General features: G+C 42.8%; 1 protein-coding gene across 1 annotated transcript; it reads right to left on the reverse strand.

The window, feature by feature from the left end:
* Positions 1-18537: 18537 nt before the first annotated feature.
* On the reverse strand, positions 18538-111706 carry HS3ST3A1 (heparan sulfate-glucosamine 3-sulfotransferase 3A1). The gene is made up of 2 exons (XM_041773138.1): positions 110967-111706; positions 18538-19413 (listed from the first exon to the last, which is right to left on the reverse strand). Exons 1-2 carry the CDS (start codon positions 111584-111586, stop codon positions 18792-18794), a joined length of 1242 nt encoding a protein of 413 aa, XP_041629072.1. The 5' UTR covers positions 111587-111706; the 3' UTR covers positions 18538-18791.
* Positions 111707-144179: the final 32473 nt, after the last annotated feature.

Genomic DNA, 144179 nt, shown 5'->3' on the forward strand with positions numbered 1-144179 from the left:
GAGTGTCCATCAATAGATGAATGGATAAAGCAAATGTGGAATATATACACAATGGAATGCTATTCAGCCATAAAACAGAACGAAAGCAAGACGCCTGGGTGGCTCAGAGGTTGAGTGTCTGCCTTTGGCTCAGGGCATGATCCCAGGGTCCTGGGATCGAGTTCTGTTAGGACTCCCTGTGGGGAACTTGCTTCTCTGCCTGTGTTTCTGCCTCTGTTTCTGTGTCTCTCCCTCTGCCTGTGTCTCTGCCTCTGTTTCTGTGTCTCTCAGGAATAAATACATTTTTTTAAAAAAAAGAATGAAATCTTGCCATTTCTGACCATAAGGATGGACCTAGAAGGTATTATCAAATAAGTTAGATAGGGAAAGACAGACACCATACGATTTCACCTATATTTGGAATACAAACAAACAAAAAATAAGCTCATAAATACAAAGACTAGTTTGGTGGTTGCCAAGGGCGGGGGCGGGGTGTGGGGAATAAGTGATGTGGGTGAAGGTGGTCAAAAGCTACAAACTTCTGGTTATAAAATCAATTAGTTATGGGGATGTAATATACAGTATGGTGGCTGTAACTGTATTATATATTTAAAAGTTTGCTGGGAGGGGATCCCTGGGTGGCACAGCAGTTTAGCGCCTGCCTTCAGCCCAGGGCGATCGTGGAGTCCCGGGATCGAGTCCGGCATCGGTTTCCCGGCATGGAGCCTGCTTCTCCCTCTGCCTGTGTCTCTGCCTCTCTCTCTCTCTCTATCACGAATAAATAAATAAATCTTAAAAAATAAAAAATAAAATAAAAGTTTGCTGGGAGAGTATATCTTGAAAATTCTTATCATAAGAAACATTGTAACTATGTATGATGAAGGTTGTTAACTAGATTAACTATTAATAGATGAATGTTAACTGATTGTGGTGATCACTTCACAATGTATACAATTATTGAATAATTGTATTGTATACCTGAAACTAATATAATGCTACATGTCAATTATACTTCAAAGAAAAGAAGAAAAGCTGAGGGCATACTAGATTAGGGAGGGCCCTGAATCTAATGACTGCTGTTTTTATAAGGACAAGGCAATTTGGACAGAGGGCAGAGGGGATACAGACACACAGAGAGGGAAGATGGCTATATGAAGACAGAAGCAGAAATTTCAGTTATACACCAAGGAATGACAAAGATTCTGGAAACCACCAGAAGCTAAGAGAGGCATGGAACAGATTCTCCTTCAGAGTCTACAGGAGGAAACAATTCTGCCAACATGTTGATTTCAGACTTCTGGCCTCCTTAACTGTAAGAGAATAAATTTTTGTTGTTTTAAGCTACTCAGTTTCTGGTATTTTGTTAGACCCAAATTCTCAAGCTTCCTAAATCTGAGTTCTTTAAAGTAATGAGATCCCAGGACAGAGTTGGAGATATATAAGACCAAATGAGAGTAGTGGAGAAATAAAGTGTATGTGTGTATGTACACATGTTCTTTAAATCACATGTGATCAATAATGAGCAGATGGAAGGTAGGATTTAACACTAGATGCTACATGGAAGAAACATAATTCTTTCGTTTTTGTTATGAAACTATAAAGACTAGACAATGTGACAATTCCACTTTTCTTGGACACCTCACATAAGAATAAAACTCATCATGTTTAATAACCCACTCCAAAAGCCAACAGAGACCAGATGGCATCCTAAAAAAATAGTAAGTTAATCCAAAGGAAGCTATAAATACATAACGAAAGGAACAAAGAACAGATGAGTCAGATAGTAAACAAATATGAAGATGATAGATTTAAACCTAACTATATCAATAATCACATTAAATGTAAATGGTCTAAGTACCTCAATTAAGTTGCAGAGACTGTCATATGGCTATAAAAGGAAAAACCCAACTATGTGATGCCTACAAGACAAATCTTTCAAATATTTTGACACAAATGGATTAAAAAGAAAAAGATGGGGAAAAAAGACTTGTCATGCTAACGCTAATCAAAATAAAGCCTGAATGACCATTAATTCTAGACAAAGTATATTTCCAAGAAAAGAATATTACCAGGGATAAAGAAGCCTATTTCATAATGTAAAGAGGTCAATTCATTAAAGGTACATAATAATCCTAAATGTGTGTATACTCAATAACAGAACTTCAAAATGTGTAAAGAAAAATCTGATAGAATTATGAGAAGAAAGAGAAAACTTTCTGGAATGTTGGGTATATTTGTTATTTTGAATATAGTGATAGTTTCATGGGTTTTTACATATCAAAATATATCAGGCCATGTACTTTAAGTATGTATAGCTTATTATGTTCAATTGTATTTCAGTAGAGCTGTTAACAAGTATTTTTGAAATCTGAAAGAATAAGTTGAGCAAAAAATAGATAAACTAACATTAAGTTTTGCTTTATAAAAACCCCCAAGCCTTCTCATGTCCTACCTTCAGATCAAAAGATAGCTAGACATAGTTGATTTTAAGCAAGGAGAAGAATATATACAAGTCTAAAGTTTTAATAATTTTCATTTTGAAGAACCTAAGACTAACTTTACTGTTGAAATAATTTCACCCCATAAGTAATATTGGGATCCTGAAGCATTATGTTCTATAAATAGGCATTAATAGATGAGAGTGACTAACCTGTGTTGTGTGAAATGGGTGCCTCTTTTTAAGTAAAATAAAAGCACAAGCAAAATGTATTTTTTTAAACAGAAATAATAACCGAAGGGAGAATGTCCAACAGAAGGTTATGTGAAGACAGATGTTTTAAACTCTTTAAACTTTTATCACAGAAAACAAACATATTTGTGGTTACATAAGAGGAGACAGAAAACCTGGTGTCATGATGCAATTTAATAAATACATTTAAAATAGTATTTTCCAATTTTAAGTTTAAATTTGTAATTTGTTATTGTCTATATTTTCCCTGGTAGTTTTGTCACAGTGAATTTACATTTAATATATGAAACAGTTTCCAGTTTAAATTACTAGAGAAGCAAAGTCACAGAATTAAGAAAATTCTCAGAGAAGTGTTTTGAATAAAAGAACTTTGCAACTTTTGTAAGAAATAATCAAGAATGATGTACATAAAACAGGAGAAGAAATGATATTTCTTCAGAGAAAGAAACTGGTGAGTTCTCTCAGATGGGGTAAAATTTGCTATACTAAAAAAAAAAGAAAAAAATCAAAGACTTGAAGCACATAAAAGCTACCTTTTTGATGACTTAGTCATAGAAAAATATTTTAAAGGAGCTTTGAAAGGAGCTTTTTTTTTAAATGTTAATGATCATCAAATATGGTCAAACAACTTGCAACTTCAAATAGAGTGCCTCCTTAATATAGCATATGCATAAATATAATTACTACTTCAACAAATATGAGAAAACAAATTGCATCAAATCACCATCCACCACCACAAAGGATCTTTCAGTTCCCTTACCACTACAGGGGGAAGAAAATAAACAAAAATGTACAATTGGCTTAACTGAACCAAACCATTAAGGGAAACTATTAATTTGCTTGTTTTTTATGAACCTTAATATATTTGCAAAAATCCCTGGGAAGCCCGCATTTGCCTTTGGAAAGCAACAACTTTTAATTTAAGAAAAGGCAGGGAAGCTAAAACTGTTTAACCAACTTGATAGATACATAAAATGCTAATCGCCCTAGTCTATAAAGCTGGAGACTTGTAAAGTTTTATTTCACAGCATAGAAGTACTACTTCATGGTAAATATCTTCATCTTAGGAAACCACTGCCAAAGACCATTTTCATCATGTCAAAGTTGTGCAACTATAAGCATAAATTAGTTCCGTGACCTCAAAACATCCTAATAAACAGTGTCCTTGTTTGATTAACTTAGTTTTGAAAGATTTTATTTATTTATTGGAGAGAGAGAGCAAGCTCGAGCAGGAGGATGGGCAATGGGAGAAACAGACTCCCCATTGTGGGTGGAGCCCAAAGCAGGGCTGTATCCCAGGACCCTGAGATCATAACCTGAGCTGAAATCAAGAGTCCGACACTTAACAGACTAACACAGATGCCCCGATTAACCTAGTTTTTATAGCTAGCATTGAACAGAACCCTTTTCAGGGTACAAATCACCTCCCATCAAGGTTTTGTCCCTAAAGCTTATCACTTGAAAAATCAACACATGTTTAACTTCAGTATCACCATCTTTCTTCCTCTGCTAACAAAAATATAAAATCTGCATTTAAGTTTTTTCTAGACTAGATGATTGTGGAAGTGGGATGTGGCATAGATGATTTAATCTACCTTGATCCAGTGCCCATGAAATGATTTTTTAAACAAAGAAAATCCTCAGCCCTGCTATTGCCAAGGCATTACTGAGGAAGTGTCGCTGAATTTAGGTGGTTTAGGAGTGTACAGTGATTAAGATGGAAATACGTCACCTTTTAGGGACACTGACTGCAAAAGAAAAAAAATGAGGGCACTTGGGTGGCTCAGGGGGTTAGGTGTCTGCCTTCAGCTCGGGTCATGATCCTTGGATCCTGCTCATTGGGGACTCTACTTCTCCCTCTCCCTGTGCCCCTAATCCTCTGTTTGTGTCCTCTCTCTCTCTCTCTCAAATAAATAAATAAAATCTTTAAAGTGTAGTCTGTGCTATTAAAAGACTAACCCTCAAGTGTTCTACACGTGAAATGTGTCATCACTACAATTCCCCAAGCAAACAGTTTGATGAAACTGGCATTTATGTTTGCTCACAGCTGGTAGGGACCTTCAAAACCATTTAATTTACTCCCTGATGAGCAAAAGGAAACTCTAAGGGCCCCTAAGGATTTATGTAAAGTCACAGGAGAGTGCCAGACAGAGCAAAACTCCTAGCCTGTCAGGAGTTGTTCCTTACAGAACCTCACAACTTTGCAGTGGGGAAACCCATGGGTCATTCCACCAAGTAACCCCAAATGTTTATCTTCTTTTTTACAAAAATATTTTAAGTAAGTTCTACCCCTACGGTAGGGCTCAAACTCACAACTCTGAGATCAAGAGTGGCATGCTCTCCTGACTGAGCCAGTCAGATGACCCAGGTGCTCACTTTCTGGTGGATAACTTGATGGGGAAGCCTCCCTGGTGTCCTTCCTGCTCATGACTTATTTCTGCAAAATATGGGGTGTAACTATGGAATGACAAACATGAACTCTGTCATGGAGTTTAAATGATTCCTTGCTCCTTTGTTTTCTCTTTTTTTTCCCCCTCCTTCTTCCTTTTGATTTCTACTTAGTTATTAGACAGATTTAAGATTTGGAACCTCTAGGTGTGTATCTGAGCAGTCTCTAATTCAAGGAAAAATAATATTAAAGTGTAACACCGTGATCCCAAGTTGCATAATCTCTGTGCAGAGGCCTGGAAGTGCAGAGGGAGATAGAACGCATGTGTATATAAACACATTTATGTAAACTATAGCCTTTTTCTAGAACCCACAGAGTGACTCCATACATCTTCTAAATAAAAGCTGAAACCCATATCCTATTTACTATGCCCCAGGCACTGATACAAGAACTTCTCATAATATTTCAATCCTCCAAAAAAAAAAAATATTTCAATCCTCCTAACAACCTTATGCTGTGTTACTATCATCATCCCTTCTTTACAGGTTGGAAAACTGAGGGTCAGAGAGATTAAGTATGCTTCCCAGAGTCACACAGCTAAAAACTCACACATTTAGAATTCAAATCAAACCTTGCACTCTTTTTTTTTTTAAGATTTATTTATTTATTTGAGAGTGAGAGAGATCACAGAGGGAGAGGGAGAAGCAGACTCCCTGCTGAACAGAGAGCCCTACATGGGGCTGGATCCCAGAGCCCTGAGATCATGACCTGAGCCGAAGGCAATGCTTAACTGACTGAGCCACCCAGATGCCTTCAAACACCCACACTCTTAACTAAAAATCTACACTAACTCTCAGCAATAAAGATTCATGTTAGAAAAAAATGGGTTCAGAAGGGCCTAAGAAGGCTTCAAGGTGATTTTTTTTTCCCCATTATATTGACATGTCTAATGTCCCTGGTCCCCGTGGGTTCAGGCTGGTGCTGATCAATTTTATCTAGTACTACCACTTACAATTAAAATGCGTCATTACCGTTCCTTTCAAGTGTTGGTGAGAGAATGCTCTTTCATTGCACTGGCTTGTCATTGTTTCTGACATTGGATCCATAGGCATCTCTGTAAGTTAGAGCTACAGGCAGGTGCCAATGGTGAGAATGAAGAAGAGGATCAGGACAATATAACTGAGAAGTTGAGAGAGGGTGGAATTTGGGATGGGCTATCCAGAAGGGGATGAAAGGGGAAAAAGTCACATCCAGCTGATGTGGCAAGTTTATCTTCCCCAAGAATCACACAGGTAGAGGTGGAGACCAGTGTCATGGGGCCTGAAACTCAGATCATTTTTGGTGTTCCTTCAAGCAAGGAATACAAAGCTGGAGATCTAAAATTTGCTAAAGACTCTTTAAAGATCTTACCACGAGTGGAGAATCCAGAGTTTGAGCTTATTTCCTTCACAGGAAGGAAGTTTACCTGCTCGAGAATAAAGGCAGGAGAGGACAGAAAACACTACTGTCTGTGTGTGCAGGTAGATGGAGCTTTCTTCAAGAACACCATTCAAGAGAATCAACAGCCACCCAGGGAATATCTGTTAAATTTGGAGGAGCTACAGCCACATTAGCTACCCTTCAAACTCCTATGAGAAACACATTCCATTTGAGAGAGAAAACCTCATTTGTCTCGGAAAATGTATGAAAAAGAAAATCTGCCATAGTCATGGAAACATGTTCTTTCGAATTAGGCTTCCCTTGGCTTTAGCATAGGGCAACAATAACATCACTAAGATAATAAAATAAATAGAGAGTACTAAAGGCACAGGTCAGGTGTTCAGGCAAACTTAAGTGGAAATTGGCTGTCCTATCTTCTGACCTGTCCAGGTAGATAAAGCAAGGGAGGTTTGGCAGCAGACATCAGGAAGGTGGTCAAGGAGACAGGCTTGGACTCACCTCCTGGGCCTGGAGTAACTGGAGGAAGAAGGTAGAAATGCAGACAGACAGACACCCAGGTATAAAAGTAGGAGATAACACTTAGGTACGGGGTGGAATTTTGAGATTAGAAACTTGATTACAGAAAAGCAAAATGAGCCTAATGTTAGAATTTGAGCAAAATGTCAAGGCAGGTGGAATCTCTGTGGGTGTCGCTGCCTACTTAAGATTTAGGCATCTATTCCCATCTGAAGACAGGATTGGGCTGTGAACTGGAGTGTCTCTGAATTTGTTCCTAGTAGCGTTTTTTCTGATATGCATTTTTTTAAGAGACAGCAGCAAGAATTCATGCAGATTCTTTATTCATGGTAACACTTGTTTTTCTTTTTAAGTGAAAACAGTGAATCACTTTGATCCATAGTGATCCTACTAAGTAGGCTTAAAGTTAAATTTTGTTTATCCCTTCAGAATAAGGAGAAAACGTGACCAAGTAGAGAAGCACTGGACATGTTTACAACTCTGGTAAGGTCGACAAGCAGCCCTGAGATTGTAATGATAAATATATTATGTGGGAAAGGAATGTGGCAGTAAGAAAATCATGTCTGCTCTCTGGAACTTGCTTGGTCATGCCTGGGAGCCAAAGACCTGGACCACTCATTCAAGTCTAGAGGAGGTTGAAGGGATCTCTTGAGTGTTTTATAGCAACAAGACAGCGTCTCCAATGCTCAAAACAAGAATCTGACCGTTCTTGGAGTAAAGTTGAGATTGAATGCGATCCTTAGGGGAAGGCTGTCTGTGAGTGTGAGCATACGGGTTCATGAGTGTGGGTGCCCTTACTACATGCTTACTGTGACGAGTAGGATAAAGATACAGGTTGGTCAGCATCAAGAGTCCAGAATGAAAAGAACAGACATGTGGGGCAAATCAGGGTCCATCCAGATGAAGCTGCCATATACTTTTTTTTTTTTTCCCAGAAAGCTTATTCCTGCATTTTATTATGGATGATGGTGGGTATCACATGGTATTTGAATTTCATTAGATAAATTTAAAAATGAGTGTAACAATTATTTTTTAAACAAACTTAAAAATACTACTCACTTATTTACAAGTGTGTAAACATAAAATACATAAATATGACTTTACAATTATTTTAATGGGAACAAAGCAACACGGGGTTGAAAACCAATGCTCTAGAATGTATTTCTAGACACATAATTTCTGGGTCAGTTATGATTAATTTTTACTTTACTATATGTTGCCTAATTTTTCTCCAAAGTGGGTATACTCAGATACCTTCCTTTTTTTTTTTTCCATATGCTTTAATGGTAGACAATAGGGGGAGGTTTCCAAGGCGTGGGAAGTCTGAAAGAAAGCAGAGGAAGCACTTGAAGAAAGTAGAGGAGCTGCAATTCCCTGCTGTGGAAAGAAAAGTGAGGAAGCTGATTTCATCTGAGGGCCAGGGAAGGGGAAGGAGGACACAAACGGGGAAAGAAAATGAGAAGCAAGTTCGGATGTTATTATTTTTTAAACGTCCCCTAGAGGGATTATCAGAAGAAGAAGGAAAGCGGCAGCCAAAGATTTCAAGTCAGGGAATAAGAACAGAAAAAATATATATATACCACCTTTTTCCTTCACATCTACTAGGATAACTATTATTTAAAAAGAAAAAAAAAAGGAAGGGAGGTAGTGAAAAAGGGAGAAAAAAAAGAAAGAAAGAAGAAAGAAAGAAAGAAAGAAAGAAAGAAAGAAAGAAAGAAAGAAAGAAAGAAAGGAAGGAAGGAAGGAAGGAAGGAAGGAAGAAAGAAAGAAGGAAGGAAGGAAGGAAGGAAGGAAAGAAGGAAGGAAGGAAGGAAAGAAAATCAAAGAAAGAAAGAAGGAAAGAGAGGTATCAGAGAGGATGTAGAGAAATCAGAAACTTCATGCCTTGCCACTGTGGAAAACAACTTGGTTGGTTGCTCAAAAAGTCAAGCATGGATTACTATATAGAAATTCCAGAAACTTACATCCAGAAATTCCATTTCATGCTAGGTACCCAAGAAGACAGAGACCAGCACGTGTTCATACACCCATGGTCATAGCAGCATTATTCCCCATAGCTAAAAGGTGGAAACAACCCAAGTGTCCACTGACAGATGAAGAGACAAACAAAATGTGGACTATACATACGAAATATTACTGAGCCTTAGAAGTGGGCATTCAGACCCATACCACGATGTGGATGATCCTGAGCAACACTGTAAGTGAAATAACTCAAGCACAAAATGACAAATGTTGCATGATTCCTCTTATATGAGGTATCTAGAAGGGTCAAAATCATAGACAGAAAAAAAATAGATTACCTGGGGCTGAGAGAATTGAGATGGGGAATCATTGTCCAATAGGTACAAAATTTCTGTTAAGTATGATAAATAAGTTCTGGAGATGGATGGTGATGACAGTTACAGAATGACATTGCAAATGTACTTGACGTCACTGAATTATTCACTTAATGGTTAAGATGATAAATTTTATGTGATGTGGATTTTGCCAAATTCTTTTCTTAAGTAACCCTCCCTTTCCATAAAAGGGAGATCAAAAGACACCTTGGGACCTAATTCCCACAAAGTAAAAAAGCTGACTAGATTTAATTGTAAGGGCCATAGAGGCAAGGACCCAAAGTAACAGATATTGCCTTTTCTGGTCACTCGATGACACTCTGTGCACACCCTAGACTCAGGAGACATTTCTTTAAAAAGATTTTATTTATTTATTCGTAAGAGACACACAGAGAGAGGCAGAGACACAGGCAGAAGGAGAAGGAGGCTCCCTTCAGGGAGCCCAACATGGGACTCGATCCCAGGACCCCGGGATCATGACCTGAGCCATAAGTAGATGCTCAACCACTGAGCTAGATGCCCCTCAGGAGGCATTTTTATAGTTGACCAGGAGGCAAGAAGCATTGTCTCTTATTTTAAATGGTTATAAAGGGTTCATTCTCTCAATAGTCTAGGATTCAAAGAGGAATATTTCTACCTCCTTTTGCAAAAGCAAGGAATGAGACAGGAGGTGGGAAAAACCACAGTATGGAACTTTGCAGAAAATTGCATATGTCCAGGGAAAGACAGACTCTATCTGGACCAGATCAAAGTGATTGATGGAAGCAATGGTTAACACAAGAATGACTGAGTTTCTTTATATTTTACTGTTCAAGGTGGAGGGTGGTCTGTAAATTAAAGGGGCTAAAGTAGATGGATGAATATAGGCCCAATTCAGAAACTGTGATTAAGGATTTTTTTTTTCCCCAACAGAACTTCTTAGGAATCTGAAAAAGATACAGCCTCAGAGTTGAGGAGGAATGATAATGCCTGGGCTTCAAGGAAAATAGGAAGAAATTCACAATTCAAATGTCACCACTCCTCCAGTATTGACAAATGGGACCAAACGATAGAGGGAAGAAAGTTTCAGTGGCCAGCTAGCACTAATTCTTACTAACAAAACACATTTTGGTTATAGTTTTCAGGGGCCTATGGGAAATAAGTAAAGGGATTGATCTACCGATAACCATTTTAAGAGACAGAAGAAAAATGATAGCCCCTGCCATAAAATGTTTCCAGACATTTCAATTGCAATGAACACAATTTATTCTCTGCATTTTTTTTAGTAAAACAAAACAAAACAAAACAAAAAACCACTGAGGTTCAGCAGTACTGAATGATTCATGCAAGACTTCCTTATTTGTGGTCAAATCAAGACTATTCTCCAAATTATCCACCGGATATAGGATTACATCATTAAGGCACAGGAAGAGCTGATAGATTAAAAGAACATCATTTAAAAAAAAAAGTAAGTAGGATCAAGAAAATGGGTGGCTTCCCTATATCGAGGTGTGATGTGCCAGGGAGGTGTAATAAATACATAATTACATGATTTATCATGTGACTCTATCCTAGGACTCAAACCGCCCACTGATGGACATTTGAAATCAAGTAGCTGATGACGGAGATCTTCCTGAAGATGCAAAATCATGAGAGTTGTGCACAGACTCCACAGTTTTAGACACCTAGAAAGCATCATAGTGGTGATAAGAGAAATAAAGAGATGATAGTGAAATTGATGACCCTCAGGCTGGAGAAATTAGAGCTAGACTAAATTTAGTGAAAACGTGGCAGGAATTAATGGGCATGGAAAAGCAGAGAACAGGCTGGTTGAGAAATCTCAGGACACACACTGAAGGAATGTGAAAAACAGACACCGAGCATCGTTACCATGTGGAAGATTTGCAATTCCAGTTAGAAGATGGGATGTGGCTGGTAGAAACAGATCTGCTTCCAATTTTTCTGGGTATTCATTATATATGGCTTGGGCTAGTAGAGTTTATCATTCTCTTGATACAGAACTTTTTATTGATGGCCTCATCAAATATCCAGGGCCAAAGAGTCTGAAAAAAAGAGCTCTTTATTTATGGCTTGATAGAAGAGCGAGAGGGTGTTCAATACGGAAATCATTTTACAGTTGGAAGCCAGTGCTGTTTGCTTCTTCTGTACTTTACAGGATAAGGAGGGGATAATGCAGCTCCAGTCCCAGAAAGTTTTAAATGCTATATGCTGGAAGGCTGGTGGAAAGGGGATGTTTCTCTAAAGAGAACTTTTCTTAAAATGGAGAGGTGCCATCTAAGAAAAGGTAAATGGGATCAATGAAGGTAGAATAAAGGCCAACTTTCAAAATGAAAAATAAGGTAAAATTCTGGGGCCAGAGGGTTACCAAAAATGTGGGGGAGGGTAGGCCCAATTACGAGTGTCACCGAAAGGCAAGAAGGATGGGCACCTGGGTGACTCAGTGGTTGAGCGTCTGCCTTTGGCTCAGGTCATGATCCCAGGGTCCTGGGATTGATCCTGCATCGGGCTCCCCACAGGGAGCCTGCTTCTCCCTCTGCTGTGTCTCTGCCTCCCTCTCTGTGTCTCTCATGAATCAGTAAATAAAATCTTCAATAAAAATGTTTGAACTCTAAAGACATCAGTTGATGGGGGCGATCGAGAACTCTCATCCCTGCTGAAAAACGGCACTGAATGTCTTCTCGTTTCCTTTTGTTCTCTGGTTCACCAGCTGTTCCAGGCCCGAAATAAAGAAATATGAGCTTAGAGAAGACTTTCTGGGAAAACAGGTGGGAGGAAAATGTGACTGCCCAGATCAGAGGCAGATAGCCTTCAGAAGTGGAATGCCAAGTTGCTGACCCTGAAATTCAGGTGCGTGGTGAGGGTTGTCCTTCCAAGTGTCACCTCCATCTCCTTGTCAAAAAAATGTGCCCTGGTACTTACATGTTTGGCTTCATCTGTCTTCCTTTGGGGCCCCTTTTTCTCCTAACATAAACACTCTTGAGGTAAGTTCAACCCATCTGGCCTCCACTCATCCTGGAGTCTACATTATGTACATTTAGAGCTGCTGAAGCTGAGAGAAACTGAGAGATTTCCCCCCAGAAATCTGAAAGGTAGGAGGTAGACACCATTGAGCTTGGTGCATTTGTTTTTTGTGTTGTTTTGTTTTGCTTTTAAGATTTTATTTATTTATTCATGAGAGACACACAGAGAGAGGCAGGGACACAGGCAGAGGGTGAAGCAGGCTCCCTGCGGGGAAGCCCGATGTGGGACTTGATCCCAGGACCCCGAGATCACAACCTGCACCGAAGGTAGATGCTCAACCACTGAGCTACCCAGGCACCCCTGAGCTTGGTGCATTTGAAGAGAGGGAAGAGCTTACGTCAGGAGAGGCTGGGATAGGAGGAATCACAGGACAAAGGCAGGACCTGGAAAATGCGAGAAGCATGGAGAAGAGGTAAGAAGGGAGAAGGTGTATTAGTCCTGTTTGCCATGACAACAACCCCCCACGGGTGGTAAACACTCTGGGCTTACTAGAAAGTGACTCTGGGAGGGATGTGAAGCAAAGAGACTGTACTTTGTCCCCTTGTGGACCAGACAGGGACCTACAAGCTGTCTTCTGAGTCACCAACTAGCACCACGCTAAAAATCCCACCTTAGCACACACCAGCCAGGCAGAGCTAATAAAGGGTAGTATTTCTCATCAGCTCCGATCCTTCAGATGCACCCGAAACCTCAGACCTAGGAATTGAGGGATGGAAAAGGATCCACAGCAGAAAGTATGTTCCCTATTTATTGTTAACTTTTATTTTGATGGCAAAACTGGAGACTAGGTTGTTGGCCATATAGTTAGTAATGGGACCGCAATGGATAGTTAAAATGAACGGAAAACCGAGGTTGTACCTGGGTGGCTCAGTGGTTAAGTGTCTTTCTTTGGCTCATGTCATGATCCTGGGGTTCTGGGATCGAGCCCTGTGTTGAACTCCCTGCTTGATGGGGAGCCTGCTTCTCCCTCTCCCTCTGCTGCTCCCCCTTCCCCGCTCATGCTGTCTTTCTTGCCTTGTCAAATAAATAAATACAATCTTTAAAAAAAAGAACTGAGTCTGAGACATACTAACATTTCCTAACAACGCACAATGGGTCCATATATTAGACGCAATTTCTATTTTCAGTTTTCTTTCCTCCTGGCATAACTAAAATCGGCTCTTTTATGACTGTGTATAAAGTTGCACTGCCTCAGAGTATCTCCAAATTCACCCTTTCTTCAAGCTTTATTTTTTTAAGACTTTTTTGGCAAAGATTTTTTTCTTTATTTATTCCTGAAAGACACACACACACACACACACACACACACACACACAGAGAGAGAGAGAGAGAGAGAGAGAGAGAAAGAGAGAGAGAGAGAGAGAGGAGAGACATAGCAGAGGGAGAAGTAGGCTCCCTGTGAGGACCCCCATGCAGGACTCAATCCCAGGACTCTGGGCTCACAACCTGAGCCGAAGGCAGATGCTCAACCAATTAGTCACCCAGGTACCCCTAAATATTTTATTTATTTATTTGAGGGAGAATGAGAGCATGTGTGCATGAGCAGGGAGAGGGGCGGAGGGAGAAGAAGAAGCAGGCTCCTCATTGAGCACGAAGCCGATGCAGCACTTGATCCCAGGACCCCGAGATCATGACCTGAGCCAAAGATAGATGCTTCACCAACTGAGCCACCCAGGCACCCCTTCCTTCACACTTTAAAGGAAAGACAGACCTGCCATTATTCCAACATTCTGTGATGGGACACACAGATTTATACATTTTCCCATCTATGTTTTTCATCCATATAATTGAGACTGAACGCAAATCCGTTTGCACACTGAAGATGTTTCAAGGACCAGACTTAGGCTACATTAATGGGGATGTTTCCCCAACAGGGCTTGAGATTTGGGTTTGAAAAGTCATTCTTCTTCAGTAATTACAGGATATAACAGGACAATAGGCAGGGTGTTCTATTTCTACAAGAAGAATTGTATTGGACTGAATCCCAGCCACACTTCCCCACGTTTGGCCATCACAAGCTCCTCTCTTCCATGATTCTATGGAGAGGAGACACAATGCCCTGGGGTTTCTAGAAAATTCGGCAGAAATCATCTGCCTTCCTTTGCTAGTACTCAGCAGCTCGGGGCCCTCTGTACGCCCCAGCATATCCATCTGAATTCTGCTGTTTAACACAAGTGGGGCCATTTACTTCTATCTCTCGACACGTCAGTTGTGTCAGGTAACAAGAAATACTGCCATGGCCCCGTCACGGAGGCAAATTGAATCTGCAAGACTTGAACTTGAAAAAACCTTTAGAAATGTCTTATTGGGGTGTTATTCTTCCACTCGAAGTTGACGGATTCCACTTCACAGAAATGCAATTATCCATTTGTTGTAAGCGGCTCCTGGATCTCAGCTATAAAAAAAAAAAAAAAAAAAAAAAAACAGTTCAGTGATGTTTCTCGTTAGCACTCCTCTTGGCAGAGCATGACGTTAAACATTGATCTGCTTACTATAATGGAATCATTTGCTGAGAGAGAGAGAGAGAGAGAGAGAGAGAGAGAGAAAGGAAAGGTTTGCAAGAGAAAAACTCCGAGTGATGAGGGAAAGAATTTCCAGCCAAGCATTCATTAGAACCTGCTTTTTAGACCTGCGTCCGATGTGCATCAGCTGTGTAAGTTTTACTTCTTAAACCAGGAATCTCGGCACTGCTGACATTTTTGGGTAGGAGGATTCATTGTTATGGGGGCTTTGCTGTGCATCACACGGTGTCTAGCAGCGTCCCTGGCATCTGCCCACCAGAAGCCCCCTCGGGACAACCCAAGTGTCTCCAGAGATGCCTCTGAGAGGCAAAATTGTCTTTTGGGGAGAGCCACTGTTCTCATAAGTGTTCACCTGCTTGTCTGTAAAGTAAAACTCGTGAGAATGGAGAGTGCTGTTGGTTCAGGGGATAGTTAGTGAAAGGGTAATCTGCTAGTGAACATACTGTACTATTATGACATACGCACCTTTATGTATTGCCACATCAAATTTTAAGTATCTTCACATGTAACGGATTTGGCAGATATTAGCTGACAGAACTGGATGAAGGCATTTAGGAGATGCTGATCCTTAAGGTGCCTGGGTGGCTCAGTGGTCGAGCATCTGCTTCAGCTCAGGGCATGATCCCGGGGTCCTGGGATCGAGTCCCGCATGGGAGTCCCCGCAGGGAGTCTGCTTCTCCCTCTGCCTATGTCTCTGCCTCTCTCTGTATGTTTCTCACAAATAAATAAATAAAATCTTTAAAAAAATAGCTGATCCTCTTTCCAACCATAGCAAACTCAAGAGTAGAGAATTTCCAGACACATTATGTTTTAAACCCCCACATAACTAGTTAGAGAGGATTAAGTGCCAAATGGCTGGCGATTTGATCCATTACATTTTACTCTGACTTTGAAGATCTTTGAAATTAAGAAAAGTACAGTGGGATTAATACTCCATGAGTAATACACATCCATTGTCTGGAAGCTTATTAACCTCCAGTCATCAGAATAAATGAATTTCCCCTAAAAATCACTAAGTGACCTACAGAATTGTAACACTGTAGACGGGGCCTCAAAAGTAAACTGTTCAGGGTGAAACTCTTGACCTCTGGTTGCTCTTCTGGAGAGAGGATTCTCCACCTCTAAGAAGAGTTCAGGAGGTCAGTAGACATAGCCATGGAGCAGATAGCTTAGAGGAAGCATCGCTAAGATGTTCAAATCAAGAAGAAACCCACTAACTGTTATAGCTAAACGGATAAAAGATATTTGAAACCACACACAGCAGAAGTAAATACAATTTCTCTTCTGGAAGAAACTTTGAGTATACGGATTCTAGATCTGTATATGTTTTGTCGGGATCTATTAACTTCTGACACTCTTCTGAAACTTTAGAAGCTAGAAAGTTTTCCTGGAAGGCTTCGTAGTCATTCATTATTTAAATAATATGAATTTAAAAAAAAAAAAGAAAGAAAAAACTCTACATGCAAGAAGAGGTGCTTTAAAGTCAATTCTGTTCTTTTATTATTTCTTAACACAAAAAGAGGAGGATTGCCCAATACAACTGTTAGATGCACGTGTTTCCTTGTGCAAGCTACGTTTGCATATTGCCAAGCAAATGCTTATAAAAGGATCAGAGACACAAACAAAACAAGTTAAAAGATGCAAAGAGTTTGAGGTGAGTATCTTGTTTCTAAAAGTGATGATTTAAGTACAACAAAACCAGGGTGTTGCATTGGAAAATTAAGGACACCAGAAGGGAAGGAAGCCAACTGGGCAAAGGAGACCCGGAATTGGTTTGTTTGGTTTATTTTTTTATAATTCTCATAAATGGGATATCCATAACAGAAATTCAAAGGTCTGGAGCAATGCTGGAATACCTAGAAACTTAATAATTTTTTCTCTGCATTTTAATCCTGTGTTAGGCTCCTCAGGAATGCCTTTCTTCCCCTGATGCAGGCCATTTATGGTTGATGCACATTTGCACTGTGTATTTTCCAGCAACTTTAGTGTCTTTGGACTCACAACACTGAAGAAAAAGAGTATTTTGGAATACCGTAGTGTCTGGTCCTTTAAATTTTTGGCATACATGGAAAACTTAACACGAGATAGGAGACATTCTCCTCTTGGGTTTAAACCTGTAATAAAATGTTGCTGACAGACTAATTATAAACGTTTTATATATTTCGTGCATATGTGCTTCTCTCTAAACCAATTTAATTCCCATTAATGCTAATCTTGTTAATGCCCACTTGGAGAGGAAAGGAATACTCTTCATAAAACTATTGATTTATTTGAGCTATTTAAACGAGGGATGAGAGAAATAGGAAAAGAAAAAAAAAACCTCCGTTTTACCCACATCTGTATTTCTTAGAATATTTTCCAAACATTAACGAACATTCGGTTAAACATGGTACAAACAGGGAAGTGGGGAAAAATAAAGTGACGAAGTGGCGGTCCTCCAGCCATGCAAAAAAAAAAAAAAAATAGTGACATTTATTCATCCTTTTAGTGTTAACTCCAAGATTAGAAAGGAGATATTACAAAGAGAAGCAGATTTTCTTTGTTAAAATAGAGGTAAAGCAAAAAGAGCTTCATACTCCTAAGCTCTTACTGAAGTGCGTTTTTCCTTAAAAAAAAAAGATGATCAAAACCACAACTAGGTAAGTTATGCTCCTACCCTTTTTATCCTTCTCCTAGTGTGACTGTCCATCTTGTTCTCCAGCTAAGACTCTGATAATTTCTCTCAACCTCAGCTAAGCCGAGAATTCCGCATCTCGGGGCACTTCAAGGAGCCCAGACCGGCTCTTAAAAGATACTGTGTCCTGGTCCGAGTGGTGTCCTTGACCACTGGTGACTCCTTGTGATGGAGTGTCATAAGGCTACCGAGGCCTCAGAGAACAGTAGGAAACCCTCTCTGTCCTATATCAGACCATCCCCACCCCAGCTAACCGCTTCTAAGAGTATACACCGCTGACTTCTCATCCTCTCTGGAAGAAGTGGCATGAAAAAGGGAACAAGTGAGAGATGGGGTTTGGCCTGAGGCCAACCATCTGACCTTATTAGGATAAGTCATGTAAAACCTCCCTGAGACTCAGTTTCCTTATCTGTAAAACGGGGATCCTAATCCCTATGTGCTACGTTCTTACACCACATAGCAGAAAGACGGAAGAAGGTTAAGTTTTATTTGAAAGCACTGTGGTTAGTGTGCCGTGTTATTAATCAGGAAACGGTTAATAATAATTAATAATTAATCAGGAAGAGGTGGCACGGGGAAAAATATTAAAAGGGAGGAAATGTAAGGAGAGAGAGAGTTTTATCTGGGACCCGTGAGAAGAGAGAGAGAGAGAGAGAGAGAGAGAGAGATGGAGACAGAAACAGAGAGAGGACTGATTTACCCTTAGGATTTTCTTAAAAGTTTCGTGGTGACCGATGCTCCTAGTTTAGGACTATGTATATAAAACATTAAAACAGGGGATCCCTGGGTGGCGCAGCGGTTTGGCGCCTGCCTTTGGCCCAGGGCGCGATCCTGGAGACCCGGGATCGAATCCCACATCAGGCTCCCGGTGCATGGAGCCTGCTTCTCCCTCTGCCTGTGTCTCTGCCTCTCTCTCTCTCTCTGTGACTATCATAAATAAAAAAAAAAAAAAAAAAAAAAAAACATTAAAACAACAACAAAAAAAACATCAAAAAATGCAAAAAGTATTTTTTGCTTGTTGTGTATCCAAATATTGGGTGCTGGTGATGCCATGAAGATGGGGGCGGAAGCCAGAATGCTCTTAACATTCTCTGGGGGGGGGGGGGGGTAAAAAAAAATACCGAAACAAACATTTTCAGCACAAATAGTAAACTGCCATTTCTCTACCGATCGGTAAAAAAATATATTATATTTTGATATTTTTTTTTCTTTTTAAATTACACTGTCACCCATCCCAGCCGAAGTCCTGGCCGGTCATCTGGTAAAACTTCAAGTTGAAGGGCCTGTAGAAGTCGCGCAGCCTGCGCACCACGTCGCGGTCGATGTCGGGGTGGGTCCTGCCCTTGGTCTTGCCCAGGCAGTGGGGCTTGCTGCTGCCCTCGGCCTTCTTGAGGCACGGGAAGCCCTTGGTCTTGTTGAAGTAGAAGTGCTTGTCGGTGATGATCCTCTTGAGGCCCAGGAAGTCCTGCACGCGGCCCAGCTCGCCGGCCGGGTCGCTGATGAGCCGCTCCCCGCTCACGAAGAGCATCTGGCCGAGGGGAAAGTGGCGCAGCCAGTGCTCCAGGTGCTTGGCGTAGATGCCGATCTGGATGGCGCTCCACGACGTGTCGATGAGGCCCGTCGAGCGGTTCTTGAACGTCAGGCTCTCGAAGGTGGGGATGTCGGGCCGCTTGGACAGCGTCTGCGTGTAGTCCGAGATGGCCCTGGTCACCGGGTCCCGCACCACCACGATGAGCTTGGTGTCCTTGGACATGGCCGAGATGCGCGCGGGCGCCTCGCGGGTGACAAAGTAACTGGGCGTCTTCTCCATGGTGATCTGCCCGTCCAGGGTCCTCGGCATCAGGTCCCTGGGGGGAGGATGGGGGGGGCGAAAAGGGGAATGAGTGTGACAGCCTCCAAAGGGGTGACTTGCCCTGCGGTGCGGAGGCAGGGAGGGCTCATTCCAAGCAGGGGAGCATCCTCTAGACTCCGGAGCTGGGCGTGCATCCACCCTCCCACGTTCTGGTCCAGCTTGCACCAGCTTCTCCAGGGCCTTTTGTATTTAAATGGGGGAATAATACTACCCATTACCTACATTGTTGTGATGATTAAGCGAGTGAATATAATATACTTCAATACTTTAGGAGACTGCCTGACACAGAATTAAGTGCTCCGTAATTTTTTCTTTAATTTTATTATTATTAGGAACACACGATGCTGTGTAAGAAAGCAAGAAAGAACCTCCATCAAAGAAAGAAAGCAACCTCCATCAAATTCTTTAGGTAAATTAAACTATCATCATAAACACAATCATACCATTATGCTATTAAAATAGCCTGGGCCCTTTCTGCAGTTTTCTTACAAACGATTCTATTTAACACAATGCCACTGCCTGGTACACAGCACACTTCTCTTTAAAATTTCCGAATTTGGGACGGCCCGGGTGGCTCTGTGCTTGAGCACCTGCCTTCAGCTCAGGGTGTGATCCCGGGGTCCTGGGATCGAATCCCACATCAGGGTCCCCGCAGGGAGCCTGCTTCTCCCTCCCCCTATATCTCTGTGTGTCTCATGAATAAATAAAATCTTTTTTAAAAAATTCTTTAGGTAAATTAGACTATCACCATAAACATGATCATACCACTATGAGATGGTACCCCGAGCCCTTTCTGCAGTTTTCTTATAAACAATTCTATTTACTATAATGCCACTGCCTGGTACACAACACACTTCTCTTGAAAATTTCTGAATTTTCCTGTAACAAACAAGACTGAAATCCATCTTTTATTGAATAATTCTAAATGCCATCACTGCAACACTCTACAGATCTTGGTTCCTCTCAACACGTTCAGTCATGGTGATCTGCCTGTCCAGGGTTCTCGGCATCAGGTCCCTGGGGGAGGATGGCGGGGAGGGGGGGGGGGAGCAAAAAGGGGAATGAGTGTGACAGCTCTCACACACTGTTACTATGTTATCTTTTCACAACGCCAAAGTGAATTCGGGCTCTTTGTTGTTCAAAACGTTCTCAATTCTCATCTGCTTACTCTTCCTCATGGCGTTAGGATCACTTTGCCACTTCGAAAGAAAAATATGCCACTGGGGTCTTCATGGAGCAGATGTTGCTGCCTTGATCAATCTCAGGGCCTGTCAAAAGTATGAGCAGGAGAGATGAAACCTATTTGCTCTCCCAATTTATTTTTTATATTTTTTAAAGATTTTATTTATTTATTTGAGAGACACAGAGAGTGAAGCAGAGACACAGGCAGAGGGAGAAGAAGGCTCCTTGCAGGGACCCCGATGCGGGACTCGATCCCAAGACCCTGGGGTCACAACCTGAGCCGAAGGCAGACGCTCAACTGCTGAGCCACTCAGGCATCCCTTACTCTTCCAATTTGAATGTACTACCATTACCTCCACTGTTTGATATTAAGGCACTGTCTTTCTAATTCCAAGTTTTACAAGAAATAGCTCTAGCTCAAATCAATATTAGAATAAATGTATTTTGGAGATTTCATTTCAATGACTAAACGAAATTTGTCCTTTGATCCATTGTGGGAAGAATCAAACATCTAAATGTTCTTATACTGGATTCACTATTATTCCTGGAATACAATCCGTTTGATTCGGATACATCATTCTTCTAACAGAGTCCTACATTTGGTTCATCATTATTTTGCTCTGGATTTTCATTCATATTCATTAATGGGATGTTTCTGTATTTTTCTTTTGATCAATAGCTTAATCAATTGCTAGAATATGAATTATTCCACCAATAAAATGAGTTGGGAAATGTTTCACATTTTTCTTTAGCTTAGAGAAGTTTAAGTAGCAAAATAGTTTTTTTAAAGATTTTTAAATATTATTTACTTGAGAGAGAGAGAGAGAACATGCGAGTGGGGGAAGAGGCAGAGGGAAGTGAAGAGAGGGAGAGAAATGGACTCTGTGCTGAGCATAGAGCCCGACGTGTGACTCGATCCCACAACTCTGAGAGATCATGACTTGAGGCGAAATCAAGTGTCAGACACTTAACTATTAACTGAGCCACTCAGGCACCCAGCAAAATAATTTTCTGTTCCTTAAATCTGGTGAGTATTACCTACAAAGCTATCTTATACTGATGCTTTGTGGGTAAGGATAGGAAAGAAACAAGAGTTTTCAAGTATCTTTTTGGTTTCTTCCATAGTTATTGGTTTCTTATAAATTTTCTGATTTGTGTCAATTTTGGCAATTAACATGTTTCTAAAAGTCACCCAATTGAGCAGTTACATCCACAGTCTGGACTGTAATTTTATAATCCCCAGGAATTTGGTCTTTTCTGCCTTTCTTTCTGTTTTCTAGATTCTGTCATCTTTTATTTATTTATTTTTATTTTTATTTATTTAAAAGATTTTATTTATTCATTCATGACAGACAGAGAGAAAGAGGCAGCTACACAGGCAGAGGAAGAAGCAGGCTTCATACGGGGAGCCCGACGTGGGACTCGATCCCGGGTCCCCAGGATCACACCCCGGGCTAAAGGTGGCGCTAAACCGCTGAGCCACCGGGGCTGCCTGATTCTGTTATCTTTTTAAGTTATTTTATTTGCATTTTAGCTTTTTAATGATCCCTTTGTTCTTTTTCTATTTCTGCTCTGCTGTTCTTCTAATTTATTTAACAGGATACTTCATTTATTTCCAATCCCTCTTCACAAGTCATGATAGCATTTGAGGCTATTATTTCCCCTCTACACACAAACTTGGTCAAATTTCACATGTACTGTTGTCATTTTCATAAATACTTAATTAATTGCATTTTGTACTTTTAATTTCCTTTTTAGTGTAGGTGTTATCTAAGATTGTTTTTATCTTTTACTTTTAATTCTAATAGTTGGTTTACCGCATTTTTACCATTGGTTTCTATTTTGCCTTTGTGGTAAAAAAAATATACTTTGTGTTATGTGAATTTGCCTCTGTTAACGTCCTGTAATTTCATCCCACCTATACTATTTGCCAACTTTATATTAAGAAAAATTTCAAACACACCCCAAAGTAGAGAGAATGCTAATGTAAATCTTGTGTACCTTACATCCAACTTCAAAAAATAGCAACTGCTGGCCAATTTCATTTCATTGTCAACGCCCTCTGTTTCTGCTCCCTCCTCCACAAATGAATTACTTTCAAGTCTGTCTCAGACATCACTCAACTGGTTCATAAACATTCTAATTCCCCAACAGGTATTGGTGAGGATGTGGAGAAAGGGGAACCCTCTTGCACTGCTGGTGGGAATGCAAACTGGTAAAGCCACTGTGGAAAAGAGTATGGAGGGCCATCAAGAATCTAAAAATAGAACTACCCTAAGACCCAGTAAATTGCACTACTAGGTATTTACCCAAAGAATACCAAAACACTAATTCAAAGGATACAGGTGCACCAATGCTTACAGCAACATTATGTACAATAGCCGATTATGGAAGCAACCCAAGTGTCCACTGTCTGCTGAATGGATAAAGATGAGAGATCCATTATATACAATGGAATATTACTGAGCCATCAAAAAGAATGAAATCTTGTCATTTGCAACTATGTGGACAGAGCTAGAGAGCATTATGTTAAGCAAAATAAGAGAAAGACAAATATCATGATTTCACTCATATGTGGAATTTAAGAAACAAATGAGCAAAGGGAAAGAAGAGGAGAGAGACCAACCAAGAAACCGACTCTTAACTGTAAAGAACTGATGGTCACCAGAGGGGAAGGCGTCGGAGGATGGGGGAAATAGGTGATGGGGATTAAGGGCACTTGTCATGATGTATGGAAGTGTCCAATCACTTGTTTTGATTGTACACCTGAAACTAATATCACGCTGTATATTTTACTAACTGGAATTTAAATAAAAATTTAAGAAAAAAACCTATTCTGCTTCCCATTGTCATTATTTTTGGCACAAATTCCTGAACATCTGTGGCAATAAGCCACTGACCCTGGGTTAGTTCAGTGATGTAGTTATTCTCAGATTTTTGCTGTCTTTGATATTTTAGTCTGGTTTTGTTTACCTTTTTCCTTGGAGAAGGACATGATAATTAGCTATCTGATTTCTGTTGCCTTTTGCTGTTGTTTTAAGAAATCTGCGATTCCTTTTGCAAAAGAACCTTTAAAGTCATCCATCCCCCATCCTGCCCCCCGCCAGGGGTGTTCATTGCAAATGGGTCCTGCAAACTCTAAGACCCTAAGGTTTGGGGAGGACTAAGGAGCAACCAGAGTTCATTGCCATCACCATGAAGACACAAGTTGCTGTTACTGAACATGTGACATTAGCGTCACTGCATGACATGAATTCATGGGCTTGTCACTGCCCATCTCCCCATAGAAAACTAAGAAAGTGGCAAGGCCAACCCATTCTGGAAGCTTATGTTATGCTTTTACAAGATGAGCCAGGAGATCCATCCAGACATTGTTGGAATAATTCAGGGAATGGAATTTGATCAACTGCATGAAAAAAGTCTGGAATAGCAGAAGCAAACATGAAGTATCAGGGAAGTGATGATAAAGAGTATTTGGTGATTAAAAAAAAATTCTGAATCCTTGCCTCCTTTCCTCTGATAATATTACTGACTTTTAACTACTAGGCTTTCTTTTTTGACCAGTAATATAGAGAGAACATACTTCATTCAGAAGCTACTGGTTGGTGGTGCACCTTAGCATTAAGAAGCTAAGAAGGCTTGGTTAAGTGTCTGCCTTCAGCTCAGGTCATGATCCTGGGGTCCCGGGATCAAGTCCCACATCTAGCTTCCTGCTCAGCGGGAAGTCTGCTTTTCCCTTTCTTCCTCTGTCTTTCCCCCTGCTTGTGCTTGCATTCTCTCTTTCAAATAAATAAAGTCTTAAAAAAGAAGAAGCTACTGGTTGAGGATCTCAATCTCCCTCTCCCCCGTCTCAGGGGAACACACAGATCTCCAGCAGCCCTTTAGCACAGATTCTGGCTATAGATTATGCAGCACAAGAGAAAATCCTACTGAGGTCTCTAAGAAAAAAAAAAGAAACCATATTTTAAATTTTCTTAATAGAGTAGGTCAATAGGCGTTTGAAGAGGAAACTGCTAAAATAGGATTTCAGAAGAAAAACACATTACTTGCTGTCATCTACAGGGTGAGGAAAACAGGCTGGTTGGGCATGGGGGTTACAGTGTGGGTAGGGAGTCTAGTTAACTGGAAACCACCTGCAAGCCACTTTTTTTCAAAAAGGAAGAAGTGATAGTCTAAATAAATCCTTAACGAACCTAACATTGCAAAAGGACTCACAAAGGGATTCTTTAAATAGTATTCTCCCTTTTAATTTCTTTATTCATTTTCTTACTGCAATTTGAATTTTAATGTTCAAAACAGAGCTCATCCATCACACAGAATGCAATACATGTGTAATTTGGAATACCGTATTTCAAAGTGTTCAGGAGAACCTGCAAATCATCCTTCCTTACCTGAGTGAGACTTCCACTGTGACTCTACTCTGTGCCAGGACTTGGGCCTGAAGGGGGAGGGAAAAAGCCATCCCAGTACACAAAAGCATTGGAGAGATCCCATACAGGCTAAGGGAGAAGAAAGGTGTACTCAGTAAACCTGTCAAGTTTCCCTACCTACGGAACAAGCTGGGGATGAATTGGATGATGGGAGGTGTAGGTGCTAGGAGGCCTTAACTTCCCGACTAAGTGTGTAAGGCTTTCCCAACGTCACCTCCAAATAACAATGAGGATTTGGAGACATTAATAGTAGGTATGGGGATGGGGAAGTGGGTAGAAACCAGAATTGTGAGGAAAAACTAGAAAAGGTTTGTTTGTTTTGTTTTTCCCTGAGGAAGGCAAGAGTAAGAGGGGATCTCACAAGCAAATTAAGAATCATTACAAAAGGGGCTGCTAGTCAACGTGGAAGTGTCACCAAAATGTTTCCCTCTAAGAATAATTGTGCCAGTTGGCATGGGAATAAATTGATTCCCCTTAAAAACAGCTCATCTCTCTCTCCCACCATAACAGGCAAATAACCGGCTTTTCCAGTTCATGGCTTTCCAACCAGGCACTATCATTGCCTGAATGTCACACATATAAGGCCTTCAGTGGACAGGTGTGTGGATGTCCCAGGAACATGTCAGAGGGGCTGTGACTTTCTCTGGATCCTTGTGATCTCGACTAGATGGGGTTCTCCTGGCAGCCGGAAATTCTAAACACTGGGTGTCATCTTCTTAAGAACAGTTCTTGGTATGTTCCTTGCCATAATGGTCATGTCAATGCTGCTTATGATCCAGATTCCCCAGCCCTTTGGCTTGATTCTTCAGGTGAGGTGAGTAAGCTGAGACTGGAGAGCTTGAATGACTAGCTCATGGTTGAAAGAATAGCTCCATGTTGGAACACGTGTCAAAATTCCTTTCCTTTTATAGTTGCCTAATATTCCATTGTATGTAGGGAGCATATCGTGTGTACCCCCATTCATCCTCTGATGGACCTTTGGGTACTTCTACTTTTTGGATATTGTAATTCTTGTTGTGTTCTTTGGGGAGAAAGAGCAAATGTGTGCAACCCACTTTGTAATAATCCTTAATTTGCTTGATGCCTCGCCATATAGAAAAACCAATTCCAGATGGCTGGTACATATAAATATGAATGATAAAATAATAAATCATTTGGAAAAAACCTTAGGAGAGAATATTAACGATTGAGAGGGGCATATATTCCTTAAGTTTCTTTTTTTTTTTAAGATTTTATTTATTCATGAGAGAGACACAGAGAGAGAAGCAGAGACACAGGTAGAGGGAGAAGCAGGCTCTGGGTGGGGAGCCTGATGAGGGACTTGATCCTAGGACCCTGGGATCACAACCTGAGCTGAAGGCAGCCCTCAACCACTGAGCCACCCAGATGCCCCAATTTAGCCCTTCTGCCAGATGAATAGCATGTTTTTCATTTCCAGCTGCTTTTCCTCCTCCCACCCCCACCCCCAACCTCTCTAGGCTTCTCTTCCCCCACTGCTTTGTCCCCAGGCACTAGGCTGCTTCTACCCTAGGGGCCCTCAGGTGCACAGAGGGGGCCCCTTGCTGGCCCTGATACTCTGGCTCATTTCTCTGTCTCCCCCTCTGTTGGATACCACTTCCCACAGGCCTCAGGTAGCAGGGGAGGGTGGGACAGGGCATCTGTATGGGGCTAACCAGTCTAGTGCCAGGACTCTTGCTTTGGGGAGGAGGGTCCTCTGGCCTATGAAGGGGACCCAGCACAGGGGAAGCCTTGCAAGGACCTGGCCCCAGGCTGGATCATTCCCCACTCCCTGCTCTCCCCACCAGTAAATTGAGCATTAAATATAATACCTGGTGCTTCAGGGCATGTGGAGACTTGAAAGGGACAGTCCTGCTCAGTCACAAGCCATTGTCAGGTGCTGAGCCTCAGGGCTGAGAGCTCCTCACTCCCTCTTCACTATCCCCTCTGAGCTCCCCACTGTCACTCATCTCCATCTCCACTGAGCTCCTCTTCTTCTTCCCTATTTCCTGCAAACTCTCCCTCCTCCTCCCCATCCCCTCTGAGCTCCCTCCCCCTCATCCCTCTATTTCTTAAGTTTCTTAAAGGAAGAATCACAAAGAAAAAAATGAATTGGACTCTATTAAAAATAAGAATTTCTGTTCATCAAATTATACCAATGAGAGTAAAAAGGCAACCATTAGAATGATAGAAAATATTTAAAATACATATACCTGACAAAAGATTTCTAGCCATGATACATAAAGAGTTCCTACAAATCAAGGAGTTAAAAGGAACTAAACATCAAAGAAGAAAAATGGGCAAATGTCTTAAATAGGCACTGCATACAAAAAACAGTATCAAAATAGTCAATAAATGTATGAAAAGGTACTGCAATTCATTAGTCATCAAGGGAATGCAAATTAAAACACAACAGCATACACCCACCTGAATGGCTAGAACAAAAAGCACAAAGAATTCCTGGTGTGGACGAAGACGTGGACAACCGGCTCTCTACTGCTCTGAGTATAAAGAGCTATAATGACTTTAGAAAACTATTTGGATCTATCGAGCAGAGCTGAACCTATGCATACAGTCTGGCCCAGCAATTCCGGTCGGAGGACAATGCAATAGAAATCATACATACGTTCATCAAAAGACATGTTCATGAACATTCATAATTAATCATAACAGCCCCAAAGGTAAGTTCCCTAAACATCCATCAAAAGTAAAAGACTGGGGATCCCTGGGTGGCGCAGCGGTTTGGCGCCTGCCTTTGGCCCAGGGCGCGATCCTGGAGACCCGGGATCGAATCCCACGTCGGGCTCCCGGTGCATGGAGCCTGCTTCTCCCTCTGCCTGTGTCTCTGCCTCTCTCTCTGTGACTATCATAAATAAATAAAAATTTAAAAAAAAAAAAAAGTAAAAGACTGAATATATATATGACTGAATATATATACATGTGTGTCTATAGAGAAATAAAATATATATAAAATAATATATAGAATTGGCATGAATGACTCAGCATTTGTGAGTGAATCCCATAAACACAATGTTGACAAACACAGCAAGTCACAAAAATGTATGTACCATGTTATTTCTCTTGTAAAAAGTCCAAAAACAGGCAAGACCCACCTAGTGTTAGATGTTGGGGACAGTTGTTACCCTTGGGGGGATGAGTGATTGGAAGGCGGTTCTAGAGAGATGGGAATATCCCACTCCATAATGCAGAATTTCTGTCCTTTTCTGAATTTGGTTATACTTCAATAAAAAATTTGTAAGACATAAAAAATAAACGGACCAATCTCCATAATTCTCCAAGAAAAACAGGCACTTCAAAATAGTGCATTTAGTAAGTCAATTACATTTCCAACCAACTCATTGAAAGATTATAAAGGAAAAGGAGCTGACCTCCCATCCGTAGGAATCAGGGGCTCTCTCAATGACCTTTTCCCCTTTGCACAAGTCAAGTTTCAGAGCAGGCAGCCACATAATCTCTGTCGCACACCTGGGCCACTGATTTCTCACAGTGCTATGTGCACAGTGGTATTCACAGCATCATAGTGGATGTGTCTCTGGGAGTGTGGACAGGGGTACAGAAATATCTGAAGAATGCATTATGTTTGCAAAACATTTTAGCAATTGTTTCCTCATTTAATTTTTACATCGCTCCAGGTGAGATAAGATAGGCATTGTGTCCCCCAATTTTTCTGATAAGCTAGCTGAGATTCAGAGAAACTAAGCTGCATGCACAGGTTCCCACTGTCTGGATATGGAAGGTGACAGATGGACACCCCAATGCCTAGTGCAAGGTCACTTCGTTGCAACAGATGAGAGAAAGTCAGCAGACAAAAGGGATAGGACAGGAATACACCCAAGATGGACAACTTGAGAATGTGAGAAAGCTGTCCAGAGGGCGGCTGTGAAGATTCTGGCAGAACCCAAATTCTTACCCGAATACAGATAGAGAGAATCTGTCTGTCTGCATTAGGGCAGCTGACAGTGAAGATGATGAGATGAGGATGGTAAGATTAATGTCAGTGATATGATGATATTATGTGATAAGATGATATTAATGTCAGCGATAAAGGAAACTGGACACAGAGCACAAGCTGGAATGGATGAAGGAAAGCATGCAGGTTGTTGGGTGCGGCGGAGGGCTCTTCCAACAGGATCCAAGCTTGAGGAGCTAGAGATCTGGCTGTTGCAGGATAGACAGCACCGTCCTGAGGAGGCTGGGCAGCTGAATTATGATGGGAACCAAGCAGTTTTTAAAGAAAATCCTTAATTTTTACACATCCTAAAATGATAGGAATTTTACTAAAAGAAACAGCCCTGCCGCAAAACTATTGTTTTGGAGAAAGAAGTAAGCTCCCGTTCCTCTAAAAAAGGGGGAAAAATGTTTCTCTTTAAGTAGAGTTGGGACTAATTTTTCTTTTTATTTATTTTTTAAATATTTATTTCAGAAGGGGGAGAAAGAGAGAGCCCGAGCAGGGGCTGTGGCAGAGGGGGAAGCAGACTCCCTACTGAGCAAGGATCCTGAGAACCCGAGAACCTGGGATCATGATCTGAGCTGAAGGCAGATGCTTCACCAACTGAGCCACTCAGGCTCAGTTTTTAAAAGTTAGGATTTCTGCCTAAGAATGCTGATGAGGACTAAACATTATTGACTTTATCACAAAATATGGCACCGATGGATCACATGTCTCCATGAAGACAACGTAGTTTTATGGGAAACTCAAAACTGGGCATAGGAATGTGGATCCATTTTGGTTCTGCAGCTCCTAAAATGTGTGATCTTAGCAAATCGTTTGGTTCTCTGGGCCTTGGCTTCTTCGTAAGCAAAACAGTACGACTAGTATTGTCCTCCAAGTCTCTAGGACCATTCCACCTCCAAGACTCCTGGATGGTGCAGGATTTAAATTCATTATTAACTTGTCAGGCTTAGAACTTTGCACGGCCTCACTATCGCTCTGTTCTGAAGTGTGACTCCACCAATCACTTACACCAAAAAAAAAAAAAAAGATTTGTATAAATCATGAGGCAGGGCAAACTTGCATCAAGAGAATTCATTTCTAAATCAATGAGGTCTGAAAGAACACAGTTCAAATCAATGATGCTGAGGTTAGTCCAAATAAAGGCTCCCTTGGTGTTCCCCTAGCCCAGGAGATGAGTGGTGAGATCAGTTCAGAGAGGTCTTGCTACTTGTCTGAAGACACACAGTAATGAGTGAGAGTGACAGAATGAAAATCTAGGGTTGTTCAGCTCCAAAGTGCGTATTCTTTGAACCTCCCCAGACATGTAGGCAGCATCAGGAGGACTCTTGTGGTCGATGTTATTGGTCATCTCCAATATTTTGTCCAAACCTACGAGCATTCAATGCACAAACTTCCCTATTCATGGCAGGGTACAAATCATTCTGCTTGGAATCTTGCAAACAGGCAGAAGATACATGTTTTTCTAGGGCTTTCTTCCGTAAGGCAAGGACAGGCTGCCAGGAAAAGTCTGGAGAGTTGGAACACAAAGGTAATTTACCTTGAGGAGTCAATAAATCTGGCCCTTGCACAGCACATATTTTCTTCTTCGGCTACACAACCAAACAGAAACAATGCGTCTGTTTTTGGAAGCTTCTGGCAGCAGAAAATTCTAGGAAAAACACGCTCTCTGCATGGCCCTGGCCTGAAGGTAGTTCCCAGGGGTCCCCGATGGCGTGAGCCTGGAGCAGAGAAAGCTGCCAGAGACTCCCAGCGCTGTCAGCCCACCATCCCTCGGGCCCAGGTCCAACCACATCAGTATTTCTTTTCCTGCTGTTGTTCTGTTGGACTCCACTCCAAACGTGACTTGTAAGGCTGGAAAGAAAACTCTCTTTAGTTACTGTTTGAGTTGGCTTCTGTGGGAGGGGAAGACTTATGTTTTGGAACCGGCTCCCATGCTGACCCAATCTAGATGCACGATTCTAATCACCCAACCCTCGTCAAGGTATGTCATCGTCAAGCATGAAGGCTGTGGTTAGGAAACTCTTTCTGAAACTGGGAGCGATCAACCAAAGAAAGAGAGAGCTTTCTAACTCTCCCCAGGCCTTATGTCAAAGGGAGAAAGAGTATTTAAAAAATCAACCAACCGACCGAACAAACAAAAGCCGCATTATGTTCCTTGGTGCTCTCAGGGGAGGTTCTAGAGAAAAGTCAAGGATTCTTGGTTGATAATTTGGGGGAACTTCATAAAAGGGCAGAAAATACATCTGCATCCCAGTCAGAGAAGAGAATAACACTGAAAGGGAAGGAGCAAGATCTTAGATGATAAATTCAAGGGCGAATCCTTTATGTTTGCACAGGACCTTAGTTTTCCCAAGCAATGCCATTCATTGAGTCAGCACATACAGAAATAGGCCAATATTTTACAAGGCTCCGAGCCTCCCCCTCTGCTTTTCTCCTTCCAAGTTTATTCCATTGGGGACTGTGTCAGATTTAAAATATAATTTTTAACTCTGTATCCATGGATCCCAAAGTCTTTTCTTAAAAAGGGATCTGACTCTGGGCACCTGGGTGGCTCAGTTGGTTCAGTGTCTGCCTTCAGCTCAGGTCATGACTCCTGCTCAGCAGAGAGTCTGCTTCTCCCTCTCCCTCTGTGCTCTTGCTTTCTCTCTCTCTCAAATACGTAAATAAAATCTTTAAAAAAATGAAGGTGTCTGGCTCTTGGGAACTGATGTGCTTCTACAACATCCTACCAAGATGTCAAAAAATATCCAGAGGGGAAAAAACCCTAACATTAAAAACTGAAATTCACATACAACCTAATAATGATGTTTAAATATTTAAGATGATCAGAATCTAAGAAATCACCTGGAGAAAGACGGTAACATGTCATGCCTCTCCACAATGGGTTTCTCTCTGAACTTTAGACATTTAAAAATATATATTTTTAAAGATTTATTTATTTATTCATTTATTTGAGGGGAAAGGGCAGAGGTTAGAGGTGAGAAATAATCCCAAGTAGAGCCCCACCGAGCATGGAGCCTGACACCGAGCTCAATCCCACCACTCATGAAATCATGACCTGAGTCAAAATCACTAGTTGGATGCTCAACCGACTGAGCCACCCAGGAGCCCCTGAACTTTGGACATTCTTGATGCACCAACCAAAAAAGTAACAATAATTCTTCCACCCTGTCCTGTGTAGAACTGAACACTTGCATCACCCGAAAGCAAGCACCTCCTCAAATCTGTACTACTCGTTCCTGCCCTTGTAGAGAACCACGCTCTGAAAAATATTTGCAAAATTTGGGGTGCTTGAGCATAAAGCAAGCATTTCATAGTCAGTCATACAGAAAGGCTAACACAATAACACTGCAACTAGCTACTTGACAAACAAGGTTGAGAGGTGGGAGGGTTGACATTACACTTTCTTAGTAAGTGCCCACAGGTTGTTCAAGTTTGAAAAGAGAAAAGACGCTTATCCTGAGCTAAGCTGTATTTCATTTGAAGTCTTATCAAAGTGACGTTTTCAGGGGACATCTGGGTGGCTCAGTGGTTGAGCGTCTGCCTTCGGCTCAGGGAGTGATCCTAGGGTCCTGGGATCAAGTCCCGCATTGGGGTCCCTGCATGGAGCCTGCTTCTCTCTCTGCCTAGGTCTTGGCCTCTCTCGCTGTGTCTCTCGTGAATAAATAAATAGAATCCTAAAAAAAATAGTAACGTTCTCAGATATGCAATGATTCTGGAAACTTTTGCATGGAGGTATTTGGAAAAATCTCCTAAACTGCATTTCAGTTGAACAACAGATACAGTGAAATGAAAAGCTCAAGAATGAAGAAGTCAGTGTATAAGAAACTGAGGGGATGTCTCAGAATGAAGAGTTAGAATGAGTTAGAATGGAAATAAATCTTCATGAATGAGTCTACAACTAGTTGTTTTAAAAATGACTATAAATAGCAGAGATGAAGTATAATTTAGTCGGGGTTTAAAGTCTGATAAATATTTACGAACCCTCAGAAGTGTGTGTGTGTGAGAGAGAGAGAGTGGGGGGGAGAAGGAAGTTGGGGATGGGTAGGGGAAGAGAAGAAAGTGGGATTAAAAAGAGAAGAATGTTCTAGACAAAGACAAGTGGGAGGACCGCTCTGCTAGGCAGCAGCAGCCCTGAATGCCAAAATGGGAGGAGTTGCAGAAATCCCCTAATCCAGCCCCTTCATTTCAGATGCAGGAAGGTCTAAGAAGTCAGGCTGCAGAAGGGACACAAAGGTTAGCTTAGATTCTGGTCCACTGACACCCCCCCACCCTCCGGCCTCTGGTTCCCTCTCTTTCTGTGATAGAGCATTCTTCCTTAATTCTAGAAATACAATACACACAGGGAGGGCCCAACCACCTTGAAACGTTTCAAATCCCTGGAAAATAAAGTTCCCTTGTGGAGGGTAAATCCCCTTCCAGTGCTTTCTGAGGCTGGAAAGTTAATGTTGACCATGAGCCCTGATGAGAAGCAGAATGGGTTTTCCTCCGTCTTACCTGGTACTCTAACCAGCATTAGAGGCTGAACAATCCAGAAGGGGAAGAAAGGGTTCCTAGCCCAAGTGGGCAGGTGGGGGCCAAAGGTGGGCACCTCTCCTGGCTCTGTGCTGGCCGCCACCACAAAGCCCCATCAAGGCTCACCGAGGCTATGACAGGAGTTTTATAAATGATTCATCGGAGAGGCCTGCTATCAGCTGTGTGCTACTGTGGACAGCTGCTTCAGAGCAGGGCTCCCTCAGACGGGCCTGGAATTATCAGCTCTTTGCATATGTGTTGCTGGAGATAAGGGAAGAAACCTGCTCTCCTTGCCTGGGGATGGACAAACTGAGGACAGCGGGGAGGCCAAGAGGGATGCGCAGAGGGCACGACGGCAGAGAAACCCCAAGGAAGGTCCTTTGTTACGTTTTGGCAACAGCGGGGCATTCGCTTCTTTAGGTTTCCTTGATTTCTTCCTTTCTCTTCTGTTTGTTAGGTTCTGGCCACAGAGTAGGTGCTAAGTCAACATATCTTTTAAATTTCAAACAGGAAAAGTGACATAAACATGTGGTTTTTATAGGGTCCAGGGCATTGCATTGCCTGGATGTTCTTTCAAAAATTGCCAGCAGGAGACGGGGCCCCCAGCTTCCCTGGTTTTGAACAGGAGAAAAGGATACACGTTCTATCACAGGAACAGAACCTCCAAGATAATCTCACTTCAATGCTACAAAGAAAACCTCCAAGATAGGACATCACTGTGAAATGAGGCGTGCAGAAAAAAAAAAAAAAAGAAAGAAAGAAAGAAAAGAAAAAGGAAAAAAAGAAAGAAAAGAAAGAAAAGAAAAGAAAGAAAGAAAAGAAAAAAAGAAAAGAAAAGAAAAGAAAAGAAAAGAAAAGAAAAGAAAAGAAAAGAAAAGAAAAGAAAAGAAAAGAAAAGAAAAGTGAGGTGTGCAGACCAAACTTCAGGAAAGCCATTCAGGAGTGTCCATTAGGCGCAGTCCCTGGGCGTGGCTGTGCCACCTGCCGCTCAGAAGGAGAAAGCCATTGCTCTGCCAAGGACCCCCGTGGAGAGTATCACCACAGCCCTTGGACAAGATGCGTCCTTGCTCAGAGCCTCCACCATTTAGAAAGTCTTCATCTTACACACACAGATTTACCATTCCCATTTATGCAACCCATGACCCCAAACATCCACTCTCATGACTAAGGCTGAGAAGCATCCCCAGGGAAGCTTCTCCAAAATCATGGCCCTGTGTCTTCGCAAACGTCTGAATGCTGACAATGGCCATGCGTTTGGGTTGCTGCTGACACAGAAGGTGGACACGGATCTGGTTTGGGGAAGATCTGAGTGAGGAAGCGGTTAGCGGAGAGAAAGGATAAGTCACTTATCCCATAGCGCAGATGACAGAGCATGAAATATCTTCCTGATAGGAAAATATCATTGGTTAGTATCATTGAGCGCTCCTTTCTTTGCGTCACCTCCTGTGGAAATTCACGGTCCTGGAGGTACTTACTGGTCAGCCCGGTGTTCACAACAGTTGTACCCGGATGTCGAGGGACACTTTGTACAATTAAGCAAGTAGTGCTACACAAAGCCTTTTAAATATGTAGGTCAAAGGGCGCCTGGGTGGCTCAGTGGTTAAGCCTCTGCTTTTGGCTCAGGGGGTGATCCCAGGGTCCTGGGATTGAGTCTCACATCGAGTTCCCTGCAGGGAACCTACTTCTCCCTCTGCCTATGTCTCTGCCTTTCTCTGTGTGTCTCTCATGAATAAATACATAAAATATTTTTAAAAAATATGTGGGTCAAGGTGAAACAGACTAAGTAGGACACTTGGGTCTTTTCAAGGGCAGACAGTTGCACATTGAAAGCTAGACTTCAAAATAGCTCTAATTTTTGGAAAACATTTAGTAAGATTTAATCACCATTTTAAAAATTAATTAAAAGAATCAACTTTAGTTTTTTGGTTTCAAATTTTCATATTTACTCATTATAGCCAATATTTTACCTTTGGATTTCGATTGATAACTTGGAATACTCACAGAGAAAAAACACTTATGAAAACTAAAAGAGATCATTTTAATTTTTACACTTCCTCTAATTTACAATTTGGATCAAAAGATGTCCAAATTTTTCCTTTACACTTTAAAAATCCTTAGGCAAAGGGTTGCCAAACTCTGGCCCTCAAATTCAATTATTTTTATAATAAAGTGTTTTTTAAAAATAATAATGTATTTATTCATCAGAGACACACAGAGAGAGGCAGAGACAGAGGCAGAGGGAGAAGCAGGCTTTGGGGAGCCCAATCCAGGACCCCATCCCAGGACCCCGAGGTCACGCCCTGAGCTGAAGGCAGACCCTCAACCACTGAGCCACCCAGGCGCCCCTATGGTAAAGTCTTAGGAACACAGAGCCGTGTCCATTGTCCATGGCTGCTTCTGAACACTGACAGCAGAGCTGAGCAAGCTGTGACAGAGACCATATGCCCACAAGGTCTAAAACATTCTCTTGACCTTTCCAAAAAATGTTTGCCGATCCCTGCGTTGGACCATTACTGTCAATAGAACAACATTAATATAAAGTCTTTTGTAGCGTAATTAGCATTTTTCTAAAATTAAGTGTAAAAATCAGTGGTCCTGCCTAAATATATAATAGCTCATGATTTGTGTTATGTCCTGATTTTATGACTCATCTAAAAATTGCTGGTCCATCAACAGAATACTCAGCTGAGCAGTAATAACTAAATCTAGTCATCTTTGGTATTTTGCCAAAACTCTCAGACATGTAAAAACAATAAAGTATATTTTTCCTTTTTTAAAGATTATTTATTTACCTATTCATGAAAGACACAGAGAGAGGCAGAGACGCAGGCAGAGGGAGAAGCAGGCTCCGTGCCGGGAGCCCGACGCGGGACTCGATCCCGGGACTCCAGGATCGCACTCTGGGCCAAAGGCAGGCGCGAAACCGCTGAGCCACCCAGGGATCCCCCTGAAAGACATTTTTTTTTTTTTCCTGAAAGAGATTCTTAAGCAGGCTCCACGCCCAGTGAAGAACCTGACACGGGGCTTGATCTCAGGACCCTGAGATGATGACCTGAGCCGCAATCAAGAGTCAGACACTTAACCCACTGAGCCACCCAGACGCCCCTAACTATATTTTTCTGTTCTGTCATTAGGAAGGAATATTCGTCAACACAGGAGAAGAGAATATATTTCATTTAACAGTTTATGACGTTGAAATATCACTCTTTAACTGTTTATGAACACATGGATGTGGGGCTTCCATTTGTACTCTTGTTTGGAGTCCTGACAGAGAGGAGGTTGGGGTTGAAGGAAGTCACAGGGCTCAGAAAAATCCTCATAAAAGAGCAGAAGGCAGACAAAGGAGGCTCTGGTTCCAATCAGGCCCAAGAGCCCTCAGGAGTTGGACTTTCCAAATGAAGCAGTTCCAAATGACTCAGTGGTTCTACCATCACAGACACGTCCTAGACCTGCTCTCACTGTATCTGAGGGACTGCACAGAAAGGAGCCTATCTTCTTTCAGCACAGAGGGTTTAAAAAAAAAAATCACAGGATGGAGGATGAGATCATGAAGAAAAAAAGCTGTATTCCAAATTTCAAATTAAATTTATACCATACTAATACAAATTTTAATATAAACATATAAAGTGAAATTTGCACACATGAAAAAGGCTCGCTGCAGAGAGCCACCCAGGCACCCCAAGAAACATCATTCTTGATATTAAATACACATCAACTTCATTTTAAATGGATGCACAGTATTCCACTCTATGAATCACCATAAAGTATGTAAGTGAATCCCTTATTGTTGGAGATCTAGGTTGTTTCCAATGTTAGAAATTCTAATATTTCATCATTTTCTTGATGTGGAGAGGAAGGCATGTGTATTTTAAAGGTTTTTAAAACTGCACTGCAAACTTGCCTTCTATGAAGGCATTTTCACTTTGTCTTTGATTTTTAATATATTATTTTGAACATCTTAGTTCTACTTCAGTAAAGGTTTATGTTTTCTCATGCGCTAACGCTGTGTGTTACAATATTGCACAATAACTGCCAAAAATATGGGAAATTTTTAATACTTATATTTTAAACTAGCATTTCCCAGATATTTATTAGGTGTATGACTTCTTTTAAAAGACATTTCCTGGTTATGTTTTTTTATTTTTTTTTTGCCAATTGTTTTCTACTGGGATGCTTTCTTTCTTAGACGTTAAGCATTTTCTTTACATTAACAATATTTATACACTTTTATGTAACAAATGTTCTAGTTTATCATTTTACAGTATTTAAAAATTTTTAACATTTTAAAATCTCTCATATTTTTTCTTTATGACGTTTCCTTTTCCTTTAAGATGTTTTCTAAGTAAGACTGCCCCTCCATCAATATTGAATAAAGATTCATCTCTGATTTTAATATTATTTTGAAATTCATTTTAAATGCTTGCTAATACTGAATTCTAAATTTTTTCCTTTTTAAAAAATGACTTTTTATCCAGTACTGATATGCCATCTACTCCATATACCAAATCCCTATGAAGCTTTCAAGCTGTGCATGGAATTTTATATACTTTTTTTTAAGATTTTATTTATTCATAAGAGACAGAGAGAGAGAGACAGACAGACAGACAGACATCATCAGAGGGAGAAGCAGGTTCCCTGTGGGAAGCCCGATGTGGGACTCAATCCCAGGACTCTGGGATCACACCCTGAGCCAAAGGCAGATGCTCAACCACTGAGCCACCCAGGTGCCTCTAAGTTTTATATTCTGTTCTGTGTTTATTTTGGCACCAGGAGAACACTTTTTAAATTATTGTAATTTTAGAATATGTCTCAAATCTAACATGAAATTGCCTGTGTATTCTATTAAGTGGGTTTTCTTCCAAAAGAAGAAATCATAAAATATTTTCATCAACTCCCCTTCCCTTTTTCACTTCCTTTGGCACTGAAATGTCATTAGAGGTAAAGATTAATTCAGTTAGAAATGACAGCTTGCTATATTGAGTCTGTCAATCTAGAAGGATGACATATGTTTCATTGATACCGATTTTCTTTCACATTCCTAATAAAACTTTTATTTTATATTTAAATAGACATATAGTAAAACTGACTTTTCTGGAGCATGGTTATATGAAATTCAAGATGTATCTAGGTTTGTTTAGCCATCACCTCAATCAGAGTGCAAAATAGATCCATTTCTCTGATACTGTGTTCTCACTTTGTGGTCTTACCCTCTTTCCATTCCCTAACTCCTGGCAAATGTTGATCTGTTCTCCGTCACTATAGTTTTGACTTTTTGAGAATATAATATAAATGGAATTATGACACAGAATCTTTTTTTTTTTTAAGTAGGCTCCATGCCCAGTGTGGAGCCCAACACAGTGCCTGAACTCATGACCCTGAAATCAAGACCTGAGCTGAGATGAAGAATTGGATGCTTAACAAACTGAGCCACCCAAGGACCCCAGAATTATGACCTATGACCTTTGAAGCCTGGCTTCTTTCACTCAGTATAATGCCTTTGAGATCCATTCAAGCTGCTACATACATCAAGAATTGGTTCCTTTTCACTGTGGAGGAGAATTCCATTGTATGGGCATACCACAGCTTTTTTATTCACTCACATGGAGGTCAGTTGGGTTGGTTCCTGCTTTCAACAATCATGAATAGGACTGCTCTAATAAGCACTGGACATAGGTTTTTGTATGAACGGCACTTTTTCTCTTACGTAGCTAGCCACGAGTTGGATTTCTGGATCATTTAATAAGTGATATATTTAACTGCCAAAGTGTTTTAAAGAGTGGCCCTTCCCTTCACATTCCCAAAGCAATTTGCTCCAATCCTTATCAGCACTTGATATTGTTGGGTTTTTTTTTTTCCTTTCCTTTCCTCTAGATATGCAATGGTATCTCATAGTGGTTTTCACTACATTTTTTCTTTTTATTTTTAAAGATTTTATTTATTTATTCACGAGAGACACAGAAAGAGGCAGAGACATAAGCAGAGGAGAAGCAGGTTCCTTCCGACAAGCCCCATGCAGGACTCAATCCCAGGACCCCGGGATCATAACTTGAACCAAAGGCAGTTGCTCAACCACTGAGCCATCCAGGAACCCCTGTCTTTCTTTTAGCAGTGTCTTTGGCTGGACAAAAGTTTTAATTTTTATGAGGTTCAATTTACCCATGTATTTCAGGGATTATGCTTTTGGCACCATGTCTATGAACTCTTTGGTCACAAATCCTTAGTAAAGCTTTTATGGGCAAGTTGTATATGCTTCTTATTGTTATTATTCCTAAATAGCTTCTAGTTTTGCTATTTTGAGTGGATTATTGATTTTTCATTTTATCTAAATATACCTTAAAATTTTCCTTAAGATGCAAAAATCATTATTTCTTATGTGGCAATGTTTTTGGAAACCCTTTCTCCCCCAAAATTGAATAGATTGTGTGTTTACACAGAATGATGGTTTTGTAATGTCAAAGAAGCCATGAGGCATATTTGGGTTTCTTTTTTTAAGATTTTATTTATTTACTCATGAGAGACAGAGAGATGCAGAGATACAGGCAGAGGGAGAAGCAGGACCCCTGCAGGGAGCCTGATGTGGGACTCGATCCCAGGAACCCCAGGATCACAACCTGAGCCGAAGGCCGATGCTCAACCACTGAACCACCCAGGCAGCCCCGTGAGGAATATTTGTGATAGATGTTTCCATTCACATGTATCTCATTATCAATAGCCAAAAACAGGGGTGCCTGGGTTGCTCAGTCAGTTGAGTGTCTGCTTTCAGCCTGGGTTGTGATCCTGGGATCCCGGGACTGAGTCCTGTATCATGCTCTCCAATGAGAGCCTGTTTCTCCCTCTCCCTCTGCCTGCCACTCTGCCTTCTTGTGTTCTCTCTGTCAAATAAATAAATAAATAAAATCTTTTTTAAAAAGAGCCAAATATAACCTGTGAATATCAAGAAATACTTTAGGCAAAGGCAAGGTATCTAAAATTTATATAGAACTATATATATGACAGGATCCATATATTCAGGCCACCTGCACACCTGTAATGAGGCAAGGACAAAGGACCCTGACAGGTGGGACTGTCATGATGATAGTCTGACCTCAAGTCTCCAGACCTGCCCTTTGTGTGGCAAAGTCTGACACAGGACCTACCAATGGAAGGCAGAGGTTTTAACCTAAGCTCCAAGAATGAGTATCAGGAGATAATGAGCCCACTAAGTGTATATAAAAAGTGAACGTGAGCATTATTAAGAGATCGTGGCACTCTCAGAGGACTCCAAGTAGCTCAGTCTTGCAGGAGGATAAATTGTGATGGATCTCACCATCCTATATCTACAAATTCAATTTCCAGAAATATCAGTATAACTACACAAGCATTTACATAAATGGGTGTCCACCATAGCACCATCAAAAATGTTAAAATATGTTTTGTGATTGTTAGTTTAATTGTATTGACAGCCCCAATTATCCGCCCCTTGCTCCAATCCTTGCCTTTTGCCATGGATTTTGCAACTTTTTCATCACGAGTGGCATCTCTTTTCCTATTTCTGATACTGAGTTCAGCCATATGACTTGCTCCAGCCAATGGACATTAGCAAGTGTATAGTTATTTCAAGAAGTTTGAAAAGCCTCTTGTATTTTCCACTCGTGTTCTTGCGCCTGGCCATTACTGTGAGGGCATGTCTGGACTAGGCTCTGGAGGATGAAACACAAACAGAACAAAGTTGAGTCACCCAAGTCAGCCAAGCAAAGACCACCCTATATCAGCCTTCAGCCAGCTGATTCCCAGACATGTGAGCAGACCCAGACAAGATCAGAAGAGCCATCTGGCCGGCTCACAGCTGACCACAGACACATGAACAAGGCCGGCTCAGATCTCAAACCAAGCGTGGAACCCAGCAGCCTTCTAAAATAAAGAACTATATGTTTCTGAGGTTTTGTGGTAATGCCATGGAATATTATTTTAGCCATAGATAATGAATACACTGTATTTGTATATACAATACAGGCTTACTAAATATCTGGACAGATGCACACCCAACTATTAATAGTGGTTGCCTTTGGGGAGAAGAATTGTTGGTCAACTTATACATCCAAACCCTGAAAGCACTGCTGTACTCTCTCAGAAGCAGAATTGCTATTCCTCTTTGATTCATCTTCCTTCTTTAACTTGTTCTTTAAATGCCAAAAGTAGAGCAGATATGAAATTATGTCCTGATTCTAGAAGGTGGCTGCCACAAGAGTAAGAAAGAGTAAGTCTAAAGGGCTAGAGCATTTGCAAAGCTTAGAACAGTTGGCTTTTGCTCCTGTCTGCAACACTAACAGAACAATGGTGAATGTGCCACCAACCTCTACTTTTTTAGCCTATTTTTCCTTTGTAAAGATGCAAGTGGCTCCCTGCTGCAAGTGGGGTCATTGAGATAATCATCGTACTATGAATGGGAGAAGCCATGATGAGAAACTGTTAAAGCTACCCAAAATGCTGTACCAAGGAGCAAATAATCTGAACTCCTTGAGGTTGATCTAGCTTGGACTTTTGGATGATTAAAACAAATGAGATGTTTTACAGGTGGCTGGATACTGATGCAAAACATCTAAGATGATTTCATTCATCTTAGACCAACTCTCTGGGAGAAGATGTGGTTAACCTTTCTTAACCTTTACCAAGTCTAGAAAAAAAGAAAGTAATTACAAATTACTATTGATTTGGTTGGATTGTTCTACCCACATTAAGCTCCAACAAGCACCATTAACTGCCTGCAAGGCATTAAAAGTGACTGTAGAAATCGAAAATCTCAGGGGAGCATCCCTTGGTGAGAAGCATAGAACTCAGAGGTAGTAGGATGTGGTAATACCTCGGAAATGGGTCTGATTTAGGGACTAAAAGTATTTGGTCACATTTCCTACTAGGTAGGGGACCCATAAATATCTTAATTTTTTCTGTGTCTCAGTTTCCCCATCCATGTAATGGAAATAACCAAAGTACATGCATTATGAAAATCACATTCAGTCATTTGCCACTCTCTTCCTACTTCTGCCTTCAAAATAAGTATGGCAAAGGATCAATAAAGAACTGATGAGGGGGCAGCCCCAGTGGCTCCGGGGTTTAGCGCCGCCTTCAACCCAGGGCAGGATCCTGGAGACCCGGGATCAAGTCCCACGTCAGGCTCCCTGCATGGAGCCTGCTTCTCCCTCTGCCTATGTCTCTGCTTCTCTCTCTTTCTCTCTCTCTCTGTCCCTCATGAATAAATAATTTTTTTAAAAAAACAAAAAGGACTGATGCACTGCTGCTACTGACACTCTCCAATTCTCTCTCTCTCTCTCTCTTTTAAAGATTTATTCTACAAAGAGAGCACATTTTGAATGGGGAGAAAGGGAGAGAGGATCTCCAGAAGATTCCCTGCTGAGCACGGAGCCCACTGGGAGACTCGATCCCAGGACCCTGAGATCATGACCTGAGCTAAAATCAAGAGTCAGGAGCCCAACTGATTGAGCCACCCAAAGGCCCCCTTGCCCTATCTCTTATAACCAAAAAGTATTGATTCGTTATTAACCACCCTTTCCTGGCATGCTCTTATTTTTCCAATGTCAACTTGAATGGAGATATGTAAAAGATCTGTTGTAGTCACGAGAGTTCCATTAGGACTCTATCCTCTTAAATCCACAGTATAGTCAAGGGGAAATGCACCTTTATGGATGATACCAGCCCAACCGTATTCACTTCTGCATTTAGACGTAAATGTAAATTTATTTATTTATTTTTTAAAGATTTTATTTATTCATGAGAGACACAGAGAGAGGCAGAGCTACAGGTAGAGGGAGAAGCAGGCTCCCTGCAGGGTGCTAGATGTGGGACTTGATCCCAGGTCCCCGGGATCACACCCTGAGTCAAAGGCAGACATTCAACCACTGAGCCACCCAGGTGCCCTGTAAATGTAAATTCATATTTACAAGTGCCTGACTAGAAGACATCAAATAATTTGCCCCACATTACAGGAATCAAATAAGGGCAAAAAAGTATAGCACTCCACTCTCTAGGCCAGAGCAGCCTCTCCAACATTCCCCAACCACTGTATGTCTGTAGAAGCAATCTATACCGATGAGAGCTAAGGACACTAAGAAACATGCAAAACATTTCCACTTATTTTTTTTTTAAAGATGTCATTTATTTGAGAGGAGAGAGAGAGAGCGCGCACACAAGCAGGGGAGGGGGGAGAGGGAGAAGCAGACTCCCCACTGAGCAGGGAGCTGGATGTGGGGCTCAATCCAGGACCCTAAGATCATGACCTGAGCCTAAGGCAGATGCTTAATAGACTCAGCCACCCAGGCGCCCCAACATTTCCATTTAGATAGATAAAACAGATCGCTTATTCACAGGAAAACTACAATAATGTCCCTCTACACTGAGCTTGTTGAGACAGCCTCCAACCTCTTAATAAAACCAACTTTGTATGCCTCCTTCCAGATTCTCCACTGTTCACACACGTTCTGTTGTCCCTCTTTGTCCATAGTGCAGCTGTCTACGGTGGCAGGGCCCCAAGCCCCGTGCTCCTGACTTGTAGCCACGACGGGCCCCTCGGCCGAGCTGTTCTCCAGACCACATTAGAAGTCCCTCCACCTTGTGTTCCACTTTTAGATTCTTTGCGGATCGCCTATTTCTTTTGAGGGGTGCACACACGCCTTGCTTCCCCTCCCCAATGGGCAGGACGTTCTCTGCTTTCAGATGTCTTCCGCACTGCCGGAATAGAGTCTTGACCTTGGGAAAAGAAGTAATTAGCCTGATAGGGAATAAACTGCCCTGTCAGCAATTTTCTCCCTCTTGGGTTTTGAAGAAAACAGAGGCCCAAGCGGGTCAGAAAGAAGTTGACTGCTCTTGGGTCTTAATGCCCCACTAAGCTCCAATACCAACTTCTGGCACCCCGAGCTCATTAGCTCTGACCCAACACTGCTAATCACCCCGAGCGCTGAATCAGCTTTCACGGACACTTAGAGACGCGTTTGTTAACGTTTTAACCTCCAAGTGCCCTGTATGGCCGTGAGGACCTAAGTCTAGCAAGGTGGCATAAACTCTAAGAAAGAGCACACTGAGCACTGTAGTAGGATAAATGGGTCTACTTTGTGGGGTCCCCATAAAGACAAAAATTGTTCTTACTATTCCTCTGGAAAGAATCTTGGTGTATTATTATGGGCAACATTACCCCTTTCTTGGTTAACGCTGGTGGAGGAGTGTGTTTAGACTTGTGGGTACAACTCTTTAGATCAGGGTTTCTCAACCTCAACACTATTGACATCTCAGGATGGATAATTCTTTGTTGTGGGGCTGTCTCGTGTAATATAGGGTCTGAGCCGCATCCCCTGCCTCTACCCACTAGATGCCAGTAGCATTCTCCTCCCCCATTCAGAGCATGACAACAACCCACAGCGGCCCCAGACATTGCCAGATGCCCTCTGGGAAGCAAAATCGCCCTCTATTCAGAATCGTTGCTTTATAAGATTGTCACCCGCATTAAAAAGAATAGAATAAAATAGGATAGGATAGAAATTATCAGATAGAATGAAGTAAAAATATTCTCTCATGAATGTGTATTCCACACTTGTTTGTTTCAATGTCTATGCATATAAATAATATGCATCACAATTTTCAAAGCTTGAAAATTACAGATAGAGTGTCTTGACTCTCAAAAAATAATTATCAGTGCTACTGCTCAGAGATGGTTATTAGTCCCCCACTTAGAAATCTCTAATTTTTTTCAATAGCTTATTGCATGCTTTTTTGAGCTGTTTTTAATTTAATATTGTTTTCTATCAAAACTGGTAAAATTTTGTCTTCTATCGTATTAAGGCAATTGTATAATATATCTGTACCGTAGAGACACAACATTACCAAAACGGAACATCACGGATCATCTAGCAAATCAGTTGAGTCTCTGCTACGTGCTGAAGAAAAATGTGTGAAGCCAGACCCCTCTGTGTCAGGATTTATCATCTCTTTCAGTATAAAATCTAATAAATAGGGACACTTAGGGGCTCAGTGGTTGAGCATCTGCCTTTGGTTCAGGGCATCATCCTGGGGTCCTGGGATCGAGTCCCGTACCAGGCCCCCCCGTGGGGAACCTGCCTCTCCCTCTGCCTGTGTCTCTGTGTCTCTGCCTCTCTCTGTGTGTATCTCTCATGGATAAATAAATAAAATCTTTAAAAATAAAAAACATAGAAGTAAAATAAAAATCTAGTAAATAACATCTATGCATGTCTCACTTTGCCAACAGATTGCACAGAATTAGTTGGTGAATATTAGACTCATGTAAGAAATGGTATTTGTTAGGGACATATAACAAAAACCTGTAAAAAACTGAAACAGGTATATAATGATCAAATAATGTTTAACAACACCAAAGTTGTTTCAAGCCAAGCTTCACAGACCACACACACACACACACACACACACACACACACAGTGAGTACAGAAGACGATGCTCTTGGTTTGGGCCATATGACCGTAGAACCCGGACATGGAGTTTTGTAGGCAGTAGTAGGGCATGTTGTTATGCTGAAATAGACATCTGGAATGAGCTGGAAATGCTGTTTGGAAGTGAAAGAGAAATGGGTGGAGATAGGAACCAGAGGCAGAAGGTATAGCCAAAAGTGAGAAGTTATACAACCCACCAGGTCTGTAAAGGAGAAAGGAAGAACTAGATCTCAAGAGTCCAGCGTCTAAAACCTAGGATGGAGCAAAAGATCAAGTGAAGTCTTGTCTGTTCTCTTCTTACGGAGGCTCCCTTCTAGAAAAAAAGTCATTTCAAGATCTGGCTATGTAGTTATTTTTAAAAATGGGTGAAATTAAAAGTAGTAGGTAAAAAAAAAAAAACAAGCTAGTCCCATTATTTGAGAAAGAAATAGGATGGGTTCCTTGAGACAAAGGAGATAACAATTGGTAGGACAGAGACTGGACCTTGGGGGCTCACAGGGTAAACTCAAGAAGAAAAGACAGCATAGGAGGAGGGTGGTGTCTTGGGAAACAAAACAAGAGGGTACATTTTAAAAAGTGGTCCTGATCAAGTGTCAAATACCAAATGCTGCAAAGACATGATAAAGAGGTGAGGAAAGAACAGACTCCCTAGGCTCTGTGGCCCCTACGGTGAGGCAGGCTCTTTAGTGCTGCCTAAAGTTAGTTAGTTTTACATGGACTTTAGTATTGTCTGCTCTTATTTGGTTGTTTTTATTTATTATTTTTTTAAGAAAAGATTTTACTTTATTTATTCATGAGAGGCACAGAGAAAGGGGTAGAGACACAGGCAGAGGGAGAAGCAGGCTCCATGCAGGGAGCCCGACGTGGGGCTCGGTCCCCGGACTCCAGGATCATGCCCTGGACCGAAAGCAAGCGCTAAACTGCTGACCCACCCAGGCGTCCCTTATTTGGTTGTTTTTAATTAAATTTGGATTGTCTTTCAATACCTGCTGTCCTCTGTCTCCGGAAGACAGTTCTGGTGACTGGTGTCATTTTGATACATAATTTATTCCTAGTCTATTTCAAATTCATTATTATAAAATTATACAGTGTATGTTTTGTAATGTCTTCAGCATTTCTGGCCATATGTATTCTCATTGTTTCATTGTATTTTGCTCCTTTTCTAGTTTTGTGTGGTTTCAATGTTGCTTGGCTCATTTTCATTCCTTCCGAGTGTGATATTAAATTATATAGACATGAATTCATTCTACTTACATCACTGACTACACAAGTATGATAGGTATTTAGTTTATCATCTGGCTTTTATGTAAATGACTTTTATTCTTAAGATTTTATTTATTTATTCCTGAGAGACACACAGAGAGAGGCAGAGACACAGGCAGAGGGAGAAGCAGGCTCCCTGCAGGGAGCCTGATGCGGGACTTGATCCCACAACCCCAGTATAACACCCTGAGCTGAAGGCAGACGCTCAACTTCTGGGCCACCCAGGCACCCCTCTAAATGACTTTTAGCCAAAGATTTTATTTCCTCTCTAAATCAAGAATTTTAAAGAAAATAGTTTTTTATCTTGCCATTTTATTAATTTTATTTTCCGTTATTATTTTTCAGGTGGTCAAAGTATGAGTTTACCATTATTTAAACTTTCAAGATACTGACTACACTTTTTATGGCAAGTATATAAACATTTCTATAAATGTTTCACAGGCTTTTGAAAAGACCACCTGTTTTCTGTTTGTAGATACACAGCCTTCTGATACCTATTTTTTTTAATGAAAATTAAGTGTATTTTGGAGAGTTCCATGTGTTTATTCATATTTTCCCAACTTATCTGGCAAAGATTCAAATGAATGGTTGGAGTATTTTACTGGTATTGTGATATTTTAAGCCATCTCTGTTCTGTGAATTGTATCAGTGTCAGTTTCCTGGTTATGATATTAATCTACAATGTACAAGATGTTTCTATTGAGGGAAGCTGGGTGAAGGGTACACGGGAACTTTCTGTCCACTTATTTGCAATCCTGCAAATCTATAATTATTTTAAAGTAATTTAACAAAAACCCCAAAACACAAAATCTATTTTCATTACTAACAGCTTTCCCTTCATGTATCTTGATGCTACAAGGGTACACCATCTCATACATAAAGTTTCATGAAAATTAAGCTATGGGTTGTACTCTTGATTATTAAAAAGTTTTTTTTGTTTCATTTTAAGTGTTTTATCTTGGATTTTGCATTGTCTGATGCCAATTTTGTCATGCCAGCTTGCTTGCTTTTATTTCCTTTGAGATACTGTAAGTGTGTGTGTGTGCGTAACTGTGTATGTGTACACGTGTGTTTATGTGTGCACATGTATATGTGTGTGTATGCATGCACATGTGTGTATTGCATGTGTGGGTGCATGTGTGTGTGCATACATGCACACATGCGCTTGAGTCAGCTTTGACCATTCTTATATTTGTAAACACTATTTCATATTGTCCTCCTACATCTCTTGCAAACTACAAATAGCCATCACAGATGATTCATTTCTTTTTCTAGTATATAATTCCACTTGTTTTTATTGTAAACTTAACTTTTTCACATTAGCCATTTGAGGTCATCTTAATGGTTAAAAATTCTTAAGTCACAAACTTTTGGTCCCTCAACACTCTGTAATAGGAGAGTAGCACTTTCTAAAAGACAGTATTTTGAGGAAAACACCTCATGGAAGCTTCATTTATCTTCTTTTAAAGGAATCTGTTTTTGTTATCTAGATGACCGTAAGATTTTTTTTTCTACCCCTTCATCCTCTGGGAAACTTTTCTCTTTGGAATCAGGATACATGTAGGGCCACATTTACTACTTTAATGTGGCGTTTGGTTGGCCTTTTCAACTGAAGACTAAAATCTTGTTGAGAAAATCAATGATTTTTTTCAAGTTTTCTCCTATTTCACATGGAAGCTCTGTACATCATGAACAGGAAGGGAGATGCTCGTTCCAATTCCTCCAATTGGTTATATTCTCTTAAAAGATTGAGACTTGTATTTGATCATGTGTCTGCCTGCTGGCCCTGTGGGGTACCAGAGATTAACTTGAATTTGTCCACAGTTAGGGCGGAGGTGGCTTTTGCTTTTCTGAGTTCCTTCTGAAATCTGTCACAGCCAGAGGAAGGGAGAAGAGAAATGTCACGTATTATCTGGGCTTTACTTTGTCTAATTAGAAGTCAAATTATTCAGCCATCAGACAGGATGAATACCTACCATTTACATAGACATGGCTGGAACTGGAGGGTATTATGCTGAGTGAAATAAGTCAATTGGAGAAAGACAATTATCATATGGCTTCACTAATATGTGGAATATAAGAAATAGTGAAAGGGACCATAAGGGAAGGAGGGAAGACTGAGTGGGGAAAAATTAGAGAGGAAGACAAACCGTGAGAGACCCTTAACTCTGGGAAACAAACAAAGAGTTGCAGATGGGGAGGTGGAACGGGGGGTAACTGGGTGATAGCATTAAGGAGGCACTTAATGGGATGGGCACTAGGTGTTATACTCTATGCTGGCAAATTGAATTTAAATTTAAAAAGAATATAAAAAAAGGAAGTCTAATCAGTGCAAACCAACACCAGAATTAGCTGTGCTGAGCCCCCTACCTGCCTCTGGGGGCCCAGGTCTGGTCTGCAGGTATGAGTGCTGTTCCAACAATCCTGGCACTTGGTGTCTCCCTAGAGTAGACCTGGGTCTGCCCCTGGTCCCTGCATAGCAGCACACGCTCCCTGAGATCCTGACACCTGAGCATATGGGTTTCCAGATGGTCCCTTCTAGCCCCTGCACTGGCTACCCTTCCCACAATCCAAAGTTCCCCGCACTCCCCTTGAAGAAGGTTATGAATTTTTTGGTATGTTGATGGTGACCTGCTCTTGCCCCATTGCTGGTACTGCTTGCTCCTTATGGCTACCATTTCTGGCTTTTTCACTGGAGATGTGGGAGAAGGGGAAACTTACATTCATATCATCATATTGAACTAGGACACATCTTCAATTTTCATATTTTCTTATTATCTGCTTGGACCGTGTTTGATTTTCACGTCCTCAAGGTAGGGGGAGAAAATGGATTCTGTGTACCTGAGGACACCAGAGCAATCACAGTGAAATCAAGTGGAAGATCATGAACAGAGGTAATGTTCTATGGATGCCCCACTGGGGCTGCCACACACCGTGCTCTGGCTGTATATGTCACTATTCTGAGGGCATGGGGTCTCCTTTCCAGAGACTTCCTGCACAACTGGGTGTGCCAGCCTGCACTACCTTGCCCTCTTTCCACTCCTCCAGCCCTGAGAGCTGGGGTTGGCTGGAAGAGGAGAGTGACAAGTCACAAGAACTAGAACCTAGTAGTCTGGGTCTGCATTTTACCTGCCCTTCCAATGGATTTTTTCCCCCTTTTCTGCCTGGGTTTAAAAACACAGACAGAACAGAGGCCTCCTATGTCCACAAAATGACACTTTAGGGGAAGGGGAGGGAGAGAATGGAGCATGAAAAAGAAAGACACAGAATGCTCAAGGGACTCAGAGTTGATTCTGTCTAATTATACTTTTTAAATTCCCCTAATTGCTCTGTTTAATTATTGATGTGGAAAGTGTTCCCTTTTAGGGAGTTGAGTCATCAAGAGCCCTCAGGACCAAAGCAGACATCACCTGCTTTGGGTTTGGTAATTAAGGCATTATGGGTCGCCAGTGGAGGGGGGCAGACCCCTGTGGGAGAGCAGACCCCCCTCCCCACCCCCACCCCCCACCCTGACAAAGAGCATGAAGAGCCAGTGAGAGTAGAGTCTTGAAAAGCTCACTTAAGACAGCCTCGGAGCCTCAGTGGCTTCTAGCAAAAGCGACTGATAAACAGACAGGAAAATAGACCCTCTGTTGCAATTTGCTCCCACTCTGCTCATTCATTTTCTTCCTTCTAGAACCAAGAGTTTGTTCAGATTCCCAACTACGGCTGCAGTGGATCTGCTCTTGTGAGTTTCAGGTCCCTTCATTATCTGCAATTGTTTGGGGACTTCGAGTCCTGAAAGACCAATATTTAAAGTGTTGATGCTGGTGTGTGTGTGCGTTTTAACGTGTCATGGAACCACTAGGGCCTACTACAGATATTGCTAAGAATTTCCTCGTTTCCTACCTGACATTCATCAGCATCCATTCCTTTTGGCCCCCAGAAAAGGAGTGCTTCCTGGGTTGCCAGAAAAATGGGTACTTGGATGTTACTGGAATGGGAACAGCTGGACTGACCCACTAGATTCCTATGTGGGATTTGATTCAGGATAGATCATACAGTGAAGGAAATCACAGTCCAGTGGGGACAACAAAGGGTTCTGTTTCCTTATCTGTAAAATCTAAAGTCTCACCTGCATGACCTCTAAAGCCCCTTGGAGAGCTCACATTCTGGGTATGTGGGTCATGGAATAAAAAGTCTGATAAGGCTGCAAAAAAGGTGGACAACACAGATGAGCTACTCTGATCCCCCCTTCACCGAAGGACTTGTAGCCCAGCTGTGGGAAGTATAATGAACTGACAGCTTCCTGCTGTTAGGAGTCCTTCCCTGGGGTCAGTCTCAGCCATTGAGCACATACTTTGCTCCGGGCGGCTCTTGGTGACTGAACAAGATGGTGGCACAGTCTGCCCACGCTGGGACCTCCACTGACCATGCTTGGCTTGACATGGTCACTATCCTGGGGAAACCCGCCTATGACAAATCCCATTTGGTTTGTCACAGTGACCCTTAGAAACACAACTATTCAAAGTCCACGGTCAAAAAAAATCCACTCAACAAGAAATTCATTTCCCATTCATACTTGACCACAAAACCCTCCTTCTTTCATGACACCTACAAACACTACAGAAGTAACATTACAGGGAATGCATTTTTCAGGCTGACTTTGAAGATTTCAAAAGCATTTCATATCAATATGGGAGAGCAGTAAACAAAAGAACTGAATTTGTGCTGAACTTCATTCTTTAGCTTGCTGCCTTTGGATTCAAAGATGAAGCAATTTTTACTCTAGGTCTCCAGGTGGGGCTGGTAGAGGCCATCATGTCTACATTGAGTCAGTCTGCCCAATTCAGCCTCCTTTCCTTTTCCTGTAGAGGTGGTCATCTCCAAGACACTATTTATACTCTACACTCCCTCCAAGGATCTGCTTTGTGGAAAACCCAAATGGCGACAAAGTGTTAAGCTATAAACAAAGTGGCATACAACTCCAAAACGGAAGTCCAACCACTAGAACCACACTGGGGCAAGCAAAGTCATGAAGAAAGTGGCATTTGAATTTATCTTTGAAGAATGAGTTGGAGGGGGCGGTAGGATGGGTAAATAAGAAAAAAGGCCTTTCAGTAAGAGGGATGGACACATGCATAAAGGCACAATGATTTAAAGATGGCGGACCACAGGCAGTGCATGGGAATGGAGTATGGGTATGTATGGTGGTGGGGGCAGGAGGGTGGGCTTGGGACACAAAGCTGAAAAATATGTGGCTCAAGATACACAGCTGCCACAAATGCTTGTGTATAATCTTATGGGTCCAGAGACTCTGATATAGCAAATGGTAACTGTAGGAGAATAATGAGGTACCCAAAGCAATAAAATATGGAAAAAATCCATAGCAGAGTACTTTTGACAGCCCTAAAAAAAAAAAAAAAAAGATATTTTACTTCTATGTAGGTGGTTTCCTTGAACGAATAGCACCTGCCATTTGTTAGGGAGAAAATAAATTGCTTGTCCCATGGTACAAAAAAAATCAATCATAGCATAACACCAACCTATCATGTAAAATTCAGTCCCGAGGCCCATGTTTTCAGGAATGAAATAGGCAGTTAATATTCCTATCTCTGTCTACTTATTCAGGAGAAGAAAAGGACCTGCATAGCTCCTAAATTAACCTCCTGAAGACTGTGATCAAATTCCAACAACGAACTTCATCCATCCTGTGATTTTATAAATCACAATTTGCTTTAATTTAAAAGGGGGGCATTCCCCAAACTGTGTCCCAAGGAACAAACAGTACTATGGATTTTCATGACAAATGCGTGGTTTGGCATGGTCACTGTCCTGGGGAAACACTGCCTATGACAAATCCCATGTGGTTTGTCACAGTGACCCTTACAAACACAACTATTCAAAGTCCATGGTCAAAAAGAAAATCCATTCAACAAGGAATTCATTTCATTCATACTTGACCACAAAACCCTCCTTCTTTCATGACACCTGCAAACACTACAGAAGTAACATTACAGGGAAGGCATTTTTCAGGATGACTTTGAGGATTTCAAAAGCATTTCATATCAAAATGGGAGAGCAGTAAACAAAAGAACTGAATTTATTTTTGAACTTCGTTTTTTAACTTGCTGCCTTTAGACTCAAGGATGAAGTTAAAGGCTTTCTCTCTCTAGCTGGGTATGTAGATGGTCCTTCCAACTGGTTGTGCTGTGGTACGTCCTGTGAATGGCAAGATGGGAATATTCAATTTACTGTTTCTGTGGTCAAAAGAGGAAAGCTCACACCTGAAGCACACTTTCAAGGTATAAATGATAAGTTCTAGGCCTATGGTTTGCTGAGCTGCTGAACCACCATCTGCGGAAAGGATTTCCTATTCTGCAAAATTAAGGAACATTTTATGACTGCAGTGCATGCAACAGTCTTGTGTTCATTTTAGATTTCAGTGATGTGATAAAAATTGCACATTACTAAAACAATGATACAAATCTGTCCAATACAAGTTAGGGAGAATGCAAGTCAGTGAGCTAGGCATTCAAGCCAGGCTGAATGCAGCCCAAGAGGCTCCCTGGAAAAGTTTTAGGAAACCTGACTAAGCAAGAGGGTGGGTAAGCAGGTGGGTTCTAGACATCCCTCATTCAATTAGTACAGATTCTATTATATGGAAAAGTTGGCAACAGGGTTTGTTTTTAATTTTTGGAACGAGTCCTAGTGGTAAAGACTTTTTTTTTAAAGACTTTATTTATTTACTCATGAGATATGGAGAGAGGCAGAGTCATAGGCAGAGGGAGAAGCAGTCTCCCTGCAGGGAGCCCAATGTGGGACTCGATCCCAGGACCCCAGGATCACATCCTGAGATGAAGGCAGATGCTCAACTGCTGAGCCACCCAGGTGCCCCTAATCTCTAAGTTTTTAAATTCGACTTTTCACATGGTTAGTCTATCAAGTGAGTATGAGGGAGGCATTTCCTCTTTTCCACCGGGTGTTTTGACAGCATTGACTCAAATCCTCCTCTTTTTGAAGACCTCAGTGAGGGTCCCGCTCATTCCATTCTGCCCAGGAACCAACCCACCAGCTTTCACATCCCAATAAATAGAATCAAACACTAGTGACTCTTTATTTCCATTTGATCCAGTTAAGCAACTTCTCCAGAGGTCACTTTGGTGTCAACCGGGTTCAAGATAATCCATCTACTGCCACAAGCCTCAATTAATTTCTTGATTAATTCAATCAAACACTTAGGGAACAAAGCATACAAAGATGCTCCATGTAATTTTATCATGACTTCCCAACTAAGGGAATTCAGAGCAAAGTGTGGATTGAGACCGTTCAAAGAATGGCCAACTTCTCAGACATGCTCATCAGCAAATAGCTCGGGATTCAGAAGCCAGAACCCAGAGTTCTTGGGTTTTATCCATTTTTCCATCAATTTGCTATAGGTATAATTCCTGAGCGACCAACCACCCTTACGTATGGTTTTTCCTCTGGTTGGAGCAGGAGTTTGCAAATGGCAGCTGTATTTGTATGTGAGGGGGTGGATCGGGGTGCCGATCCTGACCACATCTCAATATCTGCGATAGAAAAACTAAATGGGTTTTGTCCCTTTTAAAAGGGTTTCAGACAGGAAAGACCTCCTTGAACGTTATAAACTTGAATAGAAAAAATGTTCATTCTCCTTCCCCACCCCCCACCCTGTTCCCAGAATCTTTGTTTGCATGAGGCTCAAAAAAAACATGTAAATCTTCGCCCAGACTAAGCAAATCACCTTAAAAAGGAAGGTTAGAGAACTGTTTATTATTTGAAATGTCTCTCCCTAGACCTTATTTTTGATAAATTGGCTTCAGCTTCATTACTTCATGATATATCTCCCTTGACATTTAATTATACTTACTCCATACACATTAAGCGAATCAGTCTGAACAGCTTCTTATTAATATGCAAATTTCTCCTTTGAAAACCCATGAATCTGTGAAAAATCTCTTTAGACTTCCATTAAACCCACTCAGGAAGTTGTATACCTCACACAGACACTTGCTTTATTCACTGACTCAATGATTCAGCATTTACTAATTGTCTGAGTTAACTATTCTGGCCACATCAAGAGGAGGTGGTAGGAAAGAGACGGGGGGACAGGGAACCAAATGGGATTCAGAAGCTTAAAAGATGAATGATCAGAGGCCCAGGCCTGAATTAGCGGCTGTAATTCGAGTTCAGAATCAAGCCCCTTTGCAAAAAGCACATTCAGCCAGAGGAGTGGAAACAGCCCACGCTGGACTGGAGAAGCCACGAACAGACACGGTTCACCAGTGAGTGACTTCTCTGGCACCAGCTGTGAAGTCTGGAGTAGAGGCGGAGTTGAACTCGGATTCGAGGTGGTCCCCTACAGAAGAGAACTGTCCCATGCACTCACTAGCAAAGGGTCCCTGCACATGCGTGCATTTACAATTGCATTTGCAAGAGACCTGGTTGTCATGGAAGATGGAAGAAAGACCATGCATAGGCTAAGTCAGCAGTGGGATAAGGGGAGGCCAAGAATGACCCCTCCCCGCCGACCGCCCTGGGAAGCTCAGATTTCAAACTGGCAAATAAATGGTCCTCAGGCTGTCATCAGGGGCCAGAAGCAAATTCCAGAAGCACACTGCAGACCTGGCACCGGGGAGATGGAGACGATAAGATGCGCAAGGGGGAAATGAGCTTTCCAGGAGAATCCAAAGGCTGAAGGGTCAGAATGAAAGTGGAAAGGTAGAAATCCACACAGGAAAGAGATCTGGATATTCAGAGTTTAGCAGAGGATTAAGAAATTCTCCGGTATCTGCAGACAGGATACCCAGGATGGGGAAAGGCCACCATGCTCTGGCGTCCTCAAATAAAAGTGTGAAATCTGGGACATCTGGGCAGCACAAGATAAGAAGATCAAACAGTAGCATGCCAGAGTCCGGTTCTGGCGGTTTTTATAATCTTGGTCAAGACTTTGAATATTTCCAAGAAACATTTGCAGCAAGTAAGCAATGTGGTGACATATATAATTTTAGCTCATAATGAAAATGGAAGAATTATACCGAGTCATTTTCAGTGATGTCTGTGATCTTATCCCGAATAACCTCATCCTCTGTAGATCCCAGCCTCATCATCTTACCTAAAAGAAGACAATGGCACCTGCTGTGTCCTTTTCTTAGGGATGCTCTAAGGATTACATTGAATGAAATACATCTGAGAGTGAGAAGGGGGTTCTGTAAGCTGTAGAGAATTCTATATGTGTAAAGTTATTATATATGGCAATAGCTCTACAGGTTAGGCTTTCTCATTTATACACTAGCCTTATAAATGACCCCAACTGAGAAAGAGAAATAAACTGCCTAATAAGAGGAATAGAAAAGGAACAAATAAGCAAGGAGCCCTGCTAGAATATAGGTACCACTTCAGGTGATTTTTATACATTTTTTCACTCTGTCCTCCCAGTGACCTTTGAGGAACATGGAAAAATTGTCATTGTCCTAAGTTCTGTTTGGAAGGAAAAGGTCTCAGACCCAGACCCTTCTTTAAAAATTAGAGTCTGCAGACTTTACAAGGAAAGGCAACAACTGTAATCACAACAAAACCCCCAAATAACTCATAATCTGAAAAATTATTAAACTTTTTTTAATAACAAATTTATTTTTTATTGGTGTTCAATTTGCTTAAACTTTTTTTAAGTCAAGAAGAAACCCCTATGTATCTGTGGTTTGAGGTTGCTCACATCCATTCCAAGTAGTTTAATTCAAAATAATAAATAACAGGAGGAATTTGTACGTGATAAAAAAAGGTTACTTTCACAGAAACAACTCCCCAAAGCTTTCAGTATATTCTACACATTGCTCAAACAGAGCAACAATAACCAGAAAACCTCCATTAAATGCTACTTATTATGATAGAGAATCATGGACTCAAGTATAAATTTCTTATTTAAAATTCTTGTTTTATATTTATTGCAACAGATCAAAAGAAAAAGGACTTGCATTAAGGACTGTAAATTCTAGAAAAGTTTCTCTGAGAACCTTGTCACAGCTCTCTCAAAGCAAGCCAGAGATAGAAATTAGGATGGACTTGGTGTTTTTGAGAAAAACCAATCAGAAATATCTATTTTGGTACCTTCCTTTTCTGGTCCAAGAGTGACCGCACGTGAGTTGTCCTCTCCTTGACTAGATAAACAGAAGAGCATGTGAGAATGATTTGGGAAGTCAATGAATCGAGTCGGATCCAAATCCTGGCTGTTCCACTTAGGAGATGTGCCAATTTGAGTCTTTGTTCCTATTGATGGTTTAATGCCCAACTTATGGCATAAGTTGGCATTACTTATAGGCAGATACTATATTCAGGTTCTTGGAATAAGTAATCGTCAAGAATGGTCACTACTTCCACTAAACACCGTCCTTGATGAGATACGTTCTATTGTACTTTAGGCTCTTGAACAAGGTGGGCTCTCAACACATATGGTCTGTTCTTATTATTTGAGGTTACTATGTTCTCTTAAGTCCCTGGGAATGCTGAATTAGTGAAAATGGAACCACTGTTCCCAGGGGAAATGTAGGGTTAGGTTCCCATGAGTCTTTGGTCAAACTTTGGCCAATCAATTCATATAAAACCTAATTTTATGTGTTTCTGTTGAAAGCCTTCTTATTTATTATGTATTATCGACGCATTAACACTGAGCTCACAGCCAGCCACACTGTAACTCATGACTTAACAAAGCTTATCTAATGCAGGTATTTTCTCCATAGAGCACGAGAGCTGTCCTTTACTTAGAAATAGTAGGTATCTCAGTACTACCTCGAGGAGCCACTCTAAACAGTGAAATCACCACCAACAAAAAAACCCACAAGAAATGTGAGAAGCATGGCACTCCATAGATGGCAAAAAAGGACTCTTATTTACAGTATGAGAGCTGAAATAGGAAAGCAAAACGTCACATGGTATGACCTCAGCTGAGAACACACATGCAGAGTGACTCAAATTTCTTGTGGCTCTGTTGCATGCCCAAAAAACAACCAGGAAAGCACTGGAAGAATTAATTTGGGAGTTGCAGATAAGTGTTGGCAAGCAACTTATGCACAAACAGGAACCTGTGAGTTAACAAGGGTCAACTGTATTATTAGATGGTTGAATAGAAAAAAAGAAATAAAAAGCGTATAAAAGCAGAGCAAATGCATATGCTCAGGTTTAGTGATCCTTTTATGGTTAGAGCAACAAAAAGGTTAAACTTATCCGAATCCCATCTGTCATCTCCCCGCAGTTCAGCCTGAGAACCCAGGCTTTACAGAAGGCACTAGAGTTTCAAGGTCTCTTTTCAAATAGATAAACCTGCCAACATTGCCTGCAAAGTCGGTTCTAAGACAGATGAGCTTATGCTTTTTTTTTTTTTCTGTCTGGAGGATGAAAAGAGGTTTGAGTTGTCATAGAAGAAAGGCAAACGGTAATTTCTAAGGCAACCAATGGACTTGCTTTTGTTGTATGAATATGGGAAAATATGCTCTTTTTTTAAACCTAAGTTTTCTTTGCTCTATGAGACAGCAGCCACAAGCTGTTTCCTGCGTCCTCGGTACCCAAAAGGGTCCACAGGTAATCTCTGCACAGGGCCACATTTTTAAGAACAGAATGAGGGGAGGCTCTTTGGAATGAAGATGTGAATTCCATAAAAGAGAGAAGATCAAACTTAGTAATATTGCTTACTGACATCCCCAAGGTTTCATCACACACACCCCAACCCACTCCATCCCCACCATGATCAGTTTAACACATGGAAACTGACAACTCCAGATGAGAAGCTTCTTATCACAAAGTCATGGAGCCAGTATGGGCTTTCAAGCCAAGAACCCAATGCCATCTCCCAGGCTCCATACTTAGAAGAGCTCGGCCCTCAGTTTTGTGCTCTGCTGTCACAGACAAAAAAAATTTCAGGTGTTTTGGTTTTTGTTTTTGTTTTTGTTTTTTAACCGGGAGTCCTACACTCTCATTGTGCCCTGGGCCTCACAGATTATAAAACTGGTCTTGCAAGGAGCTGATCGCTAACTGAGGGAGGACCCCACGGATTCCTGGTTTAGGGCTTCTCCCACCCACACTCAGTGATTCGACATTAGGTCTGCGAGATGGGTCACATACACAGACTTCTGTGTGTGGTGTCAACTTTATGCCTCAAGAGCCCATCCATCTGCCCAGGACAGGCTGTGACTCAATCTCTCTTGCACCACCAGCCTCAAACACCCCGGAATCACAGCCTCCACTCGGCTCTGCCAAGACCCACTTTATCTCTATTAAAGGAATGAGCCAGTGGACTGGCAGGTTAGGAACACAGTTGTTTCCTGGATAAATAGTGTGGCCTTCTGCACTCCTTCTGCATCATGCGGTATATTTTATGCATCTGTATTTTTATAAAGCAGTGAGAGAAATAAAGTAATCTCCTATCATCTAAGAACAACAACTGGACTTTGTGTTTGGCAGGCTGCCCTGTCGCCCTTCATGCTGCTTTCCCGTCTGCAATTCTCCCTCTCTCTCCTGCAGGAGAAAAGGCCTCTGGAATGGTCTCCCTGCAGGTCCCCATAACTTCGCAGAAAGATGAATAAATCAACGTGAAACTCTGATTATCTTATTTTCTCTCTCTGCTCCCTCCTGTTCTGTCCTCCCAATCTTGAATGGCTCGAGAAAAATTAATGCCCGTGTCTCTGGCAAAAGTATTACACCTATAATTCAGTTTTAAAACAAGCATACCAGCAGTGGCCAAAGCCGGGGTAGAATGTTCATTTTTCATCCGAGTAACTGAATCCTTCTCTTCAATTTTCTTTCAAGTATTAAAAGACAACTGGTGCCCCACTAAAAAGTCTTATAAAATTTCCACCAGACACTTGTCAGCTGACAGTAGAGCCACCTCCTGCACCAGATAGGGATTGGGCGGGGGGGGAGTCGGATGGGGAAGCATTTTTCCTGTACCGCCCAGGCAGGTTAACCCAAAGACACTGAAAAGTAGTAAGAATTATGTATCCCATCAGCCTCCACTTTATGCCATCAATATTTCAGTAAGGTTAAAATCTGGGCTTTGGTGTTTCCTCGGGTGACAACGTGGCTGAATTTGACAGAGTTTTCCACTAACACAATAAACATTCATGAGCAGATTGCTTTGCCCTGCCAAGGTTTTAAGAGGCGTTTTCTATCAAGAAATATCTATTTGGCCTGTAAGTGCTACATTTGTGTATTTTAAGTGACACATCAATTTTATAGTGTTTTCCTAGCCAACCGAAGTGACACGTCTCCTTAGTTAATCTTTAGACATCTAGCAACTGTGTTTCGTGGAATTGAATTCCCTGTGGCATCGCATGAGTAAGCCATCCTGTGTGTTTACAGATGATGACAACACTTTTTCTTCCCCAAGAAAAATGTATTTTATCGTTGGCTGCAATGACCCTACGACATCCAGATTGACCACATAGTAGCCTGGAGAGGTGGATTCACCATTTTGCAAAAGCCATGACTTCGTTTCTTGATATTTTCATGGTAGCACTGTCTTTTCCTAGAAATTCATTTATCCTTCTTTTCCCTGGAAGTGTCTGATTTCCCACTTCTGATCCTTATCATTGCCTCCTCTTCCCTGAGGATTTTAATCCTTTAGAAAGTAATTGTATGCCACCTGTCACTGTCTCCCTCTGCTAGGAATTGAAAACCAAGCACCAGTAAAATAATATGGAATGTGAAATTTATGAAACCGTGCCCAGCATTGGTGACCACTCCAACTAAGCTGAGAGCCTCATTGAGACACTGCAGCCCTGTCCTCTGGCTCCATCATGTTTGAGTGGAATGGAAGCTTGTACAGGATATGCCAACGGGAGAAATCCCTCGTTTTATTTTGTTTTATGTTTCTTCACTAAAACTCTGGGCAGCATCAGAGGATATAAGAGCAGAAGAGTCTATCTGGAAGAAGTTGAAAACAAAGCAGGCAAGAGTCTATGAAACACCATCTATTAGAAATCTCATGGCCAACTGTCTCAATGACCTACTGCTGTTTGACAAAGCAGTCAAAACTGACTGCTTAAAACAATGCAAAGCATTCATTTGCTCTTGTTCCCGTACTGTAGGAAGGGCTCCACTAAGTGGTTCTTCTGCTCCATGTGAGGTCAGTAGTATTCATTTAGCTTTATTCATCCTGGAGCTCAACTGGAGCTCAAATGGCATCTGGGTCCTGAGTTGGGACGCTGAAGAGCTGGGGGCTGGCCAACCTCCCTCTCCAATATGGTGATTGGCCTCCACTTATGGTGGCTCAAGGCTCCAAGGGAGCAAAAGTGAAAGCCATGAGGCCTCCACATGGCTAAGTGTAGAACCAGTACAGCATTGCTTCTACCTCATTCTACCACTGGACACTGCAAGGCACAGGCCATCTCAGATTCAAGGAGAAGATAATTCAATTTTACCTCTCAATGGGAGAAGTAGAATGCATGAAATGTGGATGAGAGGAATTGTTGGTGGCCATCGTTGGAGATATGCTTATAGCCATTTCCAGTGTTCTTCTAAATCCAGTTCTAGCTCAGAGGAGAGTACTAAGGTCCAGTTTGGGGAAGACAGGAGTGGGGAGTCTTGGTGATTCTACCTAATTTTACTTCACAGGTTAGAAACACCACCAAAGAACACTTCTTTCCTTAAACATCACTGTGTATTTGTTATTATGTCCTCATTTCAATAACTATCACCATCAACCAACCTATGGCTAAAGCAGAAAATCTGTACAGTAGAATCAGATCATGTGCAATCCCCTCCACATTTCAACCAGTGAAGGTCACAAAGAACAAAACATAAAACATATTTATGCTACCTTGTATGGTTCAGGAGACCTTGGCTTTCAACGTCACAGGAAAAAAAATCTCAGCCAAATTTCCAGAGATAAAAGTAACAGATGATAAGTCTTTGAGATTCTGACAGTCCAAAGGATTCTCAGAGATAATTTTGATTTTGTATGATCTTTACTGTTTATACTGATTTTATTATTTTTTTCAGGATTTTTTTTAAGTAGGGTCCACACCCAACGTGGGGCTTGAACTCACAACCCCGAGATCAAGAGCCACATGCTCCACCCAGAGAACCAGCACCTGTATTGATGTTATTTTTACTTTTTGGTACTGATTTTAGAAACCTAACACCAACTATGTAAGACAATAGTCCACTTGATATTTTCCAAATGTATCACTGAAGAGCTATAAATAGAAAGTATCCTCTGCTCCCAAGTTTGGGCTTAGGTAAATAAGCCTTCAATCCTTCCATGAACATGTTTTAAACTTATAGGTCCAGACTGATACTTGTCTTTTGTGTTTCAACAAGTAGATCCTTTGGATCCATCTTAGGTATAGATGACATGCATTTTTTTTTTAAGATTTTACTTATTTATTTGAGAGATAGAGAGAGAGAGAGAGAGAGAAAGAGAGAGAAGAAATAGAGAGAGAAGCAGAGGGAGAGGGAGAAGCAGACTCCACTGAGCAGGGAGCCCAATGTAGGATTCAATGCCAGGACCACCAGATCATGACACAAGCCAAAGGCAGATACTTAACCAACTAAGCCACCAACATGTATTTTTATATAAGAGAAAGTGTGGTGCTTTCTGATGGGCCTCTGATTACTATGCTTTTATGACTTGATCTAAGTGCCCTCAAGCAACAATCTATGTCATAGCATTATCTCTGTCACTGACTAGCTGCTTGACATCAAGCAAGATATTTTGCCTTTTCTGAGCTCTGAGGGGTTTAGGGGCTACACATCAAAGAAATATTAAAACTCCAGTGAAAAGAAAGGAGGTACACATCATCACCATCGACACTTCAACTCTTGCGAAATATTTTATAGGTTACAATGCACCTTTATGGAATTATCTCATTTGACTTCCATATGCAGGGTCTCTTCCATCTTTAGTGGTCTACAACTTGATGATCTAAGAAAACACATGCTCAATTGGTAAAATTCACTTTTTTTTTTTTTTTAGCAGTTTGTTTTAAACTGTCCGTGTTTTAAATGTTCCTGCTGTGGGAAAAATTCACCTCCTTTAATCTCTACATTTATATTGGAAGACCACATCGCTTTCAAAATATTTTTCAAAACTCAAAGAGAGGTGTGACTTACTATTTAATGATCGGCTGTCGTTCCCACATGTTCTGTGGTTCACTGGGAGAAATTCAGCGTAGAGTAAGAATCTCCAAGAGAAAAAGCATTCAATCTATCTTCTTGGAAGATCTTGGCACTTGTTCTCATTAAGGGCTACCCCAAAAGATTGAAACAGAAACACTAGGGTCTCTGAGACCCCCCCATATCCTCATGTGAGCAAACTAACTTCCCTTATGACGGTTTTGTTCCATTTTACTTCAGTGTAAAATTTCATCTGAACCAAGAGTTCTAAGGTCATCAAATATTTGAAAACTACTGCTTAAGGGAACACATGTGGATTTGTAAATCCTGCTAAATCTACTTATATATTGTGATATAATTCTCCCTACTGATGCTGTAAAAGAATTTTTTTCTTTTTTTAACTGAAAGCTATGATATAAACTATTCAGACTGACCCTACATATCCCCAAAGGCCTCCTTTATAGTTCTACCCTGTGGTTTGAATGAGCTTTGAATGGATGCCAAACATTTTCTATCTCCCTGGCTAAAAAGGCTAAGACTACAAAAGAAGTCAAGCCAGAAAAAAAAAAAAATCTCAGGAATAAAGTTTTAAAGAATTTTCAGATGCTAATTCTGACCCGGGTGCCAGAGTGATTCACTGGTGGGTGATGCTGACTAATCTTACTTTGGACTTCTTAATCCATGTTCTATTAATGGATTTTAGCCACAGCTCAAAAGGTTAGGAATTAAAGACCCCATTTCCACCTCTTTTTATTAAATTATTCTAACCTCATCTTGGGTAATTCATCACTGTCTCACTCACTCTTGGTATACACGTTGGGAATGGAAGGGCCAGTTTCTAGAATTGCCCTCACCACCTTCCCAAATAGATTAGATGAAAACAAGGCCTGAGTCCAGTTTCTTTGAGATCTGAGAGGGTGAGACTTTCCATGTTACACCCTGTGCTGCAGAATCACCCCCTCTAAGAGACTCCTGCTCCTTGAGAGAGCTCTCTTCCCTTCATGGAGTCATACCCCTTGCCTTAGGCATGATCATTTTCAACGCTGATTTAGGTGGCATCTTTGGGCACCATGGCCAGCTAGCCATCCGTTGGCTGTATACACCGAACTCATGTAGGGGACGTAGATCCTCAAGGCTACTCAAACAACAGACAAGCAGTTCAGCCCCTTCTCCATCTGTGAATGGTGCTGGCTTTCTGCTTCCTGAACAGGTAACAAAACAGAAATGGAAGCCTTGACTTAATCGTACCTATAACGGACTGAGTTGTGGTGCCCCAAATTCACATGTTGAACCCTTAAACTCCAATGTGACTATATTTAGAGATAGAGCCTTTAAAAAAGTGATTAAAGTTAAGTTACCTAATAAGACTTAGAGACTCTTCTAATAAGAAGGGAGAGAGACCCCAGTGTGGCATGCACAGAGGCAAGGCCATGGGAGGACACAGCAAGAAAGCAAGGAGAGAGGGCTCAGGAGAAACCAGCCCTGCTTACGTCTTGAACTTCCAGCCTCCGGAACTGGGAGACAATATATGTCTGTTTTTTGGTGTGTTTTTATTTTTTTTTTTTTTTTAAATTTTTTATTTATTTATGATAGTCACAGAGAGAGAGAGAGAGGCAGAGACACAGGCGGAGGGAGAAGCAGGCTCCATGCACCGGGAGCCCGATGTGGGATTCGATCCCGGGTCTCCAGGATCGCGCCCTGGGCCAAAGGCAGGCGCCAAACCGCTGCGCCACCCAGGGATCCCTTTGGTGTGTTTTTAAAATATTTTTTTTATTTATTCATTTGAAAGAGAGAAAGAAAGCAAGAGCACAAGTCCAGGAGAGGCAGAGGAAGAGGGAGAAGCAGAATCCCTGCTGAGTAGGAAGCCCGACGCGGGACTCTATTCCAGGACCCTGGGATCATGACCTGAGCTAAAGGCAGACGCTTAAACACCTGACCACCCAGGTGCCCCTGAGTCTCTGTGGTTTAAGTCACCTAGTCTGTGGTACTTTGTTAGGCAGCCCTCAAAGACCAAGACAGTATTGCGTCCCTCCATACCTGGAATTAGCCTGAGGGAGAGAACATTCTAGACTCATATGTCTGTCTTTAATGTCTGAGGGGCTATTGCATAGAGAATCAGATTTTTTTCTATGTGTACTACAGAGGAAATCTAGAATGAATGGGAAATGATAAAGATTTTGGCTTTATTATAAAAGAAGAAAAAAAAAGAGTACTTAACTCTTAAAATGAGCTATAGACCAAAAAAGAGGGAAACCCAGATACAAGTCACCATTTGCTGGGATTTTGGAACACTGCACTCCCTATGGCTCTATCTATAATGGTGTCAAGGTGGCAAAACAAGACTAAGGAGGCCTCTTGTGAATGGTTATGCCTATGATCTTGGGGCAAGTTGTATAAGGTCTCTTAAGCCCGGGTTCCAACATCTGGTTTTTCTTAAAGCAAGTCCAATTTTTGAGAAAATCCAAAAAGACCATATTGGTGGAGCATCATATAAATGGAAACAGCATCCTCACCACCATCACCATGTTGTTTGTGCCACCAAATAAAACCATTCCAAGGACAGGTATCTACTTATCTGTCTAAGCAGACGGGTAGATGTTTTTTGCTTGCTTTGTGCTTTCCAGCCTCTTTATTTGCTCTGTTTGGCTCACGCTGACACAGAGAAGTGATGTCAGGAGGCTCTGACTCAGGTGAGCAGTAAGGAACAGATGGTGTCTCCAGAACCCCCAAGCCTCTCCTCGTGCCCCTCTCCTTGGGGCAAGAGTGATTATTGTGACGGGCAGTGATAGGATGAGCAAAGGTGCAGGTTTTCCACAGGGATCTGCAAAGCAGCATCCTCTAGCAGGCAGAGCAGCCGCTGCCACAGGCAAGACAAAGGCACCCCGATTGGGTATTGTTTACGAACATGGTGCCCACGCCATGGGTTATTGTCCTAATCTGATTAATGAAATAGTGCTGCTAACAGGGTGTCCAGCTTGCTGCCTCCCATGGCTGACCCACATCGGGCAATCCCCCCCAGAACATCAATTCTCAGCGCCCTTGTCAGATAACCATTTATGAAAAGATGAATGCATGTGGCAATCTCGGGTGAAGGAGGCTGATGTATGTGTTGTTAATGATCGAAATAATCAGTTTGGTAATAACTGGCATGTGGGTTTGTCAAATGGCAAGCTGAGGAGCATTAGCATTCTCCAGGCACCTGGTCTTTATCTCTAGGCTGGTGTCTGACAACTCCCCAAGATCCCCATGAATAAATACCAAGCCTTACCCAGACATAATTAAACTGCCAATGCAGATATACCTAAATAACATTGATATCTTAATGACACCAGATAGTGTTCAAATAATGAAAGCAGCATGAGAGGGAATCATGCACAATGAATGGAGACATCAATGCTCTGCTCACTTCCGTGAATAACTCGAACCGGTGCTTGCTTGTCATCATGGTGGAGATTGCATTTCTTGAATTTTCTCTTCCACTGGTTTGCCTTCACCATCTGAGAAACCTTTTCTCCCTTCTTCCTACCTATACATGGAAGCTAAGCATCTCTGCAGGGAGGAGGTTTTATATCTTCATCACAGTCCACTGGCCTTGGAGGTGGTAGTCCTGTGATCTCTGAAGTAATGCAACTGTGCTTGGGACACGGAAGAGGAGTGACCGTAGATCTAAGGCTGCATTACAACTTCCACGAGGTCATGGAAAAGAGCTCTCTTCCATGGAAAGGACAGGCTCTTCCTCATGTCTGGGTCACTCAGAGCATCTAGCAACAATAACTCAAAAAGTATCAGGTGAATATTTATCTCCAACCTCTTGCCATTTGGGGATCGCCTGAGAATGGGACTATATATATGTATTTCTTTACTTAATTTCCACTAGTCCTTTTACACAAATGTCATGACACTGTCTACTAGGTAGACCCTCTCCTCATCACTACAATATGTACACTTTTACCCTGTCTTATCCCTTGATCTTCAATGCCACCCCCAGGAAAAAAAATGGAGCTGCTCCCCAAATTTTGTTTCAACCAGTTCCCATTATCCTCCAGATGATTTTCCACACTGACTATACCTCTCTCTTTACTGACTATTCATAGACTTAATTTCCTCATCTGAAAGATGTAGAGGTTGGACAAGGTCATCATCTCTCAAACTGCATTCTCTAGAACATCAGCCTTTCATAGCATAGTACCAACTAGGAGATTGTTCACTAAATATGTGTTCAATGAATGAAAATACATGTACCATGAAAAAAAATGGATTTCATATACAAGTAAGTTTGGGAGAGTTGAGATAAATGTGTTTAATCTTTACTCTTCGGCTTTGAGACCCTTAACAGGCTAATAAGCAGTATGAGACTCCAAGATCATATGACATGCAACATTTAGCAAACATATTGATCTGGAGCATTCATGTTTCTGCAGGTTTCCTAGAAAGCCCTCACAGAATCCGTATTAGACCCAATGATGACCAAATTTCTTATTCTATTACATATTCTATGACCTATTTGATTGCATGACTATGTCCCTTTTACATAGAGGCCCACCCTCCATTCCCATCCATCTCAGGGGAAGGGAAGGAGTCTTCAGCCAGATCTCTCCCCTCAGCATTTAACACTATGTCTTGATTTTTAAAGTCCACATTATTTAATTATACTAACAAATCCAAGTCTCATTTTCCTACTCCAATTGTTTCCAATAACCATTTCCACTGTCTTTAATGACTCTCTAACTGTACTGCTTTTATATATTGTCTTCATTGGTTCGGGCTGCTGTAACAAAATACCATCAACTGGGTGACTGAAGCAACTAACTCTTATATCTCACAGTTCTAGAGGCTGGAAGGTCCAAAATCTAGGTGGTGGAAGAGCTGGTATTTAGAAAGTTCTCCTCCTGGTTTGCGGATACCCACCTTCCTACTGTATCCTCATGTGGCAGAGGAACAGAGGGCTCAGTTTCTTCCTCTTCTCATAAGGACACTAATACCAACCTTCGTGTTCCCGTAATCACATCCCAAAGGTTCCATCTCCAAATATCATTGCATAAGAATTAGGGGGTAGGGAACACAGACATTCAGTCCATAGCATATCAGCACCATGTTTCTTAACAACCTAGATTGTACTCAGTTAACTGAACCATCAACAACCTTGACCTTTGGTCTACATCATCTAAGACTTCACTGAGCCTCCACTCCACACCTGCTACCCATCAACAAAGGTGCAAACTCAATGTACAACACCACTGACTCTCCGCCTCTTATGGGGATATTTTCTCCTGCTGTACTCCTTATGCTCACCCACCGTTAACAGTCCTCTTACCTTATGTAAATTTCCCTGACACTGATCCCTCCCCACGAACCAACTCCATTGCTCCTCACTCGGTTGGGCTCTATAAGTGGACTGATGCACACTACCATACACTAATCCCTTCAACCCCCATGACGACTTAACTATTTGCTCTATCCATTGTCCTTGCTAGCCAGGTCTTTTTCCATTCTAGCTTCTAGGAAACTTACTGCAAAAAATCACAAAACTTGCCTATCTTAAGTCACCATGATTTTTAAAAAAAAATTTATTTTCATTGTTTTTATGTACTCTTCACCCCCAATGTGGGGTTCAAATTCACAACCTCGAGATGAAGAATCACATGCTCTAGTAACTGAACCAGCTAGGCTCCTCTCCATAAATTCTTGGCAACAAATATAACTGGACTGTTAATGGTTAATTGTACTCAGAGGACTTTCTATTCATTTCTTATTGATTATCTGAAAACCTCCCTTTCCCCTAGATACACCATTTCCCAAAATGCCCTCAGGATGTTGATAGATATTCTATGAAAAGAAGGTTCCATGGTCATAAATATGTTTGGGAATATTCGGTTATTAAAACAAGCTTCTTTCATTTATTCTCAGCGCATTAAAATACTAACATGCATTACAAATCCGCTAAAGGGTGAAGCAGCATGAAACATTTAGAAGTTTATTTGATAATTGATCCTATTTATTAGTAATTTTCCAGGTCTACTACCACTACCTAGTGGTAGTAATTTTTTTCTTTTTAATTTAGAACACAAGAACTTTGAATACCATTAGCTGAAATTTTCTTTTCTCTTTTGCTCTTGAATTTTAGTGGGGTTTTTTTCCCAGTTAAATTTTCTTTTCAGAACTTGTGACAGAGAAGCCTCCTAGCTGTTCATCTGGCCAATCCTCTTTCCTTGTGAGAATATGTCTACTCTTCATTTGCCAACCACCCACCCAGTATGGTGTGGCATGTCACTGAGCTCCCACCAAGCAGGAGAGCAAAGATGGTGTGCATCTCCTGGTCTGTGAAAATCTCTCCTCCACTATCCTTCACATTCTCTTCCATTTCTAGCTACTGGAATGAAGATGAGCTCTAGGGCAAGCTGGGAGGCATGTGTCAGTTAGAAAACTGGGTCCCTCTGAATCACCACATGGAGCAGAGTCACCTGACCCAAAACACCTGCAATGTCTGTTATCTGAGTGAAAAATAAACCTCTGTTTACGCAGACACTCAAATTTGGGGATTTATTCAAGGCCGGGACCCGGGTAAGATGAATGCAAAATTTTCCACAGGTGCGCAATGTAAGGGGACAACTTAAAATTCAATAATCAAGGTAAGATTTTAATGCAGTATTTTTTAAAAAATCAAAATTGGTGCAAAAAAAATCCATCGTGAACAACCTATCAACATTTTCAAAAAAGGCTCACCATTTATTTGCTTCCACAGTGTGTTTCCCAAACTAATAGAGGTTTCTTTCATCATGCACATAGCAGCAGATTACCTGTCCTATGGAAAGGCCACCCAGGTTAACTCTAAACTGCTTAGCCAGAGTCCTTTGCTCTCAGGCTCTAAATTATTTTTTCCTGCCTAAATATACCTCTCATTATCTGCAAAAAATTAAAAAATAAAAAATAAATTTAAGACATTCTATGAATAAATTGCATTTGCTTCCATCTTTACATCATATGTGAACTGCTTCCCATCCTTAGCTTTTCTTTCTTAACCTTCTTCATCGTACAGAACCCTCCTCACTGAAGATCCAACCTCCATGAGACTTTATCTGAATGATCTACCCTGCCTTGTAGCACATCCTATGTTTTCCATATCTCATTTAAGTCAAGAATTACTATTTAGCATCCAACTCAGCTGGATGCTTTGTGAAAGTGGAGAGTCCTGTTTCAATCCTCCTTCTATCCCCACACACAGAGATGCCAATTGACGGGCACTTACTGATTTGATTTAGACTTCAGTTTATGGCTGTCTGACTGGCAATTGCTGTATTTGCTTCTTGAACACTTTAATTTTCCCTTGGCTGACCACAGTACTTATAATCTAAGTGCCAGGTATGTCAGGGCAAAATACGATTGCAGCATTGATCAATACAGCTTCCCCATGAAAGCCTTCTCAAGGGCAATGTCAAACATTGCACTGGGGGAGGGGCTCTTTCTGTCTCCTCTGAGGTGGCTGGCTTTGGCTCTGTCATTTCATTTGTAAATGTATTTGTATGTATTTTAAAAAGAAAAAAAAAAAAAGAGTTCCCATCTCTCCTGAAATACGTTTTTCTCCAGAACTCTGCCTACTGGCTGGAGGGACAGTGTTAAAATCTACCTTCCTGATTTTTCAGCACTGCATTTGTTCGGAACGTTTCAGGCCGGTCTGGGGGACTTTTTCAAATGCAAATGAAGACAAAGAAAAGTATAGCTAAAACTTTTCATCCTCCAGCCTCATCAGCAGCCATTGTACTTGAGAAGAGCAAATCAAAACAGCAGATTAGGGTGAAGGGCTTCCCACGGCTTACCTTTTCACAGCAAGCAAATAATTTGAACCTTGGGTAAACCCAGTCAAGTAGTTCCTCCTTCTGTGGTTCCTGACTCAGGCATAATAATCCTTCCCCTTTATCTGGGAGAACTGCCATCTATGGCCTAGAGAAGTAGCCTTTTAGGATCATTTTGACTTCCAGTTCCCTGGGTCTAAGGCTTCCAGGTCTTTCTATAATCAAGTTAAGGTAGATTTTTTTTTTTTTTATTCCCACCGGGCAGAGTCTGCATAATAAGCAAGAATTTTTTTACTGAACCAAAGGAGCCTAGAAATTCCAGAGCCCTGTTAACAAGTGATGAGACTGGGATGTCTGGGTGGCACATTGCCCCCCCACTCCCCCACAGGGAGACTGCTTCTCCCTCTGCCTCTCTCTCAGTGTCTCTCATGAATAAATACATAAAAGATTTAAAACACACACACACACAACAATGTGATGAGGCTGTCTTTAAGGCTGAGTTGTGGAGCTGGAGCCCCTAGCCTCCAGCCTCTTGCTGGCCCTGAGAGTGCATGTGGGACAGGAGAGTGAGTGGGGGGGCACCACAAGCCCCAGGACAAGAACACGCCGCTCCCCCCACAACAGGTGCAGCCCGGGATGGCCAAAGAGAGCAACTGCACAGAGCCTGTCCATGCAGAGCCCCGCTTTGCAGGAAGGAGCACAGACCACCGCTGCACCTGCTCGTGTGCAAGCCCCCACAAGCCACCACTGTGTTGGTGCTTTTACAACAGCATCCGTAGAGATGTCTCGGAGGAGGATACCGTGCCTTCTCTCTTAGTTGACCAAACGGTATCCCCTCTCCTGTACCTGCTGCGGGGTCCTGTCCCTATCAGATTACTTTCTCCAGAAACCATCCCTGGGGCAAAATTCTAAGCAGTGGTTCAACTGACCCTGAAAACCTCTGAGATGGCATCTCACCAAACAAGTGCCCCATCCACGGCGCCCTTTCGCTTTAAAGACTTTTCTTCTGAGGTGCCCTAGCCAGCTAAATTACTACATTCTCAATGCTCCTACAGAGTTCTTTCTAAGCACATGAAATAGGATTGATTTCTAAAAAAAAAAAAAAGAAAAGAAAAGAAAGGAAAAGAAAAAAGAAAAGAAAAGAAAAGAAAATTAAACTCTTTATCTCTAACCCCTGCTCTTATTCTTTCAAGTACTTCCCTTTATTTTTTATTTTTATTTTTTAGAGAGAGAGAGAACAAGTGAAGGGGGGGGCTAGGGGATAGAGAGAGAAAGAGAATCTCGATCAGGCTCCACGCTGAGCACAGAGCCCGATTTGGGGGGCTTGATCTCACAACCCTAAGATCATGACCTGAGCCGAAACTAAGACTTAGATGCTTAACCAAGCAAACCAGCCAGAAGCTCTAAAGTACTTTCTTTTGAAACTCCTAGTAGACTTTTGGCCTACCTGTGCACATCTTTATCAAACTTCCCTTAGGAGGATAGTCCAGAGGGAATTTTATTCCTTTGGTGCCCTTTATAGATAGGTACCTATCTGTAGTGGATGGTCTAATCATTTTCCTATAACTTTAGGTGAGAATGTCAAGGAAAGTGACCCCAAGATACACGAACGATGCCCACAAGGCTGGGGGCTGGCTGGACACTGCAAGGAAAATCAGAGGTTCAAAAGGAAAAACATTCTTGGGGAATTAGCCAGAGCTGGGGATTTCCTGTGTCATAAATAAGACATCTTATCCATCGGATTGTAGGTTTATTTGGTGACGGGGAGAGGGGGTTGCTTGCTTGTTTTGCTTTGTTTCTGAGCATTTTTATTGAGTTGCTAGCCTGTGATCTAGGGAGCAGGACGGGGGTCCCCGTTTCCACCTGCCCAGCTGCAAAGTTCAGCAGTTTGTGCAGCTCTGAGCCCTCCGCTGATGGCAGGGAAAGTCACCGCACTCAAAGAGGTAATTGCCAGTTATTGCTCTACTGGTTCCAATTTTAGTAGCAAATGAACAATGTATAATGTATCAAGCCTATTAAAAATAAAAATGAGAAATAAAAGTGCTCACAAGGGGAATGGCAAATCCACGAAGTTTACCCAGCCCGCACCACTAGCAGACCTGCCATCCCATGGTGCCAGGTCCTGCTTGGCTCTGAGGTCACCGGGATGCAGCCCCTGACAGAGGCTTAGCGGCCACTGAGCAGCCCTTCCCCGTGATCACTGCCTTCCTTGCTGAGCGCTGGTGACTTACAAGTGTCAAGTCCCCAACCCAGGATGCTACTCTAGTTAGAAGCACATTCAGCCTTCCTTCAAAAGACAGCCAGGGTTCTGTTTGCCAAGCAACAAGGGAGAAAGTTCATTCAAGCTTCTCAAAACCTGCCAGGTGGGATAAGATGCCATCCTGGAGGTCCTAACAGATGCCGTCTCCCTCACCATCCATCCAACCCCAGGACCACCTTATTATCTTGAAACTAAACGATGGCAATATCTTCCTAAGTTGCTTCCCTACAGGCAGACTGTCCCCCTTTCTGTTCCCTCATGCATCTGGGTGCTGTCAAATCAGTCTTCCTCAATTCCCCCGAGGATGGGGTTACTTAAAATCACTCAGTGGCACCTGACTGATGAGTGGATCACGATGGAACACTTCAGTCTGGAATTCACAGTTACCCCCAGAGGAGCCCCAGAGTCCTTACCTCACTTGCCTTATCTCACACCTCTTCCCAGCTCGTGACCCACATTTCCGCTGATCTGGAACATCTATGGCTCCCTGAGCACAGATCAAACTCTCACACCTCTTTCCTAAGCCCTGTGTCTGCCTGGAGCTCACCCTGCCCCCATTCCACCCTGGGAAGCCTGCCCCAGACCCTTGCTCTTCTGAGCCAAAGACAGGCTTCCTGCAGTGTGGCAATGAGAAGGGGCAGGTGGAGAAGCATCACCCTCCCTTGTTTTAAATGGGCGTCATATTAAACATCCATTTCACCTAGACAGATTCAACTTGGCAGCAAGAGAGCACAAGCGAGGGGTGCCTGGGTGGCTCAGAGGTTGAGCGTCTGCCTTTGGCTCAGGGCGTGATCCCGGAGATCAGGGATCGAGTCCCACGTCGGGCTCCCTGCATGGAGCCTGCTTCTCCCTCTGCCTGTGTCTCTGCCTCTCTCTCTCTCTTTCTCTCTTTCTCTCTCTCATGAATAAATAAATGAAATCTAAAAAAAAAAACAAAACAGAAAACAGAGATGAATATGCAGGCATTCTTGGCTAAGTTTTTCTAAGTATAAAAGCACAGAAACAAACCATGAAGGTTAAAGGTACCGCTGGCTTCATTAAAACCCCTCCTTCTCTCACATCCTTCACCCATCTTAGGCAAAATGACCAAAGGAAAGTCAGAATGTAGGAAACCTCCCTCCACAATGAAAGCCACACCCAGCGTCCAGATCCTTCTTCAGGGAGGACCCAGATGGCTTCAAGCTAACGGTTGCTCATGGTACCTTTCTCAAAACAGCAGTGTACTGCGACCAGCAGTAAGCAGGGGCTGCCCCAAAAGAAGTGGAATCCCTCCCCAATTTAGGGAGGCTTAGACAGCCAGGGGTGAGTCCTAGAATAAATAAGAACAACAAAACACTCAGAAACTCAATGGCACCAGTGCTTGCACCCAGCAGAAAATCCTTAGGACAGCAGCAATTTTCCCTGAATTTAAGGCAGCAGCCAGCATAAGAAGTTCAGACATTGTCACATCGTATACCCAGGGTCGGGGCTCAGCCAAGTGGATCAAACAAAACCCACAAACTCCCAATGAACCGAAGCCCATGCAGAAATCGGCCCTCTTGCCCAGCAGATTCACAAAATGGCCAGGGGTCAGGGGGACAGCCCAGAAATGCTCTCCGGGGAGGCGGGGGTGCTCCATGCTGAGGCCCCTCTTCCCCTCCTCGTTGTTGCTGAATTACTTAATTAGAATGTTTTTTTTTGTCAGAAACTGGACCTCCTGTTTATCTGAGGTGAGTGGTGCACCCTGTCTTTTGAGCAAATTACAGGCTCAATATTCAAGCATGAGTCACCCGATAACCACCAACATCAGCTCTAGAAGGAGAAGCCACAGAATTAAGGGAAGGGAACAAAGCCCTAAATAGAAAGGGACAACAAGTGATGGTGATCTCCATGTGGGAGAGGAGGGGGAAAAAATACAGCAAACCAACAAAATTCAAATTCAATTTGAAGTAATATGTGCCCAACATGCTCACATGAAATACAGATTCTGTAAAAGCAAAGAGAAGACGTGAAAGGCTATGACAGGCTCAAGACAGACATGTAAAGGGGTAAGTGAAACAAATTGCTAAAAAGAGACCAAACAAGATTGAAAAGTGAATTGTTGGGCCGCCTGGGTGGCTCAGTGGTTGAGTGTCTGCCTTTGGCTCAGGACATGATTCCAGGGTCCTGGGATCGAGTCCCGTGGGGAGCCTGCTTCTCCCTCTGCCTGTGTCTCTCACAAGTAAATAGATAAAATCTTTAAAAAATAAAATAAAATAAACAAAGACGCCAAGGTTTGGGGAATTAAAGTGGCATTCCTCAAGTTCCCTGACTGGGGAGATGTTGGAGATATTGCGACTTAAATTCTAGAAGATCTTCCAGCAGAGCCCAAAACGTGAAAATGCACAGCGTGGAGGTGGAGGGCGGTATGAGGGTGTAACAGAGTCGCTCCCAGGCCAGGAGCAAACAGCTGCCGTGTCCCTATTCCTGTTCGTAACTCATCTACGCGCAGGTGCCCATCCCTCTGCACATGAGACCTGTCCCGGCACCTTGTAAATGACGCCAGGGGCCTTGGGGCCCAGGTCCGGCCGATTCAGCGGGAGTCTCGGGGACAGAGCCGGGGCATCAGGATTCAGGGTCTCCTCGGGGGACCCGACTAAGCAGCCAGGGCGGGGACCCAGGGCCCTGGGAGGATGGGAGCTCGGGCTCGGACTGCAGCTGTGCATTTCTGTCCGCCCCCTGCCCGCGGGGGCTGTGGTGCCAGGACGTAACACTAGACTGCAGGTGTCCGGCCTCGCTGCTCCTGTGCTCGCCGGCAAGGGCTCACCCCGAGCGGCTGCGACGCGCTGGCCGCAGGCCTCCCAGCAGGCTGGAGGCGCCCGGTGATTCTAGCGGGAGGGACAGGCAGCAGATGGCAGCCTGCTGCGGGGAGGGGGTGCCGAGGGGCCCCGTGCCTTCTGTCAGCGCCAGGGCCCCGATCGCAGGGGTGCGGACGGGAGGACCGGAGGGGCAGGCAGAGGGCACGGCGCGCTGGGCTGTGTGGGGCCTGAGGCCCTTCCCCAGCTAAGCCCCGGCCTCACGCTCACTGGGCCGCGGGGCTCTGCCACCGGAGGAGTCGGGAGCCCACAAAGGCACCCAGGTGTCCCTCACAGATCCTCAAGCAGAGACCAGCGTTGGTGCTGCTCTCTCAAAGGGAAAAACGGGGCGCCGGGGTGGCTCAGCGGTTGAGCATCAGGTGGTGACCCCGGGGTCCTGGGATCGAGTCCCACATTGGGCTCCCCACAGGGAACCTGCTTCTCCCTCTGCCTGTGTCTCTGCCTCTCTCTCTCTCTCTGTGTCTTATGAATAAATAAATAAAATCTTTAAAAAATATCTAAAAATGAGAACACAAGACAGATCTGGCTCTGTCCCCTTCATTCCCTTCTATGCGTGGCCACCACCACCTCATCATTTTGGGAAGGGCCAAGCCGTAACTTTGGCTCTGCCTCCAGGAAAGGGGAGCCCGGCAACGGGCAAGAGTCTACAGGGCTCCTACAACAGGCCAGGAGGTGGGTCAGGCCCAGTCCAGGGCAACCGGCTCTGCGAGAGCGGTGGGGACAACCCCAGGCCACTCCACTCCGTGAGCATCTCACATCCTGTCCCCAGCCAGGCTGCACACGGAGGAACAGCGGGCCAGGACGGTAACCCTATCTGATTCCTGACACGGCAGCCCCTTCCCGCCCCCTCTGATCTCCCTTACATCCTGGGATCGAATGGCCCTATAAAAATGTCCAGCGTGAAAGATAGATTCAAAAACTGAAGAAACATTATCCCGATGGCAGTCCTTCGGACATCCTCTGTCTTCAGCCTTCCCCCGACCCCGGGCCCCGCCACACCTACCCCCTGCTCCCACCCCCCCGCCCCACCCCTGGCCAGGCAGAGAATTTATGGGCTGTAACTCCTGTTTTTCTACATTGATGGAAATTGCTAGCCAACATTTCTACTGGGCCAAACTCCATCCAAAGAGTCAAATATCAAGGCACCCAGCTGAGGTCCGGGAGTCAGGGTTTATGAAGCCAATCCATGTGCCCTGCAACCATAAACCATCTTATATTTACTATGACAAGACACTATTTGAGTTCATAAAAAGATGATTTTTGTCTAACTTTAGTTGTCTGGAAGACCTTTGCTTCTTTTACAAGGAGATTGTTTATCAGGAGCGGATACAAAGCCTGAGGAGTGACGTCAAGGAGCTGTTTGCTCACTTTGGAAAGACTTTTTTTTTTAAGATTTTATTTATTTATTTATTTATCCTTGAGAGACACAGAGAGAGGCAGAGAATAGGCAGGGGGAGAAGCAGGCTCCCTGTGGCGAGCATGATGTGGGACTCGATCCCAGGACCCCAGGATCACACCCTGAGCTGAAGGCAGACATTCAACCACTGAGCCACCTGTTTGCTCACTTTGTGGGGGTAAAGGAGTTGGAGTCTAATCAGATCTAAAAAAGCCCTAAACAAAATCCCACGGATTCTCAGGGGTTGAGCTGAAAAGTGGAAAAACATGTACCTGCCTCATGTGTGCTGCAGATGGAAGGCCGGGGGAAGGGAACCCATTCCCCAAGCTCCCAGACCTTGCTTCCTCCAGAGATCTGTGCACTCCATTTGGAAAGGAAGAAAGTCAGTTGTGAACCTCTGAAACATGTCACTGGAACCCTGGGGCAGGCAAGAGTCACGGTCACTTCTCCAGGGTGGCACGGAAAAAGATCAAAACACAAGATGAGGGGCGCCTGGGTGGCTCAGTGGTTGATGTCTCTGCCTCTCTCTGTCTCTCAGGAATAAATCAATTAAATCTTTAAAAAAAATAATTAAAAAAAACAGGTGAATCTGAAGATTACAGAGGCGCCACCTGCCACAGAAGGGGGGCAGCAAATTCTCTGCTCTTTCAGGAACCTGAAAGGTCTGTCTGTGGGTTGGTCAGTAGCTCATGATTCGCTCAATCACGATGCATCATTAAAGGACCTTAAGTCACCTAGACCCTGGGAAACTTGAGTAAGATTTTTTTGTAGGTCATCTGCTAGTGGGAATCTGGGCAAACTCAGAAAACATCAGAGATGTCCATCTATTCTGCTGATCCCATTCAGGGGAGAGGTCCGGGGCGGGGGGGTGGGGGGCACATACAGTTTTCTTCATCTTCACAGCAGCTGGATGGGTTGGAAATTCAGAAGGTTCTTCCCAGCTCTGACATGCTCTGCCTGCCGCTAGGAATCAGTAGGGGGAGTCCAGAGAGCTGTAGCTCAGCAGAACATGAGGAAATGTCTTCTCTCAAGACATATGTCCGTGACGGTGAACTGAAGACCACTGTTCTCCCTTTTTCTGGGTGTGGACATTTGTCCCTGGAGAACATGGCCGGAGCTCCTTCCTTTCTTGAGCGTATGTTTCTGGACTTTCTAAATGCTTTTAATTAACTGCGAGAGGGCAATGCAAAAATAACAAAATTGTAACTATTAGCACCGGTGCCAGAGTCATAATTTTTCTTAATTATCATTGAACGAATGGCCCGATCTTCTCTGACACAAAGAAACATTTGGACCCAGTCAGTTGACCAAAAAGCTGCGTCACCATTGCTTGGTAGGAAGCTAAAGGTTCAGAATTCGTTTTAGAAAGTTTTTAATGTTAATGCAAGAAAAGCAGTTCTTCCATCAGCAACACTTGAGGACATGTGTTAATGACATTTTCTTCTATGCTGACCCTATATTCTGCTTCTGCACAGCAAGGTGTATTTTTTATTGGTGTAGAAAACACTAGAAGTGGAATGCACTGCCAAAGTTTGGAGGGAGCAAGGATCTTCTCCCAAGACACAGGTTCTTTTGGACAGAGATCTGTTTTTCTGAGGAAATCACCCAATCCAAGACTCTTTCAGTGTTTGAATTTAACCTATTTACATTTATTTTGATGTCATAAATCTGAACGTGTTTCCTACCATTTTATTTGATGCATTCTATTTCCCATGTCTGTTTTCTTTGTACCTTCCTTAACTTCAGTTGGATTGATCAAGTTTATTTGTATTTTGTTCAATTGTCTCCAGCTTGCAATTATTTTTATTCTTTTAGTGGTTATGTGGAATGTGTATGATGATGGACTTAAGAAAATCAAAAGCTAATATTGCTAGCATTTTCGCAATCAACACAAAGACTTTAAAATGCCCTGACACTACTCCTCACTTCATCTTTCTTTTATTTTCACTAATAATCCAAACAATTCATTCCCTCTTGTTAATTTTATACTCAATTATTCATTTAGACATACTACCACACTTAACAATTTCTTGCCTCAACAGTGCTTTTACGACACCATGCTTTCCTTCCGGATTCAGTCTTTCTTCCTGAAGTGTGTCATTGAATAGTGGTCTCAATCAATGGCCGTGTGTAGTTGACTCTCTGACCAGGTTCTCCGTATTCTGTCCTTTGGAAATCTTATTAAATGGATCTTAGGCCTACGAAGCCTATTTTTCATGCCTCTAAACTGTTCATTTTCAGTTTCTATCTCCTAATCTCTTTGATAATTTCATCAAATCTTTCAATGATTCTTATTTTTCAGCTATTTGGCTCTGCTGTTGGGAAAATGTATCAGGTTGAGCTTTTGTTTATTATTGTGTTTTTCTGCTTTTTTAATTTGCAGTTTATCCCATCCATTGGGTTGTTCATTTCAAGTCTACTTTTTAAAAGATTTTTATTTATCTATTCCTGAGAGACATAGAGAGAGAGGCAGAGACACAGGCAGAGGGAGAAGCAGGCTCCATGCGGGGAGCCCGATATGGGACTCAGTCCCAGGACCCCGGGATCATGACCTGAGCCAAAGGAAGACACTCAACTGCTGAGCCCCCCAGGCTTCCCTCAAGTCTACTTTTTATTTCATATTCTCTCTGGTTCTTTTAGAAATCTTCTTTGCACTATCATGCTTTTTCATTATGGTTCTTATGTTTTATTTTACCTCTTTAATAATCTGAAATAAACATATTGGTATCTTTCAGAGCATGCGATTTTAAAGTCCACCTTGGTTTGTTAGGGCTACAGCCTCTCCCTCATGGTTGCTTTCTTTCTTCAAGTGACTGAAATTGCTAATGGTGCACTCATCCTCAATAGTGGCTGCTCATTCTGGGGAAGTTACAAAACTTAGGGAACCAAGTTATGAAAATCATCCAGGGTAGTCTCAGTTTTTCATCTGCCAAAGATATGGTGGATTCCATAGTCCTGAGTCCCATCTTTACGTTGATTTCTCAGTTAGTGGTTCTCATACTTTACAGGAAGTATAAACTCAGACCACATGCAAATATACAACTCATATTAGTTGTGGTTTTATTTCCTTGTGGGTGAATTTTTTTCTTTTGTCCAAAATCCTATAGAGAGGGAAAGCTTCCTCAGCAATTTTGTTTGAGCTGGGAGACCAGCCATGAGGTCAAAGAGCATGGAGTTTGCCAAAGTATTCGGTTTTATGTGTGGAGCAAAATTTGTATCTCCTGGCAAACCCAAGTCAAATCCCAGAATCCCAGCCTTCCGCCTGCAGGTCCTTTTTCCCGCTTATCCTTTGTGGCTTCCTACAGCTTCAGGCTCTACTTACTGTTCTGGCAGGATTCCCCTTCTTTAAACCGTGACTGCGTGAACTTGTTTTTATTGTGGTGGTTGTTATATTTTATACAACATTCCTATGTGTTTATTGTTAATAGTTGGAGGGAGGCAGGAAATAGACCACATCTTTCCTCAGCTTCATCCTTCTCGTTGCTGGAAATGTTGCTGAGATAATTAAAGGTTTTAATTATGAGGTTATATTTGTACCTCATCTCTTGAGCGGAGAGGCTAAGCATGCAGCAGCTATGTGCATTGCTGTAACACAGCAGGTGTGTGCAACAACATGAGCCCTCCAGTGAAGACTGCTACGGAGGGACACCTGGGTGGCTCAGTGGCTGAGCATCTGCTTTCAGCTCAGGTCGCGATCCTAGGGTCCTGGGATCAAGTCCCTGCATCGGGCTCCCTACAGGGAGCCTGCTTCTCCCTCTGCCTGTGTCTCTGCCTCTCTCTCTGTGTCTCTCATGAATAAATAAAATCTTTAAAAATAAATTAATTAATTAAAAAAAGAAGACTGCTATGGAATGTTGCTGTCAAGTACACAAAGCCTGATGTTCTGAGCTGATACAAGGAATGAATCAGATGATTCACTGCTCATGTTCCCAAGCTGTGCCTTGCCAGCTCCTCAATGTCTAGCTCCCTCTTTAACCAGTAATGATTTTTAAGATGTTCATTTTTCACAACTCTCAGCTTCTGAAACTTGAATGCAGAAGACTTGACTGGGAGTAAAATCCTGATGTATATTCAATCCCTTGGAAATGGCAGTGGGGGAAAAGGTCAAAATGGAACTTCTGAATCGTACACTTAAAGAATCTCAATGACACCTCCCTTCTGTTCCCTCCCTGGTTTTTGCATTGTGTTCTAAAGATCTAAAATGGATCTTTAGCCATTCCACACTCCTCCCACCTTCCTGCTCACATGAACTGTGTCCTAGATGGGTAGACTGGAAATTCTATTCTGGGAGTCACCACTAATCCTGCTTGGAAAGTAGCACAGAGCAGAAGATAGCAATTAGCAGATTACCCAATAGTTAACCTCACACCACAAAGTCTTCTTATAGCTCAAAAGTGATAAAAATTTGCTAGAAGTTTTGACATTCAAACACTCTCAACACACCTGAGAGATTCCAACTCTTTCCCCTTTGCAGGGAATGTTCTTAGGATACGGAAGGCATAAATCAACAGACACTGCTCCTATCAGGCAAAGAAGGTTCCTGTCTATAATATTTCCATTTTTTTTCCCAAATGGCTGGTCATTTTCTTCTTCAACTATCTACTACAGAGATCATTTCTTGCTTTTTGTCCCAAAATGATAAGAACAGATGCTTAGTCCTACTGCACCATTTTTAAATGATAAAGGTAGGGCAGCCAGGGTGGCTCGGCAGTTTAGCGCTACATTCAGCCCAGGGCGTGATCCTAGAGACCTGGGATGGAGTCCCACGATGGGCTCTCTGCATGGAGCCTGCTTCTCCCTTTGCCTGTGTCTCTGCCTCTCTCTCTCTTTCTGTGTCTCTCATGAATAAATAAATAAAAATCTTAAAAAATAAAATAAATGATAAAGTTAGCATCACATTATAAATAATTTTGGAAACAAGGAGAGGAAATAATCACTCCTCCATAATTCTAGCACGCTAGCTTCTTAATGTATTCCGCTCACTTTTTGCCTTATGATTTGTATTTCAATATATGTATTTTTCATGTATTTACAAGAGTTTTAGGTTCCTAAATTCCCCTCCCTCTCTTCTTCCCTTTTCTTCCTTCCTTCCCTCATTCTTTTCTTCATTCACAACAACCCTCAAACTATAACAAGGTAAAAATTCTTGGCCATAGATTACAGAGAAGGAAACGAAGAGGCAGGCATGTGATGGGTCAGTTGCTCAGCATGAGAGAGAGACAGGAGGTGTCCCTTTGTTGTTTAAGCTCTTCTTGGCCAACTGCAAGCCCAGGAAGCTCACATTTGCTACTTCAGCCCACACAAACTCATGGATAGTGAGAGCCACCCCGACTAAGGAGAAAGGAGGGGCAGGGGGTGACTTGGGAAGTGTTGATTATGAGTTTAGTCAGCAATGATTAGAGATCAGCAAAGATTATGAGTCTAATCTGCCTATCCAGAAGCAATTAAGTCTGTTTTCTTGTGAGTAATTAAGCCAGTTTTCTTGTGAGCTGGACAACTGCGAGAAGAAAAACATTCACCCTAATACTCTGCACAACAGCAATACTGGAATAGGTATATATCTCTGCTACAGGCTGGCTTTGGTGAACTTCGTTCATTTAAAGTAACAAATTTTTTAAATAACAAATTTTTTAAAATTCAGGTCCTTATTTTCACATTACATATTACGCAGCTGATACATTCCTCTGAAGATTGCAGGAAGACAATCGTCCTCAGAGGACATCCAAGATGGTGCTGGCGACCCATTTGGCAACTCCAATTTGCCTAAGATGTTAACTGGCAACTTTCCCTAACTTTCCATGGCTCTGTGGTGCCCCAGGGAAAATACCTAATGCCTGGAAGAATCATGAAAATGGAAGAGAATTCACACTGGAGAGAGGATAAATAGATGGAAAGACAGACAATATAACAAGTATAGTAAAATGTTAAGGAGAATCTAGGCGATGAGTAGGTGCGTTCACACTACAATTCTTTCAGCTTTGCTACATGTTGAAATTTTTTATAATAAAATGCTGTTCAGGGAAACCTGGGTGACTCAGCAGCTGAGCGTCTGCCTTTGGCTCAGGGCGTGATCCCAGGTCCGGGTATCAAGTCCCACATCGTGCTCCCTTTGAGAAGCCTGCTTCTCCCTCTCCCTATGTCTCTGCCCCTCTCTGTGTGTCTCTCATGAATAAGTAAAATCTTTTAAAAAATAAAATAAAATGCTGTTCAAAATAAAGAAAACAAAAGAGAGAGCTTCCCAGGAAAATGCTTTCCCACATAACAAAATGCTACTGGCTAGACTTTTGTTTTCATGTGTCTTCAGCTTGTTCACCTCACCCTCTCACTGTGTCCTTTTGACCTCTATGAATTTCTTAGAAACATGTCCCTAAAGATGACCAAATATGATCCAGAAGCATTGAGCCAAACCCATTTTGGGGAGGACAAAAGTGCTTCCTGAAGAGGGGAACTGACTTGTCCCAAGTCAAGTCATCACACAGCAAGTTCAGGAGCAGAACACAGGTGTCCTCTGTTCCAGAACACACAGTGTCCCTGTGCACTTCTTAGGGGATGAACAATTGGACCTCTTTCTTGTAGGACTTTAATCTGAAGGGAACTGGAAAACGAGCGTGTTTGGAAACTAAGTTTCCTTAACAAGTCAGGATGCAGAGGGCAGCCCACAAGCCAGCCAAGGGGATGGGAGAGCAGCCTGGTGATTTGATTCTATGACTAATACGGGGGCGCACAAGGGAAGTAGCTGTTACTGAACCTGTGGCTTCTGTTCATAAAGGCTGGGTTCCCTAGAGGAGATATCCGGGCTGTCCAGAAGCAATTCAGGTCATCTTCATCTGCTAAGGTCCTTTCACCTGCCTGAACTTCAGACCCATCCTTTTACTTTACAGGAATCAGGAGACGGGAAATTCAATGGCTGGTTGTTGACTTTCCACCAGGTGTGAGGCACTGGGCCAGAAACAACCGGGGAATTTCTTAAAAACTGAACAAAGCACAGATTTGAGGAACTAACCGTCCTGCTAAGGATATAAGAGACACAAAAGGAGTAACTTTTAAGTTGTATTGAATTGCAGAAACGCCATGACCCTTTTCATAAGACCACGCCTTTGAACAGCCCGATGACAGTGGACAGGAAGGGAATTTTATGTGTGGTCCTGGAGCCCAGGAGGGTCCTGGAGAAACAGGACCACTCACTCCATTACAGGTTTTCCTCTCACATCTGAATTTCAGTCAAAATACTGAATGCCCATCAGATTGCTTACCTTGATCTTCTAACTGCTGAACCCATTTGACCTTTACTGTCCTTCGTTCTTCTAGCTCTTGTCTGTCTGCATTTAAGATGAATGCTGTCCTGGCCTCCCTGGCATTATAGTGAGCCTCCATCTCATCTGACCTCTCTAGATGCATTTAACTTTTTTAAACATTTTATTTATTCATTCGAGACTGAGAGATAGAGAGAAAGAACATGAGCAGGGGAAGTAGTAGGCAGAGGGAAAGGGAGAAGCAGACTCCCCACTGTGCAGGGAGCCCAATGCAGGGCCTGATCTGAGGACCCCAGGATCATGACCTGGGCTGAAAGCAGACATTTAACCCACTCAGCCACCCAAGCGCCCCTCCAGATGAATTTTAAAATACCCTTCTGTAATCCAATGGCTCCACTCAGGCTTCTTAAAAGGCCTCCTGTCTCCCTCTCTTAAAAATGCAGTCCTGCATTTTTAACAAAAATGGGATTTAACAAATCCCTGATTTGTCCTCTGACTTCTAACAGATTACTCCAAGTCTGCATTGCAGTATGACACTTGTCTGATGAAGACTCCATCTGGAACTCTCCCTGCCCCCACCACTTGACCTCTGTGTGCATCTATAGCCACAACTCTTTACCCATGGTCACTCGCCTTCACCCATTGCCATACTACTATGATGAAAATTTGGGCAGAGTCACTTTTAATTCCTTTGTTATTCTCCCAAACCAATCAGACAATGAAATGCAATGGTTCACCCTCTTGTAGGTGTCATCTGCTGTGGGTTGCTTCACTATCTCTAGCCCAAATAACAGAAGTGGTCTTTGGGAGGCGTTCTCATCTGTAGGGAGGCTCTATCCCACATCCAGCAACCCCCTCAATTAATTCAGTCTATGCTCACTGTCCTATCAGTCTTCCTAAGACATTTAAGGCAGGCCATGTATCATTACCCTGCTCAGAAACTCCCCATTTCTGTAGGAAAGAATTTCAGAACTTTCCAAGTGACTTTCAAGATCCCCCACCATGAGGTTCTAATCTTGCTTTCTCATCTTACCTCATAATCCTCTTCACATACAAAACATCAACCCATTTAAATCAATCTTCTTGCGACCACACTGCAACAGCACCTACGTGTACCCCCTCCCTACTTTGCTGTTCCCTCTACCTGGAATTCTTCCCCATGTCTCCCTGCTTATCTAATTTCTACCCAGTTTTAATGATCTCCTCTCCTCCAGGAGGCTTTACCTTAATGCCCCACCACACGGAGATCTCTCCTGCTCTCTCACCTCTGAAATTCTCTACTATGTGCCATCTGCTCCCCTTACCTGGCACTGCACACACTACCCTATACTGCGACTCTTTCTGAGCCTCCCACCGATTTACAAAAACTCCTGCACTAAGAGGGGAGAAAATATCTTTTGGAGGCTCAAGAACATTAGTAGCGATGCTTGAGGTCAGAAAGGAATGAAATTCCCACACTCCATTCTGGTTTCAGCCTTTGCCAAATTCACAAGACACTGTAAATGGAAACGCATGGCTCTCTCTCTGTGTCTCCTAATTATGGTGACTTGTGTCAGAGGAAAAAAGTGGGAAAACCTTTCTTTTCTTTCGTTTTTTGAGAGAGAGAGCACATGAGCCAGGGGAGAGGGGCAGAGGGAGAGGGAGACTCAAGCAAACTCCTTGCTGAGTATGGAGCCTGACGGAGGAGGAGCAAGATCTCATGACCCTGAGGTCATCACCTGAGCCCAAATCAAGAGTCGGAGGCTCAACCCACTGAGCCACCCAGGCACCCGGGAAAACAATTCTTAACCTTCACCTCCCCCTCCAGTGTAGCTTACAGCCTATTCTATGGGGCATTTAAAGATTTTAGCTCCTTCTACATTTGTCTAAGTAACAGCACAAGACCAAGCCAAAGGGATCCCTGGGTGGCGCAGCGGTTTGGCGCCTGCCTTTGGCCCAGGGCACGATCCTGGAGACCCGGGATCGAATCCCACGTCGGGCTCCCGGTGCATGGAGCCTGCTTCTCCCTCTGCCTGTGTCTCTGCCTCTATCTCTCTCTCTGTATGACTATCAAAAATAAATAATTTTAAAAAAATAAATAATTAATTAATTAATTAAAAAAAAAAAAAAGACCAAGCCAAAGGTTAGCAAGGAGTCTGCCAATACAAGGTAAGAAAGGAGAGAAAAATTGGGATCGTACTGACCATCAAAAAATACTCACTAAACCTATCCAATGGATTTTCAAGAGCAGGAGTCTAGGAATCCACAGGCAGAGGGTAGGAATTGAGATACATTTGACCTACAATTCTGTGTTAGTCTCAGGTGTATAATGATTTGATATTGTATATATGGCAAAACGATCACCATTATAAATCTAGTTAACATCCTTCATCACACATAGTTACAGACCGTTTATCTCGTAATGAGGACTTTGAAGATTTACTCTCCTACCAACTTTCACATATGTAATACAGTATTATTAACTATAGTTGTCATACTGTAAATTACAGCCCCATGGCATTGATTTCATTACTGGAAGTTTGTAAATTTTGTCTCCTTTCACCCATTCTACCTCTCCCAACCCCAAGTCTGGCAACCAGTCTGTTCTCTGCATCTATTCTGTTTTCTGTTTTTAGATCCCAAATCTAAATGGTTATTTCTGTGTCTTTTTCTGACTTCTATCACTTGGCATTATACTCTCAAGATCCATCCATGCTTTCACAAAACAAGGTATTACATTTTATGGCTGGTACATGTATCTCTAAAATTGGTGTTTCTGGTTTCTGTGGATAAATAGCCAGAAGTGGAATTGCTGGGCTATGTGATAGTTCTACTTTTAATTTTTTAAAGAACCTCCATATTGTTTTCCATAGTGGCTGCACCAACCTATGACCCTACCAACAATGCACAAGGGTTTTCTTTCCTACACAGCCTCGCCACCATTTGTTATTTCTTATCTTTTTGGTAATAGCCATTCTAACAGGTGTGAGGTGATAGCTCATCGTAGTTTCAATTTACATTTCCCTGATGATTAGTGATGTCGAGCATCTTTCATGTACCCGATGGCCATCTGTATGTCTTCTTTAGAAAAAAAAAGTTTATTGATTGTCTGCCTATTTTTTAATCTTGCTACTGAGTTGTATGAGTTCTTTATACACTTAGACACCTTATATACTTGGATATTAACCACTTATCAGACATATGATTTGGATCTTCTTATTCAGTAGGTTCTTTTCATTTTGTTGACGGTTTTCCTTGGCTGTGAAAAAGCTATTTGATGTAGTCCCAACTGTTTATTTTTGTTTTGATTGCCTTTGCTTTGGGGGTCAAAGTATTATCTCTAAGACTGATGTCACGGAGCTTACTGCCTATGTTTTCTTCTAAGAGTGTGAGATGTTACGTCTTACATTCACGTCTTTAATCCATTTTGAGTCAATTTTCGTATGATGTATAAGAACGTGGTCCAGTTTCATTCTTTTGCATGTGGCTGTCCAGTTTTTCCAACACCATTTATTGGAGACACTGTGTTTTATTGGCTTCTCTGTCATAAATTAATTGATAATATAGGCATGAGTTTACTTCTGGGCTCTCTATGCTATTCCATTGATCACGTGTCTGTTTTTATGCTAGTACCACATGGCTTTGGTTATTATAGCTTTGTAACATCGTTTGAAATCAGAGAGCCTGAAGCCTCCAGCTTTGTTCTTCTTTCTCAAGATTGCTTTTACAGTTCAGGGTCTTTTATGGCTACATACAAATTTTAAAATTGTTTCTTCTATTTCTATGAAAAATGTTACTGATAATTGATAAGGGCTGCACTGAATCTGTAGAGTGCTTTGGGTAATATGGACATTTTAAAGATACCAATTCTTCTGACCCGTGAACACAAATGATCTTTCTACTCATTTGTGTCTTCTTCAATTTCTTTCATCAAAGGAATCTGTGTTGTAAGGCACTCTCTAGGTAATTCTGATGCCGGCTTGGATTTGAGAAGCACTGGCCTCACAAATAGTGCTGGTGGTTGTATTAGGAACTGCCACATAATGAGTAACTCCAGAACTTAGTGACTTAAAAAAACAGATGTTGATTATCTCATGCAATTTCTGAAGGTCAGGAGTCCTGGGGCAGGTTATCTAGGTAGTTCTAGCTCAGGGTATCTCTTGAGCATGCAGGCGAGTTATGAGCTGGGGCTATGGTTGGTCATATGAGACTGGACTATGCTGAAAGACCCATTTTAAAGTCATTAATGTGGCCGCTGGCAGGAGGCTTCAGTTCTTTGCCACATGAGCCTCTTTAGAGGGCTACTCCCAAAGCATGGCAGCTAACTTCACCAAGTCAAGTCATCCAAGACAAAGAACATGACCAAGTTGGAAAACACAGTCTCTTGATACACGAACCTGAAGAGTAGCATACTATCAGTTTTGCCATATTCAATTTAATATAAGTGAGTCAATGGGCCTACCCCTACTCAAGAGGAGGAGGATTAAGCTCCATCTCTTGAAGGAGAATCAAAGAATTTGTGCACCTATCTTCAAAACCACAGCAGTGGTTGGAGGTATCCAAAACCTTTAATAACACATAGCACCCATTTTAATTAAGATCTCTCTAGCATGTGACATCAAGGGACATTGTAAGAATCAGTTCATTATTCTAAGAACAAGCAACTACTCTAATTTTATTTTCTTGCCATTAAATTTACCAGTGCTACTAACACAATTTCCATATCTAGTACTGGATGCTAGAACAAGCATGTGCTTGGTAGGATGGCCTAACCAGCATGCTGTTAATTACTGGAACTAAGGTATCTTCATCTTGATTCCACCTAGCCTGGACTAGACAAGATCCTCTAAGCTATTACCAGCTCTGTTTCCAACAGGTCCATGGGGTTGCTGCCCAGCTGCCTTGCTACAGGGAGTCTGTCTTCCCCAGGGCCTTTCACCCTGAAAAAACCTTTAGATCAGGCTGTGGAGGGAACCAGCAAAGCCAACTGTGCCCTCCTAAGAGAGAGGAAGAATGGGAGCTTGAGAATACTGGTCATGACAGAAAAGCCCAGAAGCTTTCCCTGTATTCATACAGCACAGTACAGAATAGAATGATACAGTTTTAGGCCAAGGGAGTGAACAGAAATCAATGAGTTTGACGTTATTTTGCAGGTGAAAAAACTCAGTCCCAGAGAGTCAAGTGCCTTATGTAAGTTCACTAATCAATGACAAAGCCAGGAGTAGATGCAGGCTTCTCTACTACAAAGTGCTTCTCTACCACAATCAGCAAGAACTGCTATTTGCATCAAGTTCAGGCACAATCTAATTCATTACTTTTATGTCTGATGACTTTTTTAAAGATCCCAAGAGGGACGCCTGGGTGGCTCAGGGGTTGAGCCTCTGTCTTCAGCTCAGAGTGATCCCGAATCCCAGGATCGAGTTCCGCATCAGGCTCCCCATTGGGAGCCTGCTTCTTCCTCTCCCTATGTCTCTGCCTCTCTCTGTATGTCTCTAATGAATAAATAAACAAAATCTTAAAAAAAAAAAAAAAAAGAACCATGATCCCAAGAAATACTAATAATAGTTTTTGTATATATCTTTTTTGTATACACATCCACACACATGCACACACACACACATATATTTCTCAGAATGGTTATTAATCTAGAACCCAATCAAAGTACTCTCTCACACCACCAGTAGGAGCATTTGGTATAACATTTCCCAAAGGTAATTTTGCAATTATCTCTCAAAACCCTTAAAAAATGGGTAAGTCAGTTTATTACCCAACATTCTTCTTCTGAGAAATTATGCTAAGGAAATAATCATGAGTAAGCACTCAAGATTTAGTTATGTGGAATCCACCGTAGGTTTGTTATAGTAAAATACCAGAGTCAAATTAGACATTGAACAGTGGGGAGTGCTTATGTGACTTATGGCACATCCAGACAACAGAATCCATGCAATATTAACCAAAAAAATCTTTAAACTCTTTAAAAAAAAAACAGGGGCTTCTACAGTGGTATTTAGAGAGTTATGCCTTCCTCACTCAATGCCTTAATTCAATCCAGTCTAGAGTCAGGGCCCCATGGTCACTCCTCATACTTGGATCTAGTACCAATACGGTGCCTAAGATACCATCTCATGAATGAGCATACGAGTGAATGGCAATTAGACTCACAGTGTGACACCAAAAATCCCCTAATAACAAAGTCTCACTTGAGTGAGAGGAATTACAAACACCCTTTCAACATGAATAATTATTTGCAGTATGGTAATCATTTGAATGTGAATGACTTCATGTATTAAAAACAGAATTTGATTTTCCATTGTTATGGTAGTGAAATCTGCCGTTTACATTAAGTATACAAAACGTACGAGCTGTCTGATGTCTAAATACCCAGAAAAAATATTTTAATGTTAGAGATGCTGGAGACTCCTTACCCATACCACACATAACTATACACTTTAAAATATCCCAACGCCTAGCACTGTGTATCTTTTTATAAAAATAAATGAAGACATTTGTATAACTGCACACCTTTTCCCATTTGAATGAAATGCTTCTCTCTGTTGTTTGAGAATCATGTGCACACAGGACTTTGCCACACTTCTCTACCTGTTCAATACTGGTGGGAATATAAACTCATACAATCACTTTGGGAGTTAATCTAGCAAAATGTATCAAACATTCCAGCCTTTGACCTTTCCATTCTATTTCTGGGAGTAGGTTCTAAACAATTTGTACTCAGTATAACAAATAGCATTATAAACAAAGATAATTATCAGAGGGCTATTTATAGTAGCCCCAAATTAAAAAGTACCCAAAGACTAAATGATAAATTATGACATGTTTTTATTTTATTTATTTATTTATTTGAGAGAGAGAGAGCAAGTGCAGATAGGGGCAGAGGAAGAGGGAGAGAAAGAATCCAAGCGAACTCTAAACTGAGCATGGAGCCCGAGATACGGTCAATCCCAGGACCCTGAGATCATGACCTGAGCCAAAATCAAGAGTTCAACACCCAGGTGCCCCTATGATATATTCTCAAAGGGGAATTTAGAAGTCATTACAATATTTATAAAAGGACCACCAACATAGTTAGAAAACGTTTACGGGCACCTTGGTACCTCATTGGTTAAGCATCTGCCCTCAACTCAGGTCATATGCCAGGGTCCTGGGATCAAGCCCCACATCGGGCTCCCTGCTCAGTGCAGTCTGCTTCTCCCTCTGCCCCTCACCCTGCTCGTGTGCTCTCGCTCTCGCTCTCTCTCAAATAAAATCTTTAAAAAAAAAAAACAAAATGTCTATACTGTACTCCTAAATGATAAAATCATTAAAAATTATACATACACCTTGAACCTAAGTAGGTAGACATTTTTTTTAAATAGCTGATGAAGAGTAAAATGTCTGGGAGTAAATACCTCAGATTGGTTACAAGGATAGCCTTTAGTGAGTTTGCTACATCGTCTGCAATGGGTGAGCACAGAGTCAGTGGTGCTGTTAACTCCAACAGATGTATTCCTAAAATCACCACACTGTATAAAATCACACAGTAAAAACCACAGGGCTTATGGGGATAATGGAGTTAGGGTATTAGACTCCCAACTTTATCAGTGCAATATTTTTAAAACGATACGAACCTAATAACAGCAGCAGAACAGTTTTACACACCTGAATGGTTAAGAAATTCATACATACTACAATAAATATGGCACCTGACCTTGAAGAAGCCTTAAAGTTTGCTAGTGAAGTGGGCACTGGAAGGTTGCAGCTAGCCAGTTACTGTGAAGTGGTAGCAGGAAGGTGTTTTAAAATGGGACCTGGAGCTGCACACCAGCCAGGGTGGGTGGGCCTCACAGCTTGCAGTGAGGTAGCTGGTGGATATCTGAGATCTGTGTGTGTGCATGCGGGTCTGCCCCTTCTTGCATGGCTGGGTTCAGCTGAGAGCCCTTTTTTCTTCATTCACCTAGTGGTTCTCGAGCACAAATATGTGCATAAGCAAATATGATTGGCATTAGACAACAACAGGCTCCTAAAATATGAATTCCGTTGCAACACATTCCTGTTTGCAAAACACGCATTACAGCAGAGCTGACTGTATTCTCTTTCCAATAAGTAAATAAAATTTAATATGAGCTAGTAAAATCCTATTTGTAAAAGCTGTCTACACACTCTACACTGTCTCAAAACACCTAGTCACAAGAACAAAGGATAAACAGATGTGAATCTGCTTGGCAGCCAGTATGCAGAAAAGCAGCAATAGATGGACTAAATATTTTGCTCTTCAAATAAGCTGTGTTACATCAATGTTTTGAAGACGTATCTCGCAAGCACTACTTGATGAGAAAAGCTATGAAGCGGTTTTAATAAACTTTGGTCTATCAGATAAGTATTGCACTAGATGACCTTGGGGTCATTTCCAATGCTAATGATGAGATTTTATGACAGGATGTTTTTTTCTTAATAACGAGGTATTTATTTGGGGATAAGAATAAAAACAAGCTCACATCCCAGAGGGCTGAGATTTAGCACAAGCTCTATGAATTCCAAACAGGAACTGAATATAATAACGATAAATCCAGTCACGCCATTCTGAGCCTAAATATTTCAGATTTTTTCCAAAAAAAAAAAAATGTTTAAAGTACATTTTATGTTTTGTTGAAATAGCATTTTAAACTGCAAATGTGTGAAGCATCTCTTATCTCTTGTCATTTTTATATGAACATATGCTGTGAAATAGTCCAAATTACTTTCTTTTGATTTTAGAAGACACTAATTTCCTTTAACTACTGTCTTATTATCTCTGTGCCTATAGAATAGAACCCAGAGACTCAAAATCTTTTCACTTCCTAAATGTCACCTGAGAACAATATCGAGTTTTCCTCCGATTTTAAAATTACCTTGACTTAAGCAAACACATAAAAAAGGCCCTTCCTGGGAAACAGTTTGTCCAACTAGACACTTCCTTTTTTTCTGATGGATGTTATAAAAGGGGAAGCGACTCATTTGGCAAAGTATAGTACATCATTACTCAAATCTGAGTTCAATAGTTCAGATTTTTAGAGGCCTTGGGGAGGAAGAAAAAGAACTTTCTGTTTTCAAAGAAAATGAACACTGAGCTAGCATATTCTACAAAAATCTGATAATAGGCATATGTAAGTCAGATGTCCAAATCAATATGCTGGAATTGCTTACACAGCTAATTACTTTTCAATTTTTAAGAACTTCCTGTTTGGAAGGGCAATGGTTTCACCTACCTCTCAAACGGTGCTGACACGTTATGGTTAACGGGTATACATAATTCACATGTTCAAGTCAATACACTAGGAGTCATTTAAATGACCTATTATTTATTTGAATTCTGTTATAAATGAAGGAGAAGCATGCTTATAAAAGTAGAGCCAAACTACCATTTACTCATCTGATGCAGTTTGCTACACAATCAAGGGGCTGAAAGTGAAACGAGACATTTAATGTCCAGTGGATTTCTAAGCATTTCATAACCATCATCTTTTAAATTCGCAGAGCACTGCTCACACATTGTATCATTTGATTAATAATTCTGATGTTTCTGTCCCTGAGAAATCAATCACCTAATTTTAAGAAACCGTATCTGAAATACCGTCTATCTTTCCGAATGCCTTATTTTTAAACTAACATCACCATCGAGAATAGCCCTAGGCACACGCTTTGATAACGTGTACACAGACGGCACAGTTTGTGAGACTCTGTCATTTGTTAATTTTGTAGAGGCAGATGATTTAAATTCCTAACAAGACAGTATAGCCATTCAGTACCCAGAAACAGGGGGCAAAGTTTCTTTTCAAAAAAGATCAAGTGGACAAAGTTGTGGAAACTGAAAATACAGTAAATTTAGGGTCTTGGGAAATTGATTGGAACCGCCTGGCTGTGGAGAAACAGGTGATGAGGGAGACAGTATCAGGAGAACATGAAACGTCTGATACTCGGTGTGCGCAGGGAAGAAATGGGATGATGTCACTGATGGAAAGACTATCCAGTGGTTGAATCTTAAAAAAAAAAAAAAAAAAATCAGCGTTGATGAGAAAGGAAGAAAACACAAAGCAGTTAAATCTCTTCGTCCTCCCAAGGAACTTTAAGGCAAGTGTTCAGAAGATGAAGGCTCGTAAAAGCAAGTTCATTTTCCTTTCCACGCTTGCAATGGAGTTTAGAATAGGCTGGTGCAGCACTGCCTTGAAAATTTACAAATATTTTCAAGAAAACGGGCATATCAGACACTACTTGTGTTCAACAATTAATGCTGAAAGCCTTAAGCATCCATTAAAAAAAATTCAGGGTGCCTGGGTGGCTCAGCAGTTGAGCATCTGCCTTTGGCTCAGGGCGTGATCCTGGGGTCCTGGGATCGAGTTCCCCATCAGGGTCCCCGCAGGGAGCCTGCTTCTCCCTCTGCCTGTGTCTCTGCCTCTCTCTGTGTATCTCATGAATAAATAAATAAAATCTTTTTAAAAATAAAATAAAAAATAAGAAAAAAGGTCCTAGCTAAGACTCTGATAAGGAGACTTTTGATCAAGTCACCATGTAGTTTTACTACATGAGGATTCATCATAACGGCCATAAAGTCTGTATGAAGACCCCATTGGTTGATTCCAGTCTAAGCAAGAAGAGGGAGACAGACACGGGCCAAGTTCATTGCGTTCCTCATGTCTTCTGACACATTTCCACGTACTCACCAACTCACTGCTGGCTGGCATGTGTCACACGACAGCCACCCAACCTGGTCTCAGGATCCCCAATAACTTCCTAACTGCTGAAACAAACACTCCTCCATCTCAAACCTCTATACCCCCTTTTAACAGCATTTGATACCAATGATCTTGAAACTCACCCCCTCTACCACCAACATTTTATTATGAAAATTTTCAACACGGTGAAAATGAGAAGGAATGGTGCAAGAGACACCCTGCGCCTACCAACAAAAAATTTGTTTTAAGATTTTAAATTTATTTATTCATGAGAGACACAGACAAAGAGGCAGAGACACAGGAAGAGGGAGAAGCGGTAGGACTCGATCCCAGGACTCCGGGATCATGACCTGAGCCAATGGCAGATGCTCAACCACTGAGCCACCCAACTAAATTCTAAATACATATTTTCCTTAAAATCTGTATTTGTCTTATCCCAGGATCTACCCATCTTTCTATCCATGCAAATTCATCTGATCTTTTTTCAATGTGTTTCAAAGTAAACTGCAGACATCCACACCATTTCCTTTATACACTTCCCCATGCACAGCATCAACTCTAGAAACTATATGCCCTTGGAGTGAAAATATAAACATGTTTTCCTGGTCCTGCTCTCTTTCCCCAGCTCCTTGCATTCTGCTACACACTCTCACCTGTCGGCTTTGTGACAGCTGGCAAGACCTCAACAATCTCGCCTTACGTGGTCCTGAGCCTAACCTCCCCCATGAGCTCCAGCTTACCCTGAAGCTCTTTCCACTTCACACCTCAGACAAAGTTGCTTGTTCTCATTGGCACCTGTCATTTCTTCCTGGGTTCCTGACCACAGTCACAGTCACTAATAAATATACTAGAGCTAAGAATCTTCAAATATTCTCCAATTTCTCCTCCCTCCCTCATGCCTAGCATCCCATGCAAAGTTTTATAATCCCTACTACCAAAACTTCTAGCAAATCTTTCTCCCCTTTCCCACACCGACTGCCCTGCTCCAATTTAAGCCTCTATCATCTGTCCTCTAGATTCTGATAGCTCAGGCTGCATCTTCTACCTTTCTAATGCCCCCTGGGATGAGGTGTCCACACCAGAACCAGAGGCAATCTGTGGGATCAGTCCTCCACTGAAAGCCCCCACCACCCCATCCCCATCTGTAGAGCTATACTATTCAATATGGTGGCCACTGGCCTCACCGGGCTATGGAACCCATGATATTGGCTACTCAGATTGGAGACGTGCTACAAGCATCAAACACATAGATTTGGATGATTCACATGAAAAAATGTAAGATGCCTCATCCAGAATGATTTTTGATTACTCATATTTCGGATGTACTGGCTTTCAAACAGACTCTTACAGAAGTTAATTTCACCTCTTCAGTCTTACTTTGCAGGTGGCTTCTAGAAAATTCAATATGGCCAATGTGATTCCCATTATATATATATATTTTAAGTAAGCTCCACACCCAGAATGGAGCCCATTGAGGGGCTTGAACTCGTGACACTGAGATCAAGACCTGAGCTGAGGTCAAGAGTCAGACGCTTAACTGGCTGAACCACCCAGGAGCTCCTCCCACTAGATTTCTATTAGACAGTGATGATCTAGAAGAAAATCCAATCTCTTCAAACACGCCATGTACTAATCCTCAGAACTCTTTCCTCGTGTTTGGCTCCAGATGTGATGTCTCATCACCACCCTCCCCCCTCCCCTGCCCCCCATCTGTAAAGACAATGTTGAACTCAACCACATGGCAAGATGGTTTCTCATAACGGAGATCAGGTGAGGAAGTATGACCTCCTTATATCCCCAGAACTCCCTCCAAATGCTTCGAAGCATGCCCAGGCATCCAGAAGACAAAAGAGAAAATGAAGACTCAGGGGAAGATCTACAAACCAAAGATGCACTTGAGTACAAAGTCAAGGAAACATCAGAACAGGTTCTCAAGCTTTTCATGAAAATGACCAAAGCTGCTTTGATTTGTGTGTATACAATATCTCTTCCAAAATAGAATGTGTGGGATCCCTGGGTGGCTCAGCGGTTTAGCGCCTGCCTTAAGCCCAGGGCTTGATCCTGGGGTCCCAGGATCGAGTCCCATGACAGGCTCCCTGCATGGTGCCTGCTTCTCCCTCTGCCTGTGTCTCTGCCTCTCTCTCTCTGTGTGTGTCTCTCATGAATAAATAAAAATATTTTTTAAAAAAATAGAATGTGCATCACTGAGTGTATGATCACCTTTACATGAAATGCCACCATTCTACACAAAATTTCAAAAAGTTCCTACAGGTCACTGCTAAGCAGTTTCTGGGTGAACTATCTTATTCTCACACAACCACAAGGGAGTTCTGCTATTTCCAAGTTGTATCCCAAGTGGGAAGTTATTTCTACATCATGCATTCACGCCTGCTATGCACATTAGCGGAGAGTACCCACCTGAGAATAAAAAGGTAAGAAAGGGGAATCAACATGTTTGAAGCCTTCAGCCTACCCTAGAAGTCTGCAAACTCTTGGTAGTGAACCAAAGGTCTGTTTTGGTAAATAAAATTTTATTGGAACATAGCCATGCCCGTTCATTGACATATTGACCAAGGCTGCTTTTCTGCTACAAAAGCAGAGCTGAAGAGTTGAGACCACAGAGCCCAGAAAGCCTAACATATTTACTCTGGCCCTTTCCAGAAAAAAATTCCTGATCTCTGGCCCCAGGGTCAGTTTCAGTTTTTCATTAAACCAATAGTGAATCTTTTATGTGGCAGGCAGAGCTCATGGCCCTGGAGATATAAGGTTGAAAAAGACTAAAGAAGTGAATCCACAGCATGGAGCATTCCCAATCAGTTTCTCGAAGGGTCCTGAAGCACATTCATTTTGGACTTCTCAAACAGGACTTCTGTTCACATTAGCCAGCGTTTTTCAAAGTTTTCCCATCGAGAGCCACTCTGCACCCACTCATCCATGTATGTGTAGGCACCGGAACCAAGTTTGTCAAGGTAGTAATACTTGTCTTGCTTACCACATGGAATCAACGCTCCTATTTTATCCTATCAAAGTGCCTCGCATTAAACAAAACAAAACAAAACAAAAAACAATGGATTCTATTACAATGTCTTGTGATTCACAGTGTAGTAAACTCTTCGTATAACACCAGCTTTTGTTTGTCTACATCTGGTCCTCACCATAAACCAACCATTGGTTATAAACTAACAGCCATTCACCTTCGGATGACATTGATTTGCTCCACCCATGCAGAATTTTGTTTTTAGTGTCGCTTTTGGTTTTTCATTATTATTACATATTATTTCTCAATTTTTCTTTTGAAAAATCCAAGGGCATGGCAATAACAAGTCTATTTTCTCACTTGGTAACAATCAGTCGGAGCTAAGAAGTAATTTCTCCAATGCTTGCTGCCAACTTGCCACCCTTTGCCACAGGGCAAATGCACCTGAAAATCTCAAGAATTTTCATCACAGGCGTTAGTTCTCCACGACCTCCCCCCCATGATAAATATAAAACAGATCCAATTTGTTTTGTTTCCATCATTAAACTCTAGCAGGTCATTCTAGTAGACCCTCTGGCTTTGGGGAGAGCTTTTTTAACAGATACTTTCGTAATCCTGAATCCTCCCACACCAAGAAGAAAGAGCGAGACCTCATTAGAAAGAAAAACAAGTAGCTTTTATTTCTTAGAAAAAAAAAGAAAGAAAGAAAGAAAGAAAAGAAAAACCCACAGCATTTGATGAAAGCACTACAAGAATAATTAGAGTCCACCAGGAAATTTAAAAAAAAAAATCAAAAAAACAGATGCCAGATTTTGTTTACTTAAAACCTTTGTTTGGGAAATGAAATAATTTCATCTCTGCAGCATTTTCCTACAGCCAGAATTTTTTAAGCTATCAGGTTAAAACAAATGAGACTCTGATTTGGAAAGGTGATGAGGCATGCAATTAGCTCCAAGAATGTAACTTTAGTTGCAGCTTAATTCCATTCTTTTTTTTTAATATCTGAACTTTGCAAGAATCTACAAAGACTTATGATCATACCAAACACATCCATCGTTTTTGACTTTGTCCTTTAAACTAGCCTGGTAATTTTGATATTTCTATTGAAAGGAGAGATCTAATCCAAGAAAGAAGCCTGAAAAAAGGAAAAAGAACTTTATTCCCATAATTTGATGGATTACTTCCTACTCTGAACACTCAAGAGAGAAAAAGCAAACTTAAAAAAAAAAAAAAAGAAACAGCAAACTTTTTCCTGTCTGTACTCAGATTTCCCCCACTAATCTTTAACAAGCAGGCAACGATCATAAAACACAAATTACTCACAAGGATCCATGGGCCAATCATGTTAGCGGGGTCCCTAAATCTGTACACACCAAAGTATTGGGAAAATGCTCTAAGATGAAATCCAGGCATTTAAAGATGAATTGACCGCTGATTCAAGTCAATGCAATGCTTTAATTTACCCATTCCGGGAGGAGAAAAACATAATGCTCTAACTTGTTCCATCCTCTGGCATATTTTTGTCATTGTTGCAAAACCTCCAAAACTTAAGTTTTATCATCTGGAACATGGAATTGTTTCTTAACTGGATTCTTCAGAATGGTGCCCTAGAATTGGAAGACCTGGGTTCCTGTCCTTTATAAGCAAGACGATCTTTATCTCTCAGAGACCTTCTAACTCCAGCAACGTTTAGAGTTTATGATGCTATCTGGCTGGAACCAAAGGAAGTTCCCATTCAGGAGCCAAGGCCTTTTTTTTAAAAAAAAAGATTTTTAAAATGTATTTATTCATGAGAGTCACAAGAAAGGCAGAGACACAAGCAAAGGGAGAAGCAGGCTCCCTGCAGGGAGCCCAATGCGGGACTCGATCCCAGGACCCCGGGACCACAACCTGAGCTGAAGGCAGACGTTCAACCACTGAGCCACCCCGGGGTCCCAGCAGCCATGTCTTAGGTGGCAATGACCTGACCGCTACAGTAAAGGGCTTGTGTTGCCACTCATAATGACCAGCGGCCAGGAAAGAAATTAGATGATGGTTATTAATAAAATAATAATGGAGGTAGACAGAAGAGTGCTTTGGGGTAACAACTGGGCTGTGCCCTGGCTGGGAGTATTAGCATACCTCAATGAATAAAAAAAACGGAATGTCAATCAAAAGGTACACACACAGCCTACTTCTCCCTCTGCCTGCATCTCTGCCTCTCTGCCTCTCTCCCTCTCATGAATAAATAAGTAATATCTTAAATTAAAAAAAAAAAAGGTGCACACACAGAAAAGAGAACTCTGGACATTGGCAGTGACTCAGCCATGTTCAGGAGGAAGAGGCGGTCGGCAGATTCTTACAGGTAAATGGGAGTACAGGATCACATGATGTCACAAGCAACCTGGCACAGCCACCGGCTTGCATGGCCCCAACTTCCACGAGCAGTAAGCAGCTTTCTGATTGCATTTCTGACAATATTTGGGCTTTCCCATACAGCAGTTTAGGAGGAAACCTGCTCATCTGGGCCACTTAATAGTTAAAAGTTCTTTCATAGTTACTGTTCATATTTAATGGATGGGGGTGGAAATCAAGTAGACCACCCGGATTTCTGATAGGCTCAGTAGGATGGATTCTGGAATCTGATAACTTAAAAAAAGAGAGAGAGAGAGAGAGACAAAGAGAGAGAAGTTGAGAAAAAACACAAGTGGTTTAGTTATCTCACAGGCCAACAGACTCATAGAATAGACAGCCACTTTTAACAATTTAGGTATTCAACCCTGTGTTGATACGCTACCCAGTTCTCTAAGGGAGGGTCCAAGACCAGGATGAAATGTGTCCAATCACATGGGGCAGCCTCTCCATGTCCACGATCTCTGAGCCGCTGATGGCCTGCTGTTTGGGCAGGAACCACACAGGGGCCATGCTGAGAACACAATGGAATACCCCGGTGGTGAGGTGCTGGCATACCAGAGGTGGGTGGCCCTGGCTCCAGCACCAGTCCTACCATTTAACTTGGCTGTATGGCCTTGGACAACTTACTTCATCTTTAGTGACAGGATCTGCCTAATAATAGTCATCATATTAATAAAATATCCAGACTACATGTAGATCATTTGGTAACATCCAGTACAGGGTGAGGCCTCCCCAAACATTACTAATTGTTACCTGACATCTAAAATAAGAGATAATCCAGACAGAAAATCAATAAGGGAACATTGACCTTGAAGGAACGATACATTAGACCAGGTGGACCTCACAGACATACACAGACCACTCCATCCATAGCAGCGGAAATACACGTTCATCTCCTGCAGGCGTAGGATGTTCTCCGGGACAGACCACATGCTGGTCTGCAAAACAAATATTAATGAATTTAGGAAGATTGAAACCCTATCAAGTTATCTTTTCAGACCCAATAGTATGAAGCTAGCAATCAATAACAAGGGTGAAACCGGAAATATCACAAATATGTGGAGATTGAACAACCCACTCCTGAAGTAGTTTTAAGAGGGAAGTCACAGACACCTGGGTGGCTCAGTGGTTGGTGCCTGCCTTCAGCTCAGGTAGTGATCCTGGGATCCAGGATCGAGTCCCACATCAGGCTCCCTGCGAGGAGCCTGTTTCTCCCTCTGCCTGTGTCTCTGCCTCTCTCTGTGTGTCTCTCATGAATAAATAAATCTTAAAAAAAAAAAAAAGATGGAGGTAAAGACCACCAAGTGCCTACATTAAGAGAAAGATCTCAAATGAACAGCCTAACTTGACATCTCAAGGCATGAGAAAAAGAACAATCTCTGCTTAAAGTCAGCAGAAGAAGAAAGCAAATAACAAAGATCAGAGCAGAATTAAATGAAACAGACTAAGACAAAATATTTCATCAAATGTCCATTTCAGGGTTCAAATATTTTGCAATTGTTTTTAAGAAGACTCAAAATGCATGAAGAAAAGTGTGTAGTAACTAAGATGGAAAGATACAAACAGAGAATGGCATTAAATCAAAGAAATTATCTTCTCTACATAAGCATTAGTAGCCTGTCCTTTGCACAACACATGTTCACAAAACTAAGCCAATCAATGGGGTGCCTGGGTGACTCTGTTGGTTAAGCCGCCAACTCTTGATTTTGGCTCAGGTCATGGTCTCAGAGTTGTGAGATCGAGCAAGCATGGAGTCTGCTTAAGATTCTCTCTCTCTCTGTCCCTCCCCATCACTCTCTGTCTCTAGAAAACAAACAAACAAACAAAAAACGAAAACTAAAAAATTGATCCAATAAAGATAAGGGAGTAAGAATTATAAGGAAACACTAAGTTCTTTGCATCTTGAGATGCAGGGCCATGCTGTTTTGTTTTGCTTAAGAGAAAATGTAATGTGAACAAAACTATTTTTACAGTTGTTGAAAATATCAAAAGAAATGTTTCTAGGGAGATTTTCATGATTCTGGTAAACCAGAGTCTCAGAAGCACAACTCTGTGTTTAAAAACAGAAGCAGAAAATGCCAGCATGTCACCTAGACGTGGGGACGTTTGGGTCCCAGCACACTGGCATCCGGAACCAGCACCTCAATGGGAAGAACCAGCCGGGGTGCCCAGGTTCTGGTTCTCCAGCACACTCGAAGTTGGATTTTCTCTGATCCTTGAACCTGGTGATTGCTCCACATCTGTTTTGCTCCCATGGCTGGTCCTGTAAGCCACAGTGTCTAAACCAAAGGAGAAAGCACCAGGTCAAGCAAGCAGCCAGGAGCGGTAAGCTGGCCAAGAAAATCTGGACTGGGGGCACCTGGGTGGCTCAGTGGTTGAGCACCTGCCTTTGGCTCAGGGTGTGATCCTGGGGTTCTGGGATCGAGTCCCGCATCGGGCTCCCCGCAGGGAGGCTGCTTCTCCCTCTGCCTGTGTGTCTGCTTCTCTCTCATGAATAAATAAATAAAATCTTAAAAAAAACAACAACAACCGGGACCGTGCTGGCATCTCAGCCACAAAGAGCAATGGTTCCATCCCATCACCAGCTTCCCAACCCAACAACTGCTCCTCCTGTGTCGTAGGAAAAATGCCTGATGCCAACTGATTTTCCCCTGACCCCTACCTCCGTCCTTTCTGTTCTCAAAAACCTGTCATTTACATCAAAGGGATTTGTTTTTGTTTTGGGTTTTTTTTAAAGGGATTTGTTATGTTTTGTTTTTACTTTCCAACAAGAGTACAAGTCAATCAGGGGTGGGGGACTTTTTACACCTTCCTCACTTTGCCAGCCACAGAAGAGAGAAGGAAAGCCCAACAGAATGGTCTCTGTGCTTGGTTTGGGGACAGCGAGGCGGAGGAGTCAGCGGAGGGAAGATCAGCAGGTCTGGAAGCCACAGGTGCTTTGGGAGAACAGGGCACAAAAGGGAGCGGGTGTGCAGAGGAGGACCTCCGGATGAGCCCTCATCCCTTGAAGTCGTCATCTCCTCCCTTCCTTGCGGATGTTTTTTTCCTTTGGTTTTAGAATAATTTCAAATACTAAAATTGTTCCAAAAAAGTAAAAGACAGCGCAGAAACTTTGCAGATACCCCTCCACCCAGACTCCCCTAAGGTTATCATCTCACGTTTCCCTAGCACTGTGATCAAACCCTAGAATTTAATCCTGGTATTGTTCCACCGACAGGCCGCACACACATTGTCTCATTTTTCCAGTTTTTTCCAAGAATGCCCTTTCTCCAGGATCCAATCAAGGATCCACCATTTTTACTCACTAGTGGTTAGTCTCTGGTCTCTGACAGTTTGTCAGTCTTTGTTTTTCGTGATCTTGACATGTTTTAAGGATGCCAGTCGGAGATTTTCTTCGGTAGCTGCCCTGCCATTTGGGTTGATCAGATGTTTTCTCATGATTAGACTGGGCTTGGGTGCTTGGGGGAAGGATACCCCACAGGTGAGGTGCGCTCCTCGCTGGCTACACCAGGCAAGCATTAAGCTCGTCGTCACCTGGCTGCAGTGGGGTCTCCTGATGTCTCCTCTGTAATGTTCCTATTTTTTTCCACTCCTCTGCGGCCTTGCCTTCACCTGACCACCACCCCTCTCCCCAACCCTCCCCAGGCACCGGGCTGCAGTCACAAGAACGGTTCTCCTGTTGGGAGTCCGAAGGCACCTCCTGTGACATCGTCCCTTGGGGGCGGGGGGGGGGGGATCTTCCTGATGTGTCTCTGTTGGTTCGGGGTTAAACAGGCTTCTGTGCACTGCCCGTTAGGAAATCCGGGGACCCTCCTCCAGAGCCTTACAACCCCGGGAAGCCACAGGGCTGCATTACTGCTGTCGAAATAAAATCATCTGGAAGTATTTTCATTTGAAGCTGGCTTTCAGAAACAGAGGCAAAGCACACTAAGGAAACTAATCTGGGGCATATGGTGTTCCTTTTCACTCATGCACATTTCCAATATAAATCTCCTACTCATTTATATCTTGTTTCTCAGGTTTATTGTGAAGGCAGGTCTCTTTTATTTCTCTCCAAAGAATAAACTCCCTGCCTAAGAGGAGTGAGCTCAGGCAGACAAGCAAAGCAGAGCTCGGCCACACTGAACAGACAATCCCTGGGCTATTGATGCTACTACCTAAGGCCACCTGCCCCAATTTCCCTAATCCAGACCGCACTTAACTCGCTGATTACAGGTTTTCAAAATTCAGCTGCTTGGGTCCCTTGCTGACTCTCCCTCCCACTAGGTGGCACTACATGTCACCTTCAAAAATGGGCTGCTCTCCCAGTCTGCGAAGGAAGATTTTATTTTTTTCAACGGTGCAAGCATATCACACGCCTCATGGTCAGTTACTAAATTTCATTCATAATAAACACTTCCTCTTTTCTTTATTTCTTCCTTCCTTTCTTTTTTTTTTTTTTTAAACATTTACTGTCATCGGACAGCTTCTGGGACAGGTCAAATCTGAACTCTTGGGACACGGTCCTCAAGTGATCATAGGAGACATGTGAATGTTCCAGGCATGGTAGTCATGACCACGTGAGTAATACAATAAAAAAAAATCGAGAATTGCATCACTGGAGACCAGCAACTGGGAAGATGCTTCAGGTCACTGAACTCAGCATTTCCTCAATTTCTAAGTTCTGGTTTCACACACGTTTATCTATTAACTGTACCACGATCCCCCATGGAGATTCTTAAACTGTATCAAGTTACATCAAACAGGGCCATCCAACATTTTAAGACAGTCTTATAAATGCGAAGACTAGGGAGTTATACTACATTAACTACATAATGTTGTAGTTATGCTATCACTCAGATTCCTCCAATTCCTTATTAAAGGCCTATCTGTAACGGAAAAAAAATCTCATTTTCGCGACTGTAACTCATTGCCTCGAACAGAAACCAACTTTCAAAAAGCGCGGAGTCCAATATCACTGGGAAACGTACCAAGAGAGGACACTCTTTATCTGCCAAGTTACTATTATTTGGTGGAGAAAGATAACCTTCCTAAAGAAAAGTGCTAAGTGTGTAAAGTTCTCAACGGGACCCTGGTGATTTGAATGATGGTAATTGCAATTTGCAGTTGTTCACATGCACGCTTTAGGGATGGGAGGCCCTTTGTTGTTTATATCAAGTAGGTTTGTTTGCTCTGTGACACTCTTCCCCTCCCAATGTGAGCATCTGGTCTATGTAAGGTTAGCCCCCGATGTCATTAATTGCACAGGCTTATTATTTTATTCCCATGACCCCCTCCAAGATACAGATTTGGCACGTATTCTTTCCTGGCCAATCGACAGAGTTATGTATATGAGACAAACATTTTGGCCAGAGGGTTTTCTTTTTTAAGGGGAGGACAGATCACGGTATCGTGGAGGATTTTTCCACTCTGAGACAGCTATGCATTTCACATAAAACGTATCAGCACACGATAAATCTCATTGTTATAAAGGAATATTGGAGCATGCAAGCTATTCTAGTTCTAGGCTATAACAAACGTAGCTTTTGTTGTTTTTAATACCCAGACTCACTAGACCCAAAGCCATAACCTCAGTGTCTGATATATCATGCTCAGAAGTTCCGCAGGCACTTAATAACTAGCCTGTTACCAATTCTATCAATTTCCCCACCTACCAAGTGTCTGCTCTTACATGCACGCTTGGGGACGCGCACACACACACACACACACACACACACACACACACCAGGACTAAGCTGTCTGACTGGTATTGCTGGAGTCATCTACTGGGATGCTAAGCCCAGAGTACAGGCATTCAGCTAATAAAATGAAAGCTCTGTGGCTTCTCAAAGGGCCTGTTTGCAGCCTCTCGGTGGATAGAGAATGTACAGTCACTAGTAGCTGATGGGAACTATATGCATAAAAGAAATTACCCCCTCTCCCCCTGTAGACACACACCCTAGACTCGAGGTCCAAAGCAACTTCTTTCCTCTCTCCTCCTACCCCACATCCCTTCCCACTGTTCTTTACTCTAAGGACAGAGGGGCTCTCTTTGGACTTCAGTCCCTATGACCTTGCATGGGTGGCCAGGCTCTGCAGCTCCCTTGGCTCGAATTTCATTTCCACCCATACAGAAGGGGCTTGTGGCTCAGGAGGGTGGGAAAGTGCACATGGAGGTAGTTTGCAGCTGCTCCCAGCTGCTAAGAAATGCCGGTTTCTCCTGATAGGAACCCAGAGTTCCTCTGTCCCGTCCGCCTCTTCGGTAGACTTGGAAAACAAGGCGATGATCGTGAGAGGCCACAAAACTTTAAATTTTGATGGAGCTGGGGTGGGGTGGGGGGAACCAACTCTCAAACTCCAAGCCGATTGATCTCTGATCTTCCTGGATGCTAGAAAGTAAAATATTTTAGTGATACTCTTCTCCACTCAAAAGAAAACACATCATAACATAGGGGAGAAGCATGCTAGCCTGAGAGATTAGGTATGGAACAGTTACTATCTTGTCCCAAAATACGAGAGGAGACAAAAATGTTACACCAAATAAAGTGTTATTTATATGTACACACATATGCATGTGTACACATGTATGTTTAGTATTTTATAAATAGGGATCTTTGGTCTTACAAAGAAAAGAAATGACCCCCTTTCTGAGTTGGCACAGAAATACCCAGGGACAGAGGGGGGCCTTCTCATTCAATTCTTAGCTCACCTGCTCTTGAAATGACAATAGCAGCATTTGGCTTCCAGAAAAGATCTCAAAGCCTTAAAGCTAATGAAAAAAATTCCCTAACTTTCCTTTATGAACCCACCACCCCTACCATGGAAACACACGCAGACTGTTCATTGCAAAGGATTGCTTTCCCATGACATGCAAGCCACAGACATTTGTCGTACTGATATCATGTCTGCTAAATTAAGTAATGTTGGAATGTTTTTTAAAGCCCCCACCAGGGTGGAGTTTCACATCCAGAAGACTCCACCGAAGCATCCTACGTTATCATTAACACATTTCCTGGCATATAAATATCTGTCTTTTTCGTTTGTTCTAGAGGAACATTAGGGCATTTTAAACCAATCAGAGCAGCTTCCCTTTTTAGAGATTTTGAAAAAACTCAACTTTCTTGCCTTTACTACAAATCTGTCCAAAGGAAGAAACTGATTTTACTAATCTTGGGATGCAATTTACGAAGTACTTTATGTTTTTTCTCAGTGAGGCAAATGTACCGAAATATCCCAGCCATGGTCGTGGCCACAGTATTCATTCTCAAACTCACTCTCGGTGGCATTTTCTTTCAGCTTCCTAACAACACACTTCTCCCTTTGTCAGGACAGTAGGGGGCACTGCCACAACGATCTATTATGGCCAACTGTGAGATTTCATAGGGCAAAAAAACCCACGGCTGGACATATAAGATTGTCCCACGTCAATGAGCATCTAAAAAATATTTTACAGGGTTTTTTTTCTTCTATAATTCACTTTGGGGTGCAAACACGAGCTGTCTTTTTGTTCACGTCGCGGGGGTTGGGGGGGGAGGCGGGGTAAATCAGAAGCATGTGGCAGAAATCCCATATAATAAATTTGGGGCTGACTCAGGAAAGTCTCACCAAATCCCTAATTGTACATACTGGCCAAACACCAGCAGTAATGTCCACTTAATATAGGTTAAGTAGTATCCTGTGCAAGAGATTTTTTTTTTCCAGAGTTAATGTTCAGTCTCTCTCACAAACATCATACTCCCAAGTTCAGAGCCAAGATGAAAGAGAACTGTGGCAAAATTTCATTAAATGAGCGCATAATCCAGGCTGTATAGGTGGGTTTTTTTTTTTAATAAGAGTTTTATATGTAATTGAGTTAAACTTAAATTTATGCATCCAATAAAAACCATTGCAAATGGTAAAACAAAGACATTGCTATGACACTTAGAAAATTAAATTCACCAAACCATGAAGTCTACCGTGCAGTTATTTTTGTAACCACCATAAATTGCTTTATAGCACTCCTCTGCTGGAATAAACAATCCAAGGAGAGATTTACTTTACAGCGTGCATCTAGTTTCCAAAAGAGAGTGACCTAAAAGTTTATGACTTTTCTTTCTTCCCCCCTCTCTTTTTTTTTTTTTTTTTGTTAATACTTGTGTTTCTAAGTTACCTTGAAACATTCCTCCTCTCTTACATGATCTTAGGAAGGTTCAAGGAAAATAAGATCTAGGTCTGTAGACAGACACTGCCCTCAAATACTGAATTCTGGAATAAGAAGAACCAATCCTACTTTGTGGAAATAAAGTCTACATGGTAAAACGAAAAGAAAGAGTTTTAGTGCCAAATGTTTCACCGTATTTAATGGCACCTCAGATCCAAACGTTGTCTTTAGACCTCTCGTGAAGTTGGCTTGAAATGTGTTGTGTCACGGCACTGTACCAAGCCCGATTCAATGCAAACCTCTATAGATAAGAGTTTTAGGGGTCTTTAATCACTTCTTTCTTGTGTCCTTGATGGAAAAAACAGAGCTGCCTTTGTGCTAAAAAGAAGGACCTGTTGTTTCCAGATTCAACAGGTCATTTTTATAAGAACTTCCCAGAGGATACAACATAAATGACAGAAACACAAGGGGATTTTTTTTAAGTGGCTGATGATTTTAAATGATATATATTCTATATTAAGGGAAGGTTGTTTGTTTTTCTTTCCAACAAATGGAAAGTTACTGTTTTAAAAATGTTTAAGGTTTGAACTTGACTTTTAAGACCACATGTTTTCTCCTAAGTTGGGTTACTGTAAATTCGGCTCCCGAAATCAATCTGAGGGTGTGCCTGACTCCTCAAATAAATAAACTTGTCAGATCAAGTTCATTTCTGTTTCGGAGATGAATTATTTAGTTAGTGAGCTTCTGAACTCTATTTAAATTGTGCCAGTAACTTTTGTGATGCCGTGTCAGTTAAGACAACAAAGAGAACACGTACTTAATGAACAAGATATAACATCATAAAATGAAAATTCTGGCCACATGATTTTTGGTTGTTCTCGGAGCAAAGAAAACAGGCCAATATTTTATGGCAAATAAAATCCAGGTGACACCAGGATTTATTGGAGTTTGGCTGATTCCATTATTAAAGGTGGTCTAAATTTGAGAAGACTGGCAACTTTAAGATTGAGATCTGAATCGGACTTGTTTCCTAAACTTTATTAGGAGGGTTTTTCACAATGTAACCAGTGTCCTGATTTTTTTTTCCTCTCTTTCTTTTTTTAAAAAGGAAAAAAAAAAAAAAGTTGCCTCATTTGGAAAGATAATTGTTTGAAGATCTTTAGAAAAGTTTCATCCAGGCCAGAAACAGGAGACACTATTCTCTTTAAAGTTAGGAAACACTTTTTTCAAAACTCATTCCTCACCACAAGCACAAGTTATTACAGGGGAAGCCCTTCCTTAAAGCAAGCACACAGGCTGGTTGCTGGCACGAGCGCTAACTTGTATTTCCCAACTACCCAGCCTCTGGTTCTTGACACTTTTACTAAGTCTCGATATTACTAGGGCAGTGATCTGGCAAAGGGTCAAGGTAAATGAATACCTGATGGCAGAGACTGCAGGAACCACTGGGTACTGTTGAGCAGATAAAGAAGAAAGAAAAGCATGCTTTCTGCGGGAAAAGCACGGACTGGGCTACACGCCTCCTAATCGAGGAACCGATTTCTAATTTAGGAGGTCCCTTTCCACCCACCCAAGCCCTTAAGCTAACAACAGAGACACACGGACCGGACCGAGCAGGAGAAAAAGATGGGATTGGCTGCGTGAAGGAAAGGAAATCCCAAGGACGAAAGGAAAATCGTGAAGGCCAAAATGTTCCCCCCCTTGCCTCCCTTAACACCCATTTATTTCGCTGGAGGCAGAAGGCACGATGGGGAAGGAGACCCCTGCACTCCGGGGCAACGCCTGAGGCCCCTTTGCGTGGAACCTGGAAGGGGCTGAGCTGGGGGGGGGGGGATCCCTGCACCCCGCGCACCCGCGCACCCGCGCACCCGCGCACCCCGACCCCGACCCCGACCCCGGCCGTGCCCTGCGCCAGCTCACCGGTACCAGGCGAGGCCCTTGTCGTAGCTGCGGTCGAAGAAGTGGGGCTCGGCGCCCACGGCGCGCACGTCGGGGTGCACGCGCAGGAACTCGAGCAGCGCCCGCGTGCCGCCCTTCTTCACGCCGATGATAATGGCCTGCGGCAGCTGCTTGCTGCCTTCGTCCAGCAGCAGGGCCAGCGTCCCCGGCGGGGCCTCGGCGGCGCTGCTGCCGGCCCCCGAGCCGCCGGGACCTCCGGCCAGGCCGGGGGGCTCCTCGTCCCAGGCCGCCTCCTCGCCGTCGTCGCGCGGCCCCGCCGGCCGGCGCCGCCGCCACCGCCGCAGCTGCAGGAGGCGCTTCCCGTGCGCCGCCGCCGGCCACGCCGCCGGCTCCCCCCGGCCTCCCGCCAGGGCGCCGCGCCCCGGGGCCCCCGCCCCGCCGCCGCCGCCGCCGCCGCCGCCGCCGCCGCCCGACGGCCGCACCAGCGGGCCCGCCAGGCTCTGGCAGCGCTCGGCCAGGCAGTAGAAGACGTAGAGCGACGTGAGCAGCGAGCAGAGCATCAGCAGGAACCTCCGGAAGATGCTGCGGGACAGCGGCTCGGCGGAGGCGGCGGGGGCGCCGGCCGGGCCCGGGGGGGCCATCCTAGCCGGAGGCGACGTCGGGCCGCGCGCGGGCCATGCTAGGCCGGGACCCCGCCGGGTGCCGCGACCTCCGGCTGGGGGCCCCGCATCGCCCGTGCGTCCCTGCGGCCGTGCGAGCTCCCGGGGACACCGAGCCGCGGGCGCCCCGCGCGGGGTCCGGCCTCCGGTCGAGGGGGCGGGAGGGGGACGTGGTGCCGTGCTTAAGAGACCATCGTCGTCGGCTCGCCCGCCCGGAGCCTGGGGGGCGCGCTCGGCGCCGGGGGTCCCCGGGCGCCGCCGGAACGGGGGTCCTGGCGGCGGCGGCGGCGGCGGCGGCCTGCGTCTCAGCGCGGCCCCGGGCGGCCTCCCGGCGAGGATCCCCGCTCAGCGGTCGTGCATCCCCGGCTCGGTCCCGGGGCGGGCACTCGAGGCTCCGGGGACGCGGAGCTCCGGGCGCTGCAGCCCGCGGCGAGCGGCGGTGCCCTCCTCCGGGCCGCTGGCCGCGGGGGCGCGAGGTCCCCCGAGTGCGCCTGCCCCGGCGGGAGCCCGAGGCCCGAGGCCCGAGGCCCGCGGCGGGCCGTGCGCTCCTGCTCCACAGCGCCCGGGGTGTCCCCCGGGAGCGGCGCGCCGAGCCGGGCTGCGCGGGACCTGTCAGCCGCCGCGGCCACTGCGCTCGCAGACGCTGCCCCGCCGCCCCCGGGCCGTCGCCGCCGCCGCCGCCGCCGCCGCCACACGTGGGGCGCGGAGGGCAGCAAACTTGGCGGTGACGTCAGCGGCCCGGGCTGCACCGGCTCCCGGACGGGCGCGGCGGGGCGGACCGGGTGGGATGGAGAAACGGCGGCGCGGACCCCGCAGCGTCGGCCCAATGGCCTCCGAGAGGGCGGGGGCGGCCGGGGCGACGCCCCTTCCCCGCTCCGCGGCCCCGCTCCGCCACCGCCGCAGCCTCGCCCCCTTTCCGGCGCGCGGGGGGCAGCGGGGGCTCCGGGGTCGTCGGAGCGACAGCTCGGGCCGGCCGGATCCCCGGGGCCTGACTTCCACCCGAGCCACCTCTCGGCCTCGCTCAGCCCTGGCCCCCTCCGGGTCCCTGCCCCCGCCCCCTGCCACCTCCCCGGCCCCTCGGAAGCTTTCTGGGCCGCAGTTGCCAGCCCCGCCGCACGCCACGCCCCCGTTTGTCCGGGGCGAGCCGAATTCCTGCCCCGGCTGCCCTGCCCCGCCGCCGCTGGCCGCCCCGAGCCGAGGCCTCTTCGCCCCTCGCCCGTATTTTGTCTTTTCCTCGTGACTCTTTGGCCTCGCACTGGTTTAGGGCGATCGAGAGTTCCCCAGGACCGAGACAGGAGCAGCCTCTGGGGATCTGAGCCCATAAACAAATCGAGGAGAGAAACTAAGTTTTAGAGGGGAAAAAAAAAAAAAAAAAAAAAAAAACCAGGCCCCCTGCCCCATCCCCCACAGCCGGGGGCGAGGAGCCGGTGCTGCCGTGTGGTTTGTAGGTGCGCGTGCGCGTGTCGGGAAGGGAAGGGAGCTCCAGCCCCAGGACTGCGGCGTCCCCTTGCTCCCGCCGGCCCTGGCCCGGTTGCCCCTTCGCGCTCCTCCGAGAGCCGGTCAGGAAGGGAAACAGATCACCTCGCTGCGCAGTGGAGGGAGGGAGGCGGCCCGTGGAACCTGCAGGACGTGGGGGGCTGATTCCATTTCCATTTGCTGCTGGTTTCTTGGCTTCCTTGTCTCGGCAGGACGCCTGGCAACGTGGGCGGGAGGCGGCGGGCCCGACCGACCCCTGCAAGTCACCCAGGCCGCTGGGCCGGCCCAGGGCGGCCGCGCACCCGCACCCGGGCGCACCAGGCCCCGCACCCGCACCCGCACCCGCACCCGCACCCGGGCGCACCAGGCCCCGCACCCGCACCCGCACCCGGGCGCACCAGGCCCCGCACCCGCACCCGCACCCGGGCGCACCAGGCCCCGCACCCGCACCCGCACCCGCACCCGGGCGCACCAGGCCCCGCACCCGCACCCGCACCCGGGCGCACCAGGCCCCGCACCCGCACCCGCACCCGGGCGCACCAGGCCCCGCACCCGCACCCGCACCCGGGCGCACCAGGCCCCGCACCCGGGCGCACCAGGCCCCGCACCCGCACCCGCACCGCGCCCTGCGCCTCGCCGGGAGCTCCGCTGCCCGTGCCGGCCCTGCCAACCTCCCCGCCTGCCGTCCTGCGCTCTGTGCTCTGTGTGACCGTGGACGTGGAAGTCAGAGGAGTCCCCCTGACCCTTCCTAGGGAGGACCTAGTGATTCTCACTCTGTGCTGGGGTGGAGCTGGTGTGTCTGTGCCTTTGCTAGACCTGGGGTTTTTTTGTTTTTAAGATTTTATTTAGTTATTCCTGAGAGACACACAGAGAGAGGCAGAGACACAGGCAGGGGGAGAAGCAGGCTCCACGCAGGGAGCCCGATGTGGGACTCGATCCCAGGACCCGGGCATCACCACCTGAGCCAAAGGCAGCTACTCAATCACTGAGCCACCCAGACATGGTTTTATGTTTATGAAGTACTGATTCCAGCCTCTCCTGCAGAGCAGCCAAGAGCTTATTAGCTTCTGATGCCTTAAAGCAGTGAACTTTTTACAAGGATGAACAGCAGATCCCGTAAGGTCTGCTGTCTCTTTGTGTCCTAAAATTGGATATTGACAAGCCAGTTCAGTTTTAATACTATCTGGAGCTTTAATATATTTTGAAGTTTTTCTCTCAGTGTTTCAGCCTGATTTGCAGAAGGAATACCAAAAAAAAAAAAAAAAAGTCATTTTAAAAGTGAGTCTGAAAACATATGCAGTCTCATAAATGCCTACAAACATGCCTCCGTTTCCTCCTTGGGAAAATGATGGTCTCCACATTCCCTGCTAAAGCCAACAGGGTACAATATCATGCATTTATACTTTCACGTTTCAAACCTAGGTATCTTCTTTATGTGGGTGTTAAAGACCTACATACTTAAGAGACACGGTGTTAGGAGTGCTCACAATGTCTAGGGCAGCTCTGTACACATTACAAATAAATTACGAGCCACAAATACAAGTCTTATAGATAACTTTAAAATTTCACATAGCCACCTTTTGAAAAAAAAAAAAGCCAAAAAGAAAAAGGGGAGGTCAATTTTAATAATACCTCCAGCATACCTAAAAATGTGACTTTAACGTGTAGTCCATATTAAAACTATCGAGGTCATTTTAGATTCTTTCCTTTCACATCAAGGCTTCGAAATCTAGTGTGTATTTTACCTTTGCAGCACATCTTTGTTGGGACCAGCCGCATTTCAGATACTCAATATCCACAGGTGACTAGTGGCTGCCATACTGGGCAGCACTAATGGGGATGCTATTCTTGGTGAGAGAGGTATAGCTGTGAGAGGCTAAAGAGGAAACAGGATATTCACATCAGGATAACTCATGGCAGGGAGGTTATTTATGACAGAAGTATTTCCGGAAGAGTGGATAAGGCAAAGGCCAAGGTACAGTGCAGTAACCCTGGGCCAGTAGCATGGGGGCTGTTGCCGCCCTTAGGTCGAAAGGAATGAGGGAGAGAAGTTTTCAGAACCCAGAAGGAAGTCATCTAGACAAAGCCCTTCAGAGAAGAGGCAAGCTTGACTGCTAGAACCCAGAACCGCCTAAGGCAATGAATGTCTCAGGGAAAGAGTCAGGGGAAGAATGTTTCTGGTCCAAATAGCAGGGGAGAGATATGTGACATTATGTTTAATCATGAGAAAGCATCAAAAAGACTGATTAAAGTCTCTGGATAACATTAGAGGGAGTCATATTCCACAACTTGTTAGAAAATTCTTTGTCTTTGATCCACTCGGGTGCATGTATTAGAATAGAAAACCATTCCAGCTCATCGTTCTTAGGGCGCTTTCAAAGAGGAGCAGTGGCCACAGAAATACCAACAAGCACAATGGACTCTGTTGCACTTTCTTGTTTCTCCTTTTCTCCTGACCTTCCACATTATAGGATGTAGCCACTCCTTAAAAGTGATGAGTGCTGCCAGGAAAAGCACTTTAAAAAAAAAAAAAGATTTTATTTATTTATTCATGAGAGACCTAGAGAGAGACAGAAACATAGGCAGAGTGAGAAGCGGGCTTCTTGCGGGGAGCCTGATATGGGACTCAATCCCAGAACTCCAGGATCACGACCTGAGCCGAAGGCAGATGTTCAAACCCTGAGCCACCCAGGGGGCCCATGAAAAACTCTTACTACCACAGAAGCTGGTCTTGTACTCCGGTGAATGAATGAGGTTAATGTTTGGTGACTTCCAGCTTACTTCTCTCTCGTTGGTGAGTCCCCAGTCCTACTGCAGTATCCTCACCCAGTGTCCTACCCTCTGTGTCCCATAAACCCACTCACACTAAACCCATAAGTACAGAGGATGGCTCATCTTCTCTCACAGCCCACCCATGGAGAGTTTACACTGTAGAGTGAGGAATATCTTTACAAATGACCTTCTCCTACCTGCCCCAGAAGCAAGAATGCATAATATTTTTAAAATGCAATAAACAATGAAGTATAATAAATCATATCCCAAATTTCAACTTTTAGTGCCCAGAGATGACTATGGTTAATATACTGGCTAGTAATTTATATATGTGTGTGTGTGTTATTTATATGTGTTTCTATATAATCTTATATATGTAAGTTCTCGCCATATAGAGATAGATAAATATATACAGAGAGAAGTGGATGTAGGTCTATATGAGATAGATGATAGGTAGATAGATAGATAGATAGATAGATAGATAGATGATAGATAGATAGATAATAGGTAGAGATAATTCTTTAAAAATACTAAGACTTTCTAGCAGTGTGGAAAATAGAGAAAGCATCCTTTGGCCATTTGTAAAAATGAGCGTAATTGATGTGTATGGACTCATTAATGGTTCTGCTCAAAGAATTTGGATGCTTCACAGGACCTTTTTTTTTTATTTTGACCTTTATTTACCCCAGAAGATATCTCTATGACCCTCCCTTGCCCTATTTCTTTCCTGTCCATCCCTCACTCCCAGACCTCCTTCCATGTCCTTCCAACTCCACTGGCCTCACCAACATGGAAGCCAGAGAGCTCAGGAGCCCATTGATGTTATAGATGAAGGTCAGCCTCTTCCTGGGGCAGGAACAGGAGGTAAGATGCATCCAGGAGAGCAGAGTATGTCTCGCAAACGGGGACACATGAGCCTTAGGAGCTTATCATTTTAATGAGACAAAATACGCACACAATCCTTAGAATGCACATCTGCATTGTGTTCAACGCAAGTACCAGATGTTGTGTTACACGTTCATCAGATTCATTTTCAGAGTTTACTTATGCCCTCCCCTTCCTGTCTCAAGGTCCATGGTGTCTCTACCTATAACACACATCCCCTTCACCCTTCAGCTATCAGCTGGAACATATCTTCAAGGATGCCTTCCGTGTCCCATCTCCTGCCCCTGCTTTGCTCAAGTCTCCTGATGCAGATTCTCTGAGTCCCCAGCAATGTTATCTCCAGACCTAATGAGTATTTGTGACGTTATAGGTTCTCCCCCTTAAACTATAGACACTCCAAAGAGCCTAAGACCATTGCTCAGTACTACATCTGGACATCTAGCATATCATCTAGTGCAAGGAGATGCCCAATAAAGATTTGTTGACGAACTAATAAGTCCAGGGAAGAATGGAGCTGGACATTCCGGTCTGAGAGCATCTCACAAAAAGGCCGAGTCAAGAGAGGGCACTGTGGGGACGCCTGAGTGGCTCAGGAGTTGAGCACCTCCCTTCCACCCAGGGAATGATTCTAGAGTCTAGGGATGGAGCCCCAGAGCCTGCTTCTCTCTCTGCCTGCGTCTTTACCTCTCTCTGTGTGTCTCTCATGAATAAATAAACAAAATCTTTAAAAAAGAGAGAGAGAGGGCACTGTGTGTTATAAACTACTTGTGGTTCAGCATGAATGAAGTGTGGGCTGTAGGGAGCTAGAAGTAACATAGAAATGATGATAGAGAAGAAAGCAGGACCCAGATCCTGAGGGCCTTGTGCAATTTTCTTGAGAGTCTACTTTTATGGGACATCTGGGGAGATCAACAGGAAAATCTTTGCTTTTTTAGGAAGATTTCTCCTCCACAAAGCTTTCTCAGTAGTGTCAAGACTGGAGAGCAGGATGCCAGCTCGGTGACCGATTCCTCTTAGAACAGAGCCATTGTGACAATCAACAATTAGCTAGAAATTAAAAGGGGGACTTGGCGGAGATGACGGATTTCAAAATGGGTCCTGAGGGATTGGTTGGGGGCAGGGGCATGATATTTTGGATCATAGAGCATGAGTACTAATGTGGCAGTCACAACGGGTAGCCAGTAAACCTTTAATTAATAACTGTGATCAAGGGGCACTTGGGGGGCTCAGTGGTTGAGCGTCTGTCTGCCTTTGGCTGAGGTCATGATCCCAAGGTCATAGGATCTGAGTCCCACGTTGGGTTCCCCACAAGGAGCCTGCTTCTCCCTCTGCCTGTGTTTCTGCCTCTCTATGTCTCTCATGAATAAATAAATAAAATCTTTTTGTTTTAATGTGGCCAAATCTTTATTTATTTTAGCCCCAAGAAATCATTTCTATTAATCTATTGACTTAAGAAAGTTTCCTGGAAGCAGGAATGTGATCTCAGTAGCCTCGGGACTTGTCTCAGACTTCTGCATTTTGCCAGTCTCTGTTTTTACTGTGTACCTCTTGTCTTTTCTTTGGGGAACTCACCATTCCTGAAAATGAAGTCACCAGATAAGAAGCCATGTGCCTTTGTTCTTTGTGTTCTCACCTAACACCTCTCTTACCATCAGTTCTTCCCCTCTCAAGACTTGCATCAGACACTTTGCATCCAAGAATTATCTCAAAGCCCCAAAAGGATCCCCTTGACATTCGATGTCAGAGTAATCTGTCTTCCGTCTGCGTAGCACCTGGTTTTCCAAAATGCAACTATATATAAGCCAGATCCAAGGTTCAAGGACAGGACTTCACTGGGATTCCTGGAAATCTGTGCCCTTGCCCTACGTTTGCCAGAAGGACAGAGATAAGCCTGAGGGGCTAGCGGCCATAGTTTATTCCCCAAGGGGTAATCCTCCTGATGATGAAGTCAACACAGGAATAAAAAAGTGAGCTAGGGGGCAGCCCTGGTGGCTCAGCAGTTTAAGTGCCACCTTCAGCCCAGGGCATGATCCTGGGGTCCCGGGATAGAGTCCCACATTGGGCTCCCCGCAGGAAGCCTGCTTCTCTCTCTGGCTGTGTCTCTGCCTCTCTTTCTCTCTGTGTCTCTCATGAATAAATAAAATCTTGAAAGAAAGAAAGAAAGAAAGAAAGAAAGAAAGAAAGAAAGAAAGAAAGAAAGAAAGAAAGAAAGAAAGAAAGAAAGAAAGAAAGAAAGAAAGAAAGAAAGAAAACTGAGCCAGGGAGAGATCGGTTCTAAGACACTTGGTCTGAGATCCTGACTCATCGCCACACTGGACTAAATTCTGTTATTCCCAATGTTCTTGGAGATTTTAGGGTAGTCTGTCTCAAGATCATCAGATCTGGTTTCCTTTTCCACCATATACACTTTCTTGCCACCTGACCAGACAGTCTCACTGGTGACCTTTTTTTTTTTTTTTTTTTTTTAATTTTTTATTTATTTATGATAGTCACAGAGAGAGAAAGAGAGAGAGGCAGAGACATAGGCAGAGGGAGAAGCAGGCTCCATGCACCGGGAGACTGATGTGGGACTCGATCCCGGGTCTCCAGGATCGCGCCCTGGGCCAAAGGCAGGCGCCAAACCGCTGCGCCACCCAGGGATCCCCTCACTGGTGACCTTATCAATGACCCCAGCCTGGACCGAGCATGCTCACCAGGTGAGACCTACCTGTTGTTACCTGCTCTCACCTGTCTGATTGTCCCTGCTCTTCTGCCCCCACATAAGTCAGATCTGCACGGATCACCACCACTGAGCTTGACTCCAGAAAGTGTAGCTCAAACACAAGCAAGCTAATTGGGACATTTTAAATCATCTTTGTATTTACCTAATGAGAGGTCGAGCACATTACTATTTTTTTTAAACTATAGTATAGGAACGTTTGCTTTTGAAATCCGATTGATGACTCATATGCCACAGATATACCTGTTGCTTTGAATGATACGGACGCATCATTCCAATAAAGTTTTTAGAAGCTTTTTATCATTCATGAATGGGAACTTTTTGCTTCTCAGAACTTATTTCAATCACAGCAATATTAACAGAATGGAAGGTTGATACATCCCTGCTTGAGCTAGAGAACTACTTGGTCCCACAAACTTGGACTTATAATCAAAACAGGCAAAAGCAAAGAGACAAAAAATATATATATAAGTAAATAAAGACGGTCCAGGATCTTCAGATCTCAGATTCAAGTGCTCCATTTCTTGTTCTCAGCCCCGGAAGTAATAAAGGCAGCATTTTAGAAAATGATTTTGAAAACCAAATGTCAGATGAGTTAGAAAAGCTTGACATCTGCCTTTGACTCAGGTCATGGTCTCAGGGTCCTGGGATCGAGTCCCACATTGGGCTCCCTGCTCAGTGGAGAGCCTGCTACTACTCCCTCTTCTCTCGCCCCTGCCCCCACCCCCACTTGCTTGTGCTCTCTCTCTCTCTCTAACTCAAATAATAAAATATTTTAAAAAAGAGAGAGAAAAGAAAAGCTAAGCTTGAAGCAGACAACTGAATGAAGAAGCTATAGTTAAATAAATGGCAGTCATGAAATCATAGAATCCCAAACTGCAGTGTTGGTAAGGGGTACGGATAGGAAGAGAAAAATCTAAAATATCTCATTAAGCAAGAAACATGATAGAGTAGATGCAGCATGAAGGAGAAGAAGTCAGAATCCATTCCAGGTATTGCCACTGAATTGATCTTCCCATAACTGTCCTGATGTTTGTTTGCCAGTTGGCTTTTCCTCTATCTTTGCAGTCAGATATGCTGGTTTCTCACTCTAAATTGACTTGGAGATGTGCCAGTAGGACTGGAGAGATGGGTTTGGGTGGGTAGCAGTCAAGTTGGCCAAGCAGGGTTGGAAGCTGGGTCAAGTCCCATTCAGGGTTGAATACACAAACACAGTCTTGGGCTCGAGTCATTCCTCTCCAAACAGTGAAGCTTGAAATGAGGTCACAGGGACTCTTGGGATTCTTTGGATTGTCATCTAAATCAAATAAGGTTCTCACTCTCACTGGGAAAAAATTGTTTTCTCGATCACAGGTGAGAGAATGACTAGAGACTTATTATTTCTGAGCTGTGAGTTACTGAGAATTCAAATAAAGAGATGATTAGGAATTCCCAAAATAAGTGGAATTTAGGAGGACCTTGTTGAAAAGAAAAAATTCCTTTAGGGGGAATTTAGGAGTTTTTGCAGATGGAGATGACCATGGTAGCTGTTCAATATTGAGAAGCAAACAAAAATTACTGCAAGGCAATATTGAGCATCCCTGTTAAATATTAGCATATTATAGTCTCTGAGGTGACTTTTCAGTAGAGAAGACAGTTAAATTTTGTTTAATTCCATGTTTTGAAGCCTTTTGTGCCATGGACTCCCTTTACTCATGTCCTATCTAGTAACCTTCATTGTTCAGAGGAGTGCAAATCAAGAAATATAATCCTTAACTGTAGAGGGCTTGCTTTTGTCAGGAATCTCAGAGGACACATGTTTTGTGAACACACTGGAGCCTCAGCTACATATAATGAGGGCTTGGTTTACTTTGAGACCAGGTGGAGACATTTCACCAAGTATCTGGGATTCGGTTTGTTCTCTAGGGGCCCACCACCCCCAAGGTATGGGGTTTTAACTAAGGATTTGACAAATGGTCATTTTCAGAAATTATTGATTTGGCCAAAAATAACTGGGAAGGTTGATAATTACATAAAGATTTCCTCCCGCTTCTCCTTGCTTCTGTTCTGGATCAATTATTTCAGATTCTATCCCATATGAAAAGAAAGGGGTGCAGGTTGTGAAATATACTCTATTTGAAAACTGAATTTGGGGTGCCTGGATAGCTTAGTGGTTGAGTGTCTGTCTTTGGCTCAGGGCATGATCCCGGGGTCCTGGGATGGAGTCCCACATTGGGCTCCCTGCAGGGAGCCTGCTTCTCCCTTTGCCTATGTCTCTGCCTCTCTCTCTGTGTCTGTCATGAATAAATAAATAAAATCTTTAAAAAATAAAATAAAATATTTCTTTGCCTCATAAGACAGGAGGATAAATCAGAGGGAAATGAAGGAGAGGGGCATACTGGAGCTTTCTGAGCAGGAGCCAGTGTCCTGTGATTTCCACTCCAAAACATATGTTCATCAGGAGCTGGAGAAGAGACAGGTTGAGCCTGAGGGAATCCCGAGAGCAAAAAGAGATCCTCTGAGCCAGCTTCTTACCTAATCAAGAGAGAATGGGACCTTAGGTTCCATGGAGGGTTCAGAAGGGCCGTGGCGATCCTTTTCACAAAACACCTGCAACAAGTAGTTAGGGGCGTCTGGTAGCTCTAGAGGCTTGAGAAGCACCCAGATGTTACTGAAAGGATCCAGGGTCTGGAGGAGGGAGTGAAATTTGGAGAAGCCTAGCAGTCAGGAACAAGAAGGCATAGCCACAACAGTGACAGGCATGGACTAGTGATCAAAGACAGGGAGGGCAAATGGGTGGCTCATCTGTTGCCCCGTGGATGGATAACAATGGTCAAAGTCCAGATCCCCTATGACGTCTCGGGCACCCTCTGAGACCAACCAGGAGATACTGGGTGGGAGCAGAGGCATTGATAAGGGTGCAGGGACAGGGGAACAAGGAGTGACCCTGAGATCCCCCCCAGAACGAACTGAGATTGTAGTCTACCACTTAGAAACATGGTCCGGAATGGAAACTCCCTTCAGTTTTCAGAAGCACCAGAGAGTTCTTTTTTGCAACACCTGACTTCCCAGCAAGAGAGTGTTGTGTCTGCAGCATCACTGAAGTAGGTATGGATCTCTATACTTGGTTCTCTCCTGAGACGCTGGAAGGCATGCCTTAGTAAGACACCCATGGGTAGCATATCTTTCTGCAGATGGTTTTTTCCTTTTTCTTTTTCATTCTGATGATTATTCTCTACACAATAATATAGCTTTTCCAGTAATCTCACTGAACAACTAGGAGTGCAAGATTAATTACTTGCACTGGATTCTTTGTCTAGGGCTGCCATAGCAAATGACCACAAACTGGGTGGTTTTCGACAACAGGAAGTGATTTTCTCATCCTTCCGGAGATTAAAAGTCCAAAATCAAGGTGTCGGCAGAGCCATCGTCCCTCCAAAAGCTGTAGGGAAGGATCTTTCTTTGTCTCTTCCCAGCTTCTGGTGGCTGCCGACAACTCTTGGTGTTCTTTGGCTTGTAGATGCTTGGCACCAGTTTCTGCCTCCATCATCATATCACATGGCCATCTTCTCTTAGGGTGTTCTTTGATTCTTCTTATAAGGAGGCTGGTGATTAGTCTGAGGGCCCACTTTAATCCAGGAGGTCTTAATTTTAACTTAAATATTAATTAAATAGGGTCTGTAAAGACCCTATTTTTAAAGATCACATCCACAGGGATTAGGTATTGAACGTATCTTCTGGAGGACACAATTGAAACTACAACAGACATGTGTCAATGCAACTAGTTTAATAATAATGGCTAATACTGATGAGCTCTTGCTGTGTTAAGTGATTTGCAACCAAGGTCTCTTAGTTCTCTGGTGGCCCCCTAAGAGTAGATTTTATTATTCCTATTTGACAGATGGAGAAGTTGAGGCTCAAAGAAGATGAGGAAACACGCCCTAAATTGTGCAGCTCTGAAGTGTGCTGCTATGTCTTGTTCACACCTGCAGGTGTTCTAGAAACGTCCTCAGGTGGTAGAACTTGGACAAGCTTTCTCTTCTGGGAACTTCTGTGCATTCTTATCATTCTCTTTTCCTAGGATAGACCGAAGTTCATCTTCTGGCATCCTTGATCATTCTCGGAATTCTTGAAGTCTTTCCATGACAAGGAAGGGGAGAGGGAGAAGAAGAAGGGAGAGGAAGAGAGAGGGAGAGAAACAGAGACTAATTTTGCCAATGTCTCTAATCTGGGGGTAAAAGAGCATTTCATCCATCTCATCACCTCTCCTCGTTAGCCTTCTGCCCTTTAACTGCTGGAATAATATGAGCTAGAACTGTAAAAAAAAAAAAAAAAGCTTATTTTCACTAGTTAAACACTGGATGCCAAGGTGCACCTCTATGCTTTTTATAGCTTGACCTCTGACACAGGTTTCACTCCTTTAAAGGACTTAGAATAACTCACATCCCAGCCTATATAAGCATATGACTTTTTAAGACCCTTTACACAGGACAAAATAATGTTTTTAGACATGGCTATACAGTGATTTTAAAAACAGTCCTTTCTTGGCTTGTATATGATTAGGTCTCTTTGTTTGTGTTCATAGGCGATGGAAGCAAGGGCAAGACCAGAGAGCGTTCCCAAGAAAGAGATCCTCTGAGCCAGCTTCTTACCTAATCAATTTGTCCTCTTGTAATAACTCTCTAGCTTTTTTTTCCCCCAAGTGATGAACTACTTTCCCTAATACCTATTCTTTTCCCCTGCTTGAAATGACACATTTATCTGGTATTTAAATTGATACATACTTGAATCTGTGCTGGGACGTTTTATTTTGGTCCATTGATCTGTCATTGTCATTAGAACCACATGATATTGTCACAATATTTATTGTATACTTTCACTGGAAGACTCCAAAAGCTATCATTTCAAATGTCTTGATTATTCTCACATATTTATTCTCCCCCCGGTTTTAGGCTTCTTAGGTCAGTTACCCCCAAAGCATGCTGTTTATGTTTTTATTGGTCTTTTCTTTACGTGTATTGCTTGCTGGGGGGTGGGGAAGAGGGAATTCGCATATTTATAATATGATACATTATAACCCCTTCAAGGAACATGAAATGCCTTCTATTGTATGACAGGAAAATTTTCCATTACCTTCATAAAATTCCTGCATTGTTTCCTGTGGTTGTTCATAAATGATCTAGATGAATGATTGTTCTGTGAATGAATTTTCCCCCCATGATAGTTTCATGATTTTTCCCCCAGAATATAAGCAGACTATGAACTTTTCCATATATATTCATTCAGTAACTGGCAACTTTACAGGGCACACCTATTACTTTCAATGTTCTCAGTAGACAATTACCTAATTTCTAGTTGATAAAAATTTTTAAGTCCTCTTTCCAAAAATTTAACTCATTCATTTTTCTTGCCATGTTGCATTGATTAAAACTGTAAGAATACAGTGCATCTCGGTGGCTCCTTTGGTTGAATGACTCCTGATTTCAGCTCAGGTTATGATCTCATGGGTCATGGAATCGAGCCCCCATCCAACTCTGTACTCAGCATGGAGTCTACTTGAGATTCTCTCCTTCTCCCTCTGCCCTTCCCCTTACTATTTCTTTCTCTAAATTAATTAAATAATTAATTATTTAAAAAGTTTTTTAAACTGTAAGAATAATGTGAAATAATAGCAAAAATATCAGGTATCTTTTCTCTGCTTATGTTATTAATGAAATGCTCCTAAAGTTTGATCTTCCAAAGTATGACATTTGTCCTTTTTTTCCACTCTGGAATCTTAATCTTATTAAATAATTAGCTAACTTTATTTCTGGTATTAAAAATATTCATTGATTATAAATGGTTTGGATTTTGTTTAGAGGCTTTTACAGATACTAAGATACTTGGAGGGGGAATTGTTTTGCTTTGTTTGTTTTTTGTGATCTAGTAACATTCATGGTACATCAATTTGTTTTAATGTTGAAGTGTACTCACATTCACCTGTTTGGTAATTTGGTATTGTAATTATTATTCCATTTTGCTATTGTATGTTTTTTGATAAGGTTTTATTTACTTGCATTTATAAGTCATTTAAAAAGTCAGCCTTTGGGGGCTCCTGAGTTACTCAGTTTAGTGTCTGCTTTTGGCTCAGGTCATGATCCCAAGGTCCTAGAATTAAGCACTGGGCTTAGTTGGGCTCCTTGCTCCACAGGGAACCTCTCCTTCTGTCCCTTCCCCTGCTTCTGCTCTCTGTCTCTGTTAAATAAATAAATAAATATACATATACATAATACCCACAGACATAAATATGTAAAAAATAATAATAAAGGGAGTTTTAGTTCTTTTTTTTTCTTTCTTTTTAAAAATTTTATTTATTTATTTGAGATAGAGACCCAGTGAACATGAGTGGGGAGGAGAAGCAGAGGGAGAGGGAGAAGCAGACTCCTCACTGAGCAGGGAGACCGATGCAGGGCTCTATTCCCAGACCCTGAGATCATGACCTGAACTGAAGGCAGACGTTTAACCAACTGAGCCACCCAGGCACTCCAATAAATAAAACATATATTTTGTTTGTTTGTTTGTTTAATTGTTTTTTAACATATATTTTTTTAATGTTTAAAAATAAGCCAGCCTTTTGTTGTGTTCAATTTTTGTCAAGTGTTTTAGTATGAGTAAGCTGGCTTTCTAAAAGGACATGAAAACTTTCTATATTTTTTAAGTGTTCTGAAAGAGTATAAATAGGGCACCTGGGTGATTCAGTAAGTTAAGCATCTGCCTTTGGCTCAGGTCATGATATCAGAATCCTAGGGTGACGGAGCCTGGAATCAGGTTCCCTGCTCAGCATGGAGTCTGCTTCTGTTCCTCCCCCCAGTTCATTTTTTTTCTCTCTCTCTCTCTTTCTCTCTCTCAAATAAATAAATAAAATATTTGAAAAAGAGTATAAATAATTTATGGGTTACATATTTAAGAGTAACATCAAAATTATTCACATGCCAATTCAGATCTGGAGCCTTAATAGAAAAGGGTGCTCGATGACAAATATTTTTCTCATGGTTGTTATATTAAGAATTTCTAAAAAAAAAAAAAAAAAAAAAGAATTTCTAGTATTTTTTGAACCAGTCTCTATTCCTTAAAATCATTTGTGAGAAATGAGATCAAGATGGTAAACAGCATACTCATCCATGTTTTCACCCACTCAAAGTGAATCAATTACTTTGGGGGGTGGGGAGGAAAAAAATGTAACAAGGAGAACAGAAATGTTGCAGAATGCATGAAAGCAAGACAGAAAAATAGATTAGTTATATGGAGCCAAGTGCAGTCCAAAATACTACAGGAGACACTGTTTTAGATATAAAAGTGGTCCCATGTGGTCCCAATGCCACAGTCAACAAGTGGGTTCAAAAAGTGATGGGCAATTCATCAGGGTGATGAAATGGGAGATGATGCTCAACTTTCTTCCTCTGCCTCTTCCACCCACACTGCTTGCTGTGTGGCCCAGCAGTGGGAAACCCTGAGAGCCTCAGGTTCACCAAGGGGCCAGCCCACCTCACCTGGCAACAGCTCCTAGCCCCCATCAGTGACCAAACTACAGAAAAAAGCATAGAAAAACAGAGATTCTTAAAGATTTGCCAGATGTGAAATTGCTGTTGTTGTAGGTTACAAAACAGCTGAGTATCAGTAATGACATTTGGTTTAACCTGCTTCAAACCATCACGACAGATCAGATTTTAATTGCATTAAAAGAAAAAACAATATCTGTAGGTAAAATGATTGACAAAGGAAACATCTACAAAGACTCTTTTTATTTTTTAAGTTTATTTTGAGGGAGAGGAGGGGCAGAGGGACAGAGAGAATCTCAAGCCTACTCCATGCTGAGCAAGGAGCTGGACTCATGTCTCCATCCCACAACCCTGAGATCATGACCTGAGCTGAAGTCAAGAGTCAGACGCTTAACCAACTGAACCTCCCAGGAGCCCCTGAAAAATAATTTTTTAGAAGTAAATTAATATCATTGGTGAGGATCCAGAGACTATTGGATTCATAGAAAAGAATCTGGATTTCTGCCACAGAAAAATCTCTTTTCCAACACCTACAAAAATGAGTAAAAATGAAGAGACAACCTCTCTCCCATTACAAAATTCATCAATAAAAAAAGAAAGAAAGAAAGAAAGAGAGTAAAAGAGAGGAAACCTGACTCAATCAGAGCAGAGCAAAAGGATAAAGCTTGATTCTACTTATATATATGCCTTTCAATCCCCAGAAACCATCCCGGTGAACAGACATAATCCTGAGAATTTTTACTGACATTCCCAAGTCAGGAGGCAATACAACTGAGGGAGCAGCTTTCTCTTTTTGACCTTTCTGGTAGATATTGCTGTTGGGGAGCAGGGAAATGCATGGCATGAATTATGGGGTAGCCTCATCCAATAAGCAGAGTAAAAACATTGGTGATAGAAAATGTTTTTAAGAATGAGCAGAAAATAGAAAATCTAAAACAGTTATACAAAAAGTATATTGGTGTTGACTTTTATGAAGGTGAGGTGCCACCCTCTATCAAAATAGAAATGATAAATCCTTCCAGAAATTTATGCTAAATAACTATTTGCACTTGTATCCAAAGATGCATATACAGGGTTGCTCAATTTCCATGCTGTTTGTAATAACAAAATTGTTAAGATCCTAAATGTCCATCAATGGAGAAGTAGTTAAATAATTTAAAAGGCAGGCCTTCCTGAGGAGCACTCTGAGGCTGTAAAATTGGATGACATAGACCCGTATGTCAACACTAGATTTATCATCAACTCATTTGCTTAAGCGAAAAAGTACGTTTCAGAGCAGTATGGATAACTCACATGTGGACTTTTCTATATAACACAGAAGGCATAAATCCCTACATTTGTAAATGCATCAATGCAGGGAAAGAATGAACACCTCACTCCTAAAAGTGGTTATTTTTAAGAAGAATGCAAGCAAAGAAATGTGAAAAAGATATTTTTTTTCTTGCTGTACTTAAATGTTTGATTTCTTTTTGTAATAATGTTTTCAGGCTTTATTTGTATGATATCTCTGTAATAAACATTAAAAGCATGCCAAATTATTCTATTTGTCATGTTATTCAAATTGAAATGCATTCAATTATAATTTTTAAAGACATGGTATCTCTTTATAATTCTAATTATTGTTTAGTGCACTTGTGTATCACACCCCCCTTTTATTAAGCTTGCCAGAGTTATGTACATTTATTTCTTAGAGATTTTACTTCTTTATTAAAGATTTTATTTATTTATCCATGTGAGAGAGATAACATGAACAAAAGAGGAATCAGAGAGGGGCAAGGAGACTCTGTACCAAACATGGAGTCCAGTGTGGGGCTTGACCCCATGACCTTGAGATCATGACCAGAGCCAAAACCAAGGGTCCAACACTCAACTGACTGAGTCACCCAGGTGCCCCTGTATCTATTTATTTTGTTCAAAAAGGCAATTGAGAAGTACAGCTACCATTTCTGCTTTCTGATTTGTTGATTTTTGCTTATAACTTTGTTATTTCCTTTCTTCTTTCCTTAGGTGCTTTTGTGGTGGTGTTCTAGAATCATGAGCAAGCACAGAAATCATATTTTATTCATTTTCATTTGTTTTTGCTCAGTGGTAGGAGTTTTTAGGAGCATAACTTTTTATCTATGTAGAACTTGGTCCACATCCCAAAGCTTTTCTATGTGCCATTTGTATCTAATTAATGGATTATTCACTGTATGCTGGGCATTGTGTTATGAGCCTTATATACAAGGTAGGAACTCTTGCCTTATTTTACATGTGATGAACCCAAAACAGCTCTTTGGATAGCTGGCCCTCCCTTATTCTTAGTCCAAGCTGCTTAGAAGAATGAATCCAGCCTAACTTTGAGGGATAGGCACATGAGCCAACACTAATCATCCCTTAGCCCTAGTCATTGGTTCAGGATGAGGCAAATGACCCAAACCCAATTAGAATTTTTCATAAGACTTTTGCTAAAACTCTCTGAAAATAATAAATATTCTTTCCTGTAGAATCTTTAGCTATGTAGCACAATGAAAACAGAGATATCTTTGCCCCATTGTGGGTAGGAGTTTGCCTGAATCTGAAGACAATTATGAGGCACCTGTGGTGGTTTATGGTGAAGAAGAGACAAATTTCTAGTGGTATTATCTGAGTACCTATAACCAAATGTACCTGAAGTCAGAAGAATTCCTTGAATTTCCTGATTTAACAAGCTAATAAATTCTTTTTTTATTCCATTTAGTTAAAATCACTTCCTATTGCTAAAATCAAAACAGTCCTTAGGGATCCCTGGGTGGCGCAGTGGTTTGGCGCTTGCCTTTGGCCCAGGGCGCGATCCTGGAGACCCGGGATCGAATCCCACATCGGGCTCCCGGTGCATGGAGCCTGTTTCTCCCTCTGCCTGTGTCTCTGCCTCTCTCTCTCTGTCTCTCTGTGACTATCATAAATAAATAAAAATTAAAAAAAAAAAACAGTCCTTAGTTAAATCTCGAAGATCCCATTATTAATTGGTGGATCCAATCCATAAACTATTAATTGGTTAATTGGTAGATCCAAAATATAATCACAGGTAATCTAATACCTGAGCCCATACTCATAACCATAAAATCTGTTGCTTTTATTCATTCATTTATTTATTTACCTACTCATTTGTTCATTGAACACATATGACATTGAAGAGGTGTGGATTAAGTCATTTAGCATCTTTTAAGATGGGGAAAAGAGTATGGAGGTCATTCTAGATGTGATAGGAAAACCATTGAGGGATTTTCAGTAAAAGTAATATGATACTATTTACATATTTAAAAAATTACCCTAGTAATACATGGTGAATAAAGTCTGGGGGGACAAGAGAATGTACAAAAATACCAAGGAGGAGACTCTTAACAGTTCTCCAAGAAAGAAGTCATGGACTGTGGAGTGGGGTGTTAGTGGTAAAGTTACTAATAAGAGAAGATACTGAAATGCTTTTTGGAGGTAGAGCCAATGGGATCTGCTGCTGGATTCAATGTGGGGCATAAGGGAAAGAAAGGAATCAAGGCTGGCTTCTAGGTCTTTCATCTAAGCAACTCAAAGAATGATTGTTTTACTTACATAAATGGGGAAACATGGATTCCATAATGGCTTGGAAGCAAGAATCAAGAGTAGAATTTTGGTCTTGCTAAGTTTGAGACCTTCATTGAACATCTACATGGAGATGTTTAACAGACACAAATCTGGAGCTCAATGGAGAAAATGTGACTGAAGATATAAATATGGAAGCCACCAGCTTATTGAATATATTTATTTATTTATTTATTTTTAAAGATTTTATTTACTTATGTGAGAAAGAGAGAGTGCACAAGTGAGAGACAGAGGAAGAGGGAGAGGGAGAAGCAGACTCCCACTGAGCAGGGGGCCTGATGCAGGGCTCAATTCCAGGACCCTGAGATCATGACCTGAGCTGAAGGTAGACACTTAATCAACTGAGCTACCCAGATGCCCTTTATTGAATGTGTTTAAAACCATGGAAGTATGTTTAATCATGGCCCGAGGAAAGAGCATAAGTTAAGAAATGAACACTAAGCTCTGAGATCTTAGGTGTTCCATATGGTGTTTCCCAATAAAGATTGGTAAAAAGAAGGGGAGTCAGAAAAGAAATGTGAGAAGAAACAACCAGTGGGGTTGGAGGAAAATGAGCTTACCTGATAAGGTGGAGAAAGAACTTGTTTCAAGAATGATCAGTGGCAAAAAAAAAAAAAAAAAGAAAAAGAAAGAAAGAAAGAAAAAAAGAAAGAACGAATGAACGAACTGTGGCGCAACTGGTTCAAATGGTGCTGTTGATCAAACGTAATATGCTAGTATAGAAATCTGGGCCATAATAAGACCAAAAAAGGGTCAACGAAATAAACTGTCACTGAACTGACACTCTTCAATGCCAAATAGTATTTTACCCCCAGGGAATAAATTTAAAACTGGAATGTCTTCCATTTCTCTCTTTTGTACATTCCTTCCTTCCCAGTGTTCTCTGCTTTCTGGTGGGTCTGCTGAAGTCAGAAGTCAGAAGACTCCTAAAGAAGACTTCCACTTAAATTTCTTGGTATGTATAATGATTGGCCCAATAATCTCTTGAAAGCAAAGCTAGATTTTTCTATTTGATCCCAAATCTACCCATGACCATGATTAAGTCCCCCTGCATGAATCCCTTTGTCATCAATATTCAGTTATTAAAAGCAGATCATTTTTATTAAAGTACAGAGGTATAAGAACAGATGTTTAAGACATGTTTTATGTTAATAAGACCTATTTACAGAAGAATGCATACATTATGACTTGTTGAATTTTAGGCAAAAGGACTTGCCAACACTGTGCTAGAGTGTAGGATACTTGGGACAATAATCTTCGCAGAAATGACAAAAAATTCTTTTAATACAAAAAACAGTTAAAATACATGAAAATCTGCAGGAGTCCTTTAGTCCTGTGTATCTTCATCAATAACAATAGTTAACATAATTATTTTGTTTATTTAGCCAGCATTTATTATGTGCCTTACACGTGTGAAATCTCAAGAATGGAGTAATGATCAACATGATGAACAGGGGATCCCTGGGTGGCTCAGTGCTTTGGCACCTGCCTTAGGCCCAGGGTGTGATCCTGGAGTCCCGGGATCAAGTTCCACATTGGGCTTCCTGCATGGAGCCTGCTTCTTCTCTGTTTGTGTCTCTGCCTCTCTCTCTTATCTGTGTCTCTCATGAATAAATAAATAAAATCTTTAAAAAAATGATGAACAATTTTGGCTCTCACCAAAGAGGTGGTATGAAGAAAAATACAAAACAAGACAAGAAATAAATAAGTTCAGATACTGAATGAGTGCTATGAATAAAAATAATACATACGTGTGGTATACAGAGCTTCCAGGGGAAATGACAACGCAAGTTAGAAGATTCAAGGACGGCCATCTCCTTTTACTGAATATTGATTATGACACGTGTTCAGCTGATCACACTACATATATTATTTCCAACTTTTATTCACCATAGCCCCTCCAGGTATTATTCCCAGTTTGCAGATGAGAAGACTGAGGGTTAGTTATCTAGTATAACTTGTCCAAAGTCATCAACCTAGAAAGTGATGGAGCTGAATACATACCTCAGGTTGTATACTTGAAACCTCAATTCTACAGGATTCCTGCATCTTATGGTTATTAGTATTTACTCACTATTACACTTAACTTTAACACACACTAGCACCACTTATTGAGCAAGCAGTAGGTATTAGCTGCATGCTGGAGTCTCTATCGGTATCAACTCTCAACCTTACAGCCTCCTGTAGGATCTTAGAAACGCTAGTCCAGGATACAAAAGTTGAAGCAAGGTAAGTTGGGATGCACTCTAGGTCTTTCTGGCTATGCTTTTTCCCCTCTACCGCACTTGGAGTGGTCTGAAGGCCACAGATGTGCTCCAGAAGACTCGTTACCAAATTCTTTATCCATTTGGCTACTATACCTGACTTCACAGGGCAGCAAGCATGTGCCATCAGCCCACAGCTCCAGCCGCATAACTAACCTTGTCAGGTGTACCTCTACTGTACTTGGATCAAGTAGCAATTGTCACTGAAGGGCAATGTCATTCCTCAAACAATTTTAAGCTGCTCAAGTATAACTCCATTCAGTTTATATCACCAAACTGACATAATGAAGGATAGCTTACAGAAGGAAAGTAGGTATAAAGTATACCTTCTTGTGCGCTTGAATCATGGTTGAGCCATAGCTAATAATCACTAAGTGGAAGCACTTTCAATTCGGTAAAGTTATCATTTTTAAAAAATCCTTGGAACTTATATACAGGTCAATTTCTGATTGCATGCCTGGGGTAGAAATAAACTTGGATATATCAGATTCAATCTAGCATCCCCATTTTACAGATGAGGAACCGAAGGATTCTATCAAAGAGTAATTTGCATTTGCATAAGACTGTTCTAGAATGCTCACACATATCAAGTCTTTTGATCTCACTAACAATGCTGTGAAATAATGATCATTCTCATTTTGAGATAGGTCAACTGAGTTGCAAGCAGGATAAGGGATGTGGAGGCGATCAGGATTTGAACACCGTCTCCAGGGTCCATGCCCATAAACACCCCACAGCACTACCCTCTACATGCCTGCAAAGTGGAAAAAAACATTCACGTTGGAATAACATAACTTGGTAAGTTTTTTACTCCACCTTTCCTCTTTTTCCCCCTTCCTGCCATTGACTGTACCCTGGCTTGTGTGTGCTACTCTTTTAAACAAGGGAGGAAAAGATGAGAGAAATTATAATACTGCTAAACTAGAAAGTCTCTTTAAAAAGAAAGGTTTTGAAATTTAGACATCTTTTAGTTTTTTGAGATAAAATTTTCTTTTAAAAAAAAGATTTAATTTATTTATTTGAAAGAGAAAGAGAGAGCAGAGAAGGAGGGGGAGAAGCAGGCTCCCCGCTAAGGAGGGAACCCTGTGCAGGACTTGATCCCAGGACCCCAGGATCATGACCCAAGCCAAATGCAGACACTTAGCCAACTGAGCCACCCAGGTGCCCCGAGATAAAATTTTCTGTATTCCTTTGGGAGGGACATATACTTCTTTTAAATCAATGCCCTGAACTTCTAAAAGAAAAAAAAAAAGAGAGAAGATTCCTATGATGAAGAAAATAATCAAGAAGTTTTATTTGGGAAACCTATCAAAGCTGTGAAGTTCTAAAATACCCATTTAGAGAGGAAGAAAGAATGAGAACTCTTAATATGTCTGTGTGTTAACAGCGCAGTGAGTCATTGTGAGCAATAAATGAGTTCATACATATAAAGGGCTTCATAAAGCACCTGACTCATAGCAAGTGCTCAATAAATGGTAAATATCGTAATTAGCATCATTTCACTCTACTTACTCTTTAGACATGGCAATGGAAGCACCCTCCAGCCAAACTTAAAGGATGTGTGTGTTTTATATGTTGTTTCCAGGCTATACGAGCAACAGGAATAAAAGACTTTAAAGCATGCAGTTCTCTTTAAGGAAATAATGATTTTTAGTTAGAGAAAACTGAAAGACTGTGAGCAGTGAAAATGACTTCACCTTGCTAACCACGTTTCCCTGGCACATGGTGGATATTTGGTAACTCTTCACTGCCTAATGTACTAATTTACAATCTAGTTAGGGACAGAAGACATACTTGAAAAGCTCATTGACAAAAAAAGGAAGAGGGTGCCTAATTGGCTTGGTAGGTAGAGCATGTGACTCTTCATCCCAGGGTTGTGAGTTCGAGCCCCATATTGGGTGCAGAATTACTTAAAAACAAAACAAAACAAAAAACCAGAACAATAAGGGAGAAAATAAACACCTATCAGAGAAACAGAATTAGGCCACAGGAATGCCAAAATGGAATTTCTAGTGTTCATGAATCTAATGAAAATGTATACCTGACCTGATATTTCATGATACGAGTAATATGTAATTAGATACAAATTGTGGGATAAAAAATATATAGGATTGGAAATTCAGAGAAGGAGCTCACTGATGGCTGGAAGAATCTAAAAGTTGAACAGATGGGTTTTTTTTTTTAAATGTTTAGGGTTTGGATAGGTGGAAGGAAGAAGAAGGGTGTTTGAAGCCAGGGGAATAGCATGAGGTAGACATCCAGGTAGGAATAAATATGGGTGGGGATAATTGATGAATAGGGTCCAGGAAGAAATGACAACTCTTTTAATGGGTTGTGGCACAGGGCATCTTGAATAAGTTGCCTATACTAGGGGGTAGTTTGCAGGTACCCTTTATTGAGATCTTCTTTGAGTTCAGGATGGAGAATGGGCCTCCTTATCTATGAATGGATGCTTGAACATTCTCTGAACAAGTGCTTCATTACATCCTCTGATTTGGAGGAGCCCAATAGCCCTATGAGAAGTAGCATGCACCTGTTCCAGAGGTAGGGCTAGATATTTAGAAATATGTCTGGGAATCCTGGAAATCTGGAAGGGGTCTGTGTGTGTGTGTGTGTGTGTGTGTGTGTGTATCTAGCTTACAGGTATGGATAAGAGGGAGGTTAGTGAGAGGAAAGGACTCTGATGTGTGAGTCCCACTTGGGGACAGAGGAAGCCCCAAGGCGTTGATTCCAATAGCAATGTCACGTTGTGATCCAATTACCTCCTTCTCGAGGTCTCCCTGGGTGGTTGCTTTCCTAGGGACATTTCTTCCCAGATGCGAAAAAAAAAAATCTAAAATTTGTTAGAAGCGGTAAAAACAAAATCTACCTTCCAGAAGATAGAATTAGAAAATTGAGAGAAAAAAGAAAGCATTTAGTCTAGGGTGGCTGGAAGGAAATAGAAAGATAATTTAAACTATGAGAAAGAAGATGATAGAAAAGGATAAGAAAGGATTGAAAGATTGATATGTATAGCTTTAGTGTTCTTGAGGTCTTCTCTAGAACAGATGCAACCAGGACAGAATCAACTTAAAACCCCTGAGACTTTTCTTGAGCTGAACCAAGCAAAACAGACTAAACAAATTGTCAGATTGTAAGACCAAACATCATCACCTAATGTCCCTCTGCCTCTCCTCCTAAACATGGTGCTGCCTACGGGAAAAGAACAGAGCGCCAGGTATCTAGACAAGTAGGCAAGAGTTGCAGGGAATGACTCCACAGTGGAAACAGACATCCCAAAGTATCAAGGGTCAAAGGTGATCCCCCAAACAACTGAACTGCAAAGGTAGACAGCATCACCAGAGAAGGGGCAGAGGGTGAGTAGCTTGGGTTGTATGTAGACCCCTGTCCACCCTAGAGGCCGTCCACACACTAGAAGAGCATGGGCGATGTGACCAAGAGTTTCTTGCTGATCAGACTCTCCTGGGACACTTGTTAGCCAGGCTAGACCCCCTGCTCATCCACCTCTACTAAGACCGTCCAGCGTAGGGCCCAGAAAATGCTTCCATTAACAAGCCCTCTGGGTTATTTTTATTTGGGCAACACTGATTTAAGGGACTTCTAGAAAGTTGCAAGGGTGAAAGGTGGAGGTCTGGCCACTTAGCATGCAGAGGGGCTACTGACACAGCGGATCTGTTAAAGTGAGTGATGCAAGCAGTGGCATGCAGAGGACATTCGGGTGAGAGCTGTAAACAATTCTGAGTTGGCATGCTCTGCAGATGTCAGCCTGTGTCTGTGGCATGCATTAAACAGGCCACAAATCCTGGGCAAGAGGGACAGTCTGCCATCAGCAAATGTATCATAAGTCTTTCTCCCTGAGAATTTTTCTGATGACAGTGTAGGAAACAAATCTAGATATTCCACTGAATCAATGTTGTCATTAACAGATTTACAATTTAATCAATAGTATAGGCACTTTAGGCAAATGAAGCTCGTAGGAATAGCCGTCGTAAACGCCTGACAGCGTAAGAAGTTATTTATCTGTTCCTCTCTCTATAAATCTATATCTATTTTCCTATCAATAGAGAAGAGGAAATACATAGAGAAATATAGATATATTCCTCTGAACCACTCCCAGCTTCTGCTTAAACTTGCCTCCATTCTCAACTGGCACTCTAAATGTAAAATAATTGAAGTATGCCAGTAGCTTGGGAGGCAGATCTTTGGGATCTGCCACGAAGCTTCCATGCCCCAAAAGATAAAGCTTTGGGGCAAGGCAGACAGGAAAGACTCCGTGGGAACATATTGGGGAAAACCATCAAAGTCTTTCTGTCTCTGCAAGCCAAAGATATTACTGGCTTTGCAAGCTGGAGGTACCCCCTACTTAATATTAGTTTGCATTTTCTTTTTTATGTTGTTCTGGCCAGAGCTCACCTAACCTGGAGTGCTTCACCCACTGGGAGAGAATAAATTTTTATGTCTTTCTGGAATGCACCCCATTCCCCTTGTTTCTCTCTCCCCTTTCACCTTCACCTTTCTCTCAGCCCAACTCAGCCCTTCCCTTTAAAAAAAAAGTGGCATTAGTTCTTTACAAGTGAGCAGGAACAGAACGAAATGTTTCACATCTGCTCTCAGAGTTCACGGATTAGCATGAGAATGAGTAGCCAGTGTTTCAATGATGCACAGTCCAGTGGATGAGAATGGGGCTCAAGCCTAGTATCAGAGAGCTCTCTGGCTCCTGCCAGATGTCCTAGGCCTAGGACACAAAAGCAGTGAACCCAGGGCTTTAACAAATCACCTTTCTCTGGGGCTAATCACTCAAGAAAAGGTTTTGTTGGGGGTTTGGAGAGGGTCAGGTTGGTATTTCTCCAGTGAGCTGTAGCCCTGAGCTGTTGCCCTGCCCAGCCCCTCCGGCCTTCACCTCAAGCCTTTCTAAAGAGACCTCTTATTTCTTTCCCCCAAATGCAAGGCTCTGAGGCCAAAAGCTGCATGCCGGAGTCTCCCAAAGCCACGAGGGCGGCAGGGGGCTCATTAATCAATGGTGACCATGTTGCTGGTCTAGCTCTCACTCTCTGTCTCTGAACAATAAAGACTTTAGCAAGAATAGAATGGCTCAGTGGGCATGGACAAGGTCAGGCTTAGTGGCAAGATGGTTCCGGTGTTATCACAGTTGGAGGAATCCTGCACTTTCTGCAGGGACGTTCTGGGAACCAGAGAGTGGTGGTTCTCAGAGGCTGGTGCCTGGACCGGAAGCAGCAGGTGTCAGATGGCCAGGCGTCAGGAATGTGATTCTCGACTCCACTCTGACCCCGTGAATCAGAAGTCCGCAGTGAGCTCAGGCATCTGTGTCTTTGATACGCCTCCCGGGGCATCCTGGTCTGCAGATGCTCGCCTTATTCCCGAGGAAATCGAGGCGAATGCCTTTTCGTTTGTACACTTGCTTACATCCGGATCCTTAGTTATTCGCATCCCGGTGAGATAGGGTGGCCAAGCATGGTGATGTGTTCCAGGGCCGTGGAGCTTCCCAGGAAGCAGGTCCTGTAGTCCTAAAACTGAGAACCCCTCCCTCCAGCCCCCCAGGGTTGGGGGGGGGGGTAGGTGGCAAATTGAAACAAACTGGTCACCCTAACCGAGGAGCAAGGCCAGTTTGGATATTCCTGGACTGATCCACATTCCTTCCCACCCGGCTGGTGTTGCTCTTTATGTTCTATCATCTATTGGGTTGAGAAAAAAGAAAGGAGAGAGCCAAAGGAGAGAGTTTTGATAATGCAAATACAACAGAGAACTAAAACAAAGTGGGGAGTGGGGGCTAGTGAGAAAGAGAAAGCTAAAAGGAAAATAATTATGAAGGGACCCATGGATTTTGTATTTAAAAAAAGTCTCCTTTCACAAATACATGTTTTCTGCCTTTAAAGAGAAAGCTCAGAAGCTTCTTCCCAGACTCAGGATGAGACAGTCCATTTTTCGTCACCTTTCTCTAACCTCAGCAGAAAATCACTAAACCAGTTAAGTCTTTATGTCTCCACTATACATTCTACATATTTCCATTAGGGCACCGAGTTATTTTGTCCAGATTTATCTCCTGCGCTGCTCCGTAGGAAGTTATATATATGGATCTCAAGGTCAAAGGAGAGATTGGAGACAGAGATATAGTTTGGGGGAGTTCCTGAATCTGAGATAGTATCTGGAAAGAGAAGAGTAGCCTCTCAAAGTCAGGGATCTGTGAGCTAACGGGATGTAGGACACAGGTGGAGGGGAGGGGAGGTTAGTCTCACCCTGGTTTGGAGGGGGTGCTTCTGGGAAAGGTATGCCAAGGTCACAGCATCGCCACCAAGTACTCCACCTAGAAGTCCTCTATCCCAGGAAGTGATGTGACCAGGCGTCCATACAGGGTTAGAGAGGCAGTATTTGGTTCCCAGGAAGGAAAAGTCTGGTAATGACCATGAGGAATATGCTAGTTTGCAGAGATGACAATCCTTCATTAAACTCCTCATCAAATTTGGAAATGTTTTTGTTTAAAAATTATAGGAAAAATAGGGAAAAATCAGGGAAAAGGAGCCTTGGTTTTGGAGCTAAACAAAGTCAGGTTCAAATCTTGCCCTTTTACTTATTATGTGATCTTGGGCAAGTTACTTAAGCCTCCTTTTACTAGAAATGAGGACTAATAACATCTATTTCAAAAGGATTCTTTGAGGATTATACAAGGTAATATGTGCAGCCTGCATCACGAGCCCCTGGTACATAGCTAGTGCTGCATAAATGCTCAGAAACAATGTGAATATAGTATCATGGGTTTGGATTTTTGTTTCCAGAGAGACTCCAGTTCCATTTCTAGCCCTGGCCCTTGTGAGTATGTGACTTTTCATCATTTAAGCTCCATCTGTGAAATTAATTTAAGTATACTTATCTCTTTGAAAAAGGTTTAAAAATTACATAAGATCAGGGATGCCTGGGTGGCTCAGTGGTTGAGTGTCTGCCTTCCGCTCAGGGCATGATCCCGAGGTTCCAGGATCGAGTCCTGTATCAGGCTTCCTGAGGAGCCTGCTTCTCCCTCTGCGTGTGTCTCTGCCTCTCTGTGTGTGTCTTTCATGAATAAATAAATAAAATCTTCAAAAAAAAATTACATGAGCTCACATACATGAGGTTCTCAACAATTTGCTGTCATTCCCCCTTCCCAAACCATGCTACCCACACTATTTTCTGAGTTCCCACACCACTGGGCTTGAACTTCCCCACCAACTGCCATGAGTGATGGCAGCCTCCTCATTTCCCTCTAAGTTCCCTTTGTGCATCTATGTATCCCCTGCACAGCATCCAGCAATGAGCTCTGAGATGAACTGAGCCCTGGAGAATGGACATCTGGTAATCACCAGGACCAATGTAACGGGAGCCTGGGTCTGGCAAAGGCAGGTTAGTGAATGCCCGGAGGCTCAGTGGTTTCTCTGACTGCAGGTTGCAGGCACAACAGGTGGTGAGGGGGGCCCCCCAACTTGACTCAGGACCCGGCTATCAAGGAGCACTCTTCCTACAGGAGAGCACTCTTTCTATAGGTGAGCACTCGTCTATAGGTGGTGCTCTTCCTACTGGTGAGCACTCTTCTTCCAGGTGAGCACTCTTCCTAGAGCTGGTGCTCTTCCTACAGGTGAGTGTTCTTCCTACAGGTGAGCACTCTTCCTAGAGGTGGCGTTTTTCCTACAGGTGAGAGCCCTTCTTACTGCGATGCAGGGCTCTGAGTGTTTGGGAACCATGTAGGGTAGAGTCAAGGTTGTCATCATCCCCAGACCTCTGGTTTCCTTTTGATTTCTGTGCTTCTTCAGCTCTTCAGAGAGTAGAGAGTAGTGGGAAGAATCCTGAAACTGGAGTCAGCTGTTGGGTCAGTCCCCAAGCTTTACCACTTGAGTTGCATAAAAGGGGGCAAGGACAGCCACCCCTACCCACTTTCAAAGAGCCCTCACTCTCATCCCAGGTGGCCCTGCCTGCAGCTTTGTGAGGTAGGCACGTGGTAGGACACCAGGTGTGGGGTCATGCCAAGACACGACTTAGAAAGGCTAAATGAGTTGCTTGGTGACACAAATGGGACCCTCAGACTCTCTGACTCCAGGCTGCCCTATTGCCCTGCCTCCTCCAAGAAACTCCAATTCATCTTCAGTTCCTTCCTTTGCAAAATGAAGGAGTTGGGTGCTAGGAGCTCCAGAAGGTCAAGTCAGACCATCTATGGTCCTGGGGCTCTACATTTCTTTTGTTCTTTTTGTAAAGGTTTTTTTTTTTTTTTTAATTCATGACACAGGCAGAGACACAGGCAGAGGGAAAAGCAGGCTTCCTGCGGGGATCCTGATGCAGGTCTTGATCCCAGGACCCCGGGATCATGCCCTGAACCGAAGGCAGACGCTCAACCACTGAGCCACCCAGGTGCCCCATTTCTTAGTTGAGTGGTGGGTGGGTAGAGGTGTAGTTAAGAGTCGCCACTGGGAGCCGTGGAGCGGGTTTATCAACCTTGGAATCCCGGCTCTTAGGCGCCCAACTTTGAAGAGGTTCCTTAGTGTTTGCACGTCTCAGTTTTCTCCTTAGTGAAATAGAGATAATGATAAAAATAGCACACCTCTCAGAGTAGCTGCGGCCCGCGGGAAGGGTTAATACAGGTAAGCCTATGTACCTGCCTGGCACTCAGGGTACCAAGTGTCAGCCGTCCTCCCAGCGAGGTGAAGGGGGTGCTGCAAAGCAAGGGTCTCCGGATTTCAACCGCAACTCAGGCCCCTGCCCCTGTATTTGCTTGATTTCTTGCTTCTGGTTTGACTTACTAACTGTGGTGTGAGTTGAAACCCTACCTGGGGGATGATAATTAACATCTACGGAGCTTTTCCGATGCCCCAGGTCCTGTTTACAACCTTCCCATCATAATGCTCGCAGCGTCCCCAGGGTGAGGATGAGCAACCAGAGGCACGGAGATGCCAAGCTGCCCCAGGTGCCTGGTGCCCCTTAACGAAGGCAGAGCAATGTTGCTTTGCTGGGCCAAGTGTTTTCCAAGGTGCTGATGGCAAATGAGTGCAGCTGACCTGGGCTTGGTGTGTCAGCACATGCCCCTGCCCCAGGGTGCCGCTGGCAGCCCCCTTTCTCCTGGAGCAGGCTGATCCCAACAGGTGTCTGCAGGAGATGTGCTTAACCACCATCCCCTCCCCCACCCCCCGCGTTGGTGAATCATAAACAGGGAAAATGATGTGTTTGTCGTTCCTGCAGCGGTGCCTGCGGGTGGGCCCTGGCCAAGCCTCCCCCTTCAGAGGATCCCAGGGCTCGGGGAGCATCTTTGGCTCACTTGCTCTGCGATCAGCGCAGAGTCTGGGAGCAGCCCCGCCTAGGGGGGCAGGAGCAGGCTGTTGCCTTGTGTGCTCCTGTCCTAGTGTCGCAAGCAGATGGCAGCATGGGCCCTGCTGTGGCTGGGACGAGCCGAGCCCTGCACCAGCTTACCAGGGGCTTCCCTGGGGGCCGTAAATCAGGGCGGAGAGCGGCCGAGGCCCCAGTCAACCGACCGAGGACCAGCCCCACCGCTGATCTAATTGCCCAGGAGCACAGGGCCAAGAGGAAGTAGAACAAAAGGCAGGCCCCTTGCAGGACGGAGTCAGGAGGAGGAGCAGCCCCGCCGACTTCCACAGGCCGCTGGGCTCTAAATCTTGAATCGGGATTCAAGTGCTATTTAGCATTGGGTGAATTGGGACTTGAAGCAGAATTAATTGCCTCCAAATTGTATCTTTCCTCCCAGCCATCCATTAGTTTGCTCTGGCAGAAGGATAATGACACTTCATGAAATACAGCCGCAAAATCGAGCCTTGTTCACTGCGTCCCCGGAATGAGCTCCAAAAAGTAGAAACTTTCAAATAATGTCTTTCACCGTCACTCACCCCCCAGCCCTCCCAGCTGCCAGGACGAGAAGGAATATAAAACCACTGTGAGGTTGCCATTGTTTTCTCTCCAAAGAAAATGTATTTGTTTGTTTCCTATAAGAATAAAATTTCAGGACCTTCCAAATAAAGGATTGCAAAGGAATGTGTTTTAATTTGTAGCAAAAGAGTCAGATCTCAACTTTGGGGACACCTGGGCGGTTCAGTGGTTGAGGGTCTGTTTTTGGCTCAGGGCGTGATCCTGTGGTCCTGGGATGGAGTCCCACATGGGGCTCCCCACAAGGATCCTGCTTCTCCCTCTGCCTATGTCCCTGCCTCTCAGTGTGTCTCGCATGAATAAATACAATCTTAAAAAAAAAAAAAAAAGATCTCTACTTTGGTTGTCATTGTTTTATGCAAGGTGTATGACCTTCTCGGTGAAGGTCACCGCCCAGAGAGCAGGGAGTGGGGACCCTTGAGGTTGAGATGGTGTCAAGACACGGTTCCCCTTGAAGATGCTTCTCAATCACTCCAGGAAATAAGCAGTAAAAGTCAAAGCTAAGCCTGGATTCAAATACTCAGAAAGTCGATGGCTCTTTCAGAGTGAAGGTTGTGTCAACGTCATTTTATATCCTATTGAAGGTATTTGGCGCTCAGAGTAAGTATCAGGAAGAGGCCAAGGAGGTATTGAACACCTGTATTCCAACCAGCAACTGACCAGAGGCTGAAACACTCCAGGATCAGTGATGCCCAAGAGCAACTCAAGGGGATTTGAAAGGATCTCACCAGTGGGGGATGTGTGCATGTGTCTATACATATATACACACAGACATATCATTTAATTTTTTTTTTAAACTTCAGGGCATATTGTGTTTGTAAACAGGAACTAATATTATACCTAATTCATGTCATTGTTTAAGTAAGGGGCCCCCAGATCAATTGCCCACAGAGGAGGCCCAGCATGTAAAAGCATGAAGCTGTGGGGGAGAGAAGGAAGGGATACAACTCAAACACATCCTTGCCAAACTGAAATGCAAACCCAACATTGTTATTTATCTTGATTCCTCAAGGGATCCTAGAGGTTCTGTGTTTTTTTTCCTCGCTCTCTCTTCAATGTGAACTTAAAGGAAAAACACAGACGACCCCCACTCCATGGACCTCATCCAGCCCGCAGGCTTCTGATTTGAAACCTCTGCTCTCAATAAATGGCTTGTGCCTGAAGCAGAGAAAAAGCAAGTGGGGCAGTAATCAGAGATCTTCATGGATCTCGGTTACCTGGCCCGGAAGGTAGGGGAAGCAGAGGAATCAAGCTTGAGCTGACGTGGATTGCCCTCAAGGAACCGGAGGCCCTTTGCAAAATTGGTGCTCAAAGTGGAAGCCCTGAGCTGAAAGCTGTGTTACCTGAGGCTTCCCATTAAAAAAAAAAAAAAAAAAAAAAATTCTCTCGTTTCTTTACCACCTGCCCCCACCCCAGAACACCCTCCAGTTTAT

Source organism: Vulpes lagopus, chromosome 10 (genome assembly GCF_018345385.1).
Source record: "Vulpes lagopus strain Blue_001 chromosome 10, ASM1834538v1, whole genome shotgun sequence".
Lineage (NCBI taxonomy): Eukaryota > Metazoa > Chordata > Mammalia > Carnivora > Canidae > Vulpes > Vulpes lagopus.

Coding starts and splice junctions, on each gene's coding strand:
- HS3ST3A1 (XM_041773138.1), bottom strand. CDS start 111,586: ATGGCCCCCCCGGGCCCGGCCGGCGCCCCCGCCGCCTCCGCCGAGCCG. Junction 19,414..110,966: donor AAGGGCCTCGCCTGGTACCG/GTGAGCTGGCGC, acceptor TCCTCCCCCCAG/GGACCTGATGCCGAGGACCC.